The 104,000-nt window shown below is 40.1% G+C and overlaps 2 protein-coding genes across 6 annotated transcripts; both read right to left on the bottom strand.

The window, feature by feature from the left end:
- Positions 1 to 8,998: 8,998 nt before the first annotated feature.
- On the bottom strand, positions 8,999 to 40,113 carry scaf8 (SR-related CTD-associated factor 8). Of its 4 annotated transcripts, none has more exons than XM_084742745.1 (20): positions 39,955 to 40,113; positions 38,901 to 38,984; positions 19,453 to 19,497; positions 18,934 to 19,095; positions 18,460 to 18,616; positions 17,962 to 18,089; positions 17,597 to 17,773; positions 17,422 to 17,501; positions 17,186 to 17,306; positions 16,537 to 16,668; positions 16,240 to 16,349; positions 15,338 to 15,531; positions 15,144 to 15,244; positions 14,309 to 14,422; positions 13,956 to 14,112; positions 13,452 to 13,582; positions 12,531 to 12,672; positions 12,401 to 12,448; positions 12,051 to 12,275; positions 8,999 to 11,623 (listed from the first exon to the last, which is right to left on the bottom strand). In XM_084742745.1, exons 1-20 carry the CDS (start codon positions 39,982 to 39,984, stop codon positions 9,663 to 9,665), a joined length of 4,299 nt encoding a protein of 1,432 aa, XP_084598871.1. In that variant the 5' UTR covers positions 39,985 to 40,113; the 3' UTR covers positions 8,999 to 9,662. The 4 variants fall into 4 exon arrangements, with proteins under 4 accessions (XP_084598871.1, XP_084598872.1, XP_084598873.1 ...); XM_084742746.1 differs by having other exon boundaries at positions 12,084 to 12,275; XM_084742747.1 differs by lacking the exon at positions 39,955 to 40,113 and adding an exon at positions 35,097 to 35,190.
- A 1,413-nt stretch (positions 40,114 to 41,526) lies between these two features.
- On the bottom strand, positions 41,527 to 103,663 carry LOC146310542 (connector enhancer of kinase suppressor of ras 3-like). Of its 2 annotated transcripts, XM_084742749.1 has the most exons (25): positions 103,433 to 103,663; positions 82,274 to 82,437; positions 75,617 to 75,819; positions 73,995 to 74,082; positions 69,086 to 69,127; positions 67,526 to 67,645; positions 67,293 to 67,352; positions 66,471 to 66,539; positions 65,920 to 66,066; positions 63,831 to 63,955; positions 63,125 to 63,312; positions 62,935 to 63,021; positions 62,526 to 62,776; positions 58,564 to 58,601; positions 56,173 to 56,215; positions 50,383 to 50,436; positions 49,857 to 49,896; positions 49,200 to 49,369; positions 46,479 to 46,552; positions 46,148 to 46,219; positions 45,985 to 46,049; positions 44,874 to 44,998; positions 44,345 to 44,690; positions 43,522 to 43,712; positions 41,527 to 41,972 (listed from the first exon to the last, which is right to left on the bottom strand). In XM_084742749.1, the coding sequence occupies exons 1-25, from the start codon at positions 103,482 to 103,484 to the stop codon at positions 41,772 to 41,774; spliced, it is 3,015 nt and encodes a 1,004-aa protein (XP_084598875.1). In that variant the 5' UTR covers positions 103,485 to 103,663; the 3' UTR covers positions 41,527 to 41,771. The 2 variants fall into 2 exon arrangements, with proteins under 2 accessions (XP_084598875.1, XP_084598876.1); XM_084742750.1 differs by lacking the exons at positions 56,173 to 56,215; positions 58,564 to 58,601; positions 62,526 to 62,776; ... (10 more) ...; positions 82,274 to 82,437; positions 103,433 to 103,663 and adding an exon at positions 52,925 to 53,022.
- Between the last annotated feature and the right edge of the window lie 337 nt (positions 103,664 to 104,000).

Genomic DNA, 104,000 nt, shown 5'->3' with positions numbered 1-104,000 from the left:
CACACTCCACCCGCCGTGAATCATGACTGGATCTTCTCCGAGAATCAGGAAAGTTGCTCATCGTCGACTCCTCGACTACCCTCTCCTACGTTTTCCCAGACTCCGCCCTGTGACCTTTAACCTACTATGACCCCACTCTCACAACGCAATAAGCGCGGACGGTTTGAGACGAGAAACAGAAGCACTGTCAGAGATTTTCTAACGAGACCAAGAGACAGACACTTTGGGAAAACAGACATTTTTGGGCAGATAGTCACATGTAAACAGATGATGTATGTTTACTGATATTTTTGTTTTGAAACAGGGCCACTAACAGGAAAGATTAGGCTCGAACAATGTTAACAGAGACAAGAGATGTAGACATCAATCCTAAACTGTGAATGCACTGTCTCTGCCTGTGTAAACCATGTTTGCACTAATGGGTTTAATTCTAGTTGCATTGTGGCCCCACTGAAACACTGCCAACACACACACACACACACACTAGTTATGTGTGTAGGAAAAGGTATTCAGTGACAGGCATGTAGACCACTGATAAGACACACACACACACACACCTCGTCAGTATGCAAATACACACTGTCTTGGCAAACACAGGCTCTCTCTCTCTTCCTGCTCCTGGCATGGCGTGAAAAAGAAAACACTTGCCATCCAACTTTTTGTTTTCGCCCCGAGAGAGGATGAAATGAAATATGCTCATGAAAGTTGAGGACAAAATGAGGCAAGTTGCTACCTTCAAAAAAAACAAAAAATGGAGCAACACTCAACAGTATTATCTATAAATAAGTCTGCATTTGATGAACCTTCTGTCTTCGATGCCTCAGAAAGAAGCATCTACACATATGCTAACAAGATTAGGAATCTACAGCCGTGCTAGCAGTTCTGTGAGGCTGTAATGCTTCTTACAGAGAAAATCAAACTATTAGAACAAAAGTTGAGGTTTTATTTTTGCATTCATGGAATAACTGACCAATAATTTAGCCTCTTTTTGCCTTGCTGGAGCATACAAGCTCTAACTAGCTAGTTAATCTACATCAGTTGTTTAGAAGTTTGTTACTTTTGTTAAAATTAGATAACTTGTTTTTTTCAGGTCCCCTAGAAGGAGCTTTTAACCATCTTCAAAATTTGGTTTTCTTCTCAACATCGACAAGCCTAGCACATAGTTTATCTAAATATAGGAAAGAGGAAAGGAGAAATTTGTCTGCTGTGTGTCAAGTTTGTTTAACTGTTATTGGAGCACAGAATCAAAAGGGGCAGTTCTTAGGGTGGGTCAGTGGGCAACAGGGTGGCATCAGAATAAAAGTTTTGTAAAAGTCTTCTGTATATCAGAAGGCTTGTCATGTTGTGAGCCTGACTGTTATGGGACACGTTTTATTTGTGTGACGATGATGATGTGAACATGAATGTAAATTCTGGTTTCTCTTACATTAAAATTATAAAAGAAGATATAGTTTGATGATGTTGTCAAGTAATGTGGGATCATGGAGTTGTCTTCATTGTTTGTTTGTATTCATGAGACGTCTAGTCACATTCTCTAACTTTCCTCCTCAGTAAGACGTATCTTGTGTTTCCCTGGAAATTATAGTGACTAGTGTCAAGTAAGAAATGCACAATAACCTTAAATAAATTGTGAAATTCTCTGTGTTTGACCAGAGTCACCATCCTGTGACTCTTCCTGCAACATGAGTTTTTCAGTCACATGTCCCAAGACATATAAAATGGACTGACACATAGTTTGGGAGACACAGATGTCCCCGTCAAGATAAATTGTGATCACTTTGTGATCAAACTTTACATTTAGCACCACCATCAAGTCAAATTTTTAATTTGATCTTCAAACTTTGTTTGATGACTAAATTGACTGAAGTGTTTCAACGTTTAGGCATGAAATATGTATGGTACTACTTTTTTGTACAAAATCATCAGCATTTTCATTAAGGTAAAGTAGTGCTTAACACTAACCAAACTGCAGTAATCTAGTCAACAGTTGAGATTTTTAGTGACACCCAAAAATGTCAACCTAATGCACGAGAGGAAACATCAGAGGATCATTAGTCACCATGGATACCTGTAACAAGTTCAATAGCAACCCATCCAACAGAGAGATGTGCAGACCAAGGTGGTGGACTGACTGACAGACTACTCTTGACAATAAATAAATCTGCTTCAGGGCCACTTACGTTACCATTATAAAGTTACAGAAACCTTCTGACAGCTGAATGCTGCAAAAGAAATTGCGTATAGAGGCTTCGCGACTAAGAAAAAAATATTAGAAAAACAGAAGGACACAGGATATTCATTCAATATAGCTGCAAATGACTGAATGTCAGCTATTACTTATTCATTTCCAGTGCGTTGTGTTTTTTATTTGATGAAGGCCATCACTGGCTTCATATTTTCCAACAGTGTGAGTGCTGTGCCGTGCATTCCTTCTTTTTATTTCAAAAAGTAAGAAATAAACTCCCTCTGGCTGCATGAATTACAATTCCTACTGGAGTTTTAAAGAGCAGAAAGTAAGAACCTGAAGACTTCTGTTTATGCCAGAATATTGGCAAGTACAAACCCTGCTAAAGTGCCCTCGAGCAAAATGCTGAATCCCCACCAACAACACTTCCCTGTGGTGTGGGGGGACAACTCTGTGACCTTGCTGCTTCTTTCAGCCAATTTGCAGCAGGGTGCGGCCCGCAGCGGGGGTGAACTCCTGACAAGGCAAAGTTCCTGGGTGGAGGGAACTTTGGACATCTCTGCCCAGTCTCAAGGAGTCTGCTGGCTCTGATAACGGGGGGAGCCAGGCAGGCGGCAGCTCCCTGAATGCAGAGGAAACTCACACACGCTCCTGCAGTGGTGAGTAATTACTGTGGCTGCCGAGTGTGAGCCGAGATAGGGGATTCCTCTCCTGCATAACTAGGTGGATGGGAGATAGATGGCTCTGTTTTATTGCTCTAACTCAATCTTTCATGCTCATTTATTCGTGCAAGCAACAGCCACACCAACACAGACGCCGTCTCTCTCCACTTGGCACAGACTCCACCACTTGCAAATATGATATCTGGGTATCTGGCTGCAGCAGATAGAGGCTGATTTTAGCTTTGGGAGGCCTAATCAATAGCTTTAATCAATTAAGAATGCAGCAACTGAGAAGCTGCAGAAACGGGCCAAGTCTCACACTAAAAGGACCTCGTTCAATTTATCACACCGCTCCTGTATCGATCGGAAAAAGGTATAGAAAGAGGTATCTGATGAATTTATTTCAGCGTTGAGATTCTGCATGACAGCAATTTTCAATGCCCTCATCCTGACACTGAGCCTGTTGTTGTTTCCAAAGAGGGAATTTCATGTGTAGGTGCACTGTGTGGCACCGGTGGGCTTTTATTTGTCTCGGTGAGAGTGAAGAACAGAAGGTAAGAGAGGTGAGCACTGCAGATTTTGAGCTGTCGCACCCTCCAAGAACACAGTCTGCCGTAATGACGAGAGCTGCAGTGCAACACTGACCTCAAATGGTCAGACGAAGTACTGACACCACAGATGCGCAGCCTGTGGTGCTTTTAATGACAACAGGAGAGCAATATCTGTTGTGGAAATGAATCACTAGTCTTCAAAAGTAATTGCAAATGCTCCTTGTAGAATAAATGATGCCTTGAAGTTGGACATCTTTAGTCCATATCAGACCGGGAGATTTATGATTTCCCCACACGTCTTATTAAAACTCATTTACAGGCTAAATCTTTACCCTCATCAGCCTGTCTAATTGACTTCCTCACAGCAGGGAACTTCTGTCTCTGACCGTCAGTAAAAACTGCACATTAGCACCAACACCTGGGCCTGGCAGTGTATTATTATTCCATGCCATTATGGTTTAGGTGCTCTAATTAGCTGCCCATGCTGGGGTAATCCTCAGCTGAAAGGTCAGGAAAAATTTGTTTCGTTCCCATGGTCTTAGCAAGGGGTTTATATGGAGTATAACATGGCAATGATGTGCAAATGGCTTAGCAAAGGACCACCATGAGACTCCTGTCCGATAGCCATACTGGCTTTAATGCAGAACTTTCAGAGAAAGATATCAGACCCTAATCCGTCCCTGAGCCCTATTCGAAAAGCAGATCCAAATGCACACCGAATAAAAATAGAAACGCAACACTATTGTCTTTGCTCCCAATTTTGAATTGAAGTAAAAGACACAAAAGGTTTATCTCAGATTTTCTTCACTAATTTGTAAATCTGTTCTTGTGTTTCCACTGCATGGTATGGTTGGCACAGCTCAACTTGACTTTTCTCGATTGTTTTCCACTGCAGATAGTCCCCCCTCAAAGCAGGTGGGATTGCATTTACTATTTGTGGTCGGTGTGCAGGATGTGTGTGTCATGCAAGTGATGAGTTTAGTGGAAATTCTCTCTGATCAATCAGTGGTCTGCAGTGTTTTAACTCCAGTACTGGCTCAGCTTGCTTGGAACCTCAACTGAGTAGATACCAGAAAAAGCAGAAGGTAATGTGCAAAACTTTTGACAATGGAAAACCAGTAAATAATGAGTAGAGTCAAGCTGAACTGAGCTGTACCATGCAGCAGTAACGCTTCTCCTTCAGCCAATCTATTTAATGGCGATTTAACAGCAGCACTATTACACAGGTGTGTCTTGGACTGGTCATAATAAAAGGCCACTCCAAAATGTGCACTTAAATCTTGAAAGAAGACTTTTATTAAGCTCTGCACTATGGATGTTTCACATACAGATAGCAAATTTTCCCAGGAGGGCAAAGTCATGATCCACCCTACTCTGCCTCTGGTTGTCTTACACGGATGTTCTTCTATATCTAAACAAAAAACAATCTCCTCATGCTTCCAGCTAACCAACCCAACCAAAAAAGGCAACGAGTATTAGCCAGTCAGATGCAGAGTAGGGCAGATCATGACTTTGCTCTCCTGGGAAAGAAAATTTGCATCTGTAGCCCTGTGTGAAATAGCAATTCAGTGCCTAATAACACCCCCCACAACTGCACATTTTAGAGTGGCCTTTTATTATGTCAAGGCACACATTTGTATTTTAACAAATTTGCAAACCAATTTTGAGAGAAATAAACCTTCTGTGTGCACAGAAAAAGTCTGTGTTGTTCTATTTTTATCGCATGTAGATATTTCATTTTATAATGATCCCTACTTAGAACCCATATTTGCAAACATGCCCTTTACCCTGCTACAGATAAATAAGTGACGGATGCTGGCCCTCTGTTGAGCGAGGATTTATTTTTATTGCTGTCTAAGGGAGAGCTAGCCAACTGCTGTGTACATGTGCGTCTGTTTCAGGGCAGATAGTGGTTGATTCAAAGTCTCAGCCTGTCAAATCTTTCTGTGGGGAGGTCAGCGGGAGGCTGGACCTGGCTGCCTGCCTGGGAACCAGGTGGGAGCTAGAAATTTATAGACTGAGTCACACTAGGAGACACACAACTGGATAGATCTTTTCAGCTCAGATTTATCCCCTAACAGGTCTCCAGATGCTAGATCCAGAGCCAAACTATGATTTTTCGTGTGTGTGTATTAGGCTAATGTTTGGATTAGTAGGGTAAGCTCAGGTGTAATCAGAGGTAAAGGCATTATGCAGCACATTGAGCTGCTCTACTCCAGTTGTTTTTTCTCTATAAAAGTAAAAAGTGCTGAAATGGCATCTGTAGACAACACAATTTTTAAATAAATCCACTAGCTTGTGTTTTCTGACACTAGCGGGACCATAAATGAGTATACAGTGCAGCTCGGATCTAGCGCCTGCTGAGTAAGCACTTCCTCCAGCCGTAGCAGCTGGGTCTCGGGCAGTATGGTGTGGAGGGGGGCTAATGTGGCGGCCAGCATCTTCTACTTCCTCCACATCTCCCTCGTTTATATATTCCCTTGTTACCCTTTTGTTCTGTTGAGGTCAGTGCCAGATGGCTGCTCTGTTTTTATATAGAAACTGTCCCTTGTGAAAAAAGTGCCCTTTGCTTGAATTCAGCAAATAATTCAACTGTTTTAGTACAAGGACATTAGATAAATATCTACACCTTTATTGCTAGGTGTGAAATATAATATATTGCAGTGTTTTGACAGTGTGGAATTGCCCCTTTGTTCAGCATCTGTCGTGAGAGCTCCTCCTTTGGACTCCATATTTCTCTATAGATTTTCACCGGTTTAAACCAGGGCTGTACCAAATAGTCTGAAGCTTCAGAGTTTTGGTCAGAGTGTTGACATTTGAATTCTAAGGAAAAAATGTGTGTGATTTTTTTACCTCCTAGATTTTTTTTCCGTCTATTCACTCTGTTTTAACATATTTCTGCAGTTACAGTTACTAATATTATCATTATCCAGAGTTTTTACAGGTTTCAACCAGTTTAAGCCTTTTTAAGACCACTGTGAATGTAATTTAAGACCTGTTTAATATCCAAACTGACAAAAAAAGCAAAAGCACAGTTTGCATTTGTGATTATTGGATCAAGGTTGGTATCGTTTTATAGTTGAAAAAGCGTGATCAGTACAACACTTCTACAAAAACACATGCAGAAGCAGGATTTAAGCTAATTCCAACTTTATAAAAGTAGTTGACTTCATAATTAATCTTTTAAAGACCTGTCAAAATTTAATTTAAAACATTTAATGCCTACAATTCATATTGTTGGATTTTAATAATTTTAAGGACCTGCAGAAACCCTGATTATACTATTTGGACAATTAGATTTCAGTGGTGGGTGCCTTGTTTCCCACTTGTGATCCAAACATTTCCAGTAACTCTAGAGTATTGTGAAGCCCAAAAATCAACATGCGGGAAAAAAGCAAGATAGATGAAGAAGACATCAATGAATTCCATAATTCTAAAAAAAAAAGAAAAAAAAAAAAACACTCTTGCCGTAGACCTAGGGAGGCATGGACCTGTTAAGGTTAAGGTGCTCTAGCAGCACTTCAAGAGCACCATAAATAACATTTAAATTGATGAATGTTATTTTTTATTTTTTTTAAAAAGTTGATTCAGTTAAAAAAAATACTAACTCATTCAATCAGATGAATCACTTTATTCAAAATGAGGATTTAGTTTGAGGATTTCTTTATTTTATTTTTATTTTTTTTAGGGTGATGACATCAAAATATGACAGACACTTGAAGTTTCAATTGAAAATTTCAATAGAAGCTTCAAATGCTTAAAAAAAAAGATACTTGGTACAGCCCTAGAGTAAACTATCATGTGTCTGTTTAAAGTCTCTCGGTTTGAAGCTGCAGTGTTTGTTGATGTGTGTGCACGACGGGTTCATCTGACGGGCCTGAGTCAGGATTCATGACAATAGAAGGGGTAAAAATCTGATGCACCTTCAACTTTTATTCAACATCACAACTCCTGTAGTAGACATTTGGTCTGAGAGAACAGCAGACTATGGATTTCTAGTAGTTATGTCTCAACAGAAAAAAGCACTACAAGTATGAAATGAACACAGGCCTGCATGCACAGAACGATGGAGTAAATATAGACTTGTTCTCCTCTAGGTGAGTGCTGTACAAACTGCCCAGCTACCATTCAAACGGTAGGCCAGTCAATTCTGTGCAGGTTAGCATTGTGTTCATAGAGCTGTCTGAAACTGAGTTGCACGCACAGTCTGGTGTACATCACACAGTAGTGTTGGGTAGCATCATGAACGACAAATCCATTCAAAAAAAGGCACAATCCCATCCTCAAGTCAGTCACCCAGCAAAAAAGCTTAGGGAAAACATACAGGCTGAAGTCATTAGAAACTAAAAACTACAAGTCCCACGGTTGCATCCAACAAAGTGCTCTGTGGATGGATGGTATAGCAGCAACTTGAGTTACGAGAACTTCAAATCGACTGAGGTGACAGCACACAGTGTACGAGTCTGTAAAGCAGTCTTAGTTTCCACTTGTCCTGGATCACAAAACAGTCCTAAAGCATGTGTTTTAAACAGACAAAGCATGTTTATTTCAGACTAAAACATGTACCCAACATCAGAACATCCCTCTGTTCGTTTTTTTTTTTTTCTTCTTCCCCCTGGCATGTAATTTTCTGTTTGTGTTCACTGTATAATTGGAAACAAATTACAGACATTTATTTTGGGGATACAACATTTTCTTGTTTTCATTTTAAAAAATGTTCATTTTCCCAATTATAAGCAGCTGTACTGTATGGAGTCAGATCAGTCACAATATTAATGAATGCACACAGAAGGATTCACAAATATATTTTAGGATTTATATATAAATGACAAATGTATTTCTGATGCACACACAGGTATTTCTTGTTTTTAATAAATGTAGACAGCCATAAATATTTATTTAAAAGTGTTTTCGATCAAAAACATATTTAGATTTGTTACATTTAGATACAAACTGTTGAACCTGCCTTTACAAACTTCTTGTCATGTGTAAGTGTCACTGTTGTGCTGAAATGGACGATTATTTTCTCTGCTGATTATTTTCCCGTTCAGCCAATTAGTTGTTCAGTCTATAAACTGTAAAATGGTGAAAAATGTTGATCAATATTTCCCAAAGCTCAAGTGATGTCCTCAAATGTCTTATTTTGTTTGCAACTAGAAGATATTCGGTATATTCTCCCAGAAAAGTAAAGAAACCAGAAAATATTCACATTTACAAAGCTGAAATAAGAGCATTTGAACTTTTTTTTTTCTCAAAAAATGACTAAAAACGGTTAAGTGATTATCAAAACAGTTGGCGATTAATTCAATAGTCAATTTGTAATCAATTAATCATTACAGCTCTACTTCACTGCATTTGTGTGGCTGTTCCGAGACTCCCCAGCCATGGTCTGATTCACAAATGCATTTTTTTCAGACTAGGAATTATCTGTATCCAATCAGATGGTTTCTTCCATTTCTGCCCATCATGCAAGTGTAGATACAGGAGCATCATTTTAACGGTTAAGAAATAACTGTGTATACATTAGCAACACATTTTTTTGTGTAGGCATTTGTTTTCCATTTATATAAAATGACAACTATGTTTGTGTGCATTAAAAGTATTAGCGTGGAGCGTTATTTACATATAAATCACAAGCTACATTTGTGAATCTGTTTGTGAGCATTTATTAATATTGAGACTGATATGACTTCATAGCACTAGCCTACTGTATGCAGGCTGTTTGTTCTACTTGGAAACAGAAAGCATTGTAGGACACCACAAAAGCATTCATTGAAAACTCTGCAGCAGCATTTTAAAAGAAGAGGAGACAGAAATGGGGCCAGCAACTCCCGTTTTTTAAGTATTGTGTATGACTGTACTCAATTCATTGTCGAACAGCCAGGATTTCTTATTCTCTTCCATAGGAAGGTCAAAGCTTATTTTCCCCATATACAATTGAAACATTTTGGTAGGCAATTCAATAAAATTCGCCAAGCTTAGATTAATTAAAACGAGTGGGTTGGCGTTACAACTTAAAAAAGGAAAAAAGGAAATAAAACACAAACAAAATTGTCTATCAATATATCAGCTAACGAGCCTTCTATTTTAGTACACTGGTATTTGTGAGAGATAAAATCATTTGTTATTGGTTATCAGACAATAACTGGTGTGAGTCAGTATTCGCCATGTCCCGTGTGGGTGGTGGAGGTGGTGGTTTGCTGACATGAGTACAGAGAAGAAGAGACAACTTTACAAAATGATCTTTTACCTACTGAGTGATGATTATGTCCCCTCAGTGTCTGTGACAGTGTCTACCACTGGCTGACTCGCAGCTTCCTCCATGGGCTCACTCTGTTCATTGTCTATGTCCTTAGGAGAGGAGAGCTGCTCCTGCTGCTGCTCCGGTTCACTTTCAGGGAGTGTAGAGTCAGAGGAGAGTTCTTGAGTGGGCTCGGGGGAGGGCTCGGGGGAGGGCTCAGGAGAGGCCTCGGGTGTGGGATCAGCCACACTGCTATTGTCCATCCCAGCTCCATTGACCCACTGGGGTTGTGGTGAGGAGGTTTGTTCTTGTGATGACTCCTCCTCCTTCTGTGGGCTTTCCTGCTCTTCCAGAGAGTGAGTTGTCTCTTCAGGGGGGCTGGCAGCTTGCATCAAGGCCACAGGTGAGTCCTGGGATGGAGCCTCAGCCACTGGTGAGACTTGGCTTGGGGGCTCGCTGTCGGGAGAAGCGGTAGCTTTGGAGGGGGACTGGGCCACAGGCTGGAGTGGAGATTGTGTCTGCAGAGGGGTCTCAAGCTGTGGTGATGACTCGGCCTCGGTGGGAATCTCTGTCAGCGGGCTCTGACCCTTGCTGTCAGATGACAGGTCAGGTGATTGGGCTGAGGGTGGTGACTGAGCCTGAGGAATCTCAGACGAAGCTGGGGTTTCTGACTGGGGCTCGGGCGCAGCTGCTTGGCTCTGTGATGGAGGTGGAGACTTAATCTGAACCTGAGGTGGCAGCTGGTTCAGACCCAGGAGGGGGGGCTTGGCCTGAGTTTGAGGCAGGAGTGGCGACTGGAATCGTGGTGGAATCTGGGGATTTAATTTGAGGGGTGAAAGTAGTTTGCCTTGGTTCAGGCTAAGGTTGGGGTTAAGAGGTGGGGTGGGAAGAAGGGGTGTGGGCAGAGGGAGAAGAGGTGTCCAGCCCCCACGATCCCGTTCCCTCTCGCGGTCTCTATCCTTGTCGCGATCCCTGTCACGATCGTGCTCTCTGGTGCGGTCCCGACCTCGTTCCCTCTCCCGGTCTCTTTCCCTCTCGCGGTCCCGGTCTCTCTCCCGGCTGTGCCGGTTACCATTCATCTCCCTCCTGAAGTCAAAATCTCTTTCATCTCTGTCTCTCTGCCTGTCCCATGGACGTCTTCGCTCATCTAGATCTTGATGTAGCTCATTGTCAAAAGGCGCTGCACCACCAGCACCACCACCACGGTTCCAGCCCTGAGGACCCCCAACCCCCCCACCATTTCCTCCTGCTGCTCCTCCTGCTGCACCAGGACGGCTGTCAAAGCGGTTGGGGAAGTTCTGCCCAGGGGTGGGGCGCTCCTCCTGGAAGCCTTTTGGCCCAACGGGAGGCTGTAGGCCTCCTCGCATGCTGTCGCGCTCATCAAAGTCCCCTCTGGTCTGGTTCCAGCGGTTATCAGGAGTGAAGCCTGCAAGAGCTTGCAGACGTCCCACAAGGCTGGTTCTAGCTGGTTGAGTCCCTGGGGTCTGGAGCAAGGGAGGCCTGCCTCCTCCACCACCTCCTCCTCCTCCTGGTCCACCACCACCTCCAAGGGGCTCCCTATGCTCTGGCGGAGGGGTCCTCAGCAGGCCTGTGCTCTGCTTCTCCATTGGAGGGAAGCGGTAGTCCTGGTCTTTGCCCTCGTCAGCCCCAGAGGAAGACTCATCTTCTGCCTTTGATAGATTTTCATTGGTGAGGTTGGGGGCTCTGTTGAAGGGGTCGAGCTGAGAGAAGGGGGCCCTCACACGGGTCTGAGCCTGGAGGGTGCTGTCGAGGAGGCCGGCAGTCTGCTGTGCAGGGCCCTGCTGCATGAGGAGTGGGAAGCGGGCGGCAGCACCAGGTTGGAGGAGGTTAGGTCGCACATCCAGAGGCAGCAGGCCAGGCATCCTCTGTCCAGCCAGACCAGACTGATGCAGTGGGTGGGTGAGGGAGGCTGTGGGGTGCATGCCAAGAAGACCCATCCCACTGCGGACTGCATTCTGCATGCCTGGGAACAAAACACAACGACAGGAATAATTGTTCAAACCGTTGTTCATCAAACGGAGACAACTTGTATAACTACACATAAAACACACACTCCAAGACAGACCAATTCAATTGGCAGAATTCCAGCACTTTAATGACCTCAATCCGGCCTTCTGATCATTTATAAATAAATAATTAAGTATAAATAAATAACTTCCTCAAATATTTTCCAAGTGTAAAACCTAATAGAATGGAGAACAAAAAAGGGTGCACTGTTTTAGACATTAAAATTCCTAACTTTAAATGTCAAACGGAATGTAAATGTCTTGGCACTTTATTTTTTTCAAATGTGTCTCTTCAAAAAAAGTAATTAAATAGACCTGCTCTATGAGATACGATGGGAAAAAAATTATTCTCTTTCATGCAAGAACACGTTAGCATTGCTTCACCTTGCAGTGTAAGCTCTGCAGCAGCATCCATACCCTCTGCAGATTGCGCTGGTTTCTCACTGGTGGCTTGCTGAGCTTGGACTCCCACTGGGTTGAACATACCAGCTCCAGGGATGGCTGTGGCCATGAAGCTACCAGGGATGGTGCTGGTTGGAGGAATCATAGTGCCAAATGGCGAATCCTTGACAGCTTCTTGGCTGGTGGCCACTGAAGGCTGCACTAGAGCTACAGGAGACACAACAAATTTAGTCCAAGCCAATAAATACCAATTTAAGGCCTTGAATGACATGTCAATTTCTTTAATTATATTCATGCATTAGTTACAGGGCCAGCAGGTCATAAATACTCACAAGTAGTTGCTGAGGCCATGCCTGCCGTCTGTGCTGCCTGCATAAAACCTGCACAACAGAAAATAATTTTGTGTAAGCTTGAGTGACTTTCTGTTTGTCTGATCTTTATATGACCATTTGCGTCATTTACCAGGTGGAGGCTGTGATGCATTGAAGCCAGCCCTTATGAAGGGTGGTGGTGGCCCGTAGCCTGGTGGGGGTATGCCCATAGTGACAGGAAAGGTTGGAGGCACCAAACCTACTGCACTGGGAACAGCCTGAGCCACTGGCAGCTAGACAGAGAGACAGGACAGAGCACATACAAAATGTGTCTAGGTTAATAGGCGAAGTTAGATGGTACACAAGTTTCTGACCACATCCACCGCCTTCTCTCAAATTCTTTGGAAAAAAACAAACAAACATGGTTTTCTGGATGTTTAACAGATCAAAACAGTCCTAATTATTGGGAATGGGCAGATTGATTTTGCAGGATAGATACATCACATTTCTCACAAACTACTTATTTGATATTGAGTTTTTGACAAAAAACCTGGAGACCTGATAGAATGCACAGCTGCGTATAGTCACTCACTTCAGCATCAAACAGATAGTGAGAGAGTTTAATATGTGGTAGAAAGGAAACATAATGTGGTGTGATGCAACTTTTCAGCTGTAGGCTAAATAAAAATACAGTAAATGCAATAAAAGAAAGTGCTACACAGCAGTAATAAGTGTAATATCTTCAAACATTTAAAAACAACACATATAAGTTTTAAGGAGGCTGAACAAAAACAAGATTTATTTTAATATTATTTTTATTTTTTTTACACTTATTACTTACTTAAAGTTATCAGTGCTGTATTGAATTAAAACAGTTGGGTATTGCCCATTCCTGCTACTTAAAGATGAACTGTCACCATTATCATCTCTCCCAAAAACACACACACAAGGGTTACAATCTGTTACATTCAGTTAAAACGTTTTTTTTGAAAACCAGCAAAAAGCAGTGTGCCCTATGTGCACTGTACTGTTTACATTCTATAAGTATACTGAGACAGCCCTTCTTCAGTACCTGTACTGGCATCATGGTGACCTGCTGGTTGAAGGTCTCAGTCTGGGTGTTTGATGCTGCTGTAGTCTCTGCGCTTACTGGCTGACTTGTAACTTCCTTGGCTGGCTCAGCATTCTTGGCTGCTTCCCACTCTGCAGGAACAGACAACAAGATGAAAACATTACAAACTCATCCAATTCTGTTTGGATTTGGTAGTTTATCTGCTTTTTTCCCAACTCAATCTTCAGCTTCCTTTTTCTATCACTGATACCCCATGGGATTTCTTAAAGGATTTTGGCATTACCACCACAAAACAAACAACTGAGGGAATGAGGTAGAAAACAAACCCTCTTACATGATCAAATGCCAAGACATGCCTGAGTTTGGGTATCTGCTCGCTTTCATCATGTGTATACAAACTAGCTTGCATGTCCTACTTATGTTTAAACAAACACTGCTACTGAGTCAACAGAACTAGTGCTTGTGCCAAAGAAAGAAGTTAATCAGTAGATTGTTTCTTTTCACCATCATTAACGGTCTCCTGGTCAATGATTCCTCCTTCAGCAAAGCCATCCAGGTCATCCAACTTCACCTTCTCCCAAGGTATGTAGGTGACGCCCAGATCCACATCCCAAAACTGCTTGTACTCCTGCTTTACCCCCTTGTTCAGAGCCCACGCAATCTGAATCAGATACACACACGGAAAGTCAAGAAACAGCATTTTTCAAAGTCATTTCTGAAGCATACGAGGATTCATGTGCCTGGAAAGCTAAAGTGTCTCTGGGGTTTCACTGTTGGAGGTCAATGGAAAATTACATTAGAAGAAACCACAAGGTGAATGGGAACACAATCCATCAAATTATAAAGGTAATGTGTACCTTGATGATTTTGGAGCCAATCTTAAAGGAGCCGGTGCTGAGCTTCTGGCGGGCCCGGTACGCATCCTGTCTGTGAACCATACAGATGTAGGCACAGCCTCGGGGAGGGATCATCTGCAGACACAAATACACACACACAGATTACATTACATAGGACATGGAAGGTCAAACAACAAGACATGACCACACAATGGAAAATGACAATAGACTTTAGATGTGTGATTGATGAGGAATGAACAAAGAGGGTGGGATTGGAATAGAAATGTCAGACAGCCTCCAGCCAAAATGCAGGGTTTGTAGAGCTTTTTAAGTAAAATTAAAACACTTTCAAGGTATCTGAAGCAAAATTTTCTTAGCAACAGCAAACAAATTACATTTATAGAATTTTTTTATGCCCACAACAATCAACGTATATTGTCACTTAATTTTAGCAGCTGTTCATATTAACTCTGATTGTAAGGTCTGATTTTAAATATTTAATTCTTACTAATATTCAGAGCAAGGGATTAACAGAAGACTTATCTAGCTATGAATGACAAATACGATAACAGGATCATTTCATTTCAAAGATTTTTGGTTTACATGCATGATTGCGCAGATGAAGCATAATCCTAACCTGGGAAACAACAATAACTGTTGAAATAAACATTTTTCAAATTTTAAAACAATCTATATGGTAGGTGAGCTAGACCTTGCCATTGGGAAAGTTTTTAGTTGAGGGCAGCCCCATTATATAGTAACAAGTGCATATAACAAATATTTCAAGATTTGAGATCAAAGAAGTGGCTAACATGATGTAACTAAAGAGAAGTAGGACATGCAGAGGTACACTTACATTGATCGACTCAATCTGTCCAAACTCTTCAAATAAGTTGGTGAGGTCTTGCTGAGTGGCCTTTTTGTCCACCTGCCCCACCCATAGAGTAGTGCTGCACACTAGGTAATGGTAGAGGGGAAACATTATCACTCAGAGAAGCAGTTTCAGCAAAAAAAGAACGAAAATAATCTTAAACAAAGAATTTCACTCACCACTTAGAGTCTTGGATCGTATGGGAGGCAGTCCTTTCTTCTGCCGTTCCTTCTCTCGTTCTCGAGCACGTCTTTCACTTGAGTAAGACCGTGATGACTTCCTCTTGCGGTCTCTGGAGCGTGAGCGTGACCGCTTGCGATGTTTACGTTTCCGTGAGCCTGAGCGGGACCTGGACCTTCTTCTCTTGGGAGACCTACAGTGAGAAAACATAAAAAAGAAGCCCACCCCTTTTGAGCATCAAGATTTGTTTTCAGCACTCATAACTGCATCACAAACTTTTGTTCACTTTTCAAATGCACTGCTGTGAGCTGACACCGCAGCAGCTTATTACGAGCTTGTATAAGCAAACAATCACTGTTCTAACTGACTTCATACTGCGGTTTATAGTTTGTCAACTTGTTTATTATTTATTTTTTATTGATGCTTCTATTTTGGCTATCCAAAGTGCTGCTATAACACTGCAATTTCCCCATTGTGGGATAATAAAGGTTTATCTTATCTCTATTTGGAAATTTCATGAAGTACATTCTGTCAAATTTACAACACCAGATTTAGCACCCATATTACTTCCTGATATTAAGTGTCTCACAGAGGAAACACAAGAAATTATCTGAGTCTTCAAAAGAAAGAAAGCAAAAGCAGGTCTACATACAGTAACCGAAACAAAGACACACGATTAGCGGGATTGGACTGTCAATGCTTTGCTTATTACTTCCAGTCAGAACCAGTTTCATACAGTTATATTGTGACTGCACTGCATCATCAGGGCAACAGTCAGCCCTTTTCTGACTAGGTTAAAAGATCAAACCATCCTTAACTAAACAACAGACAATTCTACAATATTCCAGGCACATTTAGAAAAATCTGCCACAGAATGAGATTTCCAAAAAAGTAGACTGACCTGGAACGTGACCTTGAGCGTGTCCTGGAGCGTGTGCTTACAACTTTCTTCTCCTCTGCCTCAAAGATCTCCTCCTCCACACCATCAGGGCCCTCGTCTAGATCCATGTCCTTACAAAGGGGGGGGGGGAAGAGAAGACAGCCAGCAATTTAAACACATCTCTACACAGAAATAGAAGGTGATGCAGAAAACTGCAGTAATTTACATCAGCTGCAAGCCTGCATTTAAATAAACAAAACCAAGGTATTAACAAACAGGATTTACAGGTGTTGGTACTGGCCTACTGGCCAGGCATACCTGCTGTTGGTTGTCTATGGAGTCATCCAACTTGTTCTCTTGATCAGGGAGCTGTGCCTGGCTGCTGCTCTGAGCAGTTGCAACTGAGTTCTCTTGGCCAAAGATGGAGTCCTGCCCTTCTATGCTCATAGCCTGGAAGAACAAAAAGAAGACATACTTTAGTAATCACCCTTGGGTCAAGATTAAAGAAGTTCAGAATAAGTATTACAACACAAACGCAACCCATTGTGTTTGTGTTGTAATACTAGACTAAAAGACATTTTCTGTATATTTTTATTTAACTTCAGTTTTTATTTTTATTTCAGATAACTAAAGCCTTATTTTCACATCTAGTTTTATTTGACTTAAAGCCTAGTTTAAAAGTCAATGGCTGCTGAACTGTATGTGTGCAGACCCTCTGAGTGAGTACTAGAGCCTTCTGGATGTTCAGGTAACTACAGGTATTTGTTTAATCTATCTGCACACCCATACATGACTAGAATTATAAAGCATCATAAGGCTATTTACTATTCAGTGTGGTTAACACAGATCAGCTTGGAAGGGGAAATATTTACCTGTAAAACCACAGCAAGCTCAAGTACACAGTCCTGAAAAAAAAAAAACATTCTGTGGGGAAACAGTGATGTGTGTGTACAGTGTGTGTACCTACCTTCTGTTGGTGCTGCTGGTGCTCTAAAAGCTGCTTCTGAAACTGCTCCAGGTTCTGCTGCTGTAGCTGCTCAGCCAGCTGATGGAAGAGGGAGCTGTTGATGTTCTCAGACACCATTGGCCTGAAATGGTCAGCAGCTCGATTAGATCAGAGGGTTCCCACAGTGAAAGGACTCTGGATCGTGTTTAAGTTTTAGTTAGAAATAACGGCCTAATCATAAAACACACTGAACTCACAGCTGAGACGATGAGGTGTCCTTTTTAGATTCTTCACCGCGATCAGAATCGTTCCCAAAATCAAAAGGACCCAGAAGTTTCTGCAAGCAACAAACAATGCATCACATACATCATATTAGGATGCATTAGATGAAGGAGGGAATGAGAAATTTGGGATTGCTGACTGCAGCATTACCTTATTAAAAGAGGAGACCCTCTGCTCCAGGGGGTTGAGGCTGTTGGCAGTAGCAGCAGCTGTGAGCTGAGCTGTCAGAGCTTGCAACTGCACTACCAGGCCTGCATCCAAGGCCTGCAGCAGGGATGGCTGGGGCTTTTGCTGTTGCATCTGGAGACTCTGTACCAGCTGCTGCAGCTACAAAAGGTGGTAAGACAGAGTAGTTGACATTTTCACCACAGCAACAAAAACTGCACAGACTACTCAAGCAAAAGGACAAGATATTGGTTTACTGGACATAAAGCTTCTTCAGGATTATTATTTACCTATATCCCAACATTTCCAGTTAAATAGTTCATTAACTAAGATGCTGGGTAGACACTAACCTGCTGTCCCTGGGGACTCTGTAGAATCTGTGCCACAGCAGCCACAGTGTCTGTGTTGGTAATCTGTGAAGCCCAGTCAGGCAGACCCTGGACTATGTTAGCTGGGGTAGCCGGGGTAGCTGGGGTTCCTGGACACACAAAGACAGAGGTGATGTTATATGAACCAAAAAGTAAGAGCATTCCATAAGTGGTGTCAAACAAGTTATCTGACCACAGTATCAGAGTGTATCAGGGTTTCAACAAGTTCAATTTCAGACTTTTTAAGATCATTATGAAGACAATTTAAGACCACTTTCACGTTATTTGTTTATTAATACAATTAAAAGCTAGACAAAAGTTAATGCAACTTAATAAAACACCATAATCCAAACATTTTTAAGAAATGTCAAAATCAAATTTAGGACATTTTAAGGTCTAAACCCCAGATAATTGGACTTTAGACAAACCATGGTGTATGGGTATGCGTGTTTCATGCTACTTCTGTGCTCTCTGACTGACCAGGTGTAGTATTGTTGACTGGGGCAGCACTGGTGGGCATGACTGGTGTGACGCTGGGAGGGGGAATCCCTGCTGCCATGTCCAGCAGAGGCTGGATGATGTCACTCTTGAAGACCGCATTCTTTTGCCACAGGTTCAGAACTCGGACTATCTTACTCTGGAGACAACAACAAAGATGACAAACAACTGTGACATAACAGTAAACTGGAAAGACACTGCACTGTGGAACACATGTAGCCAGTACTGATATGATCAATGAAAACAGCAAGATTCTCAATATCAAAAACTGACAATTTAAACTTGACAATTTACTCACTTATTCAGCTGCAACAATTAAGTGAGCCCACTGCCAATCCCTGCTATTTCTATAACTGAGCCATATATCAATGTGCATCATCTCTCATGAAACACTGGCAAGTCACAAAAATGAAAAACCACAGACAGGAACACAAAACCCATTAAAAACTGTCTGACCTTATCATCTGAAGGGCATCGGTAGAGGTGCTGGAACGTGGCAATGATATTCTTGCTGAAGCGTGGGGCAAAAACATCCTTCTCTGTCCCAAACTGGTGGCGAGACTGTCTGACAATTGAGTCGATGACGTAGAGCCCGGGGACTTTGTATTCTGGTTTGCACTGTTGATACAAAAAACAGACAGCTGGCATTAGGAAATTTTAATAACAATGAAACAGTCCATGAAGTCATTGTCTGGAACCTTTTATGAATTACTTAAGTAATGAATGTGTTTATTTACAGTCCCATATAACTTCAACTAAGTCACAAGCAATTTGTGAGATTGTTGAGAGAATACGTCAACGTTCTTACAAAAAAAAAAAAAAAGTAATTTGCAGAAGAATGAACATAGCATTTACACTGATAATATAAACTATTAGCATATTCATGAGAGGTGCAAATGTTGTACCTTTAGTGTGGTTTAAGTCCCAAACTATTATTACACGCAGCTGACAATCCTCATTTAAAAAATAACTCACCTTCTGTATGAACTTCTCCACGCTCTGGACAACATGCTTGTAGAACTGAAAGAGAAGCAAATGAAACACTATGAGTTACCTGAACAGCAGTATTTCATGAAAAAACAAAAGTGGTAATTAAAATAAACAAGCAGCAGCTCTGTGCAATTAAAACCTGAAAAAAGAACAGAAAATGATTAGGTTTTGGAGTGAAGGTTTGTTCTTTTTTCAGCTCTTTTCTTTTTGCAGAACATTTTTCCATTATCCCAGCTGTGCACTGCCCATCCTTCTTCACACCACCACCACCACCCATTACTAACATCAAAGACAGAGGAACTAGTGATGACAAGTACAGGTTTATCTCCTGAAAGTTTTACAACCTTAAGAAATGTAAAATATGATGTAATATTTTATCGTCCAGGCTGTTTTATCCCTGTTTAGAGAGGCTTATAAAGGACCTATCATTAACCCTGAAAGTAAATTGTTTTTGGGACGGTGTAACAGGAAGATGCAAAGAATCACAGTTCAAGTAAGAACTTTACAAATATGGTAGAACATATCTTGTAATTTGAATCTAAATTGAACCCAACATGAGGTCATGGTGGCCTTTGCAGTGTTTTATGCAGGAGCTTTCAGAAAAATATTAAAGAGCAGGATCTAAGAATAGTGAGACCTTTTTCTGATCATTGCTGCCAATTATTTAAGAAACATTATGCAGTCTTCCGAGTTGATGTAAGCATCAAAAATAAACATTTACTCTGATGCCGAGTGCATACCACAACATGAGAATTCACACTCCAAAACATACAAGTTGTGTATTTTAAAATAAATGGAGCAGTAAAAGTATCTCAATTTAATTAAACAAATCTACAAGACAGCAATGTGTGACATAAATAATTACTTTCATTATGTTGCTCAGGCTATAGCTTTGCTAGATTCAGTCCATGTATTCTCTGGTTAAAAAGAGCTGTTTCAACAGAAAAGGGAGCAAGCCAGCAAGCGGTGAGTAGACCGCTATTAAGTGACAGATGGCAGTTTGGGAACTATCCAGATACTGGCAGTGCCCGTTCAAAGTATTAAGTGTTCATGACAGCTTGGACGAGCCTTGCACGAAAAGACCAACCAAAACTGTAGTTGTGGACAAACTGTTTTTCTTGCATATCGATGACCTACTTAAACGTTGTTGTGGGATGTGACAGGGAGTGAGATGGGAATAAGCAGCACAAATTCAAGTTAATAACCACAAAAAACAATTATTATCAAGCTTTTATCTAGCCTGCCAAATCATATTTCCTCACCGGTCTAGGGCTTAAATCTATAAACCTATGCAATTCTCTGCTCTCCTGTAGTGCATGCTTAAGTTTAAATTCAGAAGAAATCTATATCAAAGTGAATCAAGAAAAGAGTCCACATTTATCATTTCACATGATTTGGGAGGTGTTTGTATAGGTGTGACAATAACTGATAATACTGATATAACTGATAATCACATCCAGTCCAGTCTCAGTAAGGATCCTCTCATGAGGATTTTGGACTGACCACAAATTGCTGGAAGTAGTTTTGAATTAAACTGATCACCAATTCTGGGGTCTATTTCAAGGCTTCTATTTATCTTGTAGCATCATGTAAGTTGCATATATTGTGTATGTATAAGATGACAGATGCACTGCGTCTGCAAATGGCACCAAAACATGCTAGAGACATGATGGATAGCCTTCCCAGACTTACTGGCCAAATAGAAAATCTACTCGCATCTGGCACCTGAGAGGTGTTAATTTCGGACCCCACCACTTCATCTGATCAGCCCTTACAGAGCCCACTGATCAAGCGATTTAGAATTAATATCGGCCAATAACGATCAGTGGTAATCACTGAGTATGGGTCTACATCAGCAAAGCTTAGCCTGAGACTAAGAAGAGAAAATACTTCAGTTCATTCCTCAATAGTAGAGGATAAGTCTTTTCTGAAGTTTTACACATTAACACCCAGGCACTTAAACATCACTGAAAAGATTATACACACAGATTACCCCTTTCTAATAACTAACATGGTTGTACAGCCATTTTTTGGCAAATGCAGCTCTGATTGTCTTCAGCCAAAAAGTTCAAGTTCTATTATCAGCCAGTAGATGGAGTTGAAGTACAGGAGACTGAGAGGCCATCGTTCATGATTCTTTATCACAGGGAACAAATGGAAGAATATTGTAATTTCAATTAAAAAAGTTAAAAAGCAACAGATGAAAAGTCTGTCAGGCATGCTCAAAACATATTATGTGAGCCTGGCATCACATATAAAGGTGTCACTGTCAAAATGTTCACTTAAAGAGAGTGACAGAAGAGCATTTTTACCATTTTAACTGCACACAGATATTGCATGATTATTGTGTAAACAAATGCTATTTCGCTGCCATTTTTTAAAGCCTGGAAATGTCAGTGAGTTGTAAGGAAACTATTTCCATAGAAGGCCATAGAAACATGTCTAAAACTGTTGCAGTAAGGAGTGTACTATGAAGTGAGACTAATGTGTTAGTGAGGTATGTTGAGTCTAAAGCCAGGGTTTCACAAGGTGGCTTTCTTTTAACCTGGCTAGATCACCATAATAACTTATGCTGAAGTCATAACCTGGTTAGGAGCAGGTTATGTTCAGAGTTTCAGACTGAATCAGCTATAAAAAGTACCACTCTATCCCTGATGATAGTGATTCTCAGCCAAGGGAAGAGGTCACATTTGTTAAGTTGCTGAGCTGTATGTTAGTAATTCCAACGAATAAAACAATATTACAGCAGTGCTAACAGTATGCTTGTTTGTTTCAGGACATAGTAACACTTGAAATGTAACACAGCAGCTCATGTAATCACTAAAAGACTGATCAAGAAGCTGCAGACATTCTGAATGAGCTCAGAACAATGAACAGATAATCAAATAGTTTATCCTACTTAACACGGACAATATTCAATCAACATTAATTTCACTTTGATGTGGCCAGTATCTCATTATGGGACAGTGTCAGAGCGACAGTATCATGTTTAAATACTGTTAATTATTTAATGTCCAGTTTTTCCATTAGAAATAAAACGCAGATATCAAGAGCACATTAATTAGGAATTCTTTGCCAAAGATCCTCTCTTTCCCTAATATGTTCTGTATATTCTCTATAGAGCTCCATTATAATGACATGTTAATCCTGACTGAAATGGGCGGCTCACGATCACTCCACTTTGTGCATGAGAGGAGTCACATGATGCACCAAACGCCCCGTTTTATGTGACCACTTACAGAGTCTGAAGAAGAAAGCCTGGGTCAAAAAAGCAAGCTGCTAGCCACCATTGTGATACCTGTTATCTCACACCTGGGCTTTAGGTTTCGCCAAGCCATCTCATTCAAAGATAGCCTAGCTGTGATGAGCTTCCTTCATAGTATAGCCCTTGGATATCTGAAGTTAAAGCAATAGCAACAATAACGATAATAAGCTTTCAACAACAGATGAGCTCAAAACAAGAGCATGACAAATGTTGAGGAAAACATGACACTGACATCAGAATACAATGTCAAAAGTAGTGATTTTAAATCAGAGGGTTTGCAAAATCCAGACTGTGGCAATGGCAATGCACCATTCACAGAATCAAACATGAACTCTGGTATTTATAAATATAGCTTACACACGATTCTAATTAGACTACATTGCAAATAATATTTTTTACTTAATTTACTTAGTATTACATAAAAATGTAACACAGTCAAAGAACTATGAGAGCATTGCCATTTAAGTCAGAGCCAGTTGCATGTGTCCAGTAAGGCTGTGACAGGTGCAGTGAAAAGTGACAGCGTGAAACTGATTTTCACACTGTTGATTAAGTGTCTTGCGTCATGACACTATTAGCAATATAACAGAAAACAAAAGTGTCAGGAGCATCCACCAACCTGCTAGCAAGCTGTAGCCTTACGAAAGCCAATGACAGAAAAATGTGAGTGGAACTGAGACCAATAACTCAAGAGAGGACAGAGACCTTAAAAGATCCCAACTCAATAACAACATTAGCAACATGAACTTTAAATAGAAGGTTAACATATCTAAACACAAAGGACACAAAAGTAAATACGACTTAAGTGTATCAGTAGTCTCATTACGTCAATTATGATAACATAGTCAACGCTGACCAACATTTACAAGAAAACTTTGAGTGATTTCAAAATCACAATGTTAAACACCCACACTCCATCTTAAATAATTAGCCATATTAGTACATAGAATGTGCAGCTTTATTTAGCTAAATAAGAGGAGAAGTATGAAACTGTGTCTGTATATGGTGTTTTCACCATATAGAGTGCATGAATTGGCTGAAAGGTAAAGAGGCTGTGACTACAAAGAACTCTTGGACAAATGCTCTTACGAAAATAAAGAGACTTTAAGAAGAAGGCATTTTGATTGAAACATATCGTGGACTAACATTCTCTAATCAGTTGGGCAACTGGTTGATATGCTCTTGTCTGACTAAATTTTCATTGGCTGGACAGTTGCTGGTGTTACATTAATGAGGACAGAAGTGTTTAATCCATTATTATTATCTCGACACCAGCCCTCAGCCGCAGACAACAGAAGACCTGAGTGGAGAAAAAGTTTACTTTTGTTGTGGTGTGTGGACTTTATCCCACCTCCACTTTTGATGAGTACAGGTAGAGTCCATTCAGTGCACTGTGATTAAGTTCATTTAGAGAAAACGTAGATTTTTTTTTGTTTGTTTTTGCCATCAACCAATCGATTAGAAGTAGGTAGAATTTCAGCTGACCAAGATTTCCTTTGGTTGACCACATACTGAAACATTTCTATAGTTAAAAAAATAACTCCAAATTACAAATGTTATTATGAAAATAATAATGGGTTTGGTTTGAATAATTTCTTGCAAAAACCAATAAGCAATGTATTTATCAGAACGAAGGAGTTGGTAGTCTACTGCTGCCTCAACTGGTTAGTTTATTTTATCATTTGACTTTGTGTTTTAAAAAGGTTACTTCTGATTCACTTGGGTCACACTATAACACAAACAAACAGATTGAGGCAGTGGTTGACTGGAAAGTCCTGTGTTCTGTGAGGTAAAGCAGCTGAGTGAGAGTGAGAGTGAGAGAGTGAGAGAGTGAGAGAGAGACAGAGAGACAGAGAGACAGAGAGCGAGAGAGAGAGAGAGAGAGAGCAATATTTGACTTATGTAACAATGACATTCTGTCAGAAAAGGCCGTCTAACATCAAGATAAAGTGGTGAAAATATTCTAGTGTACACATAAATGAATATTTTGATCGATTAGATAGGCCTTTTTCTAGTTGACTAAAATACATTTTGTTGCTGATCATGTCCACATCAGTACATTGTTTAGCTTAAGTTTAGTTTATGTATAAAATATAAACATGGTCTGTATTATACATTATAAAAATTCAGGGTTAATGTTTTTCTTCACCCGCCTGGTTGGACAAGTGGGTTAGAAATCTTCTTGTCCAGTTAATTTTTCACTTGCCCCTGTAAAAATTGTTTTATCAGTGGTTATTAAATAACTGAAATGTAAAATTAACTGTCATGTTTATACTAGGGCTCCAATGTCAATAAAATCTCAAGAAATAGTGAAAAATGGAGATCCCAGTTTTTTGGTCCAAGATGATTTTGCTTTGTCAGTCTAAAACCCAAAGATATTCACTTTAATATGATAATAAACAAAGAAAAGGGGGAAATCTCAATATTTGGAGGCTGAAAACAGCATTTTCTGACATTTGGACTTATGACTTAGATCATCGAACATCCACTGTCAAAATGGGTTAATTATATAATTCTTTTTTACCACTTGTCCAGTCAGGCAAGGTGCTAGATATACTTGCCCAGCACAGCATTTTACATGCCCGAGGTAAGTAGACAATCCTTTTTGCTGAGCCATGTTATTGTATAAATAAGACCAAATTTCTCAAAATTACAAAGATGTTGCCAATCGCATATTGATGGGTTGACAATGGTCATTTGGAAAATTTTAACATATTGCCCAACTCCATCCACCACATCCGTATACAACATGTATTTTGACGAGTTATTGTTACTGTACGTGTGGTAATAAAACAGATGGAAATCAAACATTGAGATCTACTGAGAATTATTTTTAAAATTAAACCAAACTGTGAAATTCCCAGACTTCAAACATACAGTAGCCAAATCTGACTGAGCACTTTCATGTGCTTCACACAAGAAAAAAGGAGAAAACACATGGTCATACACTAGTTTCTGCAGTGTGAACTGGTCTCTAGGCAACTGATCTAGCATACTGCAGAGCATGATTAAGTCTGCAAAGGATAAGAACAGCTTTGACAAAATTCAACAAATGATTATGAAAAATAAATTCACATTCAAGCAATGTTTTCCCCCTTAGAAACCCACAGACATGCAGTTAGGTGCATTTAAGTGACTATTATGACCAACTGAATGGGAAAAAAGCACAAGGAAAGGAAAAAAGACAGCCAATATGGAGAGCAGCAAACAAGACAAATTACATCACTTCAGGTATGGGTGGGATCCCTCCTCAACGAAACGAGTGGGAGTCTCCCTTATCTAAAGACTGAGCTCATTTGTGAAGGATTTTTTATGTAAAGCCCATCTAAGTAACCACTTATAGATTTACAAACTAGGGATTTTAAAACTGATTTTGGATTTTAACAAGTTGGCAAACATCCTTCTAAATAACTAGTTTATCAGTCTGGCAGAAGTAATGTTGCGCAACAATCACTAGATCCTTTGTAACAAAATTAACTTGACATTAGAGCAGAAATGACTGATTATTAAATGAATCCTAAATATGAATATTTTCTGCTTTCTTTACTCTATGATAGAAAATTTAATATTTTGGGTTGTGAGCAAAACATCTGAGGACTTCATCTGGTTTTAGGTAACACTGGTCAACATTTACCATCTTCTGACATTTCATAAACCAAGCAACTGATAAAGTGATCAAGAAAATAATTGACAAAATCACTGACGCTAAAAATAACTGTAAGTTGCAGTCCTACTTCACACCTATATGTGCCAGGCAAACGAAAAGAGAAACTGAGATGAGTGAAAAGGTTTCAAAGCTACAGTGATGACTGTGATAAGAGTGACAAGTTTCAAGTTTTGTGACAGACAAGTCAACACATAGGCTAACAGTTCATGAAATGCAAAACGCAGTTTAAATTCATTTGAATGCTTAACTAGAGGCACAAAATTTGCACCAGACCACTTGCCCAAATGCTGGTAAAACATGCAAGTGGTGTGTACTGTAAATTTACCTCACGCACTAGCAAAAAAGTAAATTTTTATCTATTTAGTGTCTGGTAAACTCTTAGCATTCAATAGCCAGGAAAATTTAGATCTAATTTCATATGTATAAAAAGACTCATAACAGTTGATTAATATAATTTTAACAACATATCAAATTTAATGTTCACCTTAATTTTTCTTGATATGACATAAGTTAGCTTAACTTGTGTTAGCTGAAATGAGGTGAACTGATATAAAAGTGAATGCAAAAGGTTTGATTAAGCTTGATTAACTTTCAACTAGAACAGCAGTTCTTGTTTTAGTTTTTACACCACTTCCTGTGTTTGTGTATTTCACTAATAAGACAACAAAAACACTTCACAGCTGTATGCTCTATAAGCAATTTGGGTTGTTTGAATACAGATACCTGTATCACATTGGCCTCTGATACTACCTAACATGCTGGTATTGGCGAATACATGTGTTGGTGCACTGATCCAATATCCCACAGCTTATTAACCTGGAAATGGGACGCTGCTTCTTCCCAACAATGCCCCATATAGGATGGTGAATTCATGCTCTATGGCATTCATTCTCTGTCTGTTTTTGTTCATTTTTTAAGGGTTTAACCTGAGTCACACAACAATTAAAGTAATCATATCATATTATACAAGGTTACTAGTATACAGCTGTTAAATAATAAAAATATTTTCTTTTACGCATGGGTATTAGATTGGTACTTGTATTGGCCCACATGTTTAAGTTTAGTTCAGGTATTGGTATCAGGAAGGAAAAAAAATAGTATCACAACATGTCTTTGCACTATGACTTTTTCATAGGCTACACAATAAATAAATCTGAGATTTGTACTGCTCATTTCAAGTGCAATATATATGGACATTTTGTATTGCAACAGGTGTTATGTTCCTGTAATTTACCATTATGGGCAAACAAAGAAAATCTTTGTTTGAAAACATTTCTTGTCAAGGTTTAGATTTTGTGCACCCTGCATGCAACATTAATGTCCTTTGACAGTCACCGGCCTGTTCCCCATGATGAACTGCACTACTTGTGGTTATCTCTAGAGACAGTAACAAATGTTTTATACTGGTGCTACAATACTGTGGCCTGTGCTAAATAACCTTCAGTCTCTCTAGCACCAATACGAAAGAAGTGCAAAAAAAAGTTAACAGATAATTTTCTGAGCACAAGCAACTGTATGACAAACAAAACAGGAAGAGTAGAACTGAAAAAGTCAAGATATTCTCAACCCTTGTTAATATTTGGGGGAGGGGGGGTGAGATCAATCTCTGCTAATACAGCTAATACAGCTAATACAGAAATTATTTTACGTTATATAAGCATAAAAAATGAAACCAATATTCCTTTGCTATAACCATAATGACCAACATGATACCAAAAGCAGAAGACAGCAGGAGAGAAAAAAATATGAAGTCTTTGAAGTTCAGACAGAGCTGTTTGCATTTTCGTACTACAAAATATTTCTGAAAAAACTGCGGCCATCATTGCCAAAATAGGCAAAAAGGCGAAGACCCTAAAGGCCTGCATATAAACTGACTTATAGGTCCTCTGCTCCACTTAGACTTTGTTCACACTGCAAGGGCTTGTATCTGTTTTGTGGGGCAACGTTCACATTATTTATCAAATGTGGCCAATACCGGGGTCTTTCCCAGCTCAAAATGAGGCTGAGGTGGTCCCCGGTTCTGTCGCAATACAAAACTACAAACCATGATTTCACTAACAGGCCATTTCCACTAAAACTTTAATCCAGCAACATGATCACATTTTCTTTTTTTATTCAGGGGCATTATGTTCATTATTCACAGTGTTATTCTCTCTAAATTTACGGTCGGAGTCAGTGTGCATTTTTATTGGCCATTCTGACTGACAGTACATATAAACAGTGAGTTATGATGCTCAGTTTTGATCGCCACCAAGTCGGTGCAATGCTGCAACTGTAGTTTACAAATGACTAGGAGCAACAGGAGCAATGCTTGTTAGTGTTTCCTATGAAGACACCCATCTTGTGAGCTGGAGGTTGTACGCAATTTGATGGAAGCAGCCACCTTGTAATTCTTTATGCAGGAAAAACCCTTAATATTGTATCAGATTCCAGTATGAATTGGTGACTGTCCTAAACTGACCTGCAAGCGCAAAAGCATAACTTCACATGCAGCACACTGTACGTTTACAGTTTCATTCAAGTTGATGTGCTGTGGAAAAATTTGTGATCAGTTGATAAAAAGGACAACGTTGAGGAGAAAGAGCCACATCTTTAAATATGGCTTTTTTGTGGAGTAATGACATGTGTCATTTGTTTTTTGTGGCAGGATTGTGATATGAAAGGCTTCACAGAAACAGATTTAATTTAAAATTTCAGAATGCCAAAGCCTACATTTAACAGCGCATCTCTACACGAATCTTGGGGCAAGACACTTCAGATGAGTGAGTGACATAAAAATGGCATGAAAAGCGATATGACTGTTCACACTGAGGTTGCAAATAATCTGATCTGATCTGTATCTGATTTAGGACTGCATAAGAAAGTGTCCCAAGTGATCACTGAAAAGATCAGAATCAACGAGACTTGTGCTGTTCACAGTGTCATGAAAAAAAATGGATGAGTCACATATCTTAAATATATCTTGGAGCCACTTTTGCCTGCTCTGTAAACATAGCCTTAGACAAAGTAAGGGAAGATATCTTGATTACACATAGTCTGCTCAGCCTAGCTGCTCAAGTCAGATTTCAAAGTGTCTTTCGCGTCACTTGCAATGGGACACACAACAACAACATCACATCCAGAGTGACAGAAGTACATCTGAATGGCTGAGTAGAGACATCCTCTTAGAAGCAGAGAAGTACAGAAGACAGAGAACAGAGAACACTCCATGGACAGATGCTGAAATAAATTGTCTGCTGACACTTTGAGATGATGTTTCTGCACAGGCTCTCTGAATTTCTCATGCTTCCACATTGGAAAGGCACTTCAGAGTACATAGCTACTAATGCTTACATTGTTACCACAGCGATCCATTGGTAATGTCTGTATACACAAATCCAATCTTATCACTTGCAAATTACAGTGTGGACAGTCTGTCTTGGGGGAAACAAATCTGATTTGCTTGCAGTATGAACAAAGTTGAAGGCCTTCGATCGGCACAACTCATTTGGGCTTGGGGGACTAGGCCAAGGAACCAGCATGCAAAAATTACTTTTTTTCCACCAGCTAAATGGCTAGTCGATGTTCAAATTTTACTAGCCATACAATAGATTACCTTTTTTTTGGATGGTTAGTGAAGCAAATCTAACAGTAATTTGGACATTAAACCAGCATTTGGCTGGTGGCTGGTTCTAATTTTGTGCCCTGCTAGGATCCCTGCCATACTGTGGGGAAAAAAACACTATTGTGCCAGACCAGAAATTACGACTAATCGAAAACCACAATGTCCATTTTAAAAATATCTTAGCAATTTTTCCAAACGGTTGCCTTTTTGTTAAAAAACCCTGCACATGTGTTTTACAAATTACTGTGGATGATTAGACCACTGCTTCCTTCCCAGACATGATTCACTAACACGAATAATTAAGATGTAATATCTCTGGCCCAGGCAGCATTCCTCCTTGCCTACTGCCTGTATCATTTCACTAAGAAATTATATAAACAAGGATATAACAGGCTTTTAACAGCAGGAAAAACATAGATATTACTTGTAAAAATGACAATGTCTTTGTTCTTTAAGTGTCGGGCATGACATGTGACAGTGAGCCAAAATAAACAATGTCAGGACCCAGTAACGAAAGAAGCTGAATGGGATTCACCACTGTTCATTTTAGTATTCACACCAGTGCTTTTCCTGGTGTTGCATGTCAAAACATCTTCTGTGAAATGCTTTCAAACATTTCCTGAATGAGAGGTCAATCCCAGCAACCCTTTTTACTAGTTGGTCATTAGGACCCATGTAATTTGACATGTCAAATAAGAGTGGGCTCTGCACAAAGTTAAAAAAGGTGAATATGTCTCACATCCCTAACAGTTAAGTTGGAAAGATGACAACAAATTAGTCTGCACATACATGTTACAATTATTGTTGAGGGCTTTTTTTTCTTCAGAAATGTGGGAAGTTTTATTTTTGCTTTTTTCCCCATTAAAAAAAGGATTTACTTTGAAGGACAGTTGCATAATCAAGTGGTTGTTTGCATTTTCACTCTATCCCCGCAGTTTGTCTTTAATTGGGTGCAATAAATCTTCAAGTAACCTGGTGATAAGGTCACTGTCAAGGTTAACTGTAAAGCTTTTGACAGACACATTATGTTGCATTTATCAAACAGGTGAGTACTAATCTTGGAATCACTGACCAAGTCCTTTTGAACATCTATATTTATTATGAAAAATACATAACTGATCCTAGATTAGCTCTCATACTATGACACTTAATGAATGCTAGTCATATGTGCCATGTTTTCTTTTTATCCAGACATAGGCATTACTTGAGCAGGCTGCTCAGGTAGGTTAATGGACACCCAAGTATATCTGTCAAACCATCAAGCATTTGTTTTAATTTTTTACTCATCGAGAAGAACGATGCCGTCTGTGATCAATTAACTTATGGACAATGTCCCCTCGCTCTACCCCTCCCATTCCTGTTTTTTTTCATGCTGTTGTGGGAATGGTCAAATAGTTTCTGACAATGACGCATGCTCTGCAGAGAAACAGAGAGAGTTTTGTGTCTAATATTAAGGCTTACTTATGCCGTTGTTGAAAAGCTAAGTGCACCAGGTTGGCACCAAGTTAGTTTTTATAGGTTATGTCATTAACAACAAGTCTCCTCCACACATGGTTCACCTGCTGTTGTGAAAATGGAATTGCAAGTGAAAATAAAACAAAAAAACAATTCAAAACACGAGTTGTGTTTTTTGAGGGACTTTTTGGTCAAAGATTTTCAGATTCTGAGTTCTGTTAGAAGCTGTCATTTCATAAAAATAAAAAAAGAAATATCATCTCAATTTTTGATAATTCTCACCTTCTGTAGTATTTACAAATTTAATTAATTTGTAAGACTGCATAATATTTAACAGTTTCTCTGTGATGTTGTCCTACTAGCTAAACTCATATCTGGTCCTAAGGGCGCACAAATGTTGAAATACAGCACAGACTAGGATTGCGGCAAACCTGTACACAAGATTTCAGTTGGACTGTTAATGAGAATATTAAAGCTCTCCACTTTCTGTTTGAGGACAAGAGGGAAGACAAACAATATAGACAACGGACCAGACACATAACACGCAAAGAGAAAGGAGACAGCCATCTTCAGCTGAAAAGCTGTAAATAGGCACTGCATCTGTGCTCATGTATTTCAACAGACACAGTTTGAGATGATGTAAGCCCAGCAAAGCCCAGTTCACTGTCGCCCCATCAGTAACTGTGTACTGAAAGTCAGTCTAAGAGAGTTAATCTCTGTTGGCTACTGGATCATTAATAGCATCAACAACTAGTGCAAATGGTGGCAGGTGTAAATATGAAAAATGATTAAACATGTTTGAGTCTGTCTGACTGGTCAAATTGAGAAGAGTCTGTTAAAACAAACTTAAAGCCTTATAGCTAACGTCAATACAGTGCAGTCCATTGACATGTCTCTCCTAACTTATTTCTGACCATCCATATTTGTTATAGGGCTGTCACTTTCTATTCAAAATTTAAACTGATGTTCCAACATGAGGAACATGATGTATATTTTCTCTGTAATGAAATGTCCTTTTTACTTGCTGTGCAACCATAACAGGAACCACATTAATTCTACCATATACTTTAGGATTAGGCTATGTTGGTGTTTCAATGACTAAAAACTACAGCTTAGTTCTCATTAGGGCTGTCCTGAAAACCATTTTTGGGCTTTAAAACTTCTGTGAACATTACCTGCAAAAATTCAAAGCTTTGAAGATGGGACATAATAATTGACTAATGAGACACAAGGACAGCAGAGGAATAATCAGCCACTGTCTATTCCAATGGTTTTCAAATTTTTTGTACCCACGGTAGGGATGGATGAGAATTGGACAAATATATTGTCTATTGATGATAAGCTGAATCCATCGCTGACTGTGTTTTCTGTGTGATTTTTAGGGCAATATTTGTCATTTTATTTTGTCAATGTAATAGTCTGAGTGACAGCTGCTGCTCCGCGCTGCCCTGTCATCCAGCAGCGCAGTACACACCCACTCAGCTGACCATGAGTGAGCTAAGCTGGGTGATGAGTGAGAGAAAAACAGCCTGCAGAGTCAGACTCTTTTACACTCTTTTCACACAGTGAAGTGTGGACAGAGATTATTGAGAATATGTGAGAGTGTTGAAATTTTTGACACTTTGAGTTTTTTTTGTTTACTGGACGACATGAACGTACGCAGCAACAAAGACCGTTTGGGTCAGTTTTACGTGTTTTTCGGTCAAACTTGAGTTTGTTTCCTGAGGCATTAACAAACCAATTAAGCTCGTCTTAGTTCAGTAAAAAGAGAGAAATGAATTCAAAAGGTATGCAGTTGAATTTCTGTTTAAAATGGTGTGAGAACATGCACTTTCTAGACACTTTGAGAGTTTATTTTGTCTATTTGACGTAGTGAACATGTGCAGCATGCATCTCATAGTGAATTTGCCACTTGTGCTCATCTTATAGCTGAGACCGGTGAGGACGGGAGGAGGGGGGGGACGAAGATATTGTCAATCGCCAATGGATGGGCTGACAGTGAGCGTTTTTTATTTTAACATATCGCCCAACTCTTGCACATGGCACATCAAAGTGCAAGCCAAAACCTCCAGGCACACCTGTCTGTGCAAAATAGCCTTGACAACCAACCCAAGGAATGGAAGCAAAGAGTACTAGCCAATCAGAGATAAGAGGTCCTGGAGAGTGTGTGGCAAAAGATAAAACATAAGGCAATCAGGGTCTTTGATGTGTCACACTAGTAACTCACACCATCCAGCAACCACAAAAATGACAGAAACTGGGATTCGCTTTGACAGATTTTGAAAGGGTATACTTCTTTAGGATATAGGATGTACCTGTGTATTGGGGAATAATTGTAAATTTAAAATTCCCTCATAACTTCTTGTATAGTTGTATATTCCAATAATAATGTATGGCTGCCAGATTCCAAGGCACACATGGACTTGCCTCACAGCACACCATTTGGTTGCCTGTGATCTATTCCATAACCGACCTCCCAAGTCTCAGAAGTAAACTTGACAACTGACTAAAGGTTAAGCCGTTACAAGCACATAGGGAGGGGAACACATTTGTGCAACTCAGGAAAAAGGCTCCTCTATGAGGACGCCTTTTCTGCTCACAGACACTGCTTTTTATATACTTGGATTTTGAGAATAATTAATTGCCACAGAGGAGTTGAATTTCTTGCTCTTTATTAGTCTTCTGCCTCTTTTTTGGTGTCGATTACCATGGAAACACTAGAAGCTTTGAGGCTTTCGGGGTTGCTCTAGTTCTCATTCATTAGAATTTAGTATTTTAAAAAGTGACAGCCCTAATTTGTGGCTAAAATCAGAACTCGAATCATATCTTAAATCCCAAGAACTGATTAGCTGCTTAGCCCTCTTCAGCTGGTTCCATACCATATGTGCCAGCATAAAAAATACAGCCAAGCTGTGTGTGCAAAAGAAATGAATCACTGCTGCCCTGTCAAAACACACATTTAGGGTTTATGCACTGTCAAACAGACAACCCTTAGGGATGAATGGAATTACCATGTTAATGCTGACATATTAATGCAACGCTGAGAGTGGCTTGCTCTTGAATTACTAACTCTGAAAGAAGAGCACCCAAAAATAATCTCTCAATGATCTAATTTTAAGGCTACTCCACCCTCACCAGCTTGTCACATGAAAAATCAAGTGTATATATGTGATGTCTGTTATGTTGAGGGTGAATGCTGAGCTTCTGAAACTTTGTGTTTAGTGTTAAAACAGCACTTAAAAGAATTTGGATCCAAACCAAAGGTCAACAATGGCAACTTGTCTGAAATTAAACCTCACACCAACTAACGAATGCTCAAGCACCACCAATAAGCAGTGTGAAGCAACACAGAAAATGTTCTGACATGACTACAAGAAAGAACTGTGCATCAACCACACCTCAACACAAACACTGTCATCAGACAAATTCAAGAAAATGAACTAGATTGCTCCTTGACCCTTCAAAACAATCAATAGCTCAAAGCCAACATCGACCAACGCATGATAACCAGAGGGGGAGTACAGCCCACAACAGTGGCATCAGCAAAGTCCCCGCTTCTCTGGGTGTGTGGGAGCAAATTAAGTTTAAATGATTTTAGTCTTCTTCCATCTTCCTTGTGAAACAACCCATACTCCTACCTAAGCTGGTTAGGGATTCTCTTATCTCTTTGTAACTCTCTCCACCCCATCCTCCTGCTTCACTTTCAGTGCTTTGGGGGAGCTGGGAGAGCTGCTGAGGGAAGGGGAAACGGGTGTTATTCACAAGCAACACAAGGCACAGCAACAACAGCAGTTCCTTTATAAACAAGAGAACAAACAGGACAAGCTAACACATTATCAGAAGATTTATTGTTAGGGACTGGTGTCCTGGACTTGTGCTGTCAGGCCTTAAAATCTGCAATTACTTAAAAAAAATATATCTTCACTCTTGGCCTGTATCCCTTTAGTATCTCAGAAAAAAATGCTGAGCAGTTTTGCATCTCAGCTAATCTTTAGAAAACAGATGGTCATGGGGACCTGGTCAGTTGATCAGCCTTTTTTCTGAGACTTTTGATAGGCCCATGGTGCAGGACACCAGCCTTTAGTGTAATGTAGTGAAATACAATCTACAGAAAGGCCTTTCTGGCAAAACAGAGACAAATTCTTTTTTTAAAGGGAAAACTTCATCTCACTCTTTGGAAAAAAACAACAAAAAACCTAAGGCACCATTTCACATATTTGTTTTGAAGTTGAGTGCTATATTAGAAGCCCATAATAAAACAGATCTTATGAGGTGGCCCTATATTAAAATTCTTGACCCTCCTTTTGAATATGTTTTAGTTAGGTCACTGCTGATAAAGATTATGGTATGTACAGTATGGTGTGTTTAGTTACTAGAGATGTCCCAATATTTGAACTTCGCTTATCAGCCTATACCGAGTACCAATCGTATATCAGTGCTTTAGAGGACAAAAAAAAAAAACAAAAACAAAAAATGTATTAGAGCCAGACCTATACACTGGTCAGCCAATATTATTGACCTGTCACATATTTATGGATATTTGATCTTTTTCTTACATCAAGTTGTTCTATTATTGCCCTGATGTCAATATTGGCCAATATCGATATCAAAATGTTTTTACTCCCAAATGACACTATTGACATTGGTCCCCAAAATCCAGTATCCTGTATGGACGGGATATGATTGCTACCATTGTTGTTTGGTTGTGCCTTACAAAGGGTTTAACCTGAACCAGACCACACATACAGAGAACGAATGGCATAGTACATGACTTTGTCATCCTGAGGAAAACAATGGTGTATGGAAAGCTGCTAGGAAGAAGCAAGGTCCTGTTTTGGGGCTAATATCTTACATGGTGTCGGCTATGCACAGACCTGTGTACTCTACCACACTTTCTGTCACCATCTGGGGCATATTTTGATACTGGTATTGGTATCGGAGCAAGCCTATTTTATTTTACTGACCCCTTATATTTGTGTCTCAGTTTGGTATCATTCTCAATAAGACAATTTGTAAGATTTGAAATAGCAGACCACAGACTAGGTGACCACATGTTTCTGTATAGTGTCATGTCACAGAATATTTACAAAAAACTAACAATTCAAAGATTTGTAAGATCTTTGAATCATTATTTAAGCCATTGCCAGTGAGCGATGTTGTAAGGTAAGGCTTTCTACAAAAGATGCCTTTTAGCTTCTTTTTTTAAAATCAGTCTTGCGTTACGCCTATCTGGTGGAACAGACATTCCATTTTAAATCAATATAAGTGTCTTCACAGGACACCTAATAGCTCACATTTCATCCCATTTGCATGTGTAACCTAGAGCCCAAGTGTGTTTTCAGGCTTCAAGCCCATTTTCTTCTATTTTACAAGCGTTTCTACGGTTTATAAAGTGCTAAAACATGGGTGACCATACAGCAGTACTGTCATTGAGTGGGTCCAGTATAAACACTGGCTGAAGAGTGAAGCCACTACCGTGTAGACATGGTGTTAAAATACACTTGCATGCACCAGTAATTCCACTGTTACAATTACTGTTGTTCTTTGTCTGTATAGATACATTGGGACCTAGATGAAATCAATAAGTCAGCTCTAACATAAATACAGAGCCTCCAACTCAACTTCCAATCAGAGCAACAGCTCATCAGCAGGGATGTCAAACATTCAAATCTATTTGATCACTACTTTAGAAAGAAGCACTGTGGTTTGAAATGTCACAGTAGGAAAAGCATAGTTGTAAATAATGTAATCAGTGATGGCTAAAATCAATTTAGCTGCTTGATATCAGGGTAGTGGAATTATGCATGTTGGCTCACTGTCACACTGTTCTGTCTTGGGACACCTGAATGAAACTCAGCAATGTTATTAAAACATCTGTGCTTTTCCTACAATGAAAAGTCATAAAGTCTATTGCGAAAAGGGCCTGTTGCTATAACTACAGGTATACTCAAAGTGCAAAATATTACATTCATTTACTTTTGTAACGATCAAAAGTTAATACCAGTTTTTTGCTTTGACTGGCAGATCCTCCGCCATGCTCTTGTCTGTCAACTCTCCTTGCTCTTGCCACATGATATGTAATATCAGACTTCTGCTATACTGTGCTGCTCCTGCTGTCTTACTAAGTATTACAAACATACTCAGGATTTTACAGATTAGTTTTTTATTTGATGAATGTGGGGATTAATATGCAAAAATTAACTGAATGGGGCTTTTATTCTACTAAAAAATGCCAAATGGAGCAGGAAATGTAACTGCTGTATGCCCAACGTAACTGTGTAAAACCATTAACACAGGCTACTGCAGCAGGCCTATTTGTACTGAATAGTACATTTGTGTTAGTACCTACTTTATATGTATTCAAAATACATTCTGTTTCTGTTTTAACTTCATGATTTTCATATTGCTAAAAATAAAATCACAAAGTTACTAAAATCCATACATTAGAGTCTGACTTTGTCCATACTGACTGTGATGATCCATAGATTGCGGGAGTCATACAAGATCTCAATCCTGCTGCAGCCCTCTACCTCATGCTGTCAACACACATTAACCAAGGTAAACAACACTGCCCTGTTGATGGGCTCTGCTCATAGTCTTACATAGCATGAGTGTCACATGTGGAACTTAGGAAATTAGAAAATATGTACAGCACATAGACTTCTATGTTTTGTGTTAACATGTTCTGGTTTGCTTTTTTCATCTAAATTCCTTCCACTAAACCAGCAGGACTTTCTCACCACCTGCGTTGTGTGTGCGCCTGCATAAAGAGTTACCCAAAGAGCAACAAATGCCCTCATACTATATACTGCTTCATAACGGATCAAATCACTGACATGTGGAGGAGACCAAATGAGGGCATACAGCTACTTGCTTCATGGTTTTAGTGTTCTTGTATAATTGTTAACAGCCCTGTGTCTACGTTTAACATTAGATTTTAGCCTTGTTTCTATGTTAGCTTGAGGTTAGTCTTTTGGATTTCATGAAACACAAATAACAATAACAATAATAAGTATTATTATTATTTTTAATAACATAGTATTTAGATGTTGAAAAATCTGTTATCCGTAAATCAAGTGAATTTGTGGCCAAATCAGACGTGTATTTTTTTTTAGGAGATAGGACAGTATCAGTCCCACATTTTGCTTGCCGTCTTCTCATTTATCCATCTAAAAACTTAAATTGACTCATGCCATTAATGTGCTAGGGTCTTAACTTGTAACCCATTACATATTCAAAGATGTCTGTGGACCTAACTGTCAACAGTACTTTTACATGGGTTTATACATAACAAAAACCTGCAAAAACCCTGTTTATAGCTGAATGGTTATATTGATTATTTAAAAAAAAAAAAAAAAAAAAAAAAAAAAAACTGGGGGGCATTTGCCTTTCATTTGTTTATTCCCAGTTACCTGCCTCATCCTTTAACACTACATACTTACTTTTATAGCCTTGATTCCAGACTTGGTGATCTGGGTCATCTTGGCCTTGGAGATGGGCGGCTTGTACTCATTCAATGAGTACAACTGAAAAATGAAATGAAAGAACAGAGAACATATTTAGTCATAGAATGCAATTACTAAAAATAGCTTTATAAAACCATATTCATCATAGACTATATGAACAAACTGCAGTCCAAAGCATCATCACATGACAAGCTTTCGTCACCGTTTGCAAGAACTTAATTTTGGGTATGTTAGCGGTCAGAGAGCCACCAATTTCATAATGAGACGATGTACGGTTAGTGTGGCTGCCTCTGACTCAGGTTATTTTTCTATACTAACATTAAAACAAAACAACCACTCAAGTTGTATTGTTGTCAACTGTGGAATCAGATTCGCATTAGGTTTTAATTATAATTGGTTAAGGGGGTGAGCATTGACAATGATCGAGCCAAAAGCACAAACAGTGTTTAGTGTCAATGCAGACAAATGGTTACGCTAATAGCTAACGGTTAACCTAGCTGTCTAAATTTATTAATCTACCTCAAGTCATTTATATTCTATAAAACTGTACACCAGTAAAATAACTCTAATTAAATCGTATTTACATGGCAATAATTGTCTGGCAAAGTGGCTGTGAATTAACGTATTTTACCCACGTTCACATTAACGTTAGTTAGCTAGCTAGCTAACCAAGTTATCACGCAGCTGAGGCGGTTTGCTAACTTGTAGCTAGCTAGCTAGTTCACGTTAGCGCCATGTCTGTGGAAAAAATATTGTTCATATACTGATAACCTAACACGGCGTGTGTTAAGAAACACATTCCGTTCAGACCTATAGTCTGCACAGTTAGCATGAATCTGAAACTGAATAATTTAACGTTATCGTTGTTTTGTTGTGCACAGACAGCGGCCTTGTGTGAGACTACCGTCCCCCTCTCCTTTTCTGCTACTTGATGCTAACATTACCACACTAGCTAGCTGCCGCAATTGTGAATTAGACAACATGTTCTGCTCTCAGTGCGTTAATAATGTTGCAATGGACTCAAACAAACCTCATTGTTAAATGCTTTGACGGCCTCCATAGTGTTGTATTTCGGCTCGTAGGCGACTGTAAATATTTACAGATATCTCCTCAATAACCGGTTTGAGACATGCATGCCCGTCGTTTGGTGAGATGGAGGAGACTGACTGCCAATATGGCGCATAACCCCAATGGGAAATCTGCAGAGACCGGCGACCCCTAGCGGCAATTTAGGTACATCACAAGCTATACCAAATGGTGCCCTGGGTAGTTTTTATATCAAAGTATATACATTACATCATAGCGGGCGCTGTACAACACAAGGTTTATGGTAGGCTTATTCAATTATTTTCTTAAAAGAACAGGTTTGAAAAAAGGCCAGTGCTGGTGGCCAGACATCAGACGTTCTGTACAAAAGTGTAGGAAAAAACAATGCATCTTTGTATTCCCAGATTAAAGGTAGTTTCTTGTTTTAACAAACACAATGTCGCATTTAATGTTTTTTCCAGTTAATTTGACTCCAGTTCACTATTTTTAAACAACAAGAGTTAAAAATTTTAAATAAAATGCATGTGTCTGGGCTTAACAACAGACACAATCAATGGATGGGCTACATTAACCTCTCCCTCATTTGAAGAAATATTTCTTTATTTTTATTATTGTTATTTTTTATTTTTTTCATATATATATAGATGATCAAAGGACTGGACACATATGGTTGGTTTCGGCTGTCAGTGGCTTATACTGACCACAGAAATCAAAATAAAGTCACAGTGGCAACTCTTCACTCTTGTGACAATACTTTATTTCCCTGTATACAAACACGCACACTGAGTTGAAATCAAGCATTCAAGTCACTCATCCATGTACAACTATTTACAGTTAATATTTAACACGCACAACAGATGAAACAACATTCAGGAAAAAAAAAAGCATCTTTGCGCCCTTACCAGTAGTCTAGGTGTTGTCACAATGTTAAAGGCACAGTCACATAATGCCTGACATCTGTATATGAATGACCTCACAATGTGTTTATCTGTTTATTTTCTAGGTGTGCTAGACTGTTAAAAAACAATGACTGTTTCCTGAGAATAATCCACTATGCAGCCTGTGTTTAAATGTAAGTGAATACTGCTACATGCTGCCTTTAGTTCAACTAACTGAATACACTGATATTAGTTTTTAAGTCTTTATCACATTGAGGTTGGAATTCTTTAAAAATAGTTTTGTTTTGGTTTAGTAAAACAGTCTTTTCCGATGAAAATGATGAGTCTGGAAAGTCTTCATGATGAGTATGATGATGTCATTTCTACGATGAACAATACACATCAATCACTCAAAACAGCTGCAGTAAAACGTGTAACAAGCAGTGATGGTGCATGGCACCAATAATTGACTAAAAAAAAAAAAAAAAAAAATTGCTTCACTACTAATGAAACCAAAATATATAAAACATACTGTAAAACAAGTGTTTCCATGCAGAGAACAATGGGTCCATTATTTCAATGTGTTCCATCATTCCAAATATTAAAACAACTTATGCATAGGTTCACAGAATTACAACATGAAAACAACCATCTGTAAAATGAGCTAATCTTACAAATCAACCAGTAAAAGTAATACTAAGACATGTTTCACTTTTTAATGTGATCTGCTAATCATATAATATTTGCTCCATCTCCATTTAGGAACTAAAAACACTCTTCTTCATTTATCCAGTTACTTAAAAGTATGTAAAGTCCGCTGATATGAAACAGTACTCTCAATTGAAAACAGCAGTGTGTGTGTGTCTGTGTGTATCCACAGTATGTGAGTTCTGGACACAATAAAACCGGTCATGAGGAGTCTTTATAAACTGGTCTCAACCACTGGTGCAGCAATGACTGATGCTGCGGCTTTTGTGTCCTCTGATGCCACCTGCTGGTCCTGTTTCACACAGATCTCTTGCATTAAGGGTGCATTGGCCTCCTTCCACTCTCTGAACTTGTCTGAGGTAAGCTCCGGGTCCGACAGCACCTGCTCTATTGCCTGTAGGTCTGCCTCTTTTGACTGTTCAAGAAAAGAAGAGAGTGAAGAAAATGGGAAACATCAAATACTGCACTGTACAATGTGTGAATACCAATTTTAAAAAGTTGACATGCTGTGTAAAAAACAACAAAACAACAACAACAAAACACTTAATACAATGATTTCCAAATACCTAAATTCAATCAAATGCAGTCCAAACACAAGATAGTCAGTGTTCACACTGATGAACTTTATTTTGTTTGTAAAAATACACTCATTCTGAATTTGATGCCCGCAGCATTTTTCCAGAGTTGGGACAGGGGCAACAGAAGACTGACAGGTGACAGTATCATGACAGGGTATTCAAGGGACATTCCTCAAAAGGCTCAGTCATTCACAAGCAAGGATGGGGCGAAGGCCATTTTGTGAAAAACAGTATGGGCAGATAGTCCAATGGTTTAAGACCATTTCTAAACACACAATTGCAAAAATTTAGGGATTTCACCAACAATATCATTACAAGATTCAGGGAATCTAGAGAAATCTCTGCACATAAGGAGCAAGGCTGAAAACCAACATTGAATGCCTGTGACTCAGATGACACTGCAATGAAAAACGTGATTGTATTAAGGATATTACTACATTCTGAAAACCATTTTCAGTGCTTCTGCATCTAAAAATGCAGGTTAAGCCTCTACCGTGACAAGCAAATCCATATATCAACAACATTCAGAAACATCACAGACTTCTCCGACCCCGAGCTCATCTGAGATGTACTGATACAAAGTGGAAAAGAGTGCTGCGGTCTGATGGGTCCACATTTCATAGACGTCATCTCCTCTGGGCTAAAGAGAAAAAGGACCGATCAGATTGTTACCAACACAATGCTGGAAAAACCAGCATCTGTATTGTTTGGGGTTGTGTTTGTGCCCAGGGCATCATAGGTAACTTGCACATTTGCAAAGGCTCAATTAATGCTGAAAGGTGCATACAGGTTTTGGAGCAACATGCTGCCATCCAGACAATATAATTTTCAGAGACGTTCCTGCTTATTTCAACAAGACAGTGACAAGGAATACTCGTGTTTCAACACTGTGGCTTTGTAGTAAAAGAATGCGGCTACTAGATTGGCTCATCCGCAGTCCAGACATGTCTCCCACTGAAACTGTGTGGTGCATTATTAAGAGCAAAATATGACAAGAGAGATCCTGGACCCTTGAACACCTCACGCTGTACATAAAGGAGGAATGGGAAAGAACTTTGCTTTCAAAACTTTCAACATTAGTGTCCTCAGTTTCCAAAAGCTTACTGGGAGTTGTTAAGTGAAGAGTTGGCATAACACAGTGATAAACATACACCTGTCCCAACTTTTTTGGAACATCACATTAAGCATGAGTGTATATTCACAAAAAAACAATAAAGTTTAAACATTAAATATCTTGTCTTTGTCCAGCATTAAATTCAGTGTCTGTAGTACTGTATAATAAGTATATGCAAACATACACATATTTACATACATGTCCCAACTTTTGTGGAATAAGGGTTTTTAAAATCAAAAGTGGAAAAACAGACTATCAAACCGGAAATGTACCTTCAATGTGCTGTTGAGAGTCCTAACGAGGTGCAGTCTATCGTTCATAGTCTGGTTTTTACAGCGTTTTACAAAGGAGGCCCTGAATTCCCTTTTCGTGGATGGTTTACGATCTCCTATTGGTGACAGGCTGGCCTCTTTTAGATGAATATACAGCTTCTCCATCTCATCTGAGCTGTTTGTATGGACCTCTGCAATGAGATAAGGTATGTTATCATCACCATACACGTCACAAAGATTGACATTGACCAACTGCATGTTCTGCAGGGACAAAAGGTTCCCTCACATCACAGAGATAGTAAAATGCACTAGTATCAGCAAATTAAAATGATACACAGATAAAAAAAAAAAAATCAACACTGCTTAATGAAACAAGGTCACAAACAAAGGAGAAAAGGTACAAAACATGTTAAGAAATCTGAATGAAAGAATGTAAATATGTCATCTAAGACATCTTCCTTTAAACATCAAAGCTGAGAGAAACAGGAAACTTTTCTCTGCTAGCATGTTTCCTAAGAATTGAAATGATATAGAAGAAATTTACTTAAAATTAAATTTCGCTCAAAAGCAGAACCATCTGACCTAAAAATGTATCTTACATAGAAGGTTCAGTTTCTCTTCCACGGAAATTGCCATGTTGAACTGCCATGTTTCTACAGTAGTCCAGAATGGACAAACCAAACACTGGCTCTAGATACAGACTTCTATGTTTTCATGAGTTTCACAGCCACCACAGGTTCTCCGTCTGTAATCTGCAAGCTCACTGCTAGATGCCACCAAATCTTACACACTGGTCCTTTAAAGGAGTAAAATAAATTCTCACCTTCTTCTTGTTCACCAGATACGACCCCCTCCTCCTCAGCAGCAGGGCTTTCCCCATTGGACCCTGTTTCTGGAGAGCCCTGCCCAGATGAGCCCTCCAACACCCGGGCGCCATCCTCTTCTTCCGCCTCCTCTGGAGGAGTTTGATGCGAGTGTACCTGAACTGAGCACACCACAGCTGTTTCCCCCGTCGGAGGAGATGCCTGCGAGACCAGGTCCAACCAGGACTGCCGGTGCTTGGCGAGCGAAGATGAAGAGCTTTGCGATGTCATCGTACTGACTGGTGATGACAGCGAACCGTTGGCTTCGCTGGGGACTGCAGAAGAGTAAGGGGGAGGAAGGGTACCCTGAAAGACAAATACAGCACGGTCAGTTACCAAAAAGGTATAGTTCAGTTTAATATGGTCCTTGCATTATATTTAGAAAGAAAGAAATCATTTGACCAGAGTAAACATACTCTAACAACTTCATGTAGTAACTACAATTATTAGCCTCCTGTGTGGTTGTGACATGTCAGAGACATGACTGACCTGATGTGTGCTTCCAGGTGGACCAGATGCATCCATGGAGTCCCGCAGGGTTTGTTCAGAGTATGGTGGAGGGGGAATCTCCGTACTTTCAGCTTCTTCATGGTCACTGGCTTCACTGTAACACTCTGCATGACACACACACAAACACACAGTTAGAAATTATGATTCATACAACTAGCTTCCAGAGGAAATTATTTTGATGGTTTTGGCCCTGAAATGATCAAGACTTTCAGTCAAGACAACAGGTAGGGCTGCATAATTAGTCAAATATTGATTATGTTAAGGATGTTGGCTTCCCACAATTAAATGAACGGGGATATTAACATTTAAAATGCATGCTCTACACATAGACAACTGCTGCATGTCAAATCAAGCTCTTTCTAAACCTCCCTGCACCAGCAGCCTGTGTAAAATTTTCTAGATGTTGCAGCTGCTGTCCAGAGTAGAAGGGCAATACACAACAGCGAGCAGACGAGAAAATTTTATATCAGATGTCTGGAGCAAATCATCATCCATTGTTTGGGAATGTTTCAGATTGAGTGTAGGTGAAGTTGAGCAAGAACAAAACATCTACAAAGAGTGCATGAGGCTTGTCTCTCCACTGCAAAGCAACACAACTAACTTTTTCAGCCACCCAAATCCACCACAAACTGCAGTATGCTGAAAGCATGAAGGCCAAGAAGAATAACGTCACTAATTTTAAATCACCAAATCCCCATCCTTGTCCAGTGCCAACTCAGACATCAATAACAGCAACACTGTACAGCACATCATTGTATGAATGTGAAAGAGAGAGCAGTGCTCTGCTGATTTCATTTTGGAATAAAAGATTTGGTACAATTTTATTTTGCTTCTAGGAGATGCACTGTGATTGAGTCTCATTTTGATGCATAGATTTGTACATTAGCAGGAATGTCGCACAAAATGGAAGTGAAGACAGTAATCTTTATTTAAATATGAAAGCGCAAGAAAAAACTTTTGTCCCCAAAAATCAATGAACAATCTTAATACAAAACTGTGATCTCAATATTGATCGAAAATAATTATGAATGTCATTTTGGCCATAATCATGCAGGTAGCGGAAACACTTCGAACTGTCATGGCTGCTTACCGACGGCAGGGTTTCGATCTGTTGGCTCATACTGAATGGAGGCTAGTCCAAGCTTATTCAGCCATCTGAAAAAAAAAAAAGAAGAATTTTCAGCTCAGTAACATGTTTTAAAAAACAACCATAGCTAATACAGCATACAATGTTGTTCTTTTGTGTGACTTACAAGTTCATTTCCTCGTGGCTCTCAGCAGCAAAATAAAACATCATGACATGTGGGTGGCACGCTTTGAACGCACTGCATCAAGAGAAGTAAACACAAGATCAGCACAAATGGAACAGCATGAAAACAGAGAGCAAACAAGTTTCTATTGGAATTTATTAAACTGTGTTTATATAGTTTCAAGGCTATACACTTCTTATCTTAGTGTGTGGGCACATTTTCTGTCACTGAGGTCGCACAACAAATATGCACGTAGTTCAAACCACTGGTGGTGGTGGGTGGCTTAGAAAAGTTATTTGACTGAAATGAATCAGAAACTGAATTATAGGCTTACTGTTTCTTCTTGCACTCTATGGCTCTGTCAATCATAAAGTTGGTGAGGTCAATGTAGCCTTCGGCTTTCTCCGCCTGCAACACACAAAGTTTGAACAACAGTGAGCATTAAAACAAACTTATGTTGTCAAACCACTTCCTGACGATGACACCTGCTGCTCAGCTGCAGTCAGCTACTTCTATTTTTCTCAGGTCATGTGACAGTGACATACTAAAGATGTAACTGAAGTCATCATGCCAGTAAATCAAAAACCTCAGTTACGTTTGGCCATATCAGAGAGTGACGGGCTATTATTGACTCCATCTGATTCAGGAAACACAGTGACACTTCTCAGCAGCTACTAGCTGGCAGGGAGACATCTGTGGCAGAAACAAGTATGACTCATCTGCAGCCTCCGGTGCCTCTCGCTGCATCAGTGACTCAATACGTGTTAAATGTGTCGTGTATTAACGCAGATTAATGCTGTAGGAAGATTCTGTTTCGTTTGCTTTTTTCTATGTTTGCAAAAACAATGACAGCAAAAACAAAATTCTTAGGAAGTACTAGAACTGAAAGTACATCAGATTTGACAGCAATGGATGGATTTTGAGCTTCAGTTTTGTTTTTTTGCTGAATGTTACAACACTGCAGTACTTAAAATACACAACCATAACAACTCCACTGATTTTTATTTACAATATAATGGACATTGTTAGTTAATTTTTTATTTTCCAAAACCACATTTTCTTTCATTGTTTCGTTCAATATAGAATAGGAGAAATAACAGTGTAGAACAGGAGAAATAAGATTTCCTCTGATGGACATATCAGCCATTTTTTAAAGTTTCAGTTAAAATTTGGCTATTTATATGAATCCACACTTGACTGCTTTAAATACATGTCATTGTAAATCACAGCAAACAGAAGTAAGGTTGTTATAATTCACAAACTGAACCCGAAACTGCAATGCAAACGTCCACGGCCTCATATCACATCACCCTAAACTTCTTAAAGAAATTTTCTATTTTTGTTTGTTTAATTATGTAGACTGGTTATATTATCTTCAGCAAAGTTTATTTGTTTATTTTTGTTTACTTAGTTAATTTATGTGAAGTTATTTCATAAAGTTAATCTACCTTCACAGCGCTGTTAAGTGTTCTTGATATGTCAAATTATAATTTCATTTAATAAATCCAGAAATTAAAAAAAAAAAATTTTTAGATTTTGTAGGAATGAATCAGCTTATGACTAAGATTCACATACATTTTTCGAAAGCTTCAAAGTATTAAGAGACTAAACTAAAGCACTGTCGGTTTTAGTCTTTTCTGGGATTTGTTGACCCCCCCAGCCTTATTCTTTAAAAGGGCCCCATAGAGATAGACAGATTACGTCAGAGCATGTCACGGCCTGAGGGAAAACCAGCAGAACACATGAAACTGTACTACACTCCTATCATCATCATCATCATCATCATCATCATCATCATCATCATCATCATCATCATCATCATCACCCCTTATTTTTGTTCTTTTGTTTTTCTTTCATTATAGGGTACTACCTGGTCATGTGCCAGGACACGTCATCAGTAGCAATAAGAAAACTGTTCAATAGTTACACTTGAAAGCATTAAATGCAAGCTGCCATGAAAGCGCATAACAAATACACACCCTGGCTCAAGAACAGCCTATCATATCTCTTGATAACGGAACATGCTTCAAGCAACACACAAACATGCAATCACTCAACAGATGTGTTGTTCAGTTGCAACACTGACATGTGACACAACGACAGAGACAGTGAGCAAGAAACCGAACGCAGACGGTGAGGAAATCGTTGATGAAAAAGGACAGATCATTTTTGTTTTTTAAGTCTACTGAATCTGTTACCCGACTCCCTTGATAAATAAAGTGGTTAAAATCTTTTTTCTCCTGGTCTTTATTAAAAAAGGTCATTAATACTTATCAGTATCGACTAGAGCTACAACAATTAATCAATTACTTCTCAACTATTAAAGTACTGACCAACTATTTTGATAATGCATTAATGATTTGGGGTTTTTATGTTTTATGTCCAACTCCTGACCCCTGAAACATTATATGTAATAAGAGGAAAATGCTTTTTGTTTTCTCATAGTAACATCAACAACAACAACAACAACAACAACACGTTATCTCGAGATGACAAAGCTTGTTTTTCTAGAAAAAGAAATAATTAACTCTAAAGCTGCAACAAATAGCCTGTTAATCAATTAATCACCAACTATTTTAATGACCAATTAATCATGTTGAGTTATTTAAATGTGATTTTTTTAAAATGTGCTCTGTTTTTTTATTCCTCTATGACTGAATATCTTTGGGTTTTGAACAAAACAAGATATTTGAGTCAAGTCAAATCAAGTCAAGCAGAGGACATTTGAGGACATTTTGGGCTTTGTGAAACACCTATCAACATTTTTGACCATTGTCTGACAATTTATGGACCAAACAACTAATTGATTAATTGAGAAAATGATCACCCAATCGATCGATAATGAAAATAAGTTGCAGCCCCCACAGACTGAAATTAAACACTTTATTGTGATTTATTTTTCAGCTACATTTTCCAGCCCAACTGCAAATAGCGACGAGCTGGAGCAGCCATCTAATATGAATGGCTGAGACACCTGTTGAATGTGTCCACACCATAAATGAATCTATAAAAGAGTTTTAAAAACACATAAAAAATATTAAGAGGTTTTACTCACCAGCTGGTTGTTGTACCAGTAGAGAGAAGTCTTCTTCAGCACAAACCAGTATTTCTTCCATTTGATGCCCAGGAAGCCTTTGCTCTCTTTCTTCCTGTACAGCCAGCCCTGGTGGTCTGGCTGACCCAGCTCTTTGACTGAAATGCGTCTCCTGCTCATCGTACCATTGCCTGTGCACAGAAAACACATAAATGCCTTTGTACACACAGAAGCATCGCCACTGTTTAAGCACAAGCATAGCATTAGAGGAAGCGAGAAGTTGCACAAAATCTAAAATCCAGGCAAAAGAGGCAAAACATTTCCATTCCAGTGGAAATAGGCCAACAAGTCTGGTCAATAACCAAACGAGCTCTAAAAATAGCACAGACCAAAGCCACACTGTCAACTCTAAAGTGCAATGCCACAATCCACCTACCTGTTCAAGTTATGAATCAGCCAGGAATAAAATTAACAAAATAATTCTGAACTAGAGTTCTCAGAATCCAGGACGCTGATACAGAGAAGAAGAACTGAAGTGAAAGTAAGTGTGCGTTGTCTTAAAAGCCCTCTGCACACACTAATTGCCCTGCCACTTCACACACGCCCACTGAGGGTCTAAATTACAGTTGAGGGCATGCGCAGAGACAAAATGATGAGAGCTCAAGGGTGACAGCTTACCTCCTCGCGTCTTCTTCTTGGATTTGTGTCGGAGGGAGACCTTCAGGAGGAGAGCAGAAAGAGGAGAGGTCAGAGGCAGGAGGAGGTGCACATTAACAGTCACAGACCCCAGAGAAGAAGAAGAAGAGGCTGTCTGGAACATCCTGTTTCGCATACAGAGTGTCACATGCATTTTTCGCTCTCTTTATTTCACACACACACACACACACACACACACACACACACACCCCCTCCTTTCTAACATGCTCCACTCATCTTGATCTTTGTCTCTTTGATGTCTTTTCCTCCTAACTCTTTTTTAATTTCACTACAAACACGGCAAGAAGTCAAACTAGACAATAACCCGCTGGAGTAGCAAACCCTGTTGCTATAAATATTTAACCTTGTCATCATAAAATAGGAGAAGCAGAAGTAGTTCCACCATTAAAATGGAGAGCAGGGTTTCCATTTTCATTATAGAGAGAAACAACCTCTGCCTGACTAAATGATACACGCACACAAACCAAAAAAAGGAAGAAACACTTACAGGGTTGTAGTCATCGGCAGCCATAGAAGGGGGCACAGATAAGGGGAAGGCAGCCTGTTGATGAAAGAAACCAAAAGGTACACCTTAATGTCCACAGAGGCGTAGGTCGACAATATGACAATACCCACAGGTGAATGGGCAGAAGATTTGCAGTTCTTCGCTTGCCTCCAGCAACAGGAAGTGATGTCACGGGCAGACAGCACAGTTAATGTTGCTCAATTTGATTTTTTTCCCCCCTTTTTTTTTTGCCGAGTGAAGAAAAAACATAAACTTAAATTGAAAGTGAGCAGAAAAAAGCAGTATTTCTCCTTCTTTACTTATACGGAAACGGAAGCTGAATCAGAAAAAAAGGTTTAAAAAAAGAAAAGTTCATTTTCATGATGAGCAGCACTGACTCAGTTTAAGTGTCACAATGGTCACTGTCAGCAGTTCAGTGTATGACACATATCTACCTACACTGCCTCAGAGTATGGAAGCTTAAAGGGCTTCTTTGTAGTGCCAGACCTCAAAAAATAGCTTTTTAGCAACAGTGTGAAGCACAGAGGGGAAAAAAAACATGACATTTTGAAATGTATCAAAGTGGATGAACCGTGACATGAAAGATGTTGAGAAATCCAAGTTGCCATTATTGACTAACTTCCTCTGCCTACTTAAGTTCCTTATTCGTAAAGTTACAAAGCTGCCTGACAGAGACATAGAATATCACAGACACACAACACCAAACAACCTGCCTCTGTTGAAAAGCCTTTCATGACACAATAAAGCAAAAATTTGTGTATGATCTGACAGAAACCACCTATTACACTTCTTTAGAGATCTGAAACATCTGCCCCAGAGTCTATTTATCATAACCTTGACATTACACCTTGTCAGACTGAGCGCTGCTCTAGAAAAAACAGCCCTCATGTCAGGAAATGTGAAAGCACAGGTGGCTGTGTGGTCACAGGGTCCTGAGTTCAAGACCTGCTACAGTTGTTGGCTTTCAATCACACACCACAAACTCAATCTAAGACCGTCCCTCAGTGAGAACAATGAAAGAAGAGCAGAAGACTCATACCTGATTCAAGTCCAAACACTTTATGTAAGTGTCCTCTGTCGCTCTAAAAGCTCACACAATGACAGCACTTATCTTAACTAAACCTCTGCGTGTCGGTGTGTGTCTGTATGTGTGTCTGTCTTGCACAACACATATGCATCACATCTTGTTTTCCGGGTGTTTGAGTTAACTGGCTGCCTGTGGGAGCTACATGACGTTCACCACAGAAACCACAGCACAAGCCTGACTGTGAGGGTGTGTGTGTGTGTGTGTGTGTGTGTGTGAGTGTGTGTGTGTGTGTGTGTGAGTGAGCGTTTAGTAACTAAGTTCCTGTGGGATTTTCATTTGCAGATGTGAAAGGTTAGGTGTAATTTTAGTTCTGAGATCCATATTGACCAAATGTGACCTGCACATTTACATGTAAACTGACTGGAGACAGCAGTAACAAGAAATAAACAAATGCATTTCCTGCTCCAATCACATCAGTTGGCAACAATCTGTCAGTCACACTATCTGCAGCTATCATCCGTTTTTCAGTCTCTTCCAAGACACAAGTGAAGCTCTTGCATTACATTCTGCTTGTGAATGTAAATTGTGGTTAAATTGTTGGTTACTGCACCAATTTTAAAATATTGGAATTAGACTTGATTGATTGTTCAACTAATATTATCGGCCCAATACTGGCCTATGACAGCTATGTTGTCCAGTATGAGCCTATTTAGATATTTAGCATTTGATCCTTTTTCTTAATTCTGATTTAATATATACATATACATTGATCTAGTTTAGTTTTTTAATAGTTATAATGATTAAAAATACACCCTGATATTTATTTTGTTTAATTTATTGTTAGATGTATGTCTTCACAAGTGTTTATCACTTTTGAGGGATCACTGTATAAAATGTGTTTATGTATCTATCATATATTCTGTACATTATACTGTGTATAAAGAATATCAGTCAGATTGAAATCTATACAAAAAGCTAATAGACAAACAAATGCAAATCCTAACAATAAAAACATCAATATACTGTTTGAATTTAAGTGAAAACATTTGAGTTAAAATTAAAGTCTGATCTCTCATCTGAAGTTCTAATGTTTACATTGTTTAATTTGTCAAAATGTCACAAGTCTGACATGAGTTTAATAGGTACCCAACGACCATAGCTGCTCCAAATAAGACCACTTCATGGTGTTAAAAACTAAAACACGTTTTAAATTATTTAAATGTTCAATACATATTTTTAAAAGAAATCTGAAAAAATCTGAAATTTAACCACACAGACTGGCTGCAACCAACATTACATACAATTCTGCCAATTTATACATCTTTTTTTTTTTTTCAATCCATTGTAGTTAGTCAGTAACATAAGCACAAAGTGTCGGACGCAGCTGGTTTCTGCTCTAAATGTTCGTGGCCAAACGTTAGTTGCCCCAAAACGCCGCCTGCAAGCACATTCATCAGTTTTCCACAGTTTTTAACAAAATATACAATGTTACTGTACCTGCCACCATGTCTTAAACGACCGTAGTTTGGCCCGAAGGCTCTGCTCAAAGTCTGACCAAACCTTGGCGAGCATGTCGGGAAAAGACAGAGAAGAAATTGAAACCCCGGCTGGTTTCATGTGGGTTCAGGTCCTGTTTTTGGGTGTTACCCTCCTTCAAAGAAGGTAACACCCAAACTCAAACTGAAGGGACAAAAACTGTGAGGGCACATATTTTACTTGAATGCGGTTACAGCTTTTGAGCCAGCAGTTGTAGCACTATTTTAAACTCAGGTGAAATCAATACTGAAGCCCTCGCACTTCCCACTCATGAACACTAGGTGTCGCTAAGTTAACGCCATGTAACAACCGTTATGAACCACCAAACACAACACAAACACTAAACATGCAGGAGAAACACAAACGGAGCAAATGTTGGGGTGAAAAGAAAAAAATGTTTAAGCGACTTACACTGACCTAATACTGTTTATTATAACTAAGGTTATTAAGTTACATAAATAAAAATTAGACTAGACTAAGCTCTACAGTTAAAAGACTACTTTTTGTTCACAGCAGTCATTTTGACATGACATAGTGAGGTAAACACAGGTGGTACCGATTATACTAATCAAGTTTCTGTTACAGTCGGGTCAAACAGAGTCAGGTTGCTGTTACGGTGCATGTTGACTCCCTGGAAATGAAACAGGACCTTAATTAGTATCATTGATAACACCTGTGTTTACTCTACCATTTCATATCAATGGCTGCTGTGGAAAAAAAAAGTCAATTAAATCTGTTATCACCTTCAGATATACAGTATCAGCACTTTAAATACCTGTTGAATGCCTGAATGTGACACTCACAGAGTAACTTGTAATGACAGGATTTGAGTCCTGCCCTGGGAGACTAACATGTGACATTAGTGTGAAATTACATGTCAGTGGTACCTGGTCTTTACAGTTTTTTATGATTATTTAGGTTTAAGGAAAGGTTATGGTTTCTCTCTGCCACATAAATAGCAGCACTGGCTATTTATACCTCGTGTACAAATAGTGTTGTGTAGTACCAGAATCAGCCCCAAAACACACAATCTATACCTTACGTGCAACTGTACAATATAAACAAAATTTATGCAGTTAAAATCTCCAAGTTCCTAAAAACAGTGAGGACATGACCTTGGTGTCCTCAGTAGTAACTACAGCCCTGGACAAGTGAACCGAATGAAGCGAATGAGTTCAGTTTGACATATCACTGTGAAAGGAGTGTTAACATCAGGACCCAGCGAGAAGAGAGCTAGAAAACTTTCCTTTTTATTGCTTTGGGACAAATTCACAAAATACACAGTGGTTTCCTCCAGAAGGAAGGAGAAAAATAAGTTTCATGTTACAGTCCAGCCATGGCTGGTTATCAACACCCTTCACTGTCTCGGTGGGGAGCTGGGTTTGTAGCCATAACATCACTACTCGGCGCAGAAGCTCGGATGTTCTGGCCTACGCTGGCCTGTGCCGGGAGGATGGTGGTAAACCAGCAGACACATTCCTGGGTCCTGCATTATTATAGTCTCCGTTTCATTTCTGACTAAATAGACAGGGGCCTCTTGTCTCTTTCCACTTGCTATTGTGCTGCAGAGAGTGGAATGAAGTGACCATGAAGAGACCCCCTCCCTTTATATCTCTCACATTCTCACCCCCTCCCCACATTTGTCAGCCTATCTGTCTCATCCATATCAAGTAACTTCCTTGTGTTACCCCTAAACCCCCCCCGCGAATAATCCCCCCCTTTTGACATTTCAATTAAATGCGTTGAATTAAAGAAAAGATTTCATCACAATTCACACTCTTCATTTGTGTGATGAAGGAAAAAGTCTCAGCATGCCACTTTAGGGTGATTTAAAGGGGCATTTCGCTGAAGCTGTGTTTGGGTGGAAGTGAGGTAATCTTGCCTGCGACTCATGTCAAAAGGCCCGATGGATTCACGGGAATGCAGATTGGTCACACCATTGTAGCACTCAATCTCCCATCATGATCCATGCTGAGAATTGTCACGGCACTTAGCTAATGTCCCCCCTTCCTCCCGCCCAGAAACTGTGTTCGTGTGTGTGTGTGTGTGTGTGTGTGTGTGTGTGTGTGTGTGTGTGTGTGTGTGTGTGTGTATCTGTGAGGGAGAGAAATGAGAGAGGGGGGCAAACAGAGTGGCTATTATTCAGCAGGGGAATCTCACACAGTGTAAAAGGGGGAAGGGTGCAGGGCTGGAAATGATATCGAATTCTAGCTTGCTCAGTTTAATGGCACTGCATGCCCCCCGCTTGCTGTTGGTAGTAACTGCCCAGTTGCCCCTCAGTTTAGATCCTGCTGCATGTGCCCCCTAAGGTATTACAGGTCTCAATGCAGTTTGAAAGACAGTTAATACAGATTTGGGTTTAAATTAGTTTCTTCTGTGTAGGTGATGTATCTACACATCCAAAGGAACAAAAGCAATAAAATACATTCCCCCCTCTATTCTATATACACACTGACAGCAGGGTCAAGGTTTCTTTGTTTGGTGCAACAAGAAGTTGTCATTGCACCATCAATCTATAAAAATGTGATTTGTTCCCATGCTTAATCCATCTGACCGCTTTGGAGGTGTATGAGTGGTACGTGCCACTAAGGGATTGACAGTAACTCATGGTGCTGTGGTGTATGGCCGCTGTGTATTTGTGTTTAAAGACAGCAAAGCGACTCTGAGTTTACCCCTGTGGTTGTTTCATTTCCACATCTACCACAGCCAATAGACACTGAATCAATTTCCACATGTAGCACATTCAGTGAGGAACAAGAACAAAAAGTCTTCAGCCATGCTAGCAGCTGTTTTGAGCTACATGCTAATGCCAGCATGCAAAAATACTGACAATGGTAACATTCTTATGCTTAATAATGGCAATCCATCCAATATTTTTCATTTTCCAATCAGTTTCCTGGTGTGGATTTGGACTGACAGAGGCCTAATCCTCAGTCAAGTTTTTTTTTTTCACATTATCTGCATGTTGCATTGCTGTATCCTGGTCTGGTGGTTTGTGTTTGATAGAGAGCTGAAGGGAAAGTGTGCATGTTATCTTATCAGAGTGTGAAATGTAATGGGCCTGTAACTGAGGCTTTCGGTTTCACCGGACAAACTCGCTCACTGAGATGTATAAAATGCACACATCCTGTATGACCAGCATACACATCATTCTTTCATCAGGAAGAGCATTTATGTTTAAACAGACTGACCAAACACAATATACTTACTGCTTGAGAGAAGGACCAGGACCGTATGTGTGGTTGATTATACCTGGAACAGACAGTGAAAGTTAACACTCAGTGGTTTGAAACAACTATTAAAGCTGGTGTCAAGCAGTAGTTTACAGTAACGTTGTCTTTATCCAGCCGTCATGCTTTAGATCAGACATAAGTGTCTCTATTTCCAACACATACTTATTGGTTCCCTGCTCATTCGTAACCACTCATTATCTTTATCTGTGTTCCAATCCGGCTTTACTTTGATATGGCCTGAACAAAACAGATCCCACGGTGACTGTTTAAGGACTGGCACTTTTAGTTGGTGTGACGGTGGTTCTGATAATACATTTGGCAACCAGCCACAGCAGCATGGGCAGGCAAGAAACTCATTCCCAATGCTCAAAATGCTCGACTTACCCCAGCTGGGCCTCACCCTGCAATTTCAGGGTATGAAATTGTCTCCGGCTCATTTTTCCCTGCCTTACGATTGCTGACATTTTCAGCACTCTCCTCCTCCTGTCATCCATAAATTTTCACGTCTTTGTCTCCTCTGTAAATTACTGGTTTGCTAAAGGAGATACTGAAGATTTTTTTTTAAAACAGGTGTTGCAACTTCAGGTTGCACTTGTCTTCTACCTACGTTTTTTCATAGGTAACAAGTTTGATGGTTCTGACATATGACATAAATAAAACCAATTCTCCATCACATTTTATGCTTTGTCATGAGGAAAAATTGGATTGTTTTTACAGATTAACAAGCCAAAATTAATATGACACTTGATTAAATCCTCTGTCAATCAAATTCCATGTTTCTGAACCTCCACCAACAATGAGTCAACGGCTTATCTGTGAGATTTACTATAGCGTCTCTCTATATATCCTAAATGTGAGTAATGAGTTTTGATCGAGCGTGCAACAAACCGGATGTGTTTGTGTGTGGCTCTCAGAATAGAACTGCCGGGGAGGGTGGGGGTATTGTGCAAGGCATTTAGTCATCGATCATGGTGTTAATGTGGGGAGTCACACCTCCTCAGGCCCTACATCCAAGACCAGAAGAAGTACAGGGGCCACGTATGAGGAACATACAGAGCAGCAGCAATCCCCGGATGTCGTCATATTTTCGCAGTGGGATGGGGTTATTTATAGTTGAAAGCATAAAAGAATCAGGATTTGTCATAACAGTGACATTTCTAAAGATTCCCCAGCATGTGAGGGTGGATGGCGAAGGATGGACACATTGGTGTGTGGGACATGTTGGAACATCTTAGGTAGCGGAGGTCCTGAGAGATAACAATGTCTCACAGACATGTATCTACTCATTTAATTAGAAGCTGTGAGTGAAAAAATGACCATAAATTATCTGTAGGAGTTTGATAAAGCTGAGATTTCTCAGTTTTAATACTTCAAGACTTGCTCACAAGCCAAAAAAGCAAATAAAAACAGTTTGGAGCATATTTTACTTCTACATGTATTAGAGAATGAATTTGCTCTGATTTGATAGGGAAATCTAATATTTATTTTTTATCGTCAGGCTGAATGAGAGCAGTGATACTGGCAAAATGTGTGTAGGAGGAGATCATGCTGTTGCAAATTCTAATAGCCACAGATAGAAATCGATCAAAGGGTGACTCCATCTGCATTCTTGTCCGGGCTTTTTAAAGCTCCGTAAGCAAGTAGGTATCAAAGTCACAATGCAGAAAGCTATGTCAGGTCACATGGGAAAACCTTTTTAGAAAGGTTTGGTAAAATAGCATTTAATTTTTAAAATATACATAATTTGACCAAAATTTTAATGTTTGGCTTTCATTACTTTGCAGATCGTAATAGCCACAGGCACAAATTGATTAAAGGGCAACTCCATCTGTGGTAAGTAGTGATGTAGACTGCAACATCATAATGCAAAAACCTACTTCGTGGGAATAAGCTTTTAGAAAGGATCGGGAAAATAGCATTTCAACACTGAAACATATGTACTTTGACCAATATTTCATTATATGGATTTGGCTACTTAAGAAGCACTATTGAGAAGCTACAGGATGATATAAAAACGTCCAAAAACACAGAAAATAATGGATGGGGCCTTTAAGATGTCATCAAATAACTCATATACTGTCTTGAATAGTAACTCTGCCTTTTACCCTTCATCTGTTTGTTGTCTCTCGGTGCCCTGTGTGAGCCTCAGCCTGGCTGTCTATGGCATATTTTCCCAGTTAATAAAAGCTGCCCACCCACTGACCCTCTGTTTTAAAAAGTTTCCACAGCCTGCTGACTGTCCCTCCCTGTAGGAAAAGTCGACCCACTCTGCTCTTAGTTTCTCATCTCACCTATGAACTATGTCACACCATGTGTATATATACAGTATATGCAGTATATATGTGTGGGAGAGAATCATGAACTCACCGGTTGAGGAAGTCACTGCTAGAGTGCCAGTCGGGTCCCTGTGATACATAAAGATTCATGTGTTAACAAAGACGGAGTCAACTATTTATATATAGTTGCTCTGAAAGCCTTTGTCCGACTGAGATATACCAAAATACCCTTAAAGATAGAGTTTGAGGGTAGTCATTGTAAGATTATTTTAGTGTTTTTGCTTATTGTTAACATCCAACATGATGTTAAGTGACACTTGATGTTAAAGGGATAGTTTTTTAAAGTGGGAGTGAGGTACTTATGTATGTGTTAGCAACAATAACTGCCAGGCAGCACAACTCCAGTTTGGAGAAGCAGCAGCAGCACCAGTGTAGGAAACAATGTAGAGCTATGGGTGGGGTCAGCAGCAAAAGTATTTTAGCAAAATCTGTTGGAGCGTACACTATATTTAGAATATTTTCACTGCTTTATCTTGCCATCAAACGACCTTTTCCAACAGGAAAACACCATTATACAAGTCTTTGTATCACTCTCTCCAAAGAAACCATACTTCTTTGACAAAAACAGTAATTCTACCTCATAAAACACACGATGTGTTGGTCTACTGCTGCCTCAATCTGTTAGTTTGTTTGTGTGACATCTGTGTGTCACACAATGATGCAAAGAAACTAAATGATCAGGGCAGTGGTAGACTAGCAACTCTCTTTTCTGCAAGGTAAAATGACTGATTTCCCCTATAGAGTTTGGACAGAGTGACATCTGGCATATATAAAAGCAGTTTCCTGACAGAAAAGACTGTCTTATGGCAAAGTAAAGCAGTAAAAATATTCCAAATACAACATTCACTTAAACTGATGTCTTTTAGTGGCCAAAATATGTTTTGCTGTCCACAGCAGCACATTTACAGTAAATCTTATATTCCTATACTGGAACACTACTGGAACACCTATATGCATGCTGAACACCATCTATTGTAGGTAGTAAGTGGATAAGTACCTCATATGACCCCATTTAAAAAAAATCAGAACTACCCCTTAAAATGTAAAACATGTCTTGTAAGCATCTAAATTATGGTCACATTTAATGGCATGTGAACTTGATTACAGGCAATTGTTTCCTGCTAATTCTGCGTTATGACAAAATGTACCTCCTCTCCAGAACAGGAAAAAAAGAAATGGTGAATAAAACATTCATCACATTCAAATGTCTCTGTCTGTGATTGATGATCAGTTAACAAATAATTATTCCACATGCACAGTCTACCAACAATTCATTCCCATTTGTGAGGTGCAGACAGGACATGTTAGTGGTTAGCAAACTTAGCAGTGGGTTAAACACAGTGCAGGTAGTATTTAGGCAGACCACAGGCTTTCAGAAAGTGCAAATTAGTGAGGACCGCAGGCGACTCTAGCTTGGCAAGCTTGGGCAGAGCAAGACACAGGGAAGAAGAAGAGGTGGAGAGATAAGAAAAGATGCCCATCTTGATCAGTAAAATCATGCACACGAACACAAGCAAAGAGGAAAGAGGTGGTGGGTTGTTCTTCAGTTCAATGATGAAAGGTGCTGATCCCTTCCAGGCAAGAGCTTCTTCAAAGTCAGTGAAAATGGCAAACAAGCTGTCAGGCAAAGTAACCCTAACCTGGCTTTTAAATGTTTAAAAGGCAACATATGTGCAGAAATAAGAGCCCCTGATGGAAAACCTGCTTTGACCATATGGTCTCCCAGCTGGAATTTAAAGTTCATCAAAAGAGAGAAGTAGTTACATAAGCATCACCATCTGAGACACAGAGAAAAGGTACCTTGGCATCAGCTATCCCCTTTCACCGCATGCTTAAAAAATAGAAGCAGGGTTCACCTCAAAGGTCAAAGCAGGCTAGAAATCCAGACAGCTCAAGAAAAGTGGAAGTTAATGACTAAAGCTGCCCTTCACCAGCATTGTTATGATAAAAATATGTAATTGTTCAGTGTGTAAACTGATACTAGCAAAACAGTTGTCAGAAAGAAATATCACCCCACACCCTACATTACAGCAGTAATTCCACACCCAATGGTAAAATAAAGACAATACAAAAGATCACTGACATGAACTGCAAATTTTAATAAAACGCTATTCAAAACTTACAAAAGGCAGATAAAGCAACAACAAACACTTCTTCCCTGTATTTTCTTAAATAATACTGTCATTCTGTCTCTTGTGATCTGTGGTTTTTCCACAGCATGAGCTAATAGAAGGCCTTTTGACCCGTGTGTCCTAAAAGATTCGTTCAAAACACTGGCTTAGAAAGACCATTTATTACCGCCCACAAGCTGCATGTATAGGCCCTTTAGGTGGGTAATTGCAGAGTAAACTGAAACACAGGGTATAAAAGTTTACTGGATAGAGTGCATAGCTTTAAAACCAGCACAAATATTTGCCAGTGACAAGATATAAACATCCTTTTACCATCCGATGCAGCATTGTCAACTAAAGTGACTATAAAAATCTTTATGCATAGCTTACAAGAGGCAACCTTTGGCAGAGGGAAATGTAACTAACTGATCACAAAAGTTTCATTTGAAAAAGAAAAACATGTAAAAGCACAGTTTCACTAACAAAATATGCTGTTTGTTTCACTTAGTTTCATTTTTATAACTTATTTATGCAAATAAAATCAAAATAAGCAAATAGCTGAAGTGATACCAGGCAAGTTTTCTGAAGTATTAAATAAAGGTACCAGAGAGCATTTTTCTACAGAAGCCGAGGATGGCCATGCTTGCAATATTTTTTAAATGGCATTATTGTGAGAGTAGAACTGCAACAATTAATTGTTTAAGGAAAAAAACAAAAACTCTGATTTATATGTGAATATTTTCTGGTTTCTTTACTCTTCTGTGACAATAAACTTTGGTTTGTGGACAAAACAAGATACTTGAGGACATCATCTTGGGTTTTGGGAAACAATGATTGACATTTTTTCACCATTCTCTGACATTTCACAGATCAAACAACTAATTGATTGATCAAAAAAATAATTAACAGATTAATCAACAATGAAAGTAACTTAATTGCAGTCTCACTCAAGATCACAAGTTAATTATTTCTTCATAGAGAAAGCTAGCTTTGTTATCTCGAGACATAAACAAGACAAAAGGTAATTTTGTCTTATTGCTTTAAATGTTTCTCAGAGATCAGGCGTGCCATGCCAGCATGCATAGGTGACGTCCTGACACCTGCTGCAACTGATTTAAGCTGAAAACATCAGATCAAGGAGGACCCATTATTGATCAACACATCAGAGTGTACGTCAATCAAGGTATAAAACACGCAGAAATTGCATTGTTTCTTTCTATTAGAGATATCATTCAAATTGTCATATCAGGAAAAGACTAGCTTGGCTGCAAATTCACTGGTGCCCTTCATTTGTCTCATTATCTTGGGAATCTGCCTTCTGTTTTCTTGAGATAATGAGATAAATTAATCCGTTATCACGAGAAAATTAACTTTTTTTAACCCGAGATAAAGAAAAAAATAACCTGTGATCTCGAGATAATGGCATAAAAAAAATAATTACAACCACTGCCATTCTCGGCTTCCATACATTTCAACTGAAACATGACATAAGTTAAATATGTACAGAGGAGTCCAAAGACAGCACACAAGGCCAAAGTGTCCTAAACCTGAACAGACTGTATCCTCTTGAGGCAGAGATGGGACTTGTAGTCAGTAGACGAGGAGAGTTGTGGGCAGTGTTAAAGGGGTGATGATGTAATGTAGTAGTGAGTACCACAAAAGCAAGTTTGGTTGAGGAGTAGTAGTTGGTAGTAGTAGTAACACCAGGGAAATATGGAGGTTTGGGGAGAGAGGAGTGTGAGAAAGCCCGAAGCTGCTAAAAAAACAGCTGGACGTTAAAAATTAAAGGCACTGAGGAAGGACACAAGACAGGAACAGGAAGCCCCGGACAGGAAGCGCATCATCAGTGAGTCAATAGCTTAAGCCGCGTAATCCAACTGACCAGTAGTGAGCGTTCTGCCGTTGTGCGCTTGGAGGCGGGGGCCACGGGGGCCTTTCTCATGTCCTCCTGGTAGGGGATGGTGGCGCTGTTGTGGAGGTCTGAGTTGGAGTAGTAGCGGCTGCCCCTGATGTGGTCCACTCTAACGAGGTGACGTTCCCCCGCAGGCCTATAGGGAGGAGACACCGAGGGGACCTCCTCTGCGATGGTGGGGATCCTCTCGTTGCTCAGGTATCTGTACAGGAGGTCTTCACCTGAAGCACAGAGATAATGAGAGGTCAGCTTATTGATGATGTCTTGAAGTAGTCTGGGATCATGTGAGTTCTTTTCTTAAATGTTAAATCACTACCATTGTTGATGAAAATCTATCTGATGTGACCCGGGCAGAAACCATGTTCATGGTCGCACATACCTTTCCTTCCCTGCGTCCAGGGCTTCGCGTAGGGATCTATCACTCCGACACAGGTGTCTGCTGGCATGGAGAGGGGTCGGGGCTTCCCTAGGGGTGAGAGTTAAATATTGATATTATTATTAAGATCACGTTTTTTCAATATCCATTGGTGGGATTTTTATAAAAATTTCCTGACTGAGGAAGTACTGACCACGCGAGGGCTTGTGTTCCCTCATCCTGGGCTGAATCACGTTGGCCTCGATGGGACAGCCGCCACTGAGCTTGTCATAATCTGCGATGGTGCAGCGTCGCCTGCTCTCTTGGTCCAGATAGGAGTTGGGTGACTCAGAGCCCTTTGGTCTTTTACTAATGCTGGAGAAGGTGTCTGTTCTCGCCTCTCTGCGTGGACAAACAAATGCCCATTCACACGACATGTTATCCACAGTTTAAAGTATAAAGCAGTGTACCATAAATGGGATGGTTTCTAAGCAAATATGTTACATTACTGTAATTCAAGTGAAATAAATATGAATACAAACTAAAATTCAGTCTCTGGCATTTTTAAGTAAATGTGACCACATTCTGTCATCTTTCTGGAGGTGGAAGATGAAACAGCCGTTGCATAAGGATTGTGGTGGGCCTAGTGGGAGCAGAGTGGGCTGAAAACAAGCAGAACAGAATGCGCAGTAGGAGGGGTGGGAGGTAAGACGGTCACGGGTCCGGGACACACTCATTATCCAGCTGCCTCAAAGGCCTGGATGAGCAAATGCTGCAGAGGTTGACTAGGGGTGACTGGAAGTTTTTCTCTCCTTGCTGCTAGTTCTTTGAGTTGTCTCGTGCCTTATGTTTTATGCTCCAACTTTTAGAACTCAACAAAAAAAAAAAAAGATCTTGGCAGATAAAATGTGACAGCTCACCGTGGGGTGTATGGCACTGGAGGAGGAGGAGGGATGTACAGGTCCAGGATAGCCGGCTTCTCCTTTTTGGTTGACCCATTAGCTGAGCCACAGGGAGACTGGGCTCTGATTAAGGAGGAATTGTTCTAAAAAATTAAGCATAATAATCAAGTTAATACCATTAACTTCACACACATTAATTAATAAATGATAATGGGTTTTCTTATCTTAAATTGTACACATTATTAGAATATTTTCACTGCCTTACCTTGCTGTCATTCTGCCTTTTCTATCTGAAAAGCACTGTTACAGAAGCCAAATATCGCTGTCTCAAAACCAGCCAAACTCCATGGATGAAATCAGTCATTTTACCTCACAGAACACAGGAGATGCTGGTCTACTGCTGCTTAGATTGGTTACTTTGTTTGAGTTATTATGTGACTTCTGACGGCTGTGGTAAACCAGCAACCCCTTTCGTCTGTGAGGTAAAATGACTGATTTCATCAATGCAGTTTGGTTGGTATTGAGAGAGCAACATTTGGCTTTCATAGTGGCTGTGTCTCATTGGAAAAGGCTGTCTGATGGCAGAGTAAAATACACTTAAACTGATGTTTATTTTTTAGATGGACCTTTTTTAATTGGCTGCTTAGCTTCTGTGCTGGTACTACTTATCCAAAGAGGGGGCGTGCCAACTGTCACCTACTGCAGTAATACACTGGCTATCAGTAGGTACCTCATACAACCCCCACATAAAATAATCCAAACTATCCCTTTAATTGTACTGCTAATGCATGTGCGTATTAAGTATCAGTTTACTGTCAAAAACAAATTAAGTCATTGCTTGCTGCTTCTGCCAAATCCCAAATTAAGACTAAATATGAGTTGCTGGCAGCTGGGAGGAGTTTACCACATGTGGTGAGACGTTTAAGTGCTTGTGAGCGTCGCCCTGAGCATAAACCTTCTTGTTTGAGGTACGGAAAGACTGTAAGCGAAGTCCAAAATAGCCCACGAGACATGTACTTAAACTGTACTCATTTACCACAGTTATGTTTCCCAACACTCAACAACATTGTGCCCTTGACGGCGTGTACAACTCGTACTCGTCAGACCAAAATGATATGTCTCATGCAGTGTACTAGATGTGATAGATTAATGACAAACTAAACATCCGATCTGGGATCTCATGAATCACCTATCCTTTTCTAAATAGCTCCCATGTGTACAAATTATACAGTATTACACAGCGAGTGTCATTCACTCCTGAATCAGGGTGTGCGTTGTCTCTGTTTTGCCTCCTGGAGCCTTATTATCACAGATAAACTGAGATGGCTAACTCTGATATGCCTGACGACTTGTTAAAACAAGACGCTGGTGGACATGTTGACATGGGCCACCTTTGTGTTGAGAGGCTCTTTGTTGTTTTGGGAAACCCACTCTTATCTGATACCGCCTCATCTTGCCTTCTCAGGCAATAAAACAGGCTATGCATGATAAGACAATGTCAGAGCCTGAAATTGGGCAGTCTTAGCTTACAACGGGCTTATTGTTTTGCTGTCTGTTAAAGGGGCTCAGGTGGGGAGATGCAGTTAAAAGCTAAGTTAGGCCTAATGTGTTCACATGAGGGAGGAACACCAAATTTGATTACAGTCACATAACCACATTAGTGCATTATTTATCAGCTACCCCTGACCCCTTTTTCAACAAGATGCATTTGAGGTGTTTTCTGTTGTAAAAAAGAGGGATAACCCAAATAGTATGATTTATCATGAGCCCCATTATTTTCTTTTGATGGCAACATTTGAGCACTTTGTTTCCAATAAACCAGATAAAATCTAACCGGAATCAAACACACTCTGGTGGCTTTATCTCTCAGACTGACTGACATCACGAGACTGTTTGTTTGAGCATGAAGAAAAACTCAATGTTGTGTTTAATTCAGCTGGCAGCACTTTCAGGGTGGCTCTGTGTCAGTTGTCTGAACTTGCTGTTTTGGAACCAACTCCATTAAAGGCTGATAATTGGTTGAGAATGACTAGACACACAGGCTTTAGTTGATCTTCCATAATGAAAGGAGTTGAGTGTCAGAGCTTGTGTGCATGTGTGCGTGTACCTGTGGTACTGGGGGCTTCCAGCGCATGTTCTTGAGTGGGGCGGGGGTGAAACCTGTTGTGCCCGTAGGCCTCTTCTTAAGTAGCAGAACCACACCTTTAGGGTCCTCCCTCAGTTTCATAACCAGATTTTTCAGCTGCCAGCCCACCTGGTTATCAGGAAAACACACACACTCAATTAATATTACATCAATATTTTATATATTTATATATTGACCCTACATATGCTATGGGCTAGGCTTGTCTATGTTGAAAAGAAAACCACATTTTGAAGATAGTTAAAAGACTTTGCTCAGGGACTTGTAAACGTGACATATATGCACACCTTAAGTTAGCTAATGTTAGTGAAATGCAAGCTATCTAGCTAGCTAATACACATTAATCATTAGCTAGCTTTTTCTAAAGCTACCCAACTAGTTTTTGTGCTTAAACTTTCCCAAACTGTCACTGAAAAGTAAAAATAAAAAACAAAACTGAAAATAACAAACCAGCTAAGTGTAAAAAAGGTAACAGTGACATAGACTTGGGAAGGGTTGATTGAATACATTCTTACCACTGTCTGCTGATTAACCTGGATCACCTCATCCCCAGCATGGATCTTCCTGGTCAGGTCTGCAGGTGACTAAAGAACAAACAAAGTAGGGGTCAAAGCCTGATAAACCACTTACACATTCACCACCTAACACACACTATTCATAAAACCTTGTTGAAACTGGAGCTACTTTACTGCCATTCCTGCTGGATTTCAACTGTGTCTGCCTTTGAAATTCTATTCAAAAATAAAATATCTGATGAACAAACACCCCGAGTTCAAATCGTGAGAAAAACACAAACACCCTCTGCGTGTATGAATATCAGTTGAATTGTTTTTCGTGTCGCACGGATGTCAAACGAGATTAACTAGTCATTATTGGTGATGATTCAGGTCCTGAATCACAATTAAACACCGGAGGCGTGAGGATCCGACCGTGGCAGTGATGCTGGTGTATTAGTCACTGACTGGTTGTCTCAGTGTGTGTGTGTGTGGGGGGGGGGGTTAAAGGTAGGACTTTCTTTTGTAGGAGGCTGTTTGAGTAGTTCAGAAACAAACAGTTGCCTTTATGGATGAGCAGTCCTTGACTCCTTCAGATAAGTCAGTGTGCCCTCAGCAGAGGAGGAGGAGGAGGATGAAGAGGAGGATGAGAGTGAGGTGTTTTTTCAACCAATATCAGAAGTCCTTTCTCTTTAGAGTGCAAAGAAGCACTGTAATAAAGGAATTTCTCAGATGATGGGCAGCAATTCAAATGGCCTACTGCTTCAACCTGACCACAACCAATAATTCCAGCATAGAAAAGAGCTACATGTATTTTTGTGGTCAGCATATTAACATACTTACATGCTCTGTGGTTCCCGTGATGACATGTAACCCATCGTAGGTAGACTTGATGTACATCCCCTAGAGAAAAAATAAAAAATATTTATAGTTTCAGTAAAAATACAATATTCCCAGAGGGACGTGAGGGTCACAGTTTGACATACATTGCATGCATTCCTGGCCCGCAAACCCAGCTGACATTAGGTTTAGGGCTGAAAAAAAAAAGTGGAAGATAATCTCCCAGCATTCCTTACCAGACCCTCTCCCGGTTTGATATTGGTCAGCTGGACTTCTTCCAAACAGGCCGACTGGCTCATCAGGGGGTCAGAGGTGGTTCTCACGGTCTGGTCACAGATGCTGTTCAAAATCTTAGACTGCAGAGGGGAACGGCAAAACAAAATGCATCAGTAAAATGTATAAAATAAGAAGCACATTAAAGTCCTCACAGTGATTGTGAATGGTGCCCTAAATTCTCTAATGGTGCATTGTGCCTTTAATAACCAGCGGAGGCTTTGTGCGTTCTACAGGTTAGAACACGTCGGGTTACGCTGCCACTCGTGACACAAAGACCTTCTCCTTCATCAGTTCATTGTCCTACTCCCTGTGTACACGCCTGTGTGTGTATGTTCATGTTTAATGCAAGGCTTAATGGGCTTAAAAAGGGACCATTAGTGTGCTGTTAACTGAACGTATCAGTGCACAACCAACACTGAAATCAGTCCTGTGTGCACCACCCTTCTTTCTGCTTGTTTCAGGACAAAAACTGAATTTGTCAGCATTAGAGGGATCCTATCTGTGACATCTCTTGTCAGACATCTGTATTTTGTTCCTCTCATCACTTCTGAAAATGATAGAAGTCCAGGTGCCAGTTAATGAAAATACATTATTAATAACGTTATTCATCAGATTAAAGGAATAAATAGGAAAAGGTCCACAACTTACCTTTCTTAGAAATTCTTAACTTTCAAGTTAACAGACCTGTAAACTAAATTAACTTGGTGTAAGGATTGAAAGATAAATCAGATAATTTACTGCATTTAATAACTGCAACTGCATTTTAGTTAGAAATGCTTTGGTAACATTTGAAAGAGTTTATCTAATATCCTTTTTCTATATTAGTACTGTATTGAATTTTTAAATTCTGGTATCACTACAACTTTAACATAAACTGTTCCTCCCAGGGACAGAATAAAGAGCATATTTAAGCTCTTTTAGCATGAAATATACATTTATGGGATCATAATTATCCTAATTTATTTCAGAGGATCACCAGATTTGCTCTGCAGGTCACAACCTGAGTATCACTGGTGTTTACTTAATGTAGAATTGAGCTTATGAAGAAAGAAGATGCATATGTGATAAACACGGAGGATTAAATGCAGAATAAGCAAAAGATGTGAGAAAAGGCTGGGAACAAAAGATGAGAACAAAAACAAGAGCCGGGTAATACAAAATCGTATGAAAGAAAGAAATGGACAAAGGAGAAACTTGGCTCTAATGTGGACTTGACGTGGGTTGTCTGACAGAGAGACAGAGTGCTAGAGGAAGCCCAGCATTAGCCCAAAGGGTCTGCAGAGTGTCAGCAACAGGAAACACTGATTGATGGCCGGGGCGTATTAGACCCGCCTCCTCTATAGACCAGTCGGCTCTTTTCACCGAGAAAACTGACCTCGCTGCTGAGAGCATGTCACACAATCTCTGCATAAAAAGACATTTACCCAAACGATCAAGCAGACCTCTTCCCCCTATATAAGAACCTCTGGGTCTCATTTAGTTTATATTATGGGAGACAAAGACAGGAGACGTATACTTACAACTTCCAGGATCTTCTCTTCCATCTCATAAACACTGCAGTCCTGTGACACAGAAGAAAGCAATGACAGATTAGACTCGTGAGCAGTAAACAACAGTGAAGAGGTTATTCAATGGCTACAGAGAGGGAAAAAGTATAGGGGTTGGATGAATACGATATAATCAGCATTCCAGATATAGAGCTGAGAAAATGGAGAACAGCCACAAATAAACAGCTTTTAGTGTAAAATTACCTCTCTGACTAAATTGTGGGGGAAGCTATAACTGTATAATACCCTGTGTGGTACAGTCAGCTATATCGGAACGTAAATACCATACTGACACTCATGTAGTAACTATATGGAGATGACATGGTGGGGAAAACGTGCGATGTTGTTCAGAAAGTCCTCATTCACACAGTGCTTTGGTTTTCTGGATGCATCACTGCTTTCAACAGTTCAAAAGTGGGTGGGCTGGTGGAGGTAGGGGGCTCTGGACGCAGTAGCTGCGATATTGGTTGTTTGGGGGTGGGGGACAACAATAAAAAATCTGCACAGTCAGCTGGGAGACTGACCACTGTCCTGTCCAGGAATCCCAACACAGCACTCATAGACTGCAGCTGGACTGGACACAGCTGAGGCAACAGCCTCCCTTGACAACTGTGTTGTCGGTGGTGAAAGGGGTTCTCAGTGTGCGTGTGTGTTTGTGTGTGTGTGTGTGTGTGTGTGTATGTCAGGGGGGCCCTGCCTGTTTATGGATATTGGCTCTGTGCTCAGAATGCCCCAAGGGAACACATCCATCAAATCACAGGTGAACTGCTTCTGTCAAAACTAGAGAGCACAGAAAATCTACTTCAACAAGTCACTTGTTTCTCCAGAGACCCCCACAAGCCTTTGTTGATGTAAAATAAAGGGGGAATGGTGTTGTGGCCCTTGCAGCATTAGTGACATGCATAGGCATGTGCCGCGTACAAAGCCAGCTCTGTTGCTCTTTGTAAATCCATTGTGCAGACAAGCGAATGGGGGTCGAGCAAGTTTTGCCATATTTCCATAGCTTGCACATTCCAACGGGCTAAAGGGGAGCGTCTGTTTTCAAATGCACTTGGCTTGTTGTCATACTGTTGGTTTGTGTGTGTTGACGAGGTTTGTATGAACTGTCTGTGGCCGTGAGCGATGGATTCACATCAAAGCAGACTTCATCCTATGCTCCCTTAATACTATTTTTGGCTGTGGTAAATTACATATTTATATACATATACTCAAAATGATTCTTTCATTTTGTCATCACATTATATCAGATGTTATTGTGCTCTAAACAACTAAAATTATGCTTCATGACAAAGTTTCATATTTAAAAATGTTTCACTTTTCTGTAAGTTTTCTGTAAGACTTAGCTATCTTATATAGCCTGGCTGAGCCAATATCCAACTTTTTTGATTTCATTATCTAAATAGTAAACTATTCAGTGAGGTAGAGATTTATTATGAAAATAATAAATTACAGTTTCCAGCCGTTTCTAGCACTTTCCCCAAAATTAGAGTTGCAAATTTTGTGCATTTTTGCGTTCACTAGACAAAACAATGTCAAATGAGGCACAGTTACTGCAATTTCTAGACTGTTAAATAATACATTTTTAAATCGCTTAAATTCTTAATGGTGATTACATTCAAGTTTTTAAGGATTTCCAGCACCCGTACTAACTAGCCCACCTGATGTAGCTGTCAGCTGATATTATAGACCCAATATCGGCCTATCACAGCTATATCAGTATGGGCATATATGTTGTCCAATTTGAACTCGTACTCCTTTTATTAGCTTTACAGGCAGCATGTTATATATTTATAACTCCTTATAAAAATATGGATTTTTATATACATATTTATGTGTACTACGTATTCTGTATAAAGAATATTGGCCAGTATATCAGAATTGTTTTTACTTACTATTATCTGTATTGGCCCTAAACATCCAGTATCGGTCGGGCCCTAGTATGAACCCTGATCCATGTGACTTTGCCACGTTTCTTTTACTTGGTGGGGGGAAATGAAAAGCCAATATAAACATTAAGTAGGAAAAAATACAACCATAATAGGTTTCATTTGACATATGTTGGTCTCAGAATCATGTTTCCATACAGTGTATTTTCAAAAGTCAGCCAAGAACATATGGTGGTTTCAGAAGGAATTTGGCCATGCTTGCGTAAACAAGCAACTGCATATTTCTTTTCACGACTGGCCCATGTTTGGATGACTACACTGTTGCCTGGGCCAAGAAGGATGAGCTAAAAATACATATTTCAATGTTTAGAGGTCGTGAAACAAAACAGTATCATTATGTGCTGTAGACACGGCTTGGCCCACATCCCACCATGTTTTAACATTATGGAACATTTCTCATGTTTCATGGTGTCATCAAATCATGTGAATACAATATCACAGATAATCCTTCGAAGATCTGTTCCTGATATCCAAATGAATCCCATATCTTTGTCAAAACCAAAGTCCTACCAGTAGACAGGAGCCAGATCATAACTGAGCACTGAGAGAGAGGCTGAGGGACAATTCCCTGGGTGTACTGATCCCTCACGTTATGGACTTGATCCCACAGCCGGTGTGGATCAGATGACTCTCTGTGTGCTGCTCTCTGGGCCTTTGATCTGCCACCACAGCGGATTTGCATGGTAGAGCAATGAAGTGGCCGACAGAGAGGAGTGCTGGCACAGTGCGGGAACCTAGAGCATAGCTGCCTTTAAACTGGAGGGAAATAAAGTCCACTGACCACAAAACTTTAGACCTGGTCTTCTGGCTTTCTGTTATTCATAACACATCTACGTATGATGGATTTAACTGTTATAAAGTTCAGTGTTTTCCTGTTAAAAACTGAGCAAAATAAACTTCATATCTGATCCAACAATTCAGTGTGAAGCACAGATAAAAGACATGGGGAATCAATGAAAAATGTGCTCTTTAAAAGAGAATGACCTCCACGCTGACAGGTCAGCCAAGATGGGTGATGCGTGCACAGTTTTATGGTCGTGTCCCTTTGTGTGTGTACACACAGGCTTCATTCAGGCAGAACACATAAATTGTGTGATCTGAAAAGCCCTAATTCTTGGCTGAAGTTCATGAACGAGCCGGGCAAACCTCTCGCTGTCCTCCCCCATCATAAAACTAATCACTGTGGCAGTCTCCTGTGCAACCTATTTTATGAACCAACGGCTCATACTCCGGCGTGCAAAACAAACGACGTCTAAATGGCTGAAAGAAGTGTAAAGTAAGCCAACAATCTTCTGCAGGGAGTCTGCAGGTTTCAGCAAGTTTACTTTGAGACTTTTTAAGAACATTATGAATGTAATTTAAGATGTATTTCACATCTACAACCGTGTTTGCCTGTGTTAGCTCTTATTTGGTTAGCGTCACATTTAACAAAGAGTTAACTTATTGTATGAAGTGACTACAATTAATGCTAGCAGGGGTTAAAGCTAATAATGAAATCTGATTAAGTACACCAAATTAAAGAGTGAACCCAAACCTTTGATATATTTACAGACGTAAGGTTTGATTTTTTTACAAATCAGTCTTAATTTACTGGACTTAAAAGCACAATTTGACATCCTCAAAAGTCTTGTTTTGTCCACAGATTACTATCTTAGATTAGTGAAAAAACAGAAACTATTCACATCTAAGAAGCTGGAATCAGAGAATTTAGATTTGCTTTCCCTTAAAAATCTCTCAAATCGCCTACAAAAATAGTGGGCAATTAATTTTATAGTTAGCCACAAACCAATTAATTGTTGTAGCTCCACTGCAGTTACATATGCTGCTATGAGCTGATTTAAAACACAAACCGCATCTACTTCCCCCACTTGTTAGAGGAAACTAATCTCCGCAGTCTTACAAGGCTCTTTCAGCACCTATCAGGAGTTTATTCTACACCATAACCTCTCCACTTCACATGGCCGTGTGGGAAATGTATACCCCCCACTTCTGCTGGATGACCATGACCGAGACACCCACAGTAAATCACCAGAGGCGCTGAAATCCCAGACTCTGGCGAGGAAATGGGCACTCTGGGAAAGGAATTTATTTTGATGCAATAACCCTCTAAAAATGACACCTGCAGCCTCAGCAGCCACTTTCACTGGAGGTGGAAAATGAGTTGCTTACCGCGCTGTGCTTAAATCAAACCCTTTAGGGAGAACAAACTGTACGTACAAGTATAAGATAATGGTTTTGATTGTGAAAGAAAAGCTCCTTTTGTTTGACACATATGTATGTTTGACCAGCCACTGCTGATTGCATGAAACTGACAGAAATAGACCCAATTGTACCATGATGCAATGCTGGAGCAACCCTCTGCAGAAAGTTGTGAAATATAGTGGATGTATCCTGATGCTCTGTTTTAACCATCTCTCTCTCTGGCAGTCAGATGGACCACCTCCTCATCCCTGCGTAAACCTACACACAGGAAGTGCTTTCAGACAGTTCGGTCTCCCACTGCGAGCATCTTGGAGAAGCAAAAACAGGAACCACATGGCTGAGGGAGAATGGCAGCCTGGGGAATGTTGGCAGCCACCTTTAAAAGCGCGCCAGTGGGTTTTTATGAAAATGGAAACGCAAAAGCGACGGTTACCATTAAATACCCCCCCCCCCCCCCCCGCACTAAGGGGGTCTCCTCATTAGCCAGCATGAGGGGGAAAAAGATCCCAAGAAAAACATCAGCATTTGCAATAATGCGCTCAGACTGCTGGCTTCAGGCTTATGTCATGGCTGCCAGACCACATTTCCCATAACTCTCCTCTCCTACACTTTTATCCTGCGTGTCTGTGCCCCCAGGCTGGTATGTACTCAGTGGAAAAAGCTATTGTGTGTTTGTGTGTGTATTTCCTGGGGGCCAACTACATGTGTGTTGTTGAGCTAAGTAGCGTGCAGACCTGTTGAACTGTGGTGGTGAGCTCCAGGCACAGCTGAATGATCTTGTTCTTGGTGGCTGTGAAGTCACTGATCCCTGTCAGAGGCGTCCTGCAAGCACACAAAGAAGGAAAACGAGAAAATGAGGAACCGCTGATGGACTGCAGAGATTTTGGTTTACTCACTCACAACATCGTTTCAAAGTCTGTGACCAGAGTGTTATATGTGTATTTATTACCAAACTATGATATGATGTATATTTATTACATGAATATAAAGTAATGAAACAGATTTTTGATGATTTTTAATGTAAGTGGTCACAGACAGACTTCTTTGTAATTCGAGAATGTCACCATTATTATGCGGCCATTTTATCCCCTTTCCTATTTCTATTTCTGCCTGACTCCATCTAAAACATATGCTTATGAACTCCAAAATAACTTCTCCATCATCAGCCTGCAACCCTTCACGCAGTACTTCACATATGTCAGCTTGGCTCATCATATCAAATTATGGCTGAAGAAAACCTTTAGAGAAACTTACCTACCAACCTACCTGAACACATACCTACTTTATTCAAAACTTTTAGTTTCAAATCCACAGATGTAATTTAACATTTAGCACAGCACTTTTTAAGACTGTTACACTGCTCTCATCTCAAAATCTCAACTACCATTTATATCATGACGTCACCTTACCCGCTTTAGCCAAGCCTGCCACAAAAAGAGAAGCTTAATTTCAGCCCGCTAACACTTAATCCTGGCAACCTGCTTAATATGCTCTGCTTTTATGGTGTAATGCGTTGTGAAGCAGGTCATCAGGAGAGCAGAGGGGACTCTGGCCAGCAGCATGGAAATATGCTCACTTTTTAAAAATGTCTTTTTACGCCAAAGATGAAGTACTTTATTTCACCTCAGCTAAGTCTGGATTAAAGATTGTGGGAGCACCAAAGGTCAGACTCTTGTTATTATATTCAACACACGTAAACCTGGAGGGTATAATGCAGTCACTTTTGTATGTGTGTGATCAACAGACCTGGAGCTTGTCCCCAGCTAATCTCACATCCTGCTGGACAGATCAGCCTAAGTTTTTGAGCATTTTCATGACTGTTTGCTGGTGAATATTTTTGAAAAAACTTTTTTATGCCTCTGTGACAGTGACAGCCAATGGCCAGGGGCATTATGTTTTCGGGTCATCCCCTTGTTGTGAACGTGATATCTCAAGAACACCTGGAGTGAATTTCTTCCAACCTGGCAAAAATGTCCTCTTGGACTGAAGGATGAACGGTTTAGATTTTTGTACTCAAAGGCCAAAGGTCAAGGTCATGTCCGTCCCATTCTTGTGAATGTGATATTTCAAAAATGCATTGAGGGAATTTCCTGAAATTTGTTCATTTAGAATGAACTGATTATATTTTGATGGTTAAAGTTCAAAGATCACTGTGACCTCATAAAACACATTTTTTGCCATAACTCATGAATTCATTCCCTAATTATAACAAAACTTCACACAAACATCTAATAGAATACTAGCAGTGCTACAGATTAACTAGTTACATGTAATTAATCCTGATAAACAGGAATTAAAGTGTCTCTATCCATATATGCGCAGCTGGTTTACGCAGTGGTCATAAAAATATAATTACCTGTCGAGCCAAGCCAGGAGGCTCTTTGCAGCACCGATCAGCTCCACTACAGAGGTAAGGAAGTCGTTGGGTGGTTTGCGTGAGGTGCTGCCATCATACGCGGGGCTTTTCCTGCGGTCAGACGTGGCCATGTGAAGACTGTTGGTGGCAGCTCTCATCCGCACGACCAGATTCTTCAAGTTGTCTGTCTCTACCCCGTAGTTCTGAAACAGTAAATTAATCCACAATTAAGAAGGTCAAACAAGATAGGAAAAACACATAAATTATATAGTCAATCAAATTCAAGATCAAAGCAAACAACCCTTATACATAGTGTAGACGTGGGAGGTACTGGTTTTGTGGAGTCTTACTGCCAAGAAAACATGTTGTTTCCTGCACAATGAGGGGCTGTAATCATTTCTTTGACAGATATGATTTACGTGCACTTGTCTGTGAGGTCAGCTCAGGCATAAAATTTCCCCCTCCAGTCTTCAGGCTTGTTCTAGGGCGGTGCAGGGAGGGTGTGCACGTGCAATCACCTGATTCCTATCAAGCGGAGCAAAGTTTGCATTCTTGAGCCTGGGTTGTTTCCTGCTTTTGCATTCCGCCAATTTATATGTTATTCACATGCACAAAGCACCCGAGCTCTATAAAGGTCACTAAGTACAATACAGACCAGCTATGAACTGAATTACTGCAGGGTGCTGAGCTGCAACAGCATGTACATTTTTTTTTATCTATGTCTAAGACTGAGCATGACCACATGTCAAATATTTTTAAAGAGCTTGTTTTAAAGTATGTGCAATGTTTTGATAGAATAAATGGGTTTGGAGTAATGTGTTGGTTAAAGGTAAGCAGAGAAGGGGTAGCCTGGCTCATGTCCTGGTAAATATCAGCTTACATGGTGTTGCATCGCTGCCAGCAATGCTGCTGTACATGTGAGTGGCAGTAGCTAAATATGCTTCACAAGGAGTAAAAGAGCACATGTTTGGAAAACACCAGAAATCTGCAAGTGGTTAGCGTCTACTTTTATTACACTGCCCCTCTCCAACATGAGCTTATTTCACTCGTGTGAGTCCCAAAGGAATCACTGGAATAATTGAGCTAGTCAAACAGTAGCTGTAGGTAGCCTTACTCATGGTACACTTGACATTAAATGGATTGTAGAAACATCATCAAAGGTAAGCAAACATACGGAGGGGGAAAAAAAAGGAGAAAAAAACAGTTGATGGTTTGGTTTCTCATGCACTCATTCACACTGTGAAAGTAGCACAAAGGCAGTGTGAGCTTTTTCCAGATCAAACGTCTCTCCTGGCTTTTTCATTAGCAGGCTAATCACACAGTCACAGCAGTTCTCACTGGCCCACAGATGTCCAGCGAGCTTTTGTCCCACACTGCCAGCTGAGCTAAAAACCACGTCTGGTCTGAGCAAAACCTGTGGTTCCAGTCAAATGCAATTTTTCATTCTCATAACAGCGTTTCAAGTCAAATTTACATTCTTCTGGTGCCTTTTTTTTTTTATAGATGTTCAGTTAATCTAGAATCAAGATGGCAGATTTTAAGTGTAGGTTCTTGTTAGGGCTCTTTGAAGTATGTACTTCATACTGGTATAAGTGTCCTCGAGAGGGATGGAAAGCGGCTATCACAACACAGCACTTCCTGCCCTCGCCACAGGCATTACACAGATCTGACTTGACTATTAAAGAAAGATACAAACGCCTGCAGGTTACACACAGAGTGTGTGTATGTGTCTGCTGCTATAATGTCCATCTAAGGTTAAGTTATATGTTACACCTTGGGACAGATTCAACCCTAGGCAACTGTAAAATGCATTTACAGCAGCTCTGCGGCTCATGACGATTCCATATGATCTGTCATATACTGTACATTCAATGGCTGCTGGAGAAAGCTAATGTGTGTGTGAATATCATGCAGCGCTGGTCCTTTGAGTGGGTCACTGGGGTCTGAGTATAAATAAAGAAGTGTTGGGTTTCAACACCGACTCTGCAGAAGACATCACGGCTCAGAGAACCCCAGTAAAATTAATTGAACTGTTCTTTCTTAGTCCCAAGACAGCAATTTAGTCTTGATAGCTTTTGGGTAGAAGAGAAGCATGAGTATGAATGTTTCCTACAGGGCTGTCTGGCTGTGTGTTAGGCCATCAGTCATCATAATTACAGCAACAGGATAGCTCAGGTCTCTGATATAGAAAAGCTACTGTGATAAGGCAAAATCTTGAGTGTGCATGCTCCAGAAGTGGAAAGTACAAATGTTTCATTAATGTACAAAGGTAGATTTTTCAGGTATCTGTACTTTACTTGCACATTTATTTTCCTGGCAATGTTTTACTTTTACTCTCTATATTTGAAAACAAACATCTGTACTTTCTACTCCATTTTCAAAACAGACCTGTTACCTTAGATATAAAGTATTTGAGTGGAATTATTGATTATCGTTATTCTGAGTCATTGTGTGCCACCTTCCCACCATCACAACTGATTTGAACCTAAATGAACAGGCCAATAACACACAGAAAAGACAATTCCTTGGTTAATCCATCACTACATATCACACATGACAGATGTAACAAGATGAAAGTGATGTTAATGACAAATGATGAAAAAGACATAAAGACAAAAAAGACGGAACAATAGAAAAAAGACACAAGATGAAAAAAGACGGAAAAGGTGTAAGAAAAAAAACGTAACAAGACAAAAACTGACAAAAGACACAGGACAAAAAAGATGTAACAATATGAAAACAACATAAAAGACACAAGCCAAAAGATGAAGAAAAGACAAAAACAATGTAAAAGACATAAAACAAAAGACAAACAAAGAGACAAATAAGATGTAACATGGCAAAAAAAAACAACTGTGGAAAAGATGTGACAAGACGAAAAATAATGTGAAAGACTTAAGATGAAAACAACATAAGCCAAAAAACAACATAAGATGCAACAAGACAAAAAAACTAAAGCCAAAAAAGACATAACATGACAAAAATCAACGTAACAATATAACAAGATGAAAAATTTTGAGAAAGGCTTAACAAGACGAAAACAACCTAGCAAACCAAAAAATGACATAACATGCATCAACACAAAGAAGACAAAAAAAAAAACAAAAGACAAGACTTATAAGACATAACAAGATGGAAAAAATATAACACACTGAAAACCAAGTAAAAGACATAACAAGAAGAAAACAACTTCTTAAGACAAAAGGGACATCACAAGATGAAACAGACACAGACTCAGCAGGTGAAAAGGTGAGGTTGAGTTAGTTTTGCACAGAAAATGTCCTTCAGAAGGCTACTTTTTACTTAGACTGAGTACATTTCTGAGCCTTTTAGAGGTTGGATTTTTACTTCTGCTTTTACCAGATTCTGTTTAACACAAGGATCTGTATTTCTACTTGAATACAGAATGTGCGTACTTTTGCCAGCTTGGGCATGCTCTTAAACATTTAAAATTCAAGAGTAAAGCCAAGCAGCAAAGTGTCACAAAGATGAATGTGACTGCTCCAACAGGAAGTGTCTGACCCAGCAGTAAACAAAAAAAAAAGAGAAAGTGTGTGTGGGGGAGAGTGTGAGAGCGTGTGGGGGTTTTCTGGTGCTGGTGGCCTGTGTTCCTGTCAGTAGCAGTGACCTTAAGTCAGTTAAAGCTAATTGAATCGGGGGGCCTCTCTTCCTCCCATGGGGACTATGGAAGGCCAAGGTCTCTTTCTTAATAAGGAAACCCCAAACGGACAAAAAGCATTAAGCCGGACTGCCTCAGTCAAAGGTGAAATGTTGCTGAAAGTCCAGCATTCCTGGTCCAAATCACCTTATTAAATTACGCAAGACTATAAAGTGCATATAACCACACAAACACTAACAGCACATTTTGAAGGAAGAAATAAGTTCACGTGCAGGGAACAGAGCTCACTTAAAACAACAAAACCATGCTGAGGAAGCAGATTGGAGGCCAAATTTATGATGCTGCTTGAAAGGAAAATGACTTAAGATTTCACCGCCTTGATGTTGAGGTTCTTGGGGTGAACAGAAATCTGCGTCTGATTACTGTGATAGTAAAAGAGGTCATGGATCACATGATGTACCATATGGTGTGTATATATATATTCTATGATGAGTAAATCTATGGAAAAAAAAGGTGTGGTACATGCCAAGTGTTTCCAGGTGTTCACTTCCAGTAGTTATAGGAGGCCATGATGTTCACAGGTATATAGGACAAGCTGTGTATCTTAGCTTTTTGCAGAATTAGAAACAATAGAAGTGTGTATTGATTCGGTGAATGCTGGGCTACAGGGAGGAGATGAATCAAATCTTAATGTCCCTGTCCCAGTTCATCAAAAAATGTCCCAGGAAAGGTGTAGGCTGTATATCATACTGCCTCAATATATGTGACCCCTAGAACAAAAGGGGTCAATGATAATGAGATGCGAGCTAACTGATGAGAGTAAGGGTGGTAGTGTTGTCTTTTTTTAAATGATTCCTCAATCAAATTTTTGACTTCTCAATCAATTTTATATATTTAAATAAGTCTGTTATCTTGATGCTAGCACAGAATGGGAATTGCCATAAACATGCTAATGAAAATTAGCATTGGGAACTTATAATCTTAACAAGAAAATATACTACTTCATATGCTTCAACATGCTCAGACTTTCAGATATACATTTCCTCTGTTCTGTGGACACCAATCATTAGCTGCTCCCTTCACACTGCGAACTCAATCTGGTACTCCGACTGTCCTGTGTCATGGAGGCACTATTTAGAAGAGGATACTGCACACAAAGATCTCGCCCATTCAGTCCAATGAGAATTTCTTGCCTGGTGCATAGACTTTACAGTGTGATGACAGCACAGATTTTTAAATTGCTTTTCTCAACTTTAGGAACATTTTACAAATATAAAACCTTCATGAATCAAAAATTCATGATACAAAGAGTCATACTAGACCTTATTTGGCCATGGTTTGCATTATATGTCTATGCAAAGCTGGGTGTAGGAGAAGAGATGAAACAAAACTGTCCCAATTAAAACCTGTACAGACTGTTTTGTCCTTGGTCAAGGATTATCCCAGCGTAGATGTAAATTGTATATCATAATAGCTCAATATATGCAAACCCCAACACAAACGAGCCATGAAATGATAATGAACTGCGAGCTAAGCTAATTTGTTGATCCAAACCCATTTGACCTACAGCTTTCAAATCAGTGTTGATGCAAGATGCAGCCCCATGTAGGAAAGAGAGGATTAAACTTTTAAGATTCTTCAGGGTAAAAAATAACCACGCTCCAAACGATTAATGTACAGCATTTTAAGAGAGCATAAAGACAGAAATGCTGACAGTGATCAAAACACAGGGAGCACAATCTGGGACTTTTATGGCACACAGGAAGTGATAAAACTCCAAATCGATCCCATCTGCTGGTAAACGTGGTTCTTTTTCCGTTGGAGCGTGGACGGTTTTCATCTCTCTTTTCATGCTCACGACTTGAAGGCAGAGATATTTTTGTTGGCAGTTCTTCTGGGAGCTGTGATGACGGACAGAGGGGCAGTTGGTTCACTCCCAGAGTGACTAACAACAGCTAAACAGCGGATCTATAATTGAACCAAGCGAGATGACTCAGGTGAGTAGACGTTGCAGCAGTCAGAATGACCTGCCTGGCATTCCTGTTTACAAGAATAGAAATGTAAAAACCAAATATAGGTTGAGTTTGAAAGAACTTTACACGCAAGGGAGAGTGGGAAGAGAGCTCTCATCTAGCACATGATCAGTCTATGCCACATGATTACCATTGACTGCCTCTAATAATCTCATACAGCTTCAAACTGCCAAATTGAGCCCCTCCAGCCTGGTCTCTCCTCTTCTCTGAGTGACACTGCTGTTGCCCACTGTTCTTGGGCTGCTTCGTGTGTTGTGGTACCTCCACACCCCACTAAGCTGTGTGGGAAATGATGAGCCTTTCTGCATCGCTGGTTCCTTTAGCTGCCCAACCAGAAACTACAGGCAGTAGAGTAGAGTTTTTAGTGAATGCGAACACTGAGAGCAAAGAGGAGGGAGGAGCTGTAACCAAAAGAGAGCCCCTGCTTTGTTACAAATCCTTCCTGAGGATACGGTCACGTCCCCATGGTTATGCTTTTACCTGTAAGCTCCCTGCTACTGTACAACCCCGATTCCAAAAAAGTTGGGATGCTTTGTGAAACAAATAAAAACTGAATGCAATGATTTGCAAATCTCAAACACTGATTGACATTGCTCACCATTTTTTGACATTTTAAAACAAATAACTATTAATCGAGTAATCAAGAAAATAACTGACCGATTAATGAAAATAATTATTTGTTGTAGCCTTAGAGCAAAGTACAAAAACAGAGACCCCGCACTGTTAGCAACTTAAGTCGTATATCAAGCAATTTTACTTTCAAAACTTTACTAATTAGTAACTTAATTTCCATAACACTTTCTGAGTGCTGTCAAAAGGACAGGTGATGAAGATGCCCTGGTCTCATCTTTTTTGGAATGTGTTGCAGGCATCAAATTCATATATTCACATATTTACAAAAAACAACAAAGTTGATCAGTTTGAACATTAATTAATAACTTTAAGTTATTGAATTCGGTTCTATTTATGTTTTACACAGTGTTCCAAGTTTGGAGACATACTGACCAAAGCACAGAGTAGATCGACAGCCTCCAGTACCAGTTCCTGGTGTCCAATCCTGGCCACGCCGAGCTCCTCCAGGTCTTGATGTGTGATCTTCAGGAGCTGCTCCCCACTGATCTTCTCCCGCTCAAAGTTGCTCACATACTGCTGCAGGCTGTCATCCAAACCTGGGCACACAAGATGAAAAAGGCAAATACAGGGACTCATTAGACAAACGGTAAGAATGAGGATCAGTCTGCGACCGCTCAACTGTCATTTGAACTCTTTGCCCCAATTAAAAAAAATGGGCCAAAGTAGTACTGTGTCATTTGTCATGTGTCCTAAAAGTGTGTGTGTGTGTGTGTGTGTGTGTGTGTGTTTGTATGTCTGTGTGCACGTGCACACAGTGCAGATAAGGAACAGGTGTGACTGCTATCTTTGCTAGACAAACACACTATAAACAGTAACGGTTGAGACCTCTAAGTCTGTTGAGCTGGTTAAACAATGGACGGCTATATTTGTGAGTGTATGGATGTGTGTGTCTGTGTGGGTGTGTTTCAATAAATGTGCCCATGCCAGGGATATCCTCTTGCTACTATTTGGAGCAATAACAAATGAGATGGACCGTTACACTCGCAACTGCTCTGGTCATTGAACACGCAAGGGTGTAACTCACATGAATATACTGTGTACTGTAGTGCACTCCAGCAGGCTCTTCTGATACAGTTGAGTGAGTTGTATACAGTACACTGCCATCAACAAACTCACAAACATTCCCTCCCTATGCACGCAATGTGTCCCTCAGTGGATCTTCAAGTAGTGTTGAGACAAGACAAGCCTTTGTGTGTGTGTGTGTCTAGCTGTGGTGGGTGTAGAAGTAAACACCATCTCTCTCCCCATCAAAGAGCGCACAGAGAGGGGGCAGCTGCAGATACATGGCCCTGTGCCCTGCTTTTCTGAAAGACCTGTCAGCTGAAAGACACACTCACTCTAACCATGCCACACACACAAAATATTCTTCAGTATGAGACAGGATTTGGCAGATCCATTTTCAGTTTGACATTCAAGTCACGAAAAGCTTTACTTTTTTTAGGGTCATGAAACTTAACAGGAGATAAATGCATCTATATAAAATGTAGGGCATGTAGTATAAGTGACCCACTGGGTGTGTTTCCTGGTCAATGAGCCAATTCTCTGAATGACACTTCATATCTTCATGCCTCTGTGACACTCAGTCTGTACATGTGTTGCCGAGATTATGCAGGTTATGAAGGTTAAGAAGTATGTATGTGTGTGCGTCATGGTGGTGAAATGCTGACCAAACAAGATGGCATGTATCAGAGCAGCAGAATATACATGAAGAGCACACACTATACTCTCAACACGCTACACAAATACAACCTGAAAACTAAGGTTTTTCACTAATAGAAATCTATTATCTAATTTAACACCAAGTATTAACAGTATTATAAGTTTTCATTTCAAAAATCCTCTGGGTTAAAGAGGAAAAGGACCATCCAAATTGTTGGCAGCACAAAGCCAGCATCTGTGATGGCATCATGGCTAACTGTTCTCCAAAGGCCCCAATGATGCCGATAGACACATAGAGGTTTTGGAGCAACATACGCTGCCATCCAGATGATGTCTTCTTTAAGGTCGTCCCTGCTTATTCCGGCAAGACAATTCAGTCCAGACCCGTCTCCAACTGAAAATGCGTAGCGCATTATGAAGCACAATATCTGACAATAGAAACGCTGGACTGTTGAGCACCTGAGGTTATATATTAAGCAAGAATGGGAAATAATATCGCTTTCTTCAACAATTAACACCCTCAGTTTCCAAACACTTAGTGAGTGTGCTCTCATACATTTTCTTGAATGTTGACTTGTTATTTGAAAAAAGCTGGTTGATATTTTTGGTACTTTTTTGTACGTGGATCAATCTAAAACACTGCATAGATAGACATAAATAGATTTCAGTACCATGCTAACAAAGCTAAACAAATAGCAGCCATGTTTGCTTTTTGATTCCTTGACATACTGGTGCTGCAGCCGTTTGAGATACATTAAATGTAGAAATTACAATAACACCACACTTGATGCTGCATTGTATAGCCCTTAGGCTCACACTACCTACAGAGGACTCCCTCCAAGGCCATTAAAATTCCATTATGGCATCAAAGTTCACTTATGAAAGCATTTTCACTCCTTGAAAAAATATCTGTCAGAGCTCAAGTCATCTCCACTGAATCAAAGGGAAATTCCATCATGACTCGTTAACCATTAGCCTTCGCACAAGTCAAGTCCAGTTAGCCTCATCAGATTTTTCTCATTCCCTGGCATGCTAATTCCACGGCAAGACTTCAGAGAATTTTAAGCTTAACCCCTGACTGGCCAGCGCTCTGCAAGAGAATCCACTTCACACTGTTAAGACTTACAGGGGCTGAGCTCTGGGCTGAACCCACAGCAGCACAAATACAAACACTGGGCCAGTCGCTTAATGCCATCAGATGAAAACAAAGACTTGGATCCAGAGGGGGCAAAGTTTCTCCTTCCTGCTGGGGTAAAAAGGCATTTCCTCTGGAACAGTGCCACACTCCTCAACAGCCAGAAGAAAAGGCACCAGGGAAACTTGTGGTTCAGTTTACAATAAGACTTGCTGAGGCTTACATTGTGTGTTTTTTTAGCTTGGCTGTTGTAAAACCACACATCATTCAGACAGACTAGATATGGGAACACAGCATGGAGAGTAATGGTGGGAGGAATGTATCTGCATCCCCTAAATGATGAATGAAGGGTGTATCCTCTTTTCTAGAGTGTTTTCACTTTTCCATCCATTCATTCAAATGTTTTCTCCCCACATATCCTGTCCCAGATCCTTGAAGTTAGACTTCAGAGAGTTTAGAAATCCCAGGTCTCTCTCATGGCCAAACTGATCTGCATTGGCTTTGAACTGGAACAATTGTAAGTGTGTTTACGTACACCGGAGAAAGACACCTACCACTTTAATGGGACCAGTGATATGTGGAGAACAGGGGTAAATGTGTGCTACAGAGAAAATGTATTACTCTCCCACTGAATTCAGAGGCCCTAAGAGAAAGATGCCACAGCAATCTCTCCCTCTGGACCCATCCATTGACACCTTCTGAATAAAAGAGGGGTGCCCTTACAGTGGGGCTTATAAAACATTTATTGGGCCTCGATCAATAGCTGCTGGGGTGTGTGTGTGTATGTCTGAGAGACTATCAATTTTCATTAAAGCTAGAGTAACCAGTAAAGGAGATAGAGTGTCACGTTATTGTGAATTGAGCGAGGGGGGAGGCACAAGGGAGGACTGTGTGAATGCTTTTCAAAAGGCTGTGCAGGATGAAACGCTTTGGAGTTTTATGGCTTCTGTGTGAACCACTTGGCAAATGTCCTCAAACCAGAGCAAGTGGGTGTAACTGCGGAGCAGAGGCACAGACACACAGCACCACCAATGTCACATGCAATCGCATGGCCAAAAAACATTCACTGCCCCCAAAGTTCATAGTGATTACAAGTTTGACAGACAGGATAGGGCTGCAATACCACTTTCTTTCCAGACTAAACACAAGTATGACTTTTGACTACTTAATAATACCACTACAGTTCTTATAATGACTGAAAAAAAACAAACTATTGTTGTTGCTGTTTCCTGCTGCTAACATTAGCAAACTCCTTCAACTCAGCATTGTGTTGGTTCTTTACATGATCTATCAAATTGCTTGTGTTGAAGGAGCTACTTTTTCATGAAGTTGTATCAAACTAGTTTGAGCCCAGTATCAGGCCAATACTCGATACTGGAATGTCACTTCTGAAATTATACTAATGCTAGACATGAAAGTCTGGTGCAATCTTGCAATTAACACAATAAACTGATAAAGTTCATATACAATTTGAGACAAGTTTTTGTTGTTGTTGTTGTTGACTAATTTTATGGTGGAATTTTCATAATATTGCTAAAGAAGAGATAAATAGCAAACTAGAAAGCACTAAAAGGCCAAGAAATCCTCTTAATGTACTGCATTCTTGAAGTTTACAGGGTTTTTTTCCACAGCTTACAGTTTTTCTCAATCATTTCTCAGTAAAATGAGAAACACCACAGTAAGAAAATATTTAGACGTCTATGGGGGATGTGATGATGAAATTGGTGCACAAATATGATTGAATACATGGTCATCTAAAACTGTGTGGATTTCATTAGAAATACTGGCTCATCTACTTCTTCCTCTTTGAAAACTGATTAGGTCATTTATCGGGAACTAATGGCAACAAATCTGTTAAGATGTTTTTAATGTATCCTGCTCACTAACATGAAACAATCACATTCAATCTCACTACAAACTACAGTATTGCACGTGATAAACTGTTAAAATCTAACACAGTCAAATTGGTTATTGTAGGCCTACCAGTTTTCACAGTTAAAAAGAGACCACTCCTGTATGAAATCTGCCAAAGTCTGTGACCAATAAGCAAACACAGAATAGAAGGTGCCTGTCTGTGTGGTGCAGTATGGCACCTGCTGTTCACTGTGGGGTCTCTCTTGCCACCCACCATCTCCCATTCAGTAAACACTGTAGAACAGGTTATCAACACAACAGTTTCAGTGTATAGATGCATCCTCGTACGCACACACAGGCATATTTCTGGACAGCTGGGAAAGCAAGAATCCCAGATACTCCAGTCTGGATGCAACAAGTGGAACCAGACCCTGTTGGAGGCCTTGGAGCTCTGCAGCCTACTTAAAGGCTGTGTAAGCACACATTTTTGGCAATGTAAACAACAGAACCCTTCCGCTTGCAAATGGCTGAGCTATTCTTGTCATAATCTCAGCATTTCCCACAAAAACAGCAGATTGTGTTTAATGCGGCCAAGTACATGATAGCTCAGGAGCTACTGCGTTTGTGTGATGAAAAAGTCATCAGACCAGCAAATGGGTTTGTGCACGACAGCTTACTCAAGTTCAGTGAAAAAATGTTGATCACTTTCAATCAACAATGCTTTCAGTGCAGCTTTTGGTTGCCAACTTTTAGTTCTCAGGGGTTTGATTACACCAGAAAAGAGCGAACAGTCTTTCACCTCCTACAGAAAGAACGAAACAAGCTCCCTCCTCTTCGCCTCCCCCATCTTTTGACCCCTCCCTGTGCTCCCTGTAGTCACCCTGTAACACACACATACACAAACAGGGACACACACAAACACACACACGCACACAAACACAAACCAATATCCCCACTGGGGTGACCAGTGGGAAAGCTACTGGGTGTAGAATAGCCAAGCCACTGTAACTCTGCTGTCTTTATTTGTCAGCTCAGCCTCTGAACCTGTGGGGAACGGTCAGGAATTTGACTCATTGTTCTCCGCTGAGCAGCTCCATTGTGGGAATTCACAGCACTGCAGCACAATGGTCTCTGGCTGGACCAGGCTGTGCTGTAATTAGAAAGAAAGAAAAAGCTCCTCTCGGCGACTGCTAAGCTATCCTAATGCATGACTTCACAGCACAACAACAAAGCCTGCACACACACACACACACACACACACACATTGGGCTGGCCCTTCCAATGGGAACTGGGGATAGGAGTTACACAATGGTGCTGTACATCTCCCCATGGAGCATGTTCTGTCCTCATCTGAGAACAGTAAACAACGTACAGCTTTCTATAGGACTCTTCACTCTTAAAAGAAAAACTGGTAGTAGGGAAAAAGATCTGCCTTAATGTGCCATGCGTCAACATACTGGCATTAGTTTCTTAGATATAGAGTGCTGCAAAACTGAGTCCTAAAACCTGGAAATGAATTGGCATATTAGTAACTCTGGTTCCCTCGACTCCAAGTCGAGAAGTTTCCAGAATGGGTTTTTGGTTAGATGCCTGAAATAAGGTTTGAGGTTAACACAAACTTAAGAGATTTTCATGTCTTGTTCTAAGGCATAAAATACCTCAGTAAATACCCCACTTGTGAATTTTGAAGCTTGCGCATGTCTCAAAAAAGATAGTTACTAACAAGTGGCTAAATTAAACTACAGAGGTTGTTTGTGACATTAGATGTCATCACGCCGAACACTAGACACTTTAACTGTTTTACACCAAAATGCATATCTTTTTAAACATGGCTAAACCCACTAAAATAAGCAATTAACCCTTTTTCCATTGTCATTAGATGAGTTTGCCCTTCTGTTTTTTTTCTGATGTGTGCTGGAAAGCCAAGACTCAGCGGATGTCTGTACAGGACAGCAGAGAGAAAAAGATTTTTGAAAGTCTCTGCTTTATTTTACTGTTTCATGTTCGCTTTCAGCTAATAAGGGTCTTCTTGAGTTAGTACTGATGAAATTTCTTGATTTTTCTGCTTTCTAATAAGGCTTTCAGTAGCAGGACTTTTACTGCGAATGATTTACCAGATGTTTAACCACTGTTCAGGCGCTCGACGAAAGACGAGTGCTTCATCTTCACACACCTTCAAGCAGGCTCAAGCTCTGCTGTGCTGGACTGACTAAGTGACTAAGTCAAACTGAGGCAAAAAGCAGATGTGTATGAAAAAGGAGCAAAATAGGCGACAAACCTTCATCGCCTTCATGGAAAAGGGTCCAAAGTTAGTGTGTTTAGCCAGATGTCCTATTGACATCACTGCTGATCGGAGCTGGAGCTGATTAACACCTCTGACTCCTGTAGAGTCATTTAACCTGGGAGTGAATGCCATCTGTTCCCTTTCCCACTTAAGACAAAAGACAGTTTTTTTTGGTCCAGTGTTTTTTTTTGTCCAGGCTTTAGATATTCCTGCAACAACTGAAATTGGACTAGATCTAAGTTTGGATATCAATAATAATATCAGATTAACAGAGTCCTGGCAGTGGTGAAAACATACTCACTACTTTGTTCCAAGAACAGAATCTATCACTTTCTGACAGCTTAACTGGCTATGACCCTGTCCGTCCCATGTTTTAATCTTATCATTGCTTCCTCCAGCTAACAAAGAGTGTTTCACTTCATGTACCCTAATCTTAAACACAGACAACTACAAAATGGCAGTGACTTGTCCCAAGTGGGCTTCTTAAGTGAGAAAAAAGCAGCTGAGGCCAGTCCGTCCACAGGCAGACAAAAGCAGCTCTGTCTCTTTCAGGGTGATGGACGATGACTGATGACGGAGGAGAGGGTCAAAGTTCGCGGAGCTGTCGTGGTTGAAGCACATCAGCAACTACAATCGCCAGCCCCTGGGCTCAGTTAATCCTCACCTCCAGCAGCACATAACCTAAGTCACATTGCTGGTACCAGATTTCAGATTGAAGTTTGGGGGGTGGCGGCTCAGTCAATGTTGACTGGAGCGAGGTGAGAAGTGGCGACTAGAGGCATTGCAGGTCAGAACGCACAAGGTTATAAGAGGTATTTTGGCTGTCGTATGACCTGATACATGACAACCTCTGGTCACAAGCAGATCAGAGGATACACAGGTCACATGATTGAGTGAGAGACACTTAAAAAAGAGATAAGGCATACTGCTGCAGGCACATAAGTGAGTGTCTTTGCAAACCTGCATCAACTAAAACGGTTGCTGCTGAAGCTAAGGGTGTGGAAAAAAACTGAAAAACTGGTTTTCTGGGTCACTGAGCTTGTACTTGATACATGATTTAGTTTTCTCTTGTCAGACATCCATCAACATACAAAACATGTGGTCTATAATCTGTTACCAGTGTTTTTTATAGTTCAGATTAAAATGCAGTTCTTCAACAGAAGATTCTCATATAGTTTGAGTAAGCTGCACAAATATGGATGCCACTGACACTGAACGGCTATAGCCTGTTAGTGAGAAACCTGGGTAAAATCTAAGTCAAAGTATCAAAGTCAAGGTATCGTATCATTTCAGTATGAAAAGTGTTTAAACGTGAGACAGAAGTCCAAGATTTGGGTAAAGATGCCCAGAGAGTTAGATTAGAAGATCAATATCACCATATCTGTTGATTAAATATAGCCTAAAGTTACAGCCAGCAGCTGGTAAAATTAGCACAAACACTTGAAACAAGCATAAACTGCTAGCTTCTCTAACTAAATGGTAACAAAATATTGACTATTTCTTGGCTCTAAGCTACCAGTTGTCATTTTTGCGCTTTGATTTTTGTACTGATTAAACAAATGATACTTTGCATGTTAATTTAGAGGAACTGTTAAGCAGATTTTTTTTTTTTTACCATTTTACAGAGCAAGGCTTGCAGTTTCCACGTTTTCCCATCTTTGTGCTAAGATAAGCTTCTCGTCTATCTATTTGCTGGAAAACAAATAAGCTTTTTTCCCAAAATGTCAAACTGTTCCTTTAATGGCGTCTCAGTTCTATTCAAGTGATTTATTAATCTGCTGTGTATCACCAAGAAGAATTAATTAATGCAGTTGTAACTCATACATGTAACTGCTGAACCAAACTGATAGTGCTGATTGATTCATGGGTACATCAGTACACTGACATTTAAGGACAGGATTGTAAAGGCGTGTGTAAGCAGCTCATCATTCCTACAAATGCCAGCATCAGGAATAGTATGTGCAGGTAGGAGTAGCCGATGCTTGCCTGTTTTTGACAGGGACAGGAGCAGGGGTTGGAGCAATAACCTCTCAGGGACAACATAAATACCCATCACTCTCCAGCCAGTCGGCCGCCCGGCCACGCTGCAGCTCGTTACCACTAGCATAAACACCCACTAAAGAAAGCAACAAAGACCTCAAAAATGTCTCAATCTCCCCCTCCTCCTTCTCCTCTCAGCCCTGTTCCTGCTCCTCCACCCACCACAATCTTTCGTCTTTCCTGGCCCCTCCAAAGATCATATTGTTGTGGTTCCGCCTGTTGACAAGTGTCCCAAGATAGTCACAAGTCTTTGTGTCTCGAAAGTGCTCAAAACAATAGAGACGGTCACTTTTGGAATTTGGGAATAGTCTAGTGTTTTCCAGTAGGTGTTAAGCAATAACAAAAGCAGTAGGGACCCTACTGCTGTGTGGCCCAGGAGTCACTACTGAAGATGGGATGTTGCGTAACAGACTGTGCGGTTTGTGTGTCAACAGGACTTCTAAAGCACTCACTTACAACCTATACATAATTTCCTTAAGACAAAACTATAATTAAGGGCCATCATCCTGCAGAGAGGCAGAGATGGAGGGAAAGAGGCAAAAAGGCAGAGAGAGAAAAAGACAAGGATTGACCAAAAAAGAAAATTACCACTTTTAAGAGGTGACATCCCCGCATCAAACTTCACCCTGGGTTCAAAGTCATAGCCGCTGAGCAACAAACAGGTCTTAAAGGGAACTCTGTTTAGTGCTTTTATCCCATCACATGCATGGTGTATGATCAGGGTGGCCCTGCATACTGATTACAGAGCAATTTACCAGCACCATAATAGCTGCCTATGGAAACCACAATAAAGATGAACAAGGTTTGGGGGAGGAAATGTGCCCCACTCATTTAGTTTGCCATGGGAAAAGTGTTCTAGCACTCAGACTAACACTGACTATATGTGGGCATATATTCTTGCAAAGCCAAACTTCACTGGATGGTTCGGATTATTTAACGTGGGGTTGTATGAGGTACTAGTTCGCATGCGCCCAGTTTGGAGAAGCAGGGAGGAATACCAGCATGGAAACTAGCCAAACAATAACACAAACAAACCAACAAATCGAGGCAGCGGTAAACCATCAACTTATGTCTGCTACAAGGTAATATTACTGATTTCAACCATGGTGTCTGGTTGGTTTGGAGACACAGCAATATTTGGCTTATATATTTATATATTATCCTGTTGGATAAATATTCTAAATATAGCATGCATCTAAACTGATATTGAGTTTTCAGAACCTTTTTTAAGTGGCAAAAATAGCTTTTGCTGCTGACTCCACTCATAGTAGCTCATTGCTTAGGTTCCATGATGGTGTCTCTCTCTGCTTTTCCAAACTGCCTTTATTTAAATGAAGGATAAGGACCATACTGCCCCTGTGGCTTGTGTGGTGTAGTGTAGTACTTGCTCCATTCCTAATGTGGATCCCCATAAGCATCTTTAGATAAGAACCTGCTAACTGCCATAATTCTCCCAGAGGATAAATCCTCCCTCAAATCTTGTTAAAAGGCCTGGCTGAAAAAGTAGAAACAAAGACTGTGCTGCCGAGCAGAGGTTTTACTCGATTAAAACCGATGATGGGTCCATCTTTGACCCTGGCACAATGGAGGTCCATTCCTCAGCCTGACCTGTCCGCACGCAAATCTGAGCTTGCTGCCTGCTTTCTTACCAGGCTCAATCCAGCAGGAGCACTTTGCTGTGACTTCTTACTGCTACTGGTGGTCACCCACTCTGCCATGATAGCTGCCAACAAAGAGCTGAAGCATTGGCTGGAGCTGTAAATAAAATTAAGGTTACTATAGTGACAGGGGAAGTGGGAAGAGGCTGAAGGGGGACGGATGGAGGAGGCTGAAGTGGAGAGGAGGAAGAGGACCACAAACCAATGATTTACTACTGGCTTTACTCCAGGTCAGGGGAGGAGGACACTGGGGTCAAAAAGTTGGAAAGCATCATTAGCCCATTTATCGTCTCCATAGTCAACCGATAACAACAACAAAAACACACATGCCTCAAAAATGACACATACATACCATTCAAAACACAAATCAACAAGTCATTAACTTTCCCTAAAAATTCTCAATGACTCATTTAAAATATCATAGAGGGGAGTTAATACAACTGGGCTAACACTCGTATTTTTGAATTGTGTAATTAGACCGCACTAGGCAGCCTACAGGCTGTGGGCGGCTGATCCTGCTCTCCCTGTTGCTACGAGGGGTGTGGGTGGGGGAGGGTGAGTCATCTACAATGAAAGGTAGCCGTGAGCGACAGTGTGTCACCCACAGGCCGGTACAGGGCACCTATGACGCAGCCATTCTGAAAACACATTCACACACTGCATGTTTCGCTGTGGTTTCTCTACTGCTTTTCTGCCTTCAGTGTCTTAAGATGTGCCATAATATTTTGTTTTAAAGGTATAACATGTAACAATTCCACATTAAAATATATAAAGATAGACATATGCTATATAATGCTTTAAACAATATTCAAACCTATTAAAATCTGTAATTTAACAAGGTAACAGTGTGTTTCCTGGTAGCTGTTATCTAGTGGCTATAACGTCTGGCATAGATCAGGACAGACCTTTTCCACCAGCATGGAAACTGCAGAGTTCCAGTTCAACCTCCTAATTAAAGAGCTGGTTGCCAGTGAGAACCAAAAGATTACGGATTTCCCCGGGAACCAACGTGAGTGTGATATATACCACAGGTTATTTTGCTTTGTGTGTCTTTGTGTGTCACCCTCTGTTGATGACACCTTGATTACAATGGTTCCATTCAAAACCGGTGGAAACATGGGCTGGTTTACTAGATCGCACCAAGGGTCGAAACGATTAATCGATTATCAGAATAGTCACAGAATTATTTAATAGTCAATTCATTGTTGCAGCTCTAACCCTGTCTCTGAACATAATTTCTGCCTGACTTGTGTAATTTTCATCAGCTATGGTGCTTGTTTGAAAATGAAGATGGCAACTCCCCTGATCCAACACCCCTTCAGAACATCAACCTGCATATTTCTTATTCTTTTAATGTGATAGACCCCTTATTTATTGTAGATTCAATGCGCAAAACCAATGATGGATTCCTCATGAACACATACTCACACTAGCCTCTCAAAAACACACTCCACCCATTTCCAGGTGAGGTTTGATTGTGTTCTAGCTGACATCTGTTGTGGATCTCCCTCAGAGGCATGACAGAGTAAGAAAAGGACAGTCATGTTCCTATAAATTATTATAAATGTATTGTTGACTGGAAAGACTGCCACATAAAAACAGAGACATGGGGCAGGTGAGAGACTTTTCCCTGCTGTCTGCACCAATGGAAACAAAAGGAAGGATCAACACAGTCTCCCATGATTGTCTCTTCAGGTGCACATGAAGAGCCACCACTCCCTGCTTAAACAAATTCAAAACCCGCATTTTGCCCCAATGTCTTTTGTAAAAACAACTGAATTGAGATCAAGGAAACAAAACAGTTTTGTTTGAAACTTTCCGATGCTTTCAGCCTCTAGCAAAAAAGGCAGATGATATTTAGTTCAGTAGGTTGAGTGATTTAACAACAAATTCCAAAACAACAAAACAAGTCGTTGTGGATCCATCACGGCTGACCTGTATTCTGATAAGTTACCTGCATAGATGTTTTGACTGTTGGGAACGAGTAAGGAAATGAGCAACAAACGTATTTTTTTTCTTGAAGGTAGGAACCTGTGATGGGGAAGTCCAGAGGAAGATTGACAAGAAGTCAAAGAGATGTTTTGAGAATGACTTCACTGCTCTGCACTCGTGGAATTTTATGTGGACTCCCTCCGTGACTTTCAACCATAACCAATTGAAAACAGAAGCTTGGCACAGTTGTGTCTCCTTATCAGCCTTATGACCTTTCCACAAAAGAATACTACATGCCTGTGTGTGCTGCAGACTTTTATGGAAAACAACACAGAAAAATGACCGCAAAGAAGGTATGGGGCTTCCCTGTAATCATCCAGGTGCTTTTTAACTTCCTGGTTAAAACAAAGACTTTCATCCATCCATCTATTCAGGCTACATGACGGAGCCACTCTCCTAGTGGGCCTCAGGATTCATCAATGCTGTGAAAACACAGGCTAACCCATTACAGCTGCCTTATCTATCAGCACTCTCTAATGTAACAAGTCAACAAGAAAGCTGACAGATTCAGAGACACGACACAGCAAGTGAAAACACAAACACAAGCACGAAGACCTACAAACCAGGGCTCAACAATAGGGATTGCCCGATTGCCTAGGGCAAGTAAAATGCCATGTTGAGCTAAAAAATCTAGCAAGGGGTTAAAAAATAAACTATTAAACTTTTATGACAATGGTTTATGTTCTTGTTTCATGCAGAACTGCAGAAAAACTGATATTATTTGCCTTTATTATCATATTAAACTAAATATCTTTGGGTTTTGGACTGAAAAAACAATACATTTAAAGACATCACCTTGAACTTTGAGGAACTTGGATTGACATTTTTCACAATTGTTTGACATTTTATCGATTTTGCAGCCCTATATTAAATATGGCAATTAACTTCAGTCTTTGTTGTTATTTGATAACCACTAATAAATACAACAATTAATTAATTAATTGTACCAGGGATATATATGTATAAATTGACAAGTAGATTGATCTGTCCCACTTGCCCAACTGGGCAAGAGCAACAATGACCAGTCAGTGAATTGATCAAAACAAAATTAATTGCCAACTTGTTTGATAATCAATCATTTCAGCCATTTTTTAAGCAAAAAATGTAAAACATCTGTGGGTTCCAGCTTCTTAAATGTAAGGAATTGCTTCTTTTCTTTGTCATTTAAATGACTGTTAATGACTCAGTTTCAGACTGTTGGTTGGACAAAAGAAGCAATTTAAAGATATCATTTTGGGCTCTGGGAAAATGTGATGAGAATTATACATTTTTTGAAATTTTATTGACTACATTGTTAATTGTGGAAAATAATCAGCTGCTAAATCATATGAAAATAATTGTTAATGGCAGCCCTAAATCTAGTTAAAATTTAACTATAAGACAGCTTTTCCTACAAGGACAGCAATTTTAGACTGTGTGAATAGCTCAACAGGAATTCAGTGACTCTCTGTGGAGGACTGGGAAATCATGGACTAGTCTGAACATGTTCTGAACAAGCTATGTATCTGGCATCTGCCCAAGTGCCCAGCTAAACCCAAAAGTGGGTAACAGTTCATAAAACTACAGATCACTTCATAATCATAATGACATTACACTCCATTACAGTGTAAGCTGGTGGCAGGATGAAAGAGCTTTGTGTGTATTTGGTCAGTAAGGGGGACCATCAACTCAACCGAGTTCAGCGTTTTAAATCCGTTAAAAGCAACTGGTGGCCCCAAATGCAACAAAGGACATGTGTGACCTGTTTTGACTGCTCATTCGCAGACTGCTGCTAGTTTGGTCAGAATAAAGCAGCCGTTAACTGCATTCCTCTCATTTTCTGTGGTTATTTGAGCATAACTGCATTAGTAGTGCTTTGATAGCAATAACAACACAGCCGTTCACTTCCTTTTCCCTCTCTGCACAAGTTTGAATCTCCACACAAGCACAGATCTGGTTTGGTAGCAATTTGAGACGTTAATATACTGAAAAAACTTCTATAACACAACTGAGAGTAAGTAAGCCATGCGATGAACCAGAGGGCAGGCGCATGCATTTGACATCCCTGCACAAGAGGGAGAGTCAGCATGTGACCCGTGTTTGCACTTGCACCCGCTGTGCCACCTCAGGTTGGAGCTTTTATTCCTATGGCTTAGGCATGGCACCTCACAGGCCAATGCTCTTAGGGCAGAGCAGGGCCAAATAGCTTGCAGGTCCTGCTAAGCTGAGATCATCTGGGAGATTTGCAATGCACATTTTAGATTTGAATGAAAAGGCAAACTGGTCTAACCCAGGTTGGCAGGCGTATGAGGTGACACTTGGTCTCCTCTCCCTAGCACTGAGAGAAAAAACATTGGGTATACATGCAAATGCAAACTGATTTTGCTTTACTGATAAAAATCACACATTGTAAAGAACTGAACAATAAAGAATCGTTACTACACACTGTTAAAAACACAATATCGAAGCTGAACACACTGTCTTGAAGCTTAAGTGAATGGCAACTTTCAATCACTATATCCTCTTTTCCATACAGGTGGCTTAGGTTGACTGAGGTGGACTCGGTTTGACTCGGCACGCCAGCCCAACATGGCCAGTGATTTGTGTCTCCATTACAACAGGGCTACTCACCTGAACATGTCTCTTTTAACTAATGACATGTTGGTAAAACACATGGATGTATAAAGGGGGAAGGTAAAACAGTAAATCAACACCTTTCATTTCCTATAAATCCTTCACAACAAAAGTGCTCTGTTATTTTGTTATTAAAAGGTTTTTATTATGAAACAGCAAAATCAGGAAATTTTATATTTTCATCACTAGTAACTAAATATAACTGAAAGCAAACATGAAATAGTAAAATAAAGAAATACCTACACATAGAGTGACCCAAGAGAGAAACTAAACTTCAACCTCGGAGTAAGTTTGTCCAAAGCATCAAAGTATCAGCACTTAAATAACACATGTTCAAAAACAATAAAATATTACCTTTTGATGTAATGAAAAATACAAAAACTATTTAAAAAAAAATCTATGTACTGATTCAAGACAAAGAGTTCGGTTCAGTCTTTACCCTACTTGAGTCCTGCCTAAAAATTAGCTTACAGGAGTAAAACCAGTAAAACCAGACAACGTTCAGTGGCTTTTTCTGTTCCAGCACTGTGTGCAGGTTGTTAACAAAGGAAAATGACAAAAACATATCTTTTTTGAATGCAGTGAACTTTTGTCAGGGTATTGAAAGAGGTATTGATGCTAGTATTATATCGAAAATGTAAAATTCTGATATTGTGACAATCCTACCACAAAGATTCACTTAGAAGCCACAAAAGTACTGATAGCTGAACACAAAAAAACATCTGTCCCTCTGGTCTCCTGCAAAGACATGAGTTAAGTCTTGCAATACACACATTTGAGGGGGAGAACGGTGGTCATCACAGCAACAGGCTTGGAGGTGGGTCAGGCGCGCTGTGGCCTACTCTGGAGATGGTCCATCTCGGGCAAGAATTGGCTTGGAGTGTTAAAAACTGGTAATGGAAATGCAAATCAGTGTTTGACTTGCCACAGCCAAAAGTGAAAATAGAAAAGCCCCATATGTGAAGACCTTTAAAATGATGGGAACACAAACTTTCCTTTTGACTTTGTCTCCTCCTGCTCATCACTAGATTATTACAGTGACATTACTTATTAATGATTTCTGTAATAGTCCCCACATGTTAGAGCTCCTGAGGCTATAAGGCTGGGACAACAGGCCGTGTGAGAAACAGGCCATGGAGGGGCTAACAGGAACGAAACCAAGAAAAACCCTTTCAGTCACCTCTCCCCAGGGGGAATCCTCTTACAGCACTTCCCCTGAACTCTAAAGGCCATTTTCTATGGAAAGGTAACATGGTTATCTGCCCATCAATGGAACACAATAGGTCGATTTTAAAAGCTAAATAGCTTGATTACTGGAAACTAGTAAATGACAAAGAGAGGAGTTTTAACTCTAGGGGACGTCAAAGGAAGAATGACTTCCAATTGAATAAATCATTTCACTTACTTCCATGTATACATGAGGCCAGTAGGAGGGGCATACAGTTTTCTGTTGCTTAAAGCCTATTCTTGGATTAATCCAACACCTGTCCCTGATGAATATACAGACAGCCTACAGTAAAAGGGTTGCTAAAATGGATTAATGATGCCTGTGGAGTCTGTCCAAACATAGAACTCCACTTGTCCAATTGACACGACACTAAAACAGAGGCAGTGTAGATGCCTTAATAAGGGTGAGGGTGTCTGCACAACGTCTGTTCACACTCCAGTTTAGGAAGTCTCTGTTTTAGCCAGATAAGGATCATAGGCCATCATTGCCCACACCTCACTATCATCTCTAAAGATAAGGCTGCTGGAGGTACCCATCAGTGGAGTCACTCAGCATGTATACGCTCAGACACAATGCTGTTATTTTTCCAAGCACACACTTGGTCAAAGACAAAAGCACATTCAGCACATGTTTGACACCTCTCTGACAAGATAATGGCCTTCTTGGCACTTAAGTGCTATTTGAGAGGCAGGATACAGCCCTGCTACTACTCTTGGATTTCCATCCACATGACATGAAGCAACCCCACTGCATGACGTAGGAAAGAACATGTGTTCAACTGACAGCTGACCATCAGACTTTTGGCTACGGGTAATGTTCACACACAAGACACACAACTGTAGCTCCACACACACACTCCCTTTCCACCAAGGGAGTTTGAGGGCTCAGGGTTCAGAGTCGGTGCTTAAGCTCAACCCAGTTACATGTTTCAACAGCCAAAAAACTGCCTCTTGGCCAGAAAACTGGTTCAGAAACTGGTCTAGAATCAAGAACGACTTATGTCAGGGGCTAGGTGTGGGATTATTGCAACTAACAAATAGAAGAAAAACTAGAGCTTCAGTGCAGACACGAAATTGAAGATCTGTTAAATTGAAAAAAAGCTTTGTCAATGTTAGGTAGGTGGCTAGCTAAAAACTAAGGCTAACAAAGGCTAAAATTAACACCTTATGCTCACTGTTAAAGAGAATCCAAACATCTTGAACATAAGGGCCATCCATAGCCATGTCAGTTGTGTTTGCGTGTCAGTGTTGGCTTGCAAAGCCAGCTACAACACTTGTATGGAGCCAAAGTAGTTTCGTTGTTGGATGGCTGTAGCAAAAAGCAGAGATAGGTGGCTCTCTAACTCGTGGAAAAGCCAGTTCTGTTGGAGGTTTGGAAGCTGAACCAACTCCGAACCAGTACAAGCACTAGGTTCACATTAGTGGAAAGTAGACAAGCGAATAGTGCTAAGACTTTTTTAGATATATGCCAAACAAGGCCATTTGGTTTCAAAGGGGTACAAGAGACAGGCCACAAGATCAGCAGGACTTCAATCAGATCTTTTTGCTGAAATTAAACCCATCACTAAAATTCACGTGCCTAATCTATTTCCAGATGAAGGGCTTTGGAATTTGATTAGCCAGTATTTAAGTATAGCAATGCTGGAGGATATCCAGGGAGTGTGTCTGGATAAAAGCTTCTCTGTCAGACAGTAGTTGTGCAGGTTTGCATATTTGGGATGCCTTGTTAAAACTTGGCAGTCTTACTCTCAGTAACTACAAGGTGGAAAAGTGAGGAGGGGAAAAAAGAAAGTAGATTTGGTAAATGAGAAACTATTCAGCTGAGTTGGAGCTAAACATTCCCTGAACAGTGCCAACCCCACTCAGCTGAAGCATTGCCCATGTGGATTCAGGACTATATTTGGAAAATGACTAGCAGCATATGACTTAAACTTTTGACTTTAATGAACATTAGTATGTGGGTTGCTGGATATAGTTCTTCAAAATCTGACCATAATTTAATTATGTGACAACAAAGCCAAAATGAGGTACATTTGTTGATTAAAAATACATTGTGCTTTGACATCTATACTGTCATTAGAAAAGTGTCTACTTCCCCCAGGGTAACTCGTCCCACACATGACATATGGGATGCCAATAACACGACACCACAGGTCCAGCTGGAAGATCAGAGCTTGTGGTGAAGGAAATGTGCTCCAGGGCATCTCCAGTCCCCAAACAAAAAACAACAGTGTTTGAATTGAAAGAACCAAACGCCCTTTCACTGGCAATAAACATCCACCAACCACAGCTTGATCTCCTTGAACAATGCAAGTGATTAACAACAGCTTCAATACACAAAAAGTCCCTGTACTACTGAGGAAAACAACCTGAGGCAAATGAGAGCGAAGGTCTGAAGGCAGTGCTTTCTGGGAGTTTAATTTTAATTCTGTCATGCAGGCGCGACACCTCTGGAAACACCCGTGTTTGCAGTTGGTGTGAGCAGGTCAACACAAGGCCACGACCCTGCTCTTGACATGGGTTTTTCTTCGGTTTGATGCTGCTTGTCCTTGGCATAAAGAGATTACACAAGTTGTTCTTCAGCTTTGGTTACATGCTATGTTGCGGCTGTGTACTGTGCAGCGGTCAGTGAGGACACAACACAAGGTCTTTTCTGTTCTATGCCAACAGTTGGCGACTTCTGGCCCTCACTTAACCGCATACTTTGCTGCCCTTGGACACTAAGATGTTAAACATGATTGTGGAGCACAAGCTGCTACTTTAACTTCTCAACAGTTTGCAATATAAAGAAGTTACACCCTGTTAAGGACACATTGGATTACGTTAAATGAAGCGAGCTAAATTTTCTCCTAAAGATACTAGTCTTGAAAACAGCGACTGACCCAGCAGTTGAAAGTCAGACTGAGCAGTCATCTGTGCAGTGGTTTAAATTATGACAACAAGAGGGGCTGTATTTTGAATTTTTTCTGCAGTTTATTTGTTTTGTGGCTCTGACTGCTTAAAGGCAGATCCAATTTCTTGCTAAGTAATTGTAGTCTACACCCACTGACAACGCCTCTAACTGAAGCGAATGGCTATTTGCAAGACCACAATGAAGAAAGTCACATTTTGGAGATGACTTTACAAGGTTGCATCATCTGCTTTTTTGAATCATAAAAGACAACACTGCAGTGACACTTTTGATTACGTTAAATTATAAAAATTTAACAATGACAAATTGATCTTATATTTACCCATCATTTGGTATGAAAATGTAGGGATAGACACTAACATGCAGTCAGAAATGTTTGTGATGTTTGTGACTAACAAAATTAAAAATAAAATTAAAATTAGTGGACAAAGGGGACCACCTACATGAAATATTTGGTGGAAATTTTTGTGGCCATGGGCCATGGTTAATGTCTAACCCTGCTCTTTGTTCAACATATCATGTTCATGCATGCTAAGTATGTGAAATGGATATGTATTTAGTAATATATTCTCATTAATGAATGCTGTCATTCAATTACTTCAGTTCTACCATGTCTATAGTGGTCTGCAGATTCACTGGTTAGGACCTATGGATATAACTGCTGAGTCAGATTTGCAGTAGACTGACAGCACTGGGGCCAGTGTAGACAACTAATCCTCCATCCATGTGTGCCCTGGCTGGGTTCTTTTCACTGGACACATGAAACTAACCCCTCCACAATCCCCTTTAGCTCCTAACTACGGATGAGCACTGGCCACCATCAGCAGAGCTACAACACTGTCATGGCTCCAATTAATGACAAAAGAACTTGCCCTGTGATACAAATTATGAGACTGAAAGGAAGTCCCCTATATTTTGTTTTAGGAAGTTTCCAAATGTTCTTGACAGTGAAGCAAAGGCAGTTTAGTCCCACCACTGGCCAAGTAAACAGTCCATAACTCCTTTTGCTGTATAATATACACACACTTCACTTTTTGTTTTGTTTGAAACAATAACACTCTGACTATTTCCGTTCATACTTCACATACCATTGGGTGTCCCTCACCAGACATAACTATGCTGTGACTGAACTCAGGTTCAAAGCATACTGATGTCATTACCATAGCAAGCATTCCCCTCAGCTCCTGAAACAGGTATTTTTTATGGAGTGTCAGTTCTTAAAAAAACACTAAAATAGAGGTCCAACTACAAAATGATTGATGGACTTCCAATCATTCTGACTTCCTCAGCAGGTGCAAGTTTGGGCAGTGATTTCAAAGATGAGGTCATCATTTAAAAGAGTACTGAGTAATCACGTTACTTAATTAAAAACAATGACAATGAGTGAGTGTTCACTGTCATTCGTCACCAGTCGAGTTAGATAACAAAACAAGTTTTAGACTGGAGACCCTGAGGCAAAACTCTGTCAGATATGAGTCTGGGTGCTCTTTTTTAAGTGTGATGATGATGGTCAGTCAATGAACAAACTAGGATCGCTATGAATTAAAATCAATCAAAAGTCATCTGTCATTTTTTCTTTTGTTGTTTCAACTTCCAACAAATGTTAAAGTTAAAATCTTTTCCTCCTTTTGCTGCCCGTCCCCTAGAACTCACTCAAAGACCCCCTGTTGGTCCCCGGACCCCAGTTTTAAACAATTCGTCTAAAGTGTTTGGAAGTGGATTTCTGACGTTTATAACCCAGTGTATTTGGGACTGAATTAACATTTATTCACCTATAATATACTGCTGAAGTGAACCAATACTTGTCACCCATAAAAGTAAGACACTACATTATTTAAACGTTACAATGAACATCAGTTTTTGCAGCCGTATCAAAAGACGGGTTATACAGCTGTAACTATAAGTGACATATTGCTCAGCTTGCTAACATCTGTATGTGAGAGTAAAAGAAAACGCAGTGCATTGTTTAACGCTTCGGTGGAGGTATGTTGACACACAGGAGCAGTTTCAACGAAACCAGCTGAGGATAACTGAGGAGCGACTCGGAGTTCAGACAGAAAGGATACAGAAGAACAATAACCGACGTTCAAGGGCTGTCGTTTCTGTCACAAAATATAAATTAACGTTGCACACAAAGTGCTAGTTAGACTTAACTTACCTCTCATCCAATCGACAACTTGCTTCGGCGTCCACTTCGTTATCGGCTCCATGGCGTCTTTAACTCAAATACCAGAGAGAAATATGTGCCAAAAAAGTTTGGCGACGTGGTTCTTCTGTTGAAATAAAATTAAAAAATGTTTTACTGTCACATTCTACACAACAGGTCGGTGCTGACCGTCTCTATGTGTTTACTGTCTGAGCAGCTCTGTGCATGTGAAGCAGGAGGCTGGACTGAAATCCCCCACAGTCCGGTCTGGCATCAATGCTGCGTTCACGCATCGCCGGAGAGACTCGGAAAAATCACGACTTTGGCGCGTGTTAACGACCAAGCCTGCCCTAGTACTCATAATCTGGCTCAGGACCCCTAAAGCGGTCGAGTGATGATTTCTTGAGGTCACAAAAACAACAATGACCAACCACGATGTTCTGAACAGACACAAAAACGAATAGACTAACATTTGCAACTTAGAACAGACAACTTACTACTCAGTTAAGCAAGCATGATGGAAACTGAGGGTCATATTTTAGACTGGGGAATAGTTTTTACATTCAGTCACTTGTACCAG

This window comes from Lutjanus erythropterus, chromosome 18 (genome assembly GCF_056507025.1).
Source record: "Lutjanus erythropterus isolate fLutEry1 chromosome 18, fLutEry1.hap2, whole genome shotgun sequence".
NCBI classification, from domain to species: domain Eukaryota; kingdom Metazoa; phylum Chordata; class Actinopteri; order Lutjaniformes; family Lutjanidae; genus Lutjanus; species Lutjanus erythropterus.
Note: the sequence above shows the minus strand (reverse complement) of the source record. Positions and strands in the feature narration are given on the sequence as shown.

Bases quoted from the DNA above. Each gene is read 5' to 3' on its own strand.
- scaf8 (XM_084742745.1), bottom strand. From the start codon at position 39,984: ATGGAGGCCGTCAAAGCATTTAACAATGAG. The intron at 38,985-39,954 runs GTTTGTTTGAGT...TTCATTTTTCAG, and splicing joins TCAAAGCATTTAACAATGAG to TTGTACTCATTGAATGAGTA. The intron at 16,669-17,185 runs GTAGGTACACAC...TTGTTCTTCCAG, and splicing joins ACCAGCAGCACCAACAGAAG to GCTATGAGCATAGAAGGGCA.
- LOC146310542 (XM_084742749.1), bottom strand. From the start codon at position 103,484: ATGGAGCCGATAACGAAGTGGACGCCGAAGCAAGTTGTCGATTGGATG. The intron at 75,820-82,273 runs GTCAGTATGTCT...TTACTGTTTCAG, and splicing joins TCGATCTACTCTGTGCTTTG to AACTACGGGGTAGAGACAGA. The intron at 66,067-66,470 runs GTAAGAATGTAT...CCTGATAACCAG, and splicing joins AGGTTAATCAGCAGACAGTG to GTGGGCTGGCAGCTGAAAAA.